A 121,896-nucleotide genomic window follows, 5' to 3' on the forward strand; every position below is an offset into this window, starting at 1 on the left:
TTTCATCCTTGTACTGATTACGTTAAATCTGCGTCTCTGGATTTTCAATCCAATGCTAAAGGAAAATATTTTTATTTACTCTTTTGAAGTTCTCTTTATTTGTTTCACCTTAATTAAGTCTCACCTCTCCATGGAATGGTGTAATATATATCTGTGTCTCATTAATTATGAGTGGGGACTTTCTGTCAACAGGCAGACTTGATTTGGATCCCATAAAGGGTCAGCCAACAGAGTATTGGAGCAATTTAAACATTTATCTAGCAAAACAATGATTCACTGTAACTTGGGTGATGTCCTCGGCAACTCCTTCAGCCTGAACCAGATTGCACCACAATGTTTATTTAAATGGTCTTTGACCTATAACCATTGTATTCTTGTAGTGTTTAGCAATAGTGTTGGAGGGTTGCTGGTGTTGGAAGCAGAGCCAGCTAGAGAGTTGCATGAAGCAGCTGTGGGGTTTGTCTTTGGGGGTCAGAGTTATTCTGGTGTTGCTGTTATCTTACGGCTTTGAAGGCCTGGCCCTATTTTAACCTGTGCATTCTGACAAGATGGCCCAGAATTGTCATGGGTAGTAAATTTCTAGAACTAAAAGGACCATGCCATTGGTGAGATGTTACTATCATACACCCATGGCCTGCACAACTGAAGCTACCATTCCTACTGGTTTGGAGGGGCCTATGCACAGGATCAGAAAAAGCTGCAGAGGGTTGTAAACTCAACCAGCTCCATCATGGCTACTATCCCCCTTAGCATCCAGGGTATTTTCAAAAGATAATGCCTTAAAATGACACCAACAGTCAGTAGGGACCCCAACCAACCAGGACGTGCCTTCTACTCGTTACTACCATCAGGGGCGAGGTACAGGAGCCTGAAAACACATACTCAGTGTTTTAGGAACCATTTCTTCCTCTCTGCCATCAGGTTTCTGAACAGTCAATGAACCCATGAAGTCTACCTCAGTATTCCCTTTTTGTCTGACAATCTAGTGATTTTCTGTGTCTTGCACTGTACTGCTACAAAGGGAAAACGCATTTCACGATACATGCCAAAGATAAGAAACCGGATTCAGATTCATTGGAAAGCAGCCTCAGAAATCAATCACCACCAGCAAAGAAATTATCACTGTGCAGCAAGCCAGAAAATAATTTGCAATCACAAGCAAATTCAGCTCCACATTCAGACTCTACTTTTCATGTAAATTGCAGCACATCGCTTTAACAGAAAAATTGTGTTATGCAATCCAATTTCCAGTCATATATGACTCAAAAGGTCCAGACATGGGGATTTCCATTCTGCAACTAAGCATCCACCCATCTCTCCCCCCAGTGCTACTCCTTTACATGTTATTGCACATGCAATATGGGAGAAAAACATAATCATGTGAATTGTAATTTAATCTATATTTCATGTCACACGTACACTTAGTGGCCACTTTATTAGTGCCTCCTGTATGTTTGTGGTCTTCTGCTTCTGCAACCCATCCACTTCGAGGTTTGATGTGCTGAGCATTCAGAGATGCTGTTCTGCACACCATTATGGTAATATTTGAGTTACTGTCAGCTTGAACCTGTTTGGCCATTCTCCTCTAACCTCACTCATTTTTGCCCTCAGAACTGCTACTCACTGAATGTTTTTTTTTTTGTTTTTTGTACCTTTCTCTGTAAGCTTTAGACTGCTGTGCGTGAAAATGCTGAGAGATCAGCGATTTCTGAGATACTCAAGCCACCCTGTTTGTCACCAACAATCAATCCAGGGTCAAAGTCACTTAGATCACATTTCTTCATCATTCTGATGTTTGGACTGAAGAACAACTGATCCTCTTGACCATGTCTACTTGTTTTTATGCTTTGAGTGTTGCCACATGATTGACTGATTAGATACTTGCATTAGCGAGTAAGTATGCAGGTGTACCTAATAAAGTGGCCACTGAGTGTATCACTCAATGCCAGTGTTCATGCCTCTTCAATATTTTTTTATATAGGCATCCATTAGTCTCGTGAGACCATGGATTTGCACCTTGGAAGGTTTCCAGGGCGCAGGCCTGGGCAAGGTTGTATGGAAGACCGGCAGTTGCTCATGCTGCAAGTCTCCCCTCTCCACGCCACCGATGTTGTCCAATGGAAGGGCACTAGGGCCGATACAGCTTGGCACCGGTGTCGTCGCACAGCAATGTGTGGTTAAGTGCCTTGCTCAAGGACGCAACACACTACCTCAGCTGATGCTCGAACTAGCGACCTTCAGATCACTAGACCGAGGCCTTAACCACTTGGCCACGCGCCAACACTATTACTGTCTTTCAGTATTACTGTAGTCTTTACTCACACTGCAAAACTCAGTTCAGAATGATAACGTTTTTTTGGAAATTGCAAATATATAATTCAGTTGTTCCAGAAATAAACACATCAATACGCAATCAGTATGTTTGATCAAATCAATAAATAAACTGTCCAAATCAACATGTACTTTTGCAGCAACTTACGCAGAAAAATCACCTTAAGTACTCTAGAGGAACATTATCTAAGAAAACCTTGACACCAAATAAGAAAACAGATGAAATTTTCAATATGTCGGGTCAGAATGTGAGAAATTCCACAGTTTAGGATTTAGATAGTCTAATAGCCAATGATTAAACTCAGAAGATAAAGCAGGCCAGGATTGGAGACCTTTTCAGAGGATGTCATTAGCCTGTATTTTCCCAGCTTTCCTTCCCTGACCTGTTTGCATCTATTTTCTGAACAGAAAATACTGTCAATTACTGTATAACAAATTTTACAGAACTTGTAACTAAAACTCCTGAAAGGAATCAATAGCTAATTAGCACGTTGCTAATGAAAGCTTTCATTTTGCCTATGCAAATAGGGATTATTGATTTACTGATTGAGGATCCCTTCCCTGAGAACTAAACCTGCCTCGTTTGCGGTTTTGTTAACATGCAAAATATTATTGTGATAGACTCTTGCAGACTAAAATGTATCTTGTATAAGAAGAGCCACGAAGAGAAGCGGAAGGATCAGAAAAGTTGAACAGGCAGGTTTTTTTTACATGCAAGGAGGACATTCAGCCTATCGAGCCTATGCTGGCTCTCAAAGGACATCCGTCCGTCTCAGTGCCCCACTGATCTCCCTGCAACCTGTTCTCTCTCTTAGCCTTCCAACTCCCCCTCCCATCCTGTTCTCCTGCCACTCAAATACGCCGGGGGTAAATTACCGTGGCTAATCACCCTATAAGGAAGTGCTTGGAATTTTGGAAGGAAGTTACCTCACCCAAGAAAAACCCATGTGGGAACAGGGAGAACATGCAAACTCCACACAGACAATACCCAAGGTCAGTACTGAACCTAACTCAGCAGAGCTGTGTGACAAGAGCACTAGCCTCCTTTATAATCACCAGCGAAGAAGGAGGCGAGAGGAAGTCGGCAAGGGAACGGAAGAGCATGACCGAACAACAATGCCAGGTGAGAAATCTATATGAAGGGTGACTTTGTCTTGATTTGAACTGTATTCACCCAAGTTTCTTTGACCATTGTTGCTCAGTTTCGTGTTTTCCCCACAAGCAGACAAAGACAAGTTCCTAGCAATTCCCCTGTTTACATTCCTTGTATAGCACGAGGTATGATTCTGAAACACTGACATAATATAAAACTAATAACATTTTTAAAAATGGCTTAAGGAGTACTTTGGAAATGGATTTTTCATGATGCTGCATCTGATTGCAAAACTCCTTGCAGCTCAGCATTATTGATGATTCAAGGGGATGTGTGTATTTTCCTTAAGTCTTCCTGCCTACAATTACAGAAAGTGAAAATCTAACCCAACTGGGCAATATTTTGCAATCCACACTTGATTTATATCCTTAACCTTTATCATAGTTCCTGCTCCAGTAGAGATCAGCCAAGGTGCTGTGATTGCCTTTTAGTGATAAAGGGAAGCCAACGTAATAATATTTTATTTACAGTGAGCTGGATCGAACGGGAAACTCAGACTAAAATAGGAAGTAGGTAGTTTCTGAAGATCACTGGGATTTCACTACTTTTCAGCACTAATTATTGCCACTGAAGAGCAAATCGGTGCAGCTGCGAACTTGTCTCTACAGGGAGTTTGACTGAGAACAGCCAAATGCCTTTCAATCAGGACCCTGGTGGCCATTGAGGCAGAAAGGGAAAGATGTTCATCCCATTCATTCGGGTCTGATTCAAACACAGCTCTCCACGGGGAAAAAAGTTTTCTTTTTCTTCCCCCTGCCTTCAAACTACCCTGTTATTTCCCTCCCTTAAACTATCTCCCACATGTTGCTGACATGAGAAAAGGCTGAAACAGGACAGAGGCACATCATGAATGTTAGCGAGGCAGGTTCTCAACACTGAACAGGAAACTCGCTGTGCAATGGGAAAAGGTAATGTTTCCTCTTTCCAACTAATAATCCGGTTGAACCGATGACACTAGGACGAGGCTGAAAGTTCATTGTTTAGTTTTAAGAGACTGAATTGGGACATATTTTTTTGAAAGCTAGACTGAAAATATAATTGCATTTGGCATCCTGTGAGCCTCCCTGTAAGGATTAACAGTTCATCCATCTTCTGTAACACTGGGATAAATAAACTCATCTCACCACATTAACATCAGCAGATGAAGGAAAACAAAGAAATCCATGGTCAACATGCATACTCTAAATGTTCAAGCATTTCATCCTTCAAACTATCCTAATTGTCTGACATCAGCTTGGAACCTTGAGACATACTGGAACATCACATGAGCATTTGAACAAATGTTCAAGTTACTTTGCCTCAAACCAATCAAACTCACATTAATAACTAGGAAGGACCCAGACACTTTGAGTACGTAGGGGAGATTCAGCTCAAATCCAACATGATCCATTCTGATCAGTGAACAATCTACACATATCTAAGTCACAAGCTTACTGTATGTGTAAAGGTTGCATATTGGTAAAGATGTAATTTTTAAAATTGACAGGCACTATTGTGCTCACTGCATTGAGTGGACCAAGCAGGCATAAGCACAAGTCTCTGAGGCCTATCTTAGACTTTAACCTATTTGTTAAATGCAGAAATGTTGCAATTCACATCCAGATTACATCCGAACAATCCACCATGAAGAAGACAGAAAAAGTTCAAACCAAATGATTGATTTGACCTAGTAGAATCTTAGGGACAACAGGCAAGTTCACTTGGCCGTCAAACCATTGCTCTTGCCAAATCCATGACCAACAGCCAACCTCAATATGTCAATATAATTTGCTGCACCACATACCATACTGCACAGCGACCACAAAAAATGTAGATCTTTACTGATCTAAAGCAATTTTTTTCAAAAATATGAAACATATCTGAAAATTGATGAAACTTTCACTCCAATTTTAGATGATAACCACATCAAAGGAAAATATATGCAGTGATAAGAAAAATGTGTATTCACACACAAAGGCATTCTATTTTCTGCAAGGTTAATTCTTTGTGTTTCAGGTGATCTTTTTCAAAGAAACACAATGGAAAATTGAGAAAATGAACACAAGATTTAAGGGGCTTGTTGATTTGAATTCAGCTACGCTTTCAGTTCTTATATTGTGCCTCAAAGTGTAATTTTAATTATTTGTAAAAGAGAAAAAAATGACTTCCATATGGTACAAAAACCATGAATAGAATGAATATAAAAACCGTGCAGAGTATAGAACATCAAGTGTGGAACAGCTGCTTTTTTGTTGTGATGTCACATCCCTGAAGCATATGTTTCAAAGGGATTGAATGATCCCTTTAGTAAAGATGTTTTTCTATCAAGGCTGTTTTTTTGTCCAAGTCTTTGGAAGACGGGTTCATCTGCTTATCACCAATCTACTTCCGTTGCAGTTTCCATGACAGTCGTGACAGGATTCACTTGGCAGCTCCAAAACATCCTGAATGAATGCAGCTGAATGCTTTTGGCACAAAATAAATGGAAAAAAAGATAAATTAATTGTGGCCTTTGTTTTTTCTTCAATCACCCGTTTGGCAACACATTTGAGCAAAAACACAAGGTTCCTAAAGGACCACTGAGCAAAATAAGGACTCATTTCTTTCTATAACTGGCCAAAAGTAATTATAAGTTTCCTTTTGTGAATCTCATTGCACAATAATAAGGACACCAACATTTGAGAAAATAGAAATAGGAACCTGCTTTTGGATATTGAAGTGATATAGTAACATAGATTTTGTTTTTGTTTGCTGACGGAATGGAAGTGGGTGGTGTAAGAATTGCAGCCATTTGCAGTTCAGGCCATAGATGTCCACAGATCTGCTACTATTTCCATCACATAGGCAAGCTCCAGGTTGCTGAGTGACTGTTCTCTGCCCAGCTGGAATTTGCCCCTCACTGCAGGATTTCAGGTCTTCCAGGAGCTCCAAGTGGTGACCATTGTGATTTGAAAGAGCAGCTGAGAGGGTGGGGGTTCTGCTGGGACTCGAGTCTTCCAAAGCACCTAATTATTTTTTTCAAGGGGGGTGTTGAACATGAGAGGAAAGACTTCAGTATGCTTCTTAAAGCCTGGCCAATGATTGGAGTGGCTGTGAAGAAGGAAGGCGAGGTCTTGGAGTGAGGTGCAGGGTGGAATGTGTTCACTAGAATCTCCAGGATAGCCTGGGAATTCTACCTATTGATGAAACTCTCAGCTGACATCTTGAAAACATTCAAATGAAGCTTCAAGAAAGTCAGTAGAGCTCTTCCAGTATGAGTAAATTCGATGGAGGGCTCACGTTATTAGCATTGGGGTTTGTTAGGTGTCTTTATGTCCCTTTAGGAAGTTGGCATCCCATTAGGAAGTTGGCATGGGGAGTTTAGGAGTTAGTTTTTTAATGTCCTTTTACCTTTCAGATCAATAAGACTTGAATGTCCGGTCAATCATTAAATATCCACAGCAGTAACAGAGGAGGGGCAAGTTGGGTGGACTGCAGGCATCGGGTCTGAGAAGTTGAACAACATTGCTGCCAACAACACAACAGCTACTGAATGAGACTGTTGCTGAGAACATAAAACAAGGCATTAAGGCAGATTCAAAAATCCCACAAATCATTCACAAATGTAACACATGGTACAGAAAGCTGCAGAAAAGTTAAGCAACTGATCTGTAGCCAATGAGTGCCAGCTTAGTATTTAATTACTTTGTTAGAAAATATTCTGTGAATAAGAATAATAAACATGAAATAAGAAGGTCTGAGATTAAGATTACTCTTGCTGCAAATTCCCAACTGTCCATCCAGTTTATCCAAGATTCTTAGTGTCTTTTGTGATCTACAATTCATTGGAACATTTGCTTTAATGAAGATTTGATCCTGTCTTATAAGAGAGAAGACATCTGGCTTTTTACTGTGACAATATGAATGAGCTCTCACGATATCTCAGGAGACATTGGTGTTGTAGGCTTGAGCTAAGAGTTTCCTCTACACTGTTCAGGGATGCCACGATGTCAGTCAAATGTAGGCAGGACTGACTCCAGTGCAATCAGCTTCCAGGACATTGTTAGCTATTTACTCTTGTGAGTTGACATTAAGATGGAAAACTATGCAGAAACTGCTAACTGGTTATCTTTTACATGAGAAAATGAAGAAAAATTAGACCAATCAGCCCTTCAAGCCTGTTTCATGGCTGAAACATTCCCTGCAATCTCTGTCTTAGAGACCAGCATCAGAATATCTTTCATGAGGGTCAGGCCCTGATGGTGTATCGGTAAGGCCCTGAAAACCTGTGACAACCAACTAGCTGGAGTGTTCAAGGTCATCTCCAATTTCTCACAGTTGCTGTCAAAGGTTCCCACCTGTTTCAAAAGGGCGACAACCATACCAGTGTCCCAGAAGAGCAGTGTGAGCTGTCTCAACAACTATCACTCACACCTACTTTGATGAAATGATTTGAGAAGTTGATCATAGCCAGAATCAATCCTCCCTAAGCAAAGACCTTAAACATTTGTTAAGCTCCACCTTGAATGTTTTTAATGAGCTTTCCTCTTCCTTCATCAAGTGATCTGGCCGGGTGGCATATCTTTTTCCTGTTATGGACTTTGTGAGCTAGTGGGTTGGGAATCAGTGGGGAGAAGTCTATTGGAAAATGGTTCTGACTAATTTTCTTCATAGTTATTTTTTCTGAACATTTATCATATGCTGAAATTATGGAGAATTTTCTTTAATTGTTTTTTGGAAGCAGGAGATTGCTGGAAAGGATGTGATTATTGTCCATCCCTAACTAATACTGAGAGGGTAGAGATGAGCTAGCTTCTGGAAACACTGCACTGCGCCTGGTGAAGGTGGCCCTTGTTATAGGGTAGGGTGTCCTAGACAGGGGTCCCCAACCTTTTTTGCACTGCGGACCAGCCAACCAGGTAGGGGGGGTAGTGTTCAAGCAGGGTTAAACTCACCTCAACATGTCTTTTACAGTTAGGGTTGCCAACTTTCTCACTCGCAAATAAGGAACAAAAGTAGCAGTCAAATCCCAGGACTCTTTACCCCAGGAAAGATACCATGACCATGAAGCCTTGCGCGGACACCTGTGTGCACATGCGTGACGTGTGCATCTAATGTGCGCGTGCGCATACGTGCCGATTTTCTCGGTTTTGCCTTCATCTTCCTGACTACACTGTACATACATTATTTCTACTTTATATAGGCTGTGTATTTATCATATCTTTCCTGCTTTTACTATATGTTAGTGTTATTTACTTTCGGTTTTATGTGATATTTGGTATGATTTGGTAAGTTATTTTTTGGGTCTGGGAACGCTCACAAATTTTTCCCATATAAATAAATGGTAATTACTTCTTCACTTCACACCATTTCGGCATGAAAGATTTCACAGGAACGCTCTACCTTAGCGGGGGAAATACGGGACAAACCAATTTAGCCCGATATACGGGATGTCCCGGCAAATATGTGACAGTTGGCAACCCTATGTTCAAGTCCAACAGTGCGTGACAGGGAATGAGGAAAAGTGCAGCTGACTCATATCGTTTCCTCACAGCCCGGTACTGGTCTGCGGGCTGGTGGTTGGGGACCGCTGTCCTAGGACAATAAAGGAAGAGCAGTGTATTTCCAAGTCAGGATGCTGTGTGGTTTAGAGATGGAGAATGATCAATGCAGTTGGGGATTTCCCCATATTCCTGTTACCCACAGCATTCTGGCTGGTAGAGGCCTCAGTCCGCAGAATGTTTTGGAAGAAGCATAATGTGTTGCCGCAATACGCTTTTTAAATCATTTGCTCTGCAGCCATGTATTCCACAGATACTACATCTTCCTATAACAAGTATTAGTAAAACTTACTTGCCTATAATGACAACATTGCTTCCTTCAATTTGCAGATAGGTTGGGAAGCAAAAATTTAGATGACAGTGATATTTGTATGGTGAAGGATCTGCTCATTTATTAAAGCTATAATCTGCACACTGGCACTCGAGCCACTGTCCATGGCAGCTTTAAATCTGAAACTGCCCTGACCCAACAAACATTATAACTGGAGGAGGCTGGCTGGGGGAGGAAGCAAAAGATTAACTGACTTTTAAAGAAAACTATGTTGTCTGCAATATACCCTCTTTTTAATTTCCTTTGGTCTTGACCTTCCAGAGTGCATTTTAAGTTTTACAGGAAAGAAACAATTGAAATGAAACACTACAGTGAGATGTGGGCAAAAGACTTGTCTTATACAAAGGGAGACTCCTGCTGAGGTAGTGGAGTAATCAAGGAATCAATGAAATGAGAACAAATTGGACAGTAAAGAGATGAGAGGGATGATGAAAATCATATACTACATTCCATTTAAGTTCTACAGTCAGTTCGGTAGGAATTTATTAAATTCAGACGGCAAATATAAGAATTATGAATAGATGAAACAGCATTATTAAAGCTTCTTGACTTTGATCTTCCTAGCAGTCACTTGGATACAATGAGAGATCTGAGGTCTGATTCTGACTGAAGGTTATTCTGAATTCCTACACAAAGTTACTTTAAATTCTAACCATATTCTTATTCTCTCTTCGATTCCTGTTTTCAATTTTTCCTGCTTTCAAGATCCTGTTTTCAGGGATTTATAGAATTTATTTTTCCTCTTTGCTTCCAAATCTTCTGACGTTCCACTAGAAAGGGAGCAGATAGTCCGATCTTGTGAACAATTCACTCCTTTTAATCCAGGTGATAAATCAACATGAAAGATGTACTGTACTTGTGTATTCATTTTACTCAAGCTGCATTTGTAGCATCCGGTTTTGTCCAATCCCTGGGGATTTTAATTTGAAATAGGAAATGATATTTCACAGGGGTTCATTAACAGTTGCAATTATATGATTCAACTTAGAAAAAAGTAATGATAATTGAAAACACTGATACGGCAATAATTCTACAGTAATACAGAAGGAAGTGTTTGGTGATTTCATTGGTTGATAATTGTCATCAGTAATATTTTCTTTTGAGAGTTGCTTTATGCTCAGATGGGGTTGTATGGCGATGGTGGAGGTTGTGATAGTGCAGTGAGGAGGGGATTATGGTCTTTAATGGACACCTTGCCCTAGAAACTAGACAATGCTCTTTCAGTGTTACAGTTATAAAGTGGATTCCTGAGTATCCTGTACGGTGGATAAAAATTCATCTGTTCTGAGTGGAAGTGCATCTCCTGCTATCTTGGTTTAAGAGATCATCTTTTAAGTTGGTGTTAGTGACTTGTGTAAAATGTTGAGGAGATTGAGCCAGTAGACTGATGGACCATTGACCAAACTAGAACACAGCCAACAACTGGATTGGCCTTTTCTTCTAGTCACCCACTACTAGCGAGTCTTACTCACATCCAGAGCAACGGTGAAAAATTCAATTGGAGTTCACTAGTGTGGGGTCAAGGATTGTTCAATCAGACATAAATGAGGACTGAGCAGGGTCCAGAATTTGTTCAGCATTGAATTTCCTTGCCTGAGCTCAGGGATCGTTGGCTGGAATTGCCAAATATGTTCACTGATGCAAGACTCGAGTCTAGGCAATTCTGCTCTTAAAGAAGGTTATGAATGTTATTTCCTTTTCATTAATTTTAAAGTCTTGTAACCAAAATGAGGGCTGATTGTAATTTTCTGCTTTGTACAAAACATGAATCGAGCAACCAATAAAATGCTTTGAGAATTGGGACATCAAGTGGTTAACTGTACTTTTGCAAAAGCACTGGATTGTTGCAGCTGAGAAGTTTCATTTTAACAAGCAGTTGTCTAAAATAGTTCCAAGTTTTGCGCTTCTAGTATTTCATCTGGATTTTTTTTGTTAATCACTCTCAGTTAAGAGAAACATCAGCCATAAAATGAACTTCTACTAACTCAAATCAATGTATCCTTACTTAATTTCATAACTTTTTTTGGAATTCAATGTGTGTGCAGACAAGTAGGTTTCTTTCAAATCAACCTCCCTCTAAAAACTACATGTTTGGTGTTTCTCTCAGGACCATGGTCAATATGCTCATGATAAATAGGTTATCCTCTTAATATTGGCCACAATCCTTTTTTATATATATATTTTGACTGATGCCTCATTTTCAGAAAAATTGGGAAAGCAAGTAAGCGTAAATTCTCCCCTTCTGTGATTAGGTCAAATTCCAATGACTGTAATCATCTGGAATTGTTTACTTTACGCGATATGTGTGTCATCTTGATAATCAGAAAATTAGAAGAAATCTCAAAATGTATACTAATTTGGATCCTCAGCATCTGGGACATGTTTTCTTCTCATCACTGCCATCATGAGGTGGTACAGGAGCCTGAAGACCCATATTCAGTGTTTGAGGAATGGCTTCTTCCCCCTCTGCTATCAGATTTCTGAATAGGCCATGAACCCATGAATACTAGCACATTATTCCTCTTTTGTGCTATTTATTACAATATTTTTTATATTGCACTGTACTGCTGCAACAAAACTACAAATTTCATGACATATGTCATCAATAATAAACTTGATTCTGATTCCGATTCTAATTCTGGGGAGATTATCCCATTTAGACAAACACCAATCTCAAACTCTCAGATATGTAGGGTAGCTTTCAAAATGATTTACAAACCGCTGAAAAATGTTAATGTGTTGAAGACTGCAAAATCTTCATTGCTAAATGCATAGCTATAAAAATAAAGCATAAAATATATTGATAGGTTTATAATGTGTCTTTAATGCCCTGTTGCAAAGTGGATTTAGTTCAAATGTTTACTTCATGGTTTAAAAAGGTACTTGAGAAAGATCTTATACTTCACTATTTTAAAAAGAGGACAAAATGGAAGGCAATCAATGGCTAATGGATGTACTTACCCTATTTTAAATGTTTTGCATATTTGCCTTTTATCTATTAAATACACAATCATCCCACATCACGAAAAGCAGCTTTTATTTCATAGAGCATATGTTAGGACATTGAAAAAAGTCACAAAGTAAAAGAGTTTATAATTCTTCCTTCAACTTTTCTTTTTGCAGTTTAAGTTAATGGTATACGTACTATAGTTTCATGGCCAGAAAACATATTTATAATCATAAATTTTGTTTTGGATTTTGTATCTAGCTCTTTGCAGAGGGTTTAACCACTTTATTTGGACATGCAGTAATGATTAAGTCTGAGCTATGACCAGTCATGTTATTGTTTTGGAAAATCAGTAAGGTTGTAGTGGCTGAAGTTTTTGGGGAAAAGTGTGTGGTGCAGACATGGGAGGAAGGGACATAGATGGAGTGCACAATGAAATATGAATTCAGTGGTGAATCAACAGTGTCACCATGTGGCAAAGTTGCTGCAACACAACTAGAATTTCAAGTATAAAGCTAATTCAAAAGTAGCTCATAAAAATGATATTCCTCTGACCATTACGATATTTAGGTGCTACCTCATTTATTTTAAACATTTTGACATCTTATTTTAATATGATGGGTGTGCAAAATAGATTTCTTAGTATATATTTGGACTGTATTTTACTCTTTATAATAGGAAGCAGTGAATTCATTAAGAATGTCATCGCATTACCACCATGTATACCTTCTGCAAACTCTTCCTCACCCACCATTCCACTTCACTCCTCCCCTGTGATAGAGAACCTAGTCTGAGGAAACTGCAGTCAACAACCCCCCGGGATCAGGGAGACCAAACCTCTTCCATACCCTTCAGATGTTGATTATCTGAAATAAAAACAGAAAATTATAGAAAGGTATAACTGATCGGGTAGCACCTCTGAGGAGAAAAGCAGACCTAATGTTTCAGGTTGATAAACTTCATTCGGAATTATGATGCATTTTTTTGTTTAATTGCAAATGGTATTGCAGAGAAATAATACGTTTTATTCCTGACACCCTTCACTAATGTTCATCAGTTGCATTGTTAAAGCTGCAGCTGTCAATGAGAACCATCATCAAGCCACATTAATGAATGCCACATTGATTTTATGGCTGTTGAAGGAAGAAGTCCCTTGAACTGGTGATGGTGGAACGATTTCGCGTTAGGGTTCTGAGAAAGCAGCCAGATCACAGCAGTTGTCAAGGTCAATAATTAGCCCTTTGTACAATGATATCTCAGCCCAAATGCACTCTGCTGCCAGTGAATGGCCAAGCTTTCCTGGAACTGCACTCCACAATTAGCACTCTGTATCATGCCTGTAATGGATGAACAAATTAATTTGTTCATTCACTGGAGACTTTCAGGGAGGAGATGTCTGGGCAGCCAGTGATGGGGAATAAATCTGAGTTTGTGAAAGTTGCACACAACCACTTTTTTTTTTAACAACTTTTCCTAATAAACTTCTAATCTGACGATTCCGATACACTGGAAATGAGATGTAGGGCTGGATGGTGGCACAATGACATCAGCACCAGACACGGGAGCGAAACCAGTCGGGTCTGCTCGCTCAACATCAGGGTACTAGGGAAGATACTGGGATCTACAGAAAAATAAATGATATAATAACTATCTGAAAAGATAGCTGGATTGAGCAGAATTGCCATGGATTTATGAAAGGGAAATCCTGCTTGACGGAACAAATCCTGCACGGTGAGATAGCAGTTAGCATAACACAAGCAGAGTGCCAGTGACTGGGGCCCAATTCCTACTCTGCCTGTAAGGAGCGTGTATGTTGTCCCATGACCTCATGGGTTTCCTTCAAGTGCTCGGGTATCCTCCCACATTGCAAAAATTAGCGGATTAGATGGTCACGTGGGTGTAATTGTGCAACGCGGACTCATTGGATCAGAAGGCCTGTTACCATGCCATACCTGTAAATTTAAAAAAAAACAAAACACTGGAAACCAGCAGGTCAGGCATCATCCAAGAACATGAATAAATGGTCCACACTTCAGGCCTAGATTCTTCATCAAGACAGGAAAGGAAGGGGGAAGATGCCAGAATAAAAAGGTGGGTGGGGGAAAGGAGCACAAGCTAGAAAGTGATAGGGAAACCATGTGCGAGGGGAAAGGTAAAGGCTGGAGAAGAAGGAATCTGATAGGAGAGTTGAGTGGACCCTGGGAGGAGGGGAAGAAGGAAGGGCACCGGGGGAGGTGGTGGGCAGGTAAGAGGTAAGAGGCCAGAGCGTGGAATAGAAGAAGAGGGAAGGAGGAGGGGAAAATACTGGAAGGAGAAATTGATGTTCATGCAATCAGGTTGGAAGCTACCTAGATGGAATATGAGCTGTTGCTCCTCCACCCTGAGAGTGATCTCATTGTGTCACAAGAGGAGGCCATGGACTGACATGTCCCCCTTCCCTTCCAGTGCTGGAGAAAGGTTTTGGTCCGAAACATCGACTGCTTATTCATTTTCATATCTGATCTGCTGTGTTCCTCCAGCTTTTTGTGTGTGTTGCTTTGGATTTCCAACTTCTGCAGAGCCTCCTGTATCTATAACCTCTGGAATTGTTCGATGATATAATGAGTAGAGTATATGAAGGAATTTGTGACTTTGCTTTACTTGGATTTTCAAAAGGCTTTCAAAAAGTTCCTATGTAAAGGGTTGGTCAGCAAGATTTGGAATAATGGAATTGGGGCTAATATACTGAGATGATTTAATTATCAGACAGAAAATAAGAATGGTAATGAATAAACCTTTCTTGGGTGGCAAAGCCGTGACTAGTTGTATACAATGGGAGTTGACTGCTTGGGTCCCCACGTGTCAGGGTCTGCGGCAGTGATTTGGCTGAGGGAACCAATTGTCAACAAACAACTTCATTGATGATACTAAATTAGGTGGGATGCCGAGTGGGGAGGAATGTGTAAAGAGATTTCAACGAGATATAGTCAAGCAGAGTGAGAGGGTAAAAGCATGGGTGAGAGGGCAGGAGCACAATGATGTGGAAAACAGTGAAACTACCCACAGAACAGAAAAGCAGGGTATGTTTAAATGGTGTGAGCTTGGGTAAGGTTGATGTTCAATTAGACCCTGATGTCCATGTACACAGGGTGGCATGGTGGTGTAGCGGTTAGCACAATGGTTTGCAGTACCAGTGACCGGGGTTCAATTCCCGCCGCTGTCTGTAAGGACAAACAAGAGCAAATCTGCAGATGCTGGAGAAACTCAGCAGGCCAGGCAGCATCTATGGAAAAAAGCACAGCTGACGTTTCAGTCTGAGACCCTTCGGGGCAGGCAAGGAGATAAGTCCTGCCGAAGGATCTCGGCCCGATTTATTGACTGTACTTTTTTCCATAGATGCTGCCTGGCCTGCTGAGTTCCTCCAGCATTTTGTGTGTGTTGTCTGTAAGGAGCTTGTATGTTCTTCCCGTGACCATAGAGGTTTCCTTCGGGTGCTCTGATTTCATCCCGCAGTCCAAAGACATACCAGTTGGTAGGTTAATTGGTCATCGTAAATTGTCCCATGATTAGGCTAGGATTAAATCAGCGGTGCTGGGCCAGAAGGGCCTATTCCACACAGTTTCTCAATCAATCAATCAATAGATGAATAGATAGATAAATGAATAAATAATTAAGTAATAAGCCAACGTGCAGCAGGTGGTGGATGGGAAAGTTACTATTAGTTTTTCTGATGAAAGGGTTTGTGTATAGCTGTCTTACCACATTTACATCAGCCTTGATGAGACTGCACCTGGAGGACTGTGTGCTGTGTTCAGCAAAAGGAATCTTTGCCATTGAGGGAGTGCAACAACGGTTCACTAGACTGGTTCCAAAGATGGGGATCTGGCCACATGACGAGAGATTAAGTAGATTAGATCTATGTCGTCCAGAGTTTAAAAGAATGAAATTTACTAAATTCTTAAAGTCTTGACAGGGAAGGTGTTTCCTCTGGCTCAGGAACCTAGAAACAGAAGCCACAGGCTAAGGCAAGGAGAAATGTCTTACAAAGTAAGTGGGGAGTCTTTGGAACTCTGTTCCCCGGAAGCTGTGAGACTCCGTTATCGGGGTAATTGATAATAGAGACTGAAGCTAAGATAATAAGGCTATGAGAATGTTATGGGAAATGGTGCCTAGGTAGATCAACCACCCGTTAGTTGAATGGTAAAGCAGTTCTGAAGGAATGTATGGCCTATTCTTACTTCTGTTATGTCCTAATGTTTACCATCCTGAAGTTTGTTTTCTATTTTTCAGTGATGTATTTAACGCCCTCCTCTTAAACTTCACTCGCATGCTAGAATGCCAGATGTGTCTGGATGGTGTTCCAGTCAAAGTCTCCAGAGATGGTAAATGAAAATAAAAATACACTGCATTTAACACAATAGATTCTGCAGATGCTGGAAATCCAGAACAACACACAGAAAATGCTGGGGGAGCTCAGCAGGTCAGGCAGTATCGATGTAATGAATAAACAGTTAAAGTTTCAGGCCAAGACCCTTCATCAGGACTGGAAAGGAAGGGGAAAGATGCCAGAATAAGGAGGGTGGAGAGTGGGGGGAAGGAGGACAAGTTAGAAGTTGATGGGTGATCCCAGGTGGGTGGGTGACGGTGAGGTGACGTCAGAAGCTGGAAGGTAATAACTAGAAAAGGTAAAGGGCTGGAGAAGAAGGAATCTGATGGGAGAGAAAAGTGGATCATGGGAGAAAGGGAAGGAGGAAGGGCACTAGGGGGAGGTGATAGGCAGGTGAGGAGAAGAGATAAGAGGCAAGAATAGTGAAATGAAGAAGAGAAAAGGAGGAGGGGAAAATTGCCAGAAGTTGGAGAAATTGATGTTCGTGCCATGAGGTTGAAGACTAGCTAGATGGAACATGAGGTGTTGCTCCTCCAATCTGACAGTAGCCTTATCATGGCAGAAGAGGAGGCCATGGATAGGCACGTCAGGATGGAAAAGGGGATAGGAAATGAAATGGTTGGCCACCAGAAAATTCTGCTTTTTGCAGATGGAGCTGAAGACCAATCTATGTCAAGTCTCACCAATATAGAGGAGACCACATTGGGACATCAGGTACAGTAGACAACTCCAACAGACTCACAGGTGAAGTGCTGCCTCACCTGGAAGGAATGCTTAGGGCCCTGAATGGAGATGTGGGTGGAGCTGAAAGGGCAAGAGTAGCACTTCTGCCGCATGCAGGGGTAAGTACCAGGAGGGGGATCAGCAGGGAGGAACAAATGGACTAGGGAATCACAGAAGGAATGATTCCTGCAGAAGGTGGAGAGTAGGGGGAGATAAAAATGTGTTTAGCAGTAGGGTCCCATTGAAGATGGCAGGTTGCAGAAAATGATATATTGGATGCGGAGTCACATGATGTCTAGGTGAAGACAAATGGAACACTATCACAGACATCCCATCCTGCAAAAACTGATATCAGGGAGGTAGCACCATCAATTTGCGAGAGACTCCTGGAACTTCAGGGAGAGGTGGGATGTCTGCAACAGAGTAGCTCCTTAGCAGCTAGCCAGCTAGTTTAAATAACGTTAGTTATGCTAATAAACGAATGACACCTGTTAAACTCACCTCAACATGTCTTTTACAGTCTTAACCCACCATGGGCAATAGAAAAGTCACTGTTGCAAACAGTGCAGCGAGCAACGTTGTCATTATTTTTGACCCCTATTAGGCAGGGGTACACTTTAGTGTAGTCTGGGGTGACGTACGTTTTATGTTTTCTTTTTTTTGGAACTCTCTGCCATGGTGTGCTCTCGCTCTCTCTCTCTCGTGGTCTCTCGCGCTCTCGCTTCCTCTGTTGCTTGGTTGTTCTCGCTTGCCTTCTCTCTCGCTTGCTTGCTGTCGCGCTCTCGTTTGCTTTCTCTCTCGCGCTCTCGCTTGCTCAAAGTTGATTTCCATGATATTGTATATAATTTGTGGGCATCAGGGAGCCACTATTAATACGCGGGAGACTCCCGGAACTTCCGGGAGAGATGGGATGTCTAATATCCCTGTTAAGGCAGCGAGAAGATTGGGTGAGTGCGATGTCCAAGAAATGGAGGAGATGTGCGTGAGGGCAGAATGAATGGTGGAGGAAGGGAAACCCTATTCTTTGAAAAAGGAGGACACCTCTGATGTACTAGAAAGGACAGCTTCATCCTGGGAACAAATGCAGCGGAGACGAAGGAACTGAGAAAAAGGAATGGCATTTTTATGAGAGATATAGTCAAGATAGCCACAGGAATCAGTGGGTTTGTAAAAAATATCAGTAGACAATTTGTTCCCCAGTGATGGAGACAGAGAGATCAAGAAAGGGAGAGGAGTTGGAAATGTACCACAAGTGAATTTAAGGGCAGAGTATAAGTTGGATTCAACGTCAAGGACGTTGACGAGCTCAGCATGGGTGCATTAAGAAGCACTAATGATATCATCAATGTAGCATCGAAAGAGTTGGACAGCATTACCAGGGAAGGCTTGGAACATAGACTGTTCCACATAGCCAATGAAAAGGCAGGTATAGCTAGGGCCCATTTGGGTACCCATGGCTACACCATGAATTTTGAGAAAGTGGGAAGAGCCAAAAGAGAAATTGTTAAGGGTGAGGACCACTTCCACCAGATGGAGGAGGGTGGAGGTGAAGGGGAACTGGGTGACTCTGTTGACAAGAAAGAACTGGAGAGCTGTTTGAAAGGGGATAGAAGGATGTTAGGACTGGACATCCGTGGTGAAAATTAGGCAGTCATGGCCAGTACATTGAATGTTGTCGAGGAGAACGAGAGCTCGAGAAGTGTCTCAGATATAGGTGGTAAGGGACTGAACCAAGGAGAATAAAATGGAGTCAAAGTATGCAGACACAAGTTTAGTGAGGCAGGAGCAGGCATAAACAATAGGCCTAGCATTGGTTGGCCTATTCAAGTCAGTTAGCTTTTGAATCTTGGGTAGAATCGGTGTGGGGTAGTTGGACTGTGAGGTTGGTGGCTGTGCATGGGAGACCTCCAGAGTTAATGAGGTTGGTGATAGTTAATGATGATCCGGAGTGGGGTCCTTTTCAAAGGGGTACGTAAGAGGAGGTGTCAGAGAGTCACCGCCTGGCCTCAGCAAGGGAAAGGGCAGTCGGTCACAATACAACAGCAGCCCCTTTCTGTGTGGTTTTGATGATGAGGTTGGGACTGGTGTAGGCAGTGTGTTCAGGGGGGTAGGGTTCGAAGAGGAGACAGGGGTGCTGAAGCCGAGCTGGTTGATGTCTGACTGGCAACTAGAGATGAAAAGATCCAGAGCAAGCAGAGAACCGGAGCGGGACATCCAGGAAGAGGAGGAGGGGTTATAGGTGCAGGGTGGGGAACTCTTGATAGAAGAATACTTCAGCGTCATGGTGGCTACAGAACTCCCTGAGGTGTGGGCGAAGGGAGACAAAGGTAATTTTCTTGCTGCAGACAGAACATTCCACCTCAGAGAGAAGGTCGGGGATTAGTGCTGGAATCAGAGGGGGAAAGAGAGGTGGTGGCGTCAGAGGAGAGGAGAGGGGAGGGTTCGGGGGTTCGGGTGTTCTGGGAAGGTAGGGTGAGAGGAAGATGGAGGTTCTGAGGACCCACGAGGTGTTGGAGGAGCCTGGGAGACCCAGGGTTGGGGCATAGTTCCTCCACCATTTTGTGTGTGTTGCAGATGCTGCATTTATAGTAGGTCTGTTGAATGTTCCCAGCATTTTCTGTTTTTATCTCTGAAGATAGGGGTAGTCAAGGTCTGTGACTGGTAGCTGAAGACAGTTCAACAGAGAACCAGCCAAATTTATGGGTACAGGACAGCCATATTCCAAAACCTTTCTGGTACCTGAATGTTCATACAGTTAGAGGCTGCAAGGGGAATGTTGGTGGCGAAATTCCAAGATAGATATATACCTCTCATAATCTTGCCTTTGCTGCTGATCTCCAATTCAACATGCCCAATGAGTTCATGAACAGAGTCAAAGAGAGGATGGAGATGATAGAAGCCTCTGATGACAAGATCTTTCCAGGGAGTGATGTGAAGCTAAGTGTCTTCATTGCAACAATATAAGAGCACCTGTGCTTGACTACAACAAGTGTGATCCCTCATCATAAAGATTCCCCTGTGGATGACCCCCGGAGTGACCACCATTGCATGATAGGATGTGAAATTTCATACCTATATTCCCAGACCTACACTTGCAGCAGGCTTACCTGAGTATTCCTGAGCCCAGTTTCTGGAATGCTAAAGCCCAGTAAAGGAATGCTAATATTCCTTTATCAGTTAAACTCCCAGCACTTGGAAACGCGTTGCTTTCAAGTGAAATTACAGCAGTTTATTGGCCCATTATGTGTGAGTTAGTGTCTCTATGCTCATAAGCAACTGTCTATGGCCCCAGACAAGGGGACAAAGTGTCACTGCTTCCCTAGGCAGCCCGAACTTCTTTCACTCAAGTCACCAGCAGCAGTTCCACTTCACCAATGTCACGTGCAGCAATACTTCCCGTAGTCCCAACTGGTGCACTTCCTAATATGTGGAAATCGCCAAGTATATGAACAAGGTAACAAGGTTGCTTCTCCTGTTGAGATATTGCAAGTCCAAACAAACAGTTGTAAATCTACAAAATGACGAGCAATGCAAACAGATGTTTGCAGATAAAAGCGTGTTGCCCGTGTCCTACAGAATCAGAATCAGGTTTATTACCACCAGCATGTGTTGTGAAATTTGAAATTTTATACCTGACCCTTCCAGCTGTTCAACTGCCACATTCTAAAGAGTAACTTCTCCTGAAGGACTGCAGATTCTGTACACAATTGTCAAAAATCTCCCTCAGTGTAATAAAGGTAAAGTCAAATAAAAATATAGGGGTATAGATAAGGTAAATACAAGCAGGCCTTTTCCACTAAGGTTGGGTGGGTCTACAACTAGAGGTCATGGGTTAAGGGAGAAAGGTGAAAAGTTTAAGGGGAACATGAGGGGAAATTTCTTCACTGAGAGGGTCGTGAGAATGTGGAATGAGCTTCCAGCACAAGTGGTCCATGCAAGCTTGATTTCAATGTTTAAGAGAAGTTTAGATAGGTACATGGATGGTAGGGGTATGGAGGGCGATGGTCCTGGTGCAGGCTGATGACAGTAGGCAGTTTAAATTGTCTCAGCATGGACTGGGATAGGCCGAAGGGCCTGTTCCTGTGCTGTACTTCACTATGATACAATGACTCTGTATATCAAGCCAAATAAGGAAATGTTAGTTGGGGACTAATTTGTGTTTCAGGAGACAATAGAACAGAGAGGTGGACAGAATTAGGGAAGAGAATTTTAAAGGACCCGGACCAGTCCAGCAGATCCGGGCATTGGAAAAATGAAATATACAGAAGGTCAGAGTCAGAGGAATGGATAATTCAGGGGATAGCATTGTAGATTGGAATAACTCAAGAGTCAAGGAAGGGTGTAGGTTTCCAGGAATGAGGAACTTATGTAGGCAGAAAAGAAATGGATGAAAAATGAGCTCAAACTGCTGTGAGTTTGGCTCAAGGAGATGAAGTTGAAGCTTCAAAAAAGGGAGAGAAGTTGGAGACAGGTTAGGAGAGCTTTGCAATAGCCAGGTCTTCTGGAAGTGACAAAGGAATGGGAGAGAATACTCCACTTCAGATAGGCAGAATTCAGTCATGCCTATGGGTGGCTTGTGATGAAAATAAAGGATCGACATTCATATCGGATTGAGTTGGGTATCATGCGTCCAGCTGTACTGCTGCCACAAAACAACAAACTTTATGTCATCTAAGTCAGTGATAATAATTCTGATTCTGATTCCGATGCTTGCAAATGGTTTCATTCAGCCTGGGGCAGTGGCTACAGGGGAAATTCAATCAGCAGGAAAATATTCCTTCTAAAATTTCTCCCTCCTTCATTAAGTAAATAGCTGTTTTTTCATTATTCTAATTAAAGGTTGCAATAATAACACAAAATATTTTTGTACTGTAAATGACTTAGGTTTTGTGATTTATTTCAGGGATTCCAAACTAGTCCCAGATTAACAACCAAGGTTTTACAATGTCTACAATGACACACACATCAGTTTTACTAGCTGAACCCTGTTCCTAAGCACAGGCAAAAGAAAATCAAGCATTTTATTTACCTTTCAGACGTTTCTTGTGACCTTCAATATTTTGTCAGCCCTTTGCCAATGAAGTGGAATCAGCACGAATCTATTTTCACAGTTGGGCCTTGTTAGCATGTGAGTGGAGATCAGTCAGCTCTTTACAAGAACTGATGGGCAGCATATGATGGTGGGGGTGGTGGAGAGCAACAGATCTGTTGGGTCTTCACTCACAGTCCAGACAAAGTGGTCACCAAAGCTGCAACTGAAGCTGTCAGGGATCATTCTGCAGTTATGATATTATGGATAACATATTTAAGGATTAACTAAAATGAGAACTAGTCTTTGAGGAATAAAACCTGTACACAATTTAACTTCCAACTAATACTTTGTGGCTTGTGAAACTGATCATTGGATGTGAGATATTCTGACGTCGTATTGAAGCTACATAGGGGAAGACGATAGATAAATGTTAAACACAAGAGATTTTGCAGATGCTGGAAATCTCGAGTATGGGTAACACAGAAAATGCTGGAAGAATTCATCAAGTCTGGAGGAGAGTGAACAGTCAACACTTAATGGAAAACAAAATATCACACTATGGGATTATTGTAGCATAAGTGTTAATGGGTGGCTGATGGTCAGCAGTGACAGGATGGGCTGAAGTGCCTATTCCTGAGCTGTATGACTCTATAAATCTTTCCTCTCTCACCCCAAATTATGCCTCCTAGTTATAGACACCCCTACCCTGGGGAAAAGGCTGTTATCATCCATCTTATCTATGCTTCTTATAATTTTAAAGGCCGACCCCCCCCCCATTCTCCAACGTTACCATCCTATTCCTTGCCTGGCCAACCTCTCCCTATAACTCATGCTCTCTAGGCCTGGCAACATGCTCATAAATCTTTTCTACCCTCTTTCCATTTTAACTACATCTTTCATACAACAGGGTGACCAAAACTGTACACAGTACTCCAAGTGCGGCCAGATCAACAACTTATACAACTACAACATGATGTCCCATCTCTTATACCCAGTATCCTGACTGAAGGCCATTGTGTAAAGCAGCTCTTTACACTACTTTCAACAAACAATGCACTGTACTCCCAGACGCCTCTGTTCAATTATACTCCCTGAAGCCCTATCACTATTCATAGTACAAGTCCTATGCTGGTTTGACTTCCTCAACAAAGGAATACAACACCTCACACTTAACTGTATTGAAATCCATTTGCCACTCCTATAGCATTGCCAAAAATGAAAAACAATCTGATTCCCATCAGTTTTCAGTCCACAGGGATTCCCCTAAGTTTCTGTTGCTTATTACAGTACTTTAATTCCCATCCCACACCAACTCTGTCCCGTCAGCCTTTGGCCTCTTGTACTGCACAACAAGATCCAACAAGAGTTTGAGGAACAGCCTCATCTTTTATCTGGGAGAATTCTGACTTAATGTTGAATTTTACAACTTAGTGTAACTTGATTTCTACCTATATCTGTCATGAATCTGAGTTATTGATTCAGCTTTTTGGTCTTATTTTCCTCTTTTTTCCCCCCTGGGAATGGAGGACCTTCCCAGCCTGACACGCCCTCCAGCTTTGCTATTCACAACTACATCCTAGGTACTTATGTTCTCACTCTCTAACAGATTCCAATCAACCACTGTCCTGATAACTTTGTTTGCAGTTTAACTCTAATGAGTCTGGCTCTACCCTTTCAGTGAAAACCTCTATCCTTATCCTTCCTGCAGTTCAACATGCTTTTTTTTGTTTACTTTGCAGTTCTAATCAAGTGCCTGACTTGAAACATTAGTTCTGTTTCTTTCCCCACAGGTGCAGTCTGACTTGCTAAGTATTTCCAGCATTTTCTGATTTTATTATAGCTTTCTTGCAGATGGTAAATTTTAAATTCCCCATTACCATTAATAGCAGGAGCAACAGGGAGAACTTGAGGTGCAAGTCTCCAGCTCCCTAAGATTTGCCGCACAAGTTAATAGTGTGGTCACGAAGGCATATGGTCTGATAGCCTTCATTACAACAGTTGCAAGGTAATGTTGCAGCTTGATAAAACTGTTTAGAACACGTGTTGATTTCTAGTCACCTCATTATAGGAAGGATGTGGAAGCTTTATAGAGGATGAAAAGAACATTTACTGAGATGCTGCCTGGATTAGAGAGCATGTCTTATAATGAAAGATTGATCAAGCTTGGGCTTTTAGAGACATAATTGCAAGGCAGAGCAATTTGAAAAGAACAAGCCTCATTGAGAGTGAGTCATAATTTGAACCAATAGAAAGAAGGGAAATAGAAGCACAACGGTCATTGTTGGAGTGGGATAGTTAGAGTAGGAAGGTTTGGCTTCGACGAGAACAGTTTTGGGAACACAGGGGAAACTTCTAAATAAGTTTCTAGTGAGTTTTTTTTCTCTTTTTTTGTCTACTAGTATGTAACTAGTGCACCAAGAATGGGTCCAGAGTTAGTGACATGTTCTTCGTGTGGCAGGTGAGAACTCTGGAAGATCTCCAGTCTCCCCAGTAACTACATCTGTATGAAGTGCATCGAGATACAGCTCCTTAGAAACTGTGTTAAAGAACTGGAGCTGTAGCCCGATGACCTTCAGTTCATACGGGAGAACGAGGAGGTGATAGAAGCTATAGCAAGGTAGTCACCCCTAAGTTGCAGGAGGCAGGTACCTGAGTGACTCTCAAGCGACAAGAAGAGCATGGACAGCCAGTGCAGAGTACCCGGTGGCCATTCCCCTCAACTGGATAATGTTGGTGGTGGGGCACCTACCGGGGGCAGATGCAGCAACTGGGTCTCCGGCACCGAACTTGGCTCTGTGGCTCAGAAGGGAAGTGGGGGAGAACAGAAGTGCAGTGGTGACAGGGGATGCCATAGTTAGAGGAGCAGACAGGAGGTTCCATGGACGTGAAAAAGACAACCAGCTGCCAGGGTCAGGGGCATCTCCGATCAGGTCCACAGCATGCTAAAAGGGGAGAGTGAGGAGACAGAAGTCATAGTACATATTGGTACCAGTGACATAGGTAAGGAAAGGGAGGAGGTCAGGAGCAGAGAATATAAACAGTTGGATAGAAAGCTGAAAAGCAGGACCTCCATGGTAGTAATCTCTGGATTGTCAATGAGGGAAGAATAGGATGATGTGGCAGATGAATGCATGGCTGAGGAACTGATGCAGGGGGAAGGGTTTCAGATTTCCGGATCATTGGGATCTCTCCTGAGGAAGGTATGACCTGTACAAAAAGGGCAGGTTACAAAACTGAAGGGGCGCCTTGTGAGGAAGGACAGGCAAAGGATAAGGCAAAATTGCAGTCAATGGTATGAGATGAAGTGTAACATGGGGGCAAAATCAAAAAGGATGATGAATACAGGACTGAAGATGTTATATTTGATTGCACACATTATACAGAATAAAGTAGAATATCTTGTAGTACAGTTAGAGATCGACAGGCATGACATTCTGGGTACCACTGAGACATGGCTGAAAGAAGATCATAGCTGGGAACAACATCCAAGGATAAACATTGTTTCAAAAGCCTAGGCAGGTTGGCAGAAGGTGTTGGGTGGCCATATTGGTAAAAAAACAGAAATCAAATCCTTACAAAGATGTAGTATCCTTGTGGGTAAAGTTAAGAAACTTCAAGGGTAAAAAAGACCCTGATGGGAGTTATATACAGGCATCAGTACAGTGTCCAGGATGTAGGATATAAAAAGGGAATTTGTAGAATGCATACAAAATGGTTTTTTAGACCAGCTTGTGGTTGAGCCCACTAGGGGAAAGGCTATTCTGGATTGGGTGTTGTATAATAAACCAGATTTGATTCGAGAGCTTAATGTAAAGGAGCCCTTAGGAGGAAGTGATCATAAGATAATAAAATTCACCTTGCAGTTTGAGAGAGAGAAGATAAAGCCAGTATTACAGTGGAGTAAAGGAAATTACAGAGGCATGAGAGAGGAGGTGGCAAAAGCTGATTGGAAGGGGACACTAGCAGGATGGCAGCAAAGGCTGAAGTTTCTGGGAGCAAGTTGAAAGGTGCTGAATACATACATCACAAAGATGAAGGAGATACTAAAAGGAGGTTGAAGCATCTGGCTGACAAGGGAAGTCAAAGACATCATAAAAACAAAAGGATGGGCATATAATATGGCAAATATTAGTGGCCAGCTAGAAGATTGGGAAGTTTTTAAAAACTATCTGAAGGCAATTTAAAAACCCATAAGGAAAGAAAAGATGAAATTTGAATGAAGCGAGCCAATAAAATAACAAAAGATACCAAAAGAATTTTTCAGAAATATAAAGGGTAAAAAAGAGGTGAGCGTGGACATTGGACAGCTGGAAAATGACACTGGAGAGGTTTGTAATGGGGATAAAGAAATGGTGGATGGACGTAATAAGCATTTTGTGACATTTTCACTGTGGAAGACACTAACAGAGCCAGAAATTTGAGAGTGTCAGGTGGCAGAAGTGAGTGTAGTTGCTATTACTGAGGAGAAGGTGCTTGGGAAGCTGAAATGTCAGAAGGTAGATAAGTTACCTGGACCAGATGGACTACACCCCAGGGTTCAGAAAGAGGTAGCTGAAAATATAGGGGAGGCATGAGTAATGATCTTTCGAGACCACTAGATTCTGGAATGGTTCTGAAGGACTAGAAAATTGCAAATTCAATCCACTCTTTAAGAAGGTAGAGAGGCAAAAGAAAGGAAATTATAGACCAGTTAGCGTGACTTCAGTGGTTGGTAAAATGTTGGAGTTCACTATTAGGGACGAGGTTCTTGGAGGCACATGATAAAATAGGCCAAAGTTAGCATGGTTTCCTTCAGAGGAAATGCTCTCTGACAAATCTGTTGGAATTCTTTGAGGAACAGGCAGGATAGACAAAGGAAAGTGAATGTTGTGTACTGGAATTTTCAGAAGCCCTTTGACAAGGTGCTGCACATGAGGGTGCATAACAAGGTAAAAAACCCACGATATTACAGGAAAAATACTAACATGGATAAAAGATTAGCTGACTGGCAGGAGGCAAACAGTGGGAATAAAGGGGAAATTTTCTGGTTGGCTGCCGGTGGCTAGTAGTGTTCCACGGTCAGTATTGGGACCACCTCTTTTCAAGTTATATATCAGTGATTTGGATAATGGAATTGATGTATTTGTGCCCAAGTTGTAGACGATATGCTGATAGATGGAGGGGTCAGGTAGCATGAAGGAAGCAGGAAGTATGCAGAAGAACTTAGACAGATAGGGAGAAGGGGTAAAGAAGCAGATAGACTATAGTGTAGGGAAGTGTATGGTCATGCACCTTGGCAGAAGGAATAAAGGTGTATAGTATTTTATAAATGGGGAGAAAATTTAAAAATCAGAGGTGCAAAGAGACTTGAGAGTGCCTTGCAGGGTTCCTTGAAGTTTAACTGAGGTCCCTCACTTTTACTGTGTTGGCTCAGGAATCCTGCATCAGGACAGACTTGCTGACAGATGTGGCAAATCCTTTCATCTCAGTGGGTACTCAGCTCTCGTGAGGAAGAAATGAAGGAATAAGATTAGTTCTATTTTAACCTTTAAGTTTGCAGTAATATTTTGAATTACTCATAAAAGTACTTTAAGCATTTTTACATTCTGTTGATGTTTTTAAAAAGTAATAATAATTTTTTTTAAATATTACTTATTTCAGCCTTAATACTTTTTGACTGTGGGTGAATGGCAGGGTGCTCAGAGACATTACATGGACAGTGGTCCCCAACCTTCGGGCCGCGGACCGATACATTGCCGCGAAGAATGCAGTGGTGCAGCGGTGGTCGGAATGCACCCAGCACATCTTTAAGAAAAAATCTGAAATAAACAAGCTAATTAATTACACGTAAACCAGATCAGATTATTGAAATTTTACCTAATTTTTCATGTTATTATTTCAATTCCTTTTCCCAAAGTAGTGGGAAACTATAACACTAGATCCTAAGGCTCTGGGAACTGAAAAGGAGTAATTTACACCTATTTGGCATATGTCATTTTAAAAACACACTGGAATGTCAAAATCATTCATTTGTTCTGAAGTCTGCAATTAGACTCTAAATAAGACGACTGCTTTGTTTGGATGGACATAAAATGTCTTTTCCAGGGCAATCATGGGTGCTCTACCTATGTGGCCTGTGGAGGCTCTATCATTACATGTATTCAGGGTAAAAATTGACAGAATTTTACATCTGAAGAGAATCAAGCGATATTGGCTGAGTGTTGGAAATTAGACTGAGGCAGACGACCAACTACCATTTAACTGGATGGGGGAAGCACTCATGAGAGGCCAAATGATCACCTTCCCTTTTCATTTGCTGTGTTCTTACATTACTGAACATGAAAAAGTTGCAAATACAGAAGAAAAACATAATCTTTGCCTAGTTAATCAAGGCCCAGTATGTACACCTTCTCTTTGCTGTCCCTGTGTCCAGCTGCAGATTTTCATCCTTCAAAACCCTGGATATAAACAGGAAGCAGGAAAAGACAGACTCACAGATTTGGTTAGACTGGTGCTGATTTTTTTAAATTATAAATGCGATGCTTAGAAAGCACCGTCTCCGATCGACTGTGGGAAAGTCAGTGCTTTTTTTGAAAATTGGATTAAATATCAATGGGTATTTGGAACATCCAGCTGTGATTATTACTTGTCACCTAAGATTGAAATGGGCCAACTTTAACATCCAATGTTTGATTTTTTGACAAATGCAAACTTCCTGGTGTGAGATGAAAAATGATCACTTGTGGCTTGGCTTTTCATGTATGCCACATCCATATTGGTTTCTGAGAGAGCAGTGGCTGAATTACCCAGGCCCAACTCCTTCCCGTAACATATGACACGCTCCTCACTGAAGCAGACTTAACTTACAAGTTGAGTACAGCCTCAACAAGTTGCAATCAACATGCACAAAATCCTGGAGGAACTCAGCAGGCCAGGCAGCATCTATGGAAAAAGAGTAAACAGTGATGTTTTGGGCCAAGTGGGTCTCGGCCTGAAATGTCAACAAGTCCTGATGAAGTATATTGGCCTGAAACATCCACTGTTTACTCTTTTCTATAGATGCTGCCTGGCCTGCTGAGTTCCTCCAGTATTTTGTATGTGTTGCTTGGAATTCCAGCATCTGCAGATTTTCTCATGAAGTTGCAATCAACTTCATTTCTCCAAAATCTGCAATACGCAGAAACATACAATATTACTTTATGTTTTCTAAAAATCAGTCAAAATCCTAAAGGGCTTTGTCTGATTTTTTTGTCAGTAAAAAATTGATTAGATGAGTCTGCTAACATTATATTAGCCTCCCAGTCTTATTTAAATATTTTCAGAAGTTTGCTTGCATAATTCTGCCTCAGACAATGCATATAACCCAAAAAGCAGATGTAGTCCAATAACCTCATGAGTGATTACCCTCAGATATACCCCAGGGTACAACACACACACACACAATATATGATTAACTTAATGGTCATGGAGTTCCCCTCTAGCTTCACTCACTAACTTCCCTCTCCACCAGCACCTAGACGGATAGAGACTGTTCCTTCCAGTTCCATTTGAACTTTAAAAAAAATACCTACTATACATTACATATACACACATTTTTAAATAATATATACATGTACCTTTTTGGTGGCAATCACTTGCTAAGCTACATCTGTGATTGGTCAGCTATGCCCCTGCCTGCTTCACTCAAAGTTTTTTCCTCACACCATCCCAAAGACATTTATTGCCATCTGTAGGTGGACATCCAAATTATTTGGAAAAGCTCAGTTTCAAGCAAACTTTTTTTTTCCCCCTCATATACGTATGGAGTACAGGAACTTGGAGATGAAGATCTTGGAGACTCTCCTTGGTACCCGATATTGAGTTGCTTCTATATCCCTCACATACAATTTCTAACACCACCAAGAAAGGACCTCCTAATCAACACTCGCCCTTGCATGGGTAAGGATCATCTGAAACTCTGCAGCATATTATTAGGGAAAAGCCATTATTAACAAATATTTCATGCTTCTAAACCAATTGCACAAAGTGCAAATATTTTTGATCACTAATCATGCAGAATCTGAATATATTTCAGCACCCTCACCATGCAGGTTGCAGTGAGAATCAATCAACCCCAAACTCGAACTGGAAAGAATTTATGTTCTTCCAAACTGATTACATGATGGTTACAATATTCAACTGATTAACTGTAGAGTTTTATTTCATAGGTCAAAATGTATACAATTTTATTGAAAAAACATACGATTATGTCAATTAATTTAAAATATATTTCAAAAAAATCAAAAAATATTTGAAAAAACACACTGAATGTTTAATAACATTTTCAAACATCAGCTAATACAGTGAATAAAATACTGTAGTTTAAAGTGGTCCGTTGTCTCATTCTCAAATCAACACAACTCTGAAAGATGCAAGAGTAATATTTCCACCATCTGGTTAGGAACCCTGCTAGGTATAAATTCTGTAAGACAATTTGTTACTTGGATCACTGTTGCTAATACTTAAAAAAAAACTTTAGGGGATTCAAATGCCAACACTAAAACTTTAATATCATCTCCTTCCTTTCTCTGGGGGGGAAAAAAACAATTCTCTCTTTCAAGGCAATGGGCAGAAGTGAAGAAAGAAAGAAAATGCAGTGTTTATTGTCCATTTTATAACTATTTCTGCTAGACAGCAACATCCAGGAGGTACTTTGGACTTTGTTTCAGAGTCTGGAATTGTCAAAAACAACAGATAGAAAAACTTCCAGGCCCAATACAAACCTTCAAGCATCTGATCGGAGATGTGTGATGCCACGACTGCAGCTGAACTCTACTGCTCTTGCAGACTCTTTGGCTGCTAGATGTCTAAGCAAATGAACTTAACAGAACAAATGCAAAGCAAATGTTTCTTTTTCCATGCAGTTGCAATTGTATGAACAATAAATCTGATGTACCTTACTTCCTTTGAAAGTTTAAAGTTTTGTTTTCGGTTGTCTTTTTCCTTTTAAAAGTTTGCGCTGTTCAAGATAAAGGAGGTTAGAGCACAACATGGCTGCTGTCTCACATCAAGCATTTTTCATTTATTCTGATTAATCTGGGATCAGGTAATGGGGGAGATTGTTGGAGCAGTGGTGTGCTCCGTATGCAGTATGTGGGAGGTCAGGGTCAACGCAGTTGTCCCTGATGACCACACCTGCAGAAGGTGCATCCAGCTGCAGCTCCTATCAGAGCGAGTTAGGGAATTGGAGCTGGAGCTGGATGAACTACGGATCATTCGGGAGGCAGAGACAGAGATAGATAAGCGTTATCGGGAGGTAGTCACACCGAAAAGACGGGAGGTAGGCAACTGGGTGACTGTCAGGAGATGGAGGGCAAGCAGGCAGAGAGAGCAGAGCACCCCTGTGGCCATTCCCATCAACAATAAGTATACCGTTTTGGATACTGTTGGTGGGGATGACCTACCAGGAACAAGTTGCAGTGGTCCTGTCTCTGGCACTGAGGTTGGACCCTCGACTCAGAAGAGGAGGAGGGAAGAGAGGACAGCGGTAGTGATAGAGGATTCTATAGTCAGGGGGGCAGATAGGAGATTTTGTGGGGGAGATCGAGAGTCTCGGATGGTATGTTGCTCTCTGGTGCCAGGGTCCGGGACATCTCAGATCAGGTGCAGGTTATTCTCGAGAGGGAGGGCAAGAATCCAGATGTTGTGGTCCATGTAGGGACCAACGACGTGGGTAGGAAGAGTGAAGGGGTCCTGTGTAGTGAGTTCAGGGAGTTAGGTGCGAAGCTGAAGGGCAGGACCTCCAGGGTAACAATCTCAGGATTGCTACCTGTGCCACGTGCGAGTGAGGCGAGGAACAGAAGGATTATACAGATCAATACGTGGCTGAGAGGATGGTGCAGGAGGGAGGGCTTCAGGTTTTTAGATAATTGGGCTTTGTTCCAGGGAAGGTGGGATCTGTTCTGACGGGACAGTTTACACCTTAGGGGTACTAACATTCTTGCAGGAAAGTTTGCTAGTGCTGCTTGGGGGGGCTTAAACTAAATTTGCAGGGGGCAGGGATCCAGAATGTGAGAGAGGATAGCGAGATGAAGTATAAAGGACAGGTGGGGACTACACGGTTCCAGAATATTAAGTGTGAAGTAGAGAAAGGTGAGGCAGAACGAGTGATAAGGAGGATACATGTGCAGACGGATGATCTGACGGAGCATGGAGTTAAATGTGCAGAAAGAGTAAGTAAATTTAAGAAGAACAACAAAATTCAAGGGGCGTATAGCCCGGTGAGAGTTCGGGGAGCTGAGTTATGCACAATAGGCAGTGATTTAAACAGAGAGAGGAGAAATGGGTTAAAAATTCTATATCTGAATGCACGAAGTGTCAGAAATAAGGCGGATGAGCTTGAAGCTCAGGTGCGAATGGGTAACTATGATGTTGTTGGGATAACGGAGACATGGCTGCAGGGGGATCAGACCTAGGAATTGAATGTACAAGGGTATACGTGCTATCGAAGGGACAGAAAGGTGGGCAGAGGGGTTGGGGTGGCCCTTTTGGTGAGGAATGAGATTCAGTCCCTTGCAAGGGGGGACATAGAATCAGGAGAAGTAGAGTCAGTGTGGATAGAACTGAGGAACAGTAAGGGCAAAAAGACCCTAATAAGTGTTATTTACAGGCCCCCAAACAGTAGCACGGATATTGGGTGCAAGTTGAATAGGGAGTTAACAATGGCATGTGGCAAAGGAAATGTCGCAGTAGTTATGGGGGGTTTCAACATGCAGGTGAACTGGGAAAATCAGGTTGGTACTGGACCCCAGGATACAGAGTTTGTAGAGTGCCTACGGGATGCATTTTTGGAGCAGCTTGTACAAGAGCCGACCAGGGATAAGGCTATTCTGGATTTAGTGTTATGCAATGAACAGGATTTGATAAGTGATCTTGAAGTAAAGGAGCCATTAGGAAGTAGTGACCATAATATGATAAGTTTTTATCTGCAAGTTGAGAGGGATAAGGGGAGATCAGAAGTGTCAGTATTGCAGTTGAACAAAGGAGACTATGGACCCATGAGGGAGGAGCTGGCCAAAGTTGACTGGTCGGATATCCTAGCAGAAAAGACAGTGGAACAGCAATGGCAGGTATTCTTGGGAATAATGCACAAGGTGCACAATCAGTTCATCCCCCGGAGAAGGAAGGATTCAAAGGGGGAAAGTGGCCACAGTGGTTGACAAAGGAAGTCAGAGATAGCAGAACATTAAAAAAAGTATAACAGAGCTAAGGTGAGTGGGAAGACGGATGATTGGGAAATTTTTAAGGAGCAACAGAACTAAAAAGGTAATACGGGGAGAAAAAATGAGGTATGAACGCAAGCTAGCTAGGAATATAAAGGAGGATAGCAAAAGTTTTTTTAGGTATGTGAAGAGAAGGAAGATAGCTAAGAACAATATTGGGCCCTTAAAGAATGAATTGGGAGAAATTGTTATGGGAAACAGGGAAATGACAGACGAATTTAATAAGTACTTTGGGTCTGTCTTCACTAGGGAAGACACAAGCAATCTCCCAGATGTATGGATGGGCCAAGGACATAGGGTAACAGAGGAACTGAAACAGATTGAATTAGGAAGGAAACGGTGATGAGCAGACTGATTGGACTGAAGGCTAACAAATCCCCAGGTCCAGATGGTCTGCATCCAAGGGTACTAAAGGAGGTAGCTCTGGAAATTGTGGATGCATTGGTGATCATTTTCCAATGTTCCTTAGATTCAGGATCAGTTCCTGAGGATTGGCGAATGGCTAATGTTATCCCACTTTTTAAGAAAGGAGGGAGGGAGAAAACAGAGAACTATCGCCCTGTTAGCCTAACATCAGTAGTGGGGAAGATGCTAGAGTCCATTATTAAAGATGAAATAGCGGCATATCTTGATAGCAGTGATAGGATTGGGCTGAGCCAGCATGGATTTACCAAGGGCAAATCATGCTTGACTAATCTATTGGAGTTTTTCGAGGATGTAACCAGGAAGATAGACGCGGGAGATCCAGTGGATGTGGTGTACCTTGACTTTCAGAGGGCATTTGATAAGGTACCACATAGGAGATTGGTGGGTAAAATCAGAGCTCATGGCATTGGGGGGAGGATATTGACATGGATAGAAAACTGGTTGGCAGATAGAAAGCAAAGGGTAGCAGTGAATGGGTGTTTCTCAGAATGCCAGGTGGTGACTAGTGGGGTGCCACAGGGCTCGGTATTGGGACCACAGCTGTTTACAATTTACGTCAATGATTTAGAGGAAGGCATTGTGAATAACATCAGCAAGTTTGCTGATGATACTAAGCTGGGTGGCAGTGTGACATGTGATGAGGATGTTAGGAGAATTCAAGGTGACTTGGATAGGCTGGGTGAGTGGGCAGAAACTTGGCAGATGGCATTTAATGTGAATAAGTGTGAGGTTATTCACTTTGGGAGCAAGAACAGGAAGGCAGATTATTATCTGAACGGTGTGGAGTTAGGTAAGGGAGAAATACAAAGAGATCTAGGAGTACTTGTTCATCAGTCTCTGAAGGTGAATGAGCAAGTGCAGCAGGCAGTGAAGAAGGCTAATGGAATGTTGGCCTTTATTACAAAAGGAATTGAGTACAAGAGCACGGAAATCCTTTTGCATTTGTACAGAGCCCTGGTGAGACCACACCTGGAGTATTGTGTGCAATTTTGGTCTCCAGGGTTAAGGAAGGACATCCTGGCTGTGGAGGAGGTGCAGCATAGGTTCACTAGATTAATTCCTGGGATGTCCGGACTGACTTACGCAGAGAGGTTAGAGAGACTGGGCTTGTACACGCTGGAATTAAGGAGATTGAGGGGGGATCTGATTGAGACATACAAGATTATTAAGGGATTGGACAAGATAGAGGCAGGAAATAAGTTCCAGATGCTGGGAGAGTCCAGTACCAGAGGGCATGGTTTAAGAATAAGAGGTAGGTCATTTAGGACAGAGTTGTGGAGGAACTTCTTCTCCCAGAGAGTTGTGGAGGTATGGAATGCGCTGCCTCAGAAGGCAGTGGAGGCCAATTCTCTGGATGCTTTCAAGAAGGAGCTAGATAGGTATCTTATGGATAGGGGAATCAAGGGTTATGGGGACAAGGCAGGAACCGGGTATTGATGGTAGATGATCAGCTACGATCTCAAAATGCCGGTGCAGGCTTGAAGGGCCGAATGGTCTACTTCTGCATCTATTGTCTATTGTTTATAAGCACTTCATGTCTGCCGTGAGCGCAAGTCAACTGTAAGCTGAAGCTCTTTCCATCTGGCAATGAAAACAGAAAATGCTGGAAACTTTCTAACAGAGGTTCTTCAATATGAAAAATTAACTGCCATTTCACAGACATTGGCTGACCTGCTGAGTCCTTGTTTCCCCAATGCTACTTGCTTTTAATTCAGGTTACAGACATTTACAGTTTTTTTAAAAAAATCTTCTTTCTCTTCCACCATAGAAATATGTCTCAGTCCTAACTTCAGTGGCTGGGAAGATGTTGGAGTCCATTATTAAGGATGAGGTTTCAGTGTACTTGGAGGCACATAATAATTTTAAAAAGCCAAATTCAGAACAGTTTGCTTAAGGGGAAATCTTGCCTAACAAATCGGTTGGAATTCTTTGAGAAAATAACAGGTAGGGTAGACAAAGGAGAGTCAGTCAATATCATTTAGAGGGATTTTCATAAGGCCTTTGACAAAATGCCACACATGAGGCTGCTTAACAAGTTAAAGCTCATGGTATTACAGGAAAAATTCTAGCAGGAATGGAAGGCTAGTTGACAGGCAGGAGACAAAGCGTGGGAATAAAGGAGGCCTTTTCTGGTAGCCAGTCACTAGTGGTGTTCTGCAGGGCTTGGTATTGGGACCACTTCTTTTCACTTGTATGCAACAATTTGGATAACAGAATTGATAGCTTTGTAGCCTAGCTTACAGATGTTACAACAGTAGGTGGGGGAGCAAATACTATTGAGAAAACAAGGTGTCTTCAGAAAGACAGACAGATTGGAAGAATGGGCAAAGTAGTGGCAGATGGAATGTAGTATCAGGAAGTGTATGGTCATGTACTTTGGTGGAAGGAATAAAAGGTGTATACCATTTTCTGAACAGAGAGAAAAATCAGAGGTTCAAAAGGGACTTGGGAGTCTTTGCACATGATTTCCAAAAGGTTAATTTGCAGGTTGAGTCAGTGGTAAGGAAGGCAAATGTAGAAATGATGCTAACATTAGAGGACTAGAATACAAGAGCAAGGACGTGATACTGAGAATTGATAACCGTTTGGTCATGCCACACTTAGAGTAATGCGCGCAGTTTTGTGTCCCTTATCTAAGAAAGGATATGCTGTCACTAGAGAAAATCCAGAGGAGGTTCATGAGAAGGATTCCAGGAACTTGCATTAAGTATGGGGCTCTGAGCCTTTACTCACTGGAGCTTAGAAGAATGAGAGGGGGTATCACTGAATCCTCTTGAGAGGGGTAATAAATCAACCATGGAGTGGCACAGAAGACTTGATGGGCTGAGTGGCCTAACTCTGCTCCTATGTCTTATGGTCTAAACATGGCTGTGTGATTTCTTTCTTCATTTTGAACAGTTTTCCAGTGGCTTCTCTGTATCTATTAACTAATCATAAATTACAGTCGGAATTCTGCCCATTTACGTTGACCTTCAATGATTGTGACAAAAAGTGCCTGTGTGCTGGATAAAGATGAAGTTTTTAAAAATAGTAAATATACTGATGCAACACATGGAAGTGTGAAGCATCAGTCTCCCCCCCACCCGCCCCCATCTTATTATGCACTCTCTGATACACACTTTAATCACAGCGGAGTTTCGACGTGTCAACAATCCTGATGTCTACACAGTGACAGTTTTCTGAAATAATGCATACATTACATGCAGCATGGACTTAGCAACGATGGACAAAAAGATTAGAATGGACATAATGGGCCGAAGGACCTGTTTCTGTGCCACTTGGCACCACAACTCTAGGTTATTATTGTTTTTCTCTGTGTGGTGAAGCTTCTACTGAACGTATACAGAACTAGAAAAATACCAAATAAAAGAAAACTAATAAAATCTGGGCAAAATACTCATGAAATAATGACAGAAAATTGAATATGTAACCTGCAGGAAAAAATTGAAATCATTGCAGGATGGGCAGGATGTTATGAAAAAAAGATATTAAGAAAATAGTTAATGTGGCTGTAGAATAGCTGTAGTAACTGTGCTTTTTATTCCAATTCATTGGCCAATTTCATATCAGAATCATCTGATGAATTCTATTGATATACATTGCAATCACATACCCAGATTACGCAAGGATGAGAAGCATTTTCCAATTACGATGGACTAATGATAATTTTAAAAGGGAAGGTTTATTACTTCTCCCTTTACATTGAGGAAAAAATTGTCCTAATAGTATAATATACTTGATAGAGAAGATATTATGGAAAACAAATTAGCAAACAAGATGTGCAGTTAAAAATCAATCAAAAATAATGCTGATCAATTTAAAACAAATCAGATTACGGTCAAATGAAACTATTTTTTACCCATGAGTTACATTCAGCACCATATCCAGGTACTAAACTCCCAGATTTCAGCAGTGCAGCAAGGGTTTGTTTAATGGTGACAGAAACTCCAAAAGGGGACCATCAACTATGGAGAAGAAAATTGAGGGTTAAGGTTTCAGGGCAACAATTTACGGAATGCTGACAAGTCATCGTCGGTTTGAAATGTTAACTTTACAGTGCCGTCATCTCTTCACAGATGTTGCCTGACCAGCTGAATATTTCCAGCATTGGATTTACAGTATCAATTTACAAGGATTGAGATAAATAAAACAACAAATTAAAGACTTTGAAAGAACATTATCCCTAGAGTCAGGCTTGTGTTTTGCTTCAATCATTCAGATAAATTCTTTCAATTTTTATCAATGTACTGTGATTACAGCAACTGCAGAAAGAGTTCATAGTAGTTTTGGTCATAAATGATTTTTATAATCATACAAGCTTATAGTACAGGAAGGAGCTTTTTAGTCTGTTTCAGAGAGACTACTCTGAATGAAATATATACTTTATTCTCGTGCTTCAGTTTTATCCCATTACCCTGAAAACTGAATATGCGCTTGCAAAGAATCAATTTCCTTTGAACATTACAATGGAATTTAATTCCACCATGTCAGCAGATTTAAAAATTCCAGAGCAACACACACAAAATGCTGGAGGAACTCAGCAGGTCAGGCAGCATCTATGGAAATGAATAAACAGTCAACATTTCAGGCTGTAACCCTTGATCAGGACAGGAAAAGAAGGGGGAAGATGCCAGAATAAGGTGGGGCGGGGGGGAAGAAAGAGGAGGAAAAGCTAGGTGATATGTGAAGGCAGGTGGATGGGGGAGGGGGATGAAGCAAGAAGATGGGAGCTAATAAGTGGAAAAGGCAAAGGGCAGGAAGAAGGAATCCAATAGGATAGGAGAATGCATCATGACAGAAAGGAAAAGAGAAGGGGCACCAGGGGGAGGTGATAGGCAGGTAAGAAGAGGAGGCAGGCAAGAGGGCAGTGGGAAATGAAAAGGGAAGGGTGAGGGGAAAAATTACTGGGCTGTTCATGCCATCATCTTGGAGGTAAAACCTGGACATAATGAGGTATTGACCTTCAGCCTGACAGTGGCCTTATTCTGGCAGAAGAGCAGGCTACAGACTGACATGTTGGAATGGGAATGGAGATAGGAATTAACATGGTTGGCCACCAGGAAAGTCTGCTTTTTGCGGATGGAGTGGGCATGCTCGATAAAGTGGTCCTATAATCTACGTCGGATCTCACCAATGTAAAGGAGGCTGCATTGGGAACACTGGATACGTAGACAACCACAAAAGATTTGCAGGTAAAGTGTTGCCTCACCTGGAAGGACTGTTTGCGGCCCTGAATAGAGGTGAGGGAGGTGGTGAATAGGCAGGTGTAGCACTTCTACCACTTGCAGGGATGTACCAGGAGAGAGATTAGTGGGTGGTGACAAACGGTCAATGGAATCACAGAGGGAGTGATTCCTGCAGAAGGCAGAGTGATGTGGGAGGAGATAGGGCCAGTCAGGGTGGAAGCAGGAGGCAAATCTGACGAATTCCAGATCACAGTAAATCTTTGTGTAGAAATAATCATTACTTCCCTTCCGGTCTTTTTGCCAATTATTTTAAAATTTATGACCTCTGCTTTATCAACCAGTGATGTGGAAACCCATTTCTCCCCGTTAGCAAAAACCTTCATTTTTTTGTGAGTGTATCTGTTTGCTGTAAAAAGAACAATTGCTATACTTATCATTCCACCCCTGGTATCAATTGGTAAAACTCCTTTGCATCGTCACCAGATTCTTAACATTCTTCTTGAAGTCTGGTAGTCTGGCTGAGACCTAACCAGAGTCAGAGCATGAACTCATTGCTTTTCTGTTCATTACTCCCATCTATAATGTCAAATATCCCATGCACATTCTTAGCTCCTTTATTAACTTGCTCTAGCCATTTAAAGGAGTTTTGAATGCTGACTTGAGGCTTGACAAATAATTAAGATACAAGGGATACATTTTAAAAATTGCAACAATTAATACACACAAAAATCAAACAATGATAGTTGTTTCCCCAAGGTGAGAAAATATGGATTATCACAGATATTTGCTTCTATCAATTAAACTGCTTTTTGCATTACTTGGGAAGTATCCAGAAGTCTATCAAACAGTTAATTCTTCAACTTTGGTACTTCAGTGCCCTGGTTAAGAAGAAGAAACATCAAGCATTAATTTATTCAGGATGGACTCTTTAGTTTGCCATTATTTCCCAACCTTTTGTGGGTCAATTCATCTGCTACTAGAAAATATCAAAAAGTTTTAATGCCTGTGATCAATCAGCATTACACATCAGTGGATGGGATGCTTTAGATTACTACAGTTTCCATCCTGAATTAAGTACTCAAGTACTTTGTGTGTTATTCAGATGGATTAAAAGTAGTTTTATACCTGTAGCACACAGCTTTGCTCATCTTAAAATGCTTTAAATTTGGATGTAGGATTATGACATGGTTAACAGTCTGCAGGGATGTGATTAAAGTGGGATTGCTTCTTTCATACATGCTTGCAGTGTGCAGGCTGGAATTGGGGAAGTACTGATTGCATACATATTTGCATTTTTTTTTCTATTTCAGCCATAATCATTACTGTGTATAACCATGCCTAAATCACCAAAAGAGACAGTCCTGCAGTAACAACAATCCATAAAGGAAGTTCTGCTAGGACAAACTATGGTAAGCACAATCATGAAACCAAAATAAGGGTCTTGGTGCTGGTCTACTAGCAATAATCAATTGCAGGTTTGCTCATCAAAAGAACACATCCTCCAGCTCCAATGTTCTTGACAAGGCAAACCAAACACATGTTAATAGACATTTCCTTTATCCTAATTATTCCATCAAAGGCTCTTGAGACTTTCAGGATGGCAGCCAGAGTTCTTGATATTGTGGCAATAGCAGAACGTTTCGTGAACGTTGGTACCACCCGCTATCCTTGTGCCATTTTTTGTTCAAATGATAAAGTCATAGAGTTATAGAACACTACAGCACAGAAACAGGCCCTTCAGCCCATCTAGTCCATACCAAATTATCTGCCCAGTTCCATTGACCTGCACCCAGACCATAGCTTCCCATACCCCTCCTATCCCTGTACCCATCCAAATTTCTTAGATGTTGAAATCAAACCCACATCCATCACTTGCACCGACAGTTCATTAATCCACACTCACCACCGAGTGAAGCTGTTCCCCCTCACGATCCCCTTAAACATTTCACCTTTCACCCTCAAGTCATGACCTCTAGTTTTAGTTTCACCCAACATCAGTGAAAAAGCCTGCTTGCATTGACCCCATATCCCCTAATTTTGTACATCTTTATCAAATCTCCCCTCAATTTTTGACATTCTAGGAAATAAGGTCCTAATTTACTCAATCTTTCCCTGTAACTCAGACCCACAAGTCCCTAGCAACATCCTTGTAAATTTTCGCTGCACTCTTTCAATCTTATTTACATCATTCTTGTAGGTAGGTAACTAAAACTGCACATAATACTGTACTACAAATTAGGAGTACTCCCTAACATCTTATACAGACTCAATGTAACATCCCAACTTCTGTACTCAATACATTTGATTTACGAAAGCCAATGTGCCAAAAGCTTTCTTTACAACCTTATCCACCTGTGACTCCATTTTCAAGGCATTGTGTTTATATTCCCAGATGCATCTATTTTACCACATGCCATGCCTCAATGCCCAACCTCTCACCACATTAGACTTGCCCTGGCTGGTTCTCCCAAAGTGCAACACTTCACACTTGTCTGCATTAATCCTCCCGGGAGGGGGGAGAAGATAGCGGCGCAACGGCAGCGCGCGCGGCCACTTCGGTGAAGATATCCGTTATCTGTCAAGTAGGGAACCGTGCACAATTCTGATTTGATGGAGACGGACATGAGAGTACAGAGGAACATCTGGAAAACTTCTGAAATGCCCGCTTCGCTGCCGCTGCTACTGTGTGGTAACCGGAATCTCCGGAGCAGAAGGCCCCGAAATCCTCTGCTTTGGCTTGTTTCAGCGGCCGGGGTGAGGTCGAAGGCATTCGGCAGAGGATGGTGCTTGGGAGGCTGTAGTGGAGAGGCTGGTTGGAGGCTCGAAGTTTTCGGATGGATGGACTCAGTGTCGGCTGTGGTTGGCTGCTTCCAAGGTATCCGCAAGTTGACGGTGCCTGGAGGTTTATGGCAGGGAGTTTCTCCCTTTTGCCGCCTGCTATTGGGGACTCGGGAGTCGATCAACTCGGAACTTTGAGACTTTTTTTCTGTGACCATGGTCTGTTCTTCATCAAATTATGGTATTGCTTTGCACTGCTGTAACTATATGTTATAATTATGTGGTTTTGTCAGTGCTAGTCTTTGGTTTGTCCTGTTTTCTGTGATATCACTCCGGAGAAACATTGTAGCATTTCTTAAAGCATGTATGCATTTCTAAATGACAATAAAAGAGGACGGTGTGTTCTCATAATCTAAAAAAAATGTAAATTCACCTGCCATTTGTCAGCCCAGTTTTGCAGCTGGTCTAGATCCCCCTCCAAGCATTGATAGTCTTACCTGCTGTCCAGTTCAACCCCAGTCTTGGTGTCATCTGCAAATTTGTTGATCCAATCCAATTTAGATTATGAAGACACGTAGTCCTCTTTTATTGTCATTTAGTAATGCATGCATTAAGAAATGATACATTATTTCCTCTGGTGTGATATCACAAAACACAGGACAGACCAAGACTGAAAAAACTGACAAAACCACATAATTATAACATATAGTTACAACAGTGTAACAATACCATAACTTGATGAAGAAGTCTATGAGCACAGTAAAGTTCAAAGTTTCTCAAATGTCCCATATCTCACGCAGACAGGAGAAGGAAGAAAAACTCTCCCTGCCATGCCGACCAATCCGACTCTGAGTCACCCGAAAACATCGAGCTCTGATCAGCTCTCCGATACCGAGTACTGAGCGCCATCTCTGTCTGAACGATTCGACCTCCTTCTCGGTCGCCAAAAGCAGGCAAGGCTGGGGATTTTGAGGCCTACCCTCCGAAAGATTCCCGATCACACAGTAACAACAGCAGCGAATGGGCGTTTCAGAAATTTCTCCAGATGTTCCTCTGTGCTTTCACGTCCATTCTCCATCAAATCAGAATTGTCCACAGCCCCTATTTAACAGATACGATATCATTTTTCACCAGAGGGCTGCGCACACGCAGGCGCGCCGCCATCTTCTCCTCCCGCCTTACTACCTCAATTTACTACCTCATCTTGACTGCCAAAGGCTTTGCTGAAGTCCACATACATAACACCACTTCCTTACCTTCATCAACTTTCCCAGCACTACTTGCCACACACAAAGCCATGTTGACTATCACTAATCAGTCCCTGTCTATCCAAATACTTATGAATATATCTGGTCCCTTCGAATACCTTAATTTTCCCCACCACTGATGTCCGGCTCACCAGCCTACAATTTCATGGCTTATTCTTAGAGTCGTTAAACAATGGAACAACATTAGCTGTCCTCTGGTACTCACCCATGGCCAGGATGTTGTAAATATCTCTACTGGGGTCCCTGCAATTTCTCCATTAGCCTCCATAGGGTCCGAAGGAACTCTTTGTCAGGCCTTGAGAATTTACCCACTCTACTTTGCTTCAGGGCATCAAACACCTCCTCCTCTGTAACCTGTACAGAGTTCATGACCTTACTGCTACATTTCCTCACATCTATAGTCTGTATCTGCCTCTACGCAAATACAGATACAAAAAATACATTTAAGATCTCCATCTCTTTTGGCTCCACACATAAATTACCACCTTAAACTTCCAGAGGCCCAGTTTTGTAACCTTGCTATCCTTTTCCTCCAAGAACTCTCTTTCACCTTGTCTGCTCGAGCAACTTCATCTTCTTTTAGCCCTCCTGATTCCTTTAAGTGTTCTCTTGCATTATTAATACTCCTCAGGTACCTCATTTGTTCCTACCTACCTGCCTACACCCACTATGCACCTCCTTGTTTTCTTAACTAGGGCCTTAATATCTCTCAAAAACCAATGTTCCCTTAACCTGCATCCATGCCATTTATTCTGTCAGGAACATACAAACGCTGTACTCTCAAAATTTCACTGGCAAAGTAGACCTTTACCACTGTCCCAATCTACACTTGCCAGATCCTTTCTGATACCATCAAAACTCACATTTCTCTAATTTAGAATTTCAACCCGACTTATCCTTTTCCATCAACATACATCAAAGTTGCTGGTGAACGCAGCAGGCCAAGCAGCATCTGTAGGAAGAGGTGCAGTCGACGTTTCGGGCCGAGACCCTTCGTCAGGACTAATTGAAGGAAGAGTGAGTAAGGGATTTGAAAGTTGGAGGGGGAGGGGGAGATCCAAAATGATAGGAGAAGACAGGAGGGGGAGGGATAGAGCCGAGAGCTGGACAGGTGATAGGCAAAAGGGGATACGAGAGGATCATGGGACAGGAGGTCCGGGAAGAAAGACAGGGGGTGGGGGGTGACCCAGAGGATGGGCAAGAGGTATATTCAGAGGGACAGAGGGAGAAAAAGGAGAGTGAGAGAAAGAATGTGTGCATAAAAATGAGTAACAGATGGGGTACGAGGGGGAGGTGGGGCCTTAGCGGAAGTTAGAGAAGTCGATGTTCATGCCATCAGGTTGGAGGCTACCCAGACGGAATATAAGGTGTTGTTCCTCCAACCTGAGTGTGGCTTCATCTTTACAGTAGAGGAGGCCGTGGATAGACATGTCAGAATGGGAATGGGATGTGGAATTAAAATGTGCGGCCACTGGGAGATCCTGCTTTCTCTGGCGGACAGAGTGTAGATGTTCAGCAAAGCGGTCTCCCAGTCTGCGTCGGGTCTCACCAATATATAAAAGGCCACATCGGGAGCACCGGACGCAGTATATCACCCCAGTCGACTCACAGGTGAAGTGTCGCCTCACCTGGAAGGACTGTTTGGGGCCCTGAATGGTGGTAAGGGAGGAAGTGTAAGGGCATGTGTAGCACTTGTTCCGCTTACACGGATAAGTGCCAGGAGGGAGATCAGTGGGGAGGGATGGGTGGGACGAATGGACAAGGGAGTTGTGTAGGGAGCGATCCCTGCGGAATGCAGGGGGGGGGGAAGATGTGCTTAGTGGTGGGATCCCGTTGGAGGTGGCGGAAGTTACGGAGAATAATATGTTGGACACGGAGGCTGGTGGGGTGGTAGGTGAGGACCAGGGGAACCCTATTCCTAGTGGGGTGGTAGGAGGATGGAGTGAGAGCAGATGTACGTGAAATGAGGGAGATGCGTTTAAGAGCAGAGTTGATAGTGGAGGAAGGGAAGCCCCTTTCTTTAAAAAAGGAAGACATCTCCCTCGTCCTAGAATGAAAAGTCTCATCCTGAGAGCAGATGCGGCAGAGATGAAGGAATTGCGAGAAGGGGATGGCGTTTTTGCAAGAGACAGGGTGAGAAGAGGAATAGTCCAGATAGCTGTGAGAGTCAGTAGGCTTATTAGTAGACATCAGTGGATAAGCTGTCTCCAGAGACAGAGACAGAAAGATCTAGAAAGGGGAGGGAGGTGTTGGAAATGGACCAGGTAAACTTGAGGGCAGGGTGAAAGTTGGAGGCAAAGTTAATAAAGTCAACGAGTTCTGCATGCGTGCAGGAAGCAGCGCCAATGCAGTCGTCGATGTAGTGAAGGAAAAGTGGGGGACAGATACCAGAATAGGCACGGAACATAGATTGTTCCACAAAGCCAACAAAAAGGCAGGCAGAGCTAGGACCCATACGGGTGCCCATAGCTACACCTTTAGTTTGGAGGAAGTGGGAAGAGCCACAGGAGAAATTATTAAGAGTAAGGACTAATTCCGCTAGACGGAGCAGAGTGGTGGTAGAGGGGAACTGATTAGGTCTGGAATCCAAAAAGAAGCGTAGAGCTTTGAGACCTTCCTGATGGGGGATGGAAGTATATAAGGACTGGACATCCATGGTGAAAATAAAGCGGTGGGGGCCAGGGAACTTAAAATCATCGAAAAGTTTAAGAGCCTTTTCCATGATTATCTTGAGACCAATGGCATTATGATCACTGGATGCAGAGTTCCCCCACAAACTTCTGTCAGCTGCCCTGTCTCATTCCCTAATAGGAGATCTAATATTGCACTCTGTGTACTGGTTAAGGAAATTTTCCTGAACGCATTTGACGAACTCTTTCCCATCTAGCCCTTTTATAGTATTGGAGTCCCAGTCAATACGTGGAAAGTTAAAATCACCTTCTTTCACAATCTTATGTTTCTTGCAATAATCTGATCTCTCTACAAATTTGCTCCTCTAAATCCCACAGATTGTTGGCTGGTCAATAATATAGTCCCATTAACGTGGTCATACCCATTTTATTCCTCATTTCTACCCATAAAGCCTTACTAGACAAGCCTCTGCAGGCTGTCCTGTCTGGGCACTGCCATGACATTTTCCCTGATTAGTAATGCTTCTCCTCTCCCTTTAAACCCCCTCGCTCTATTACGTCTAAAATAATGGAATCCCAGAGCACCGAGCTGCCAGTCCTGCCCCTCCTGCAACCAAGTCTCACTAATGGCTACACGCACTGATCCATGCCCCAAGCCCATCAGCCTTTCTTGCTATACTCCTTGATTGAAATATATGCAGCTCAAAATATTAGCCCCACCATACTCAACTTTGATTATTGACCTTGCACGTAGACTTAACAATACGTCTCCACAACCACTCTTGTGTATTTAATAAATAGTAATATTTGAGGAAGATTGTAAGTATACAGTTTGATTAAGCATTATTTTTCACTCACACATTCCATTACAAACTATACAGTATCTAAAGCACTTGAATAGCATACACAATGGTGATACCATGTCACAAGTGCACACCTCAGTAAAGTAAAAATGAAGTACTCATGTTTATCCTCTGGCCCCCCACGTTTTTACTTCAATTAGTTTTAGAGTTACAAAAGACAGCACTGGTGACGAGCAAGTTTTAAAATGAACCCGAGGCGACTACCTACCTGTTGAAGCACAGCATCTTCTTTCTTCACAAGGGGGAAAGAAAGACATTTGAGTTAATAAAAAGCACAGCATTTTCCCCCTTCGAGACATAGGAGTAGAAAAAAAAGGCAGAAAACAGTCGAAATTCATGGGTTCATAAACAGTGAGTACTGGGTGATAATAATAATAAATTTGAAAAAAGCAAGGAGAAATGACTGACTATGTAGAAAGATAGGTGTGCTTGATTGCACAGGTAACAGTTGGATATTATATACCAAGTGATTTTGCACAAGTTAACAGTTGGATATTATATACCGAGTGATTTGAGTAGCATTTTGAATCGATTGAAAGAGTTAATAAAAGGCAAGTGCCAGTTCTCACCAACCCCCCCCCCCCAAACCAGGTCCATTAGGTGGAAAGGCATAGTTTTATAGAAGTTTAACTGCTACACACAAACCAGCTGAAATGAGCTTTGCTGATATCGTGAATGTAATGCAGGAACTTTTAGAACAGAAACCATTGTTGATTGCAAAAAACATTTTAGTTTCATAAGTGGACTCAAAGAGGAAGGGGAGTCCATTTCAGTGTATGTGGCTGAATTGAAGAGACTGTCTGAGCTTTGTCATTTCTGCGATGGTTTAATGATGCAATGAGAGATTGTTCAGTTTGTGGAATCTTACAAGAGAGCATTAAAATAAAAGCTCCGAACTGAAGCACAACTCACGTTTAAAAGAGCAGCTGAAATTGCTGAATCAATGGAAACTGCAGTCAGAGGTGCAATTGAGTTACAGACAGGAATGAAAGTGAGTGTGAACAAAACTACAATGTCCAAACACAAACCTGCCAGGCTGAGCAAATTATGTTACGTTGTAGCAGGGATTACATTCCTGTGGGAATGACATTTCTAACAGTGAAATACAGCAACCAACAAGCCATATTGGGCTTGTATGTGGTAAAAACAGAAGGCCAACATTGTGGGGATGTGACCAGCTGAGACAACTACAACTTGATTGGAGTTCCATCCGTACTTGCAGGTTACATCTCCTGCGATAGAGTCAACTGAGAGCGAATTTAAAAAGGAACTGGGTGATGCCACTGCAGTGTTCAAAGATGGCACTGGAAAACTCAAACATATCAAGGGTGAAATAGTATTAAATAAAAATGCTGCACCCAAGTTTTATAAAACCCATCCAATTCCTTATACCATCCATGATAAAGCAGCAGTGAGATAGACCAAAGGAATTATTTCCAATGTTGAGCCGATCCCATGGACAATGCCATTGGCCCCCAGCAGCCAAGAAGAATAGGTCTGTCAGGATCTGTGCTGATTTCAAGGTCAACATCAACCCAGTACCGAAAGTAGACCAACACCCTCTGCCTAGGATAGGTCTTTGCAAACTTTTCTGGAGGAAAACACTTCAGCAAAGTGGACTTAGCTGAGGACTATCTACAGATGGAGATGGAAGAGTCCAAAGTGTTTCTCACCATAAACACTCACAAAGGGCTTTATCACTATGGACCAGGTTCAGCAGCTGCCCAGGCACACAGCGATAGCTGGATGACATCACTGTAACTGGTGAAGATGAGGAAATCATCTCCAAAATCTCAAGATAGTGTTCAAAAAGATAAGATTATATGGTCAGAACATAACACATCAAGTGTGAATTCCTTAAACCATGCATTACTAATTGTAGTCACATCATTGATGCACAATTATACAAGCGAACTGAGAAAATTCAAGCAGTGGTGGATCCCCCCCACCCCCAAGGCCAAAGGATGTATCACATTTGGTTTGCCAAATTACTATAACAGGTTCCTGCCCAACCTGGCTACTGTGCTCCACCTCTTGAACTCATGACTGCAGATCGGGAAGAAATGGCAATGGACAAAGCAGTACAAGATGGCTTTCTGAAAGGTAAAGGAAATGGTGGCGTCAGACACGGTACTGACACATTAATGATCCACAGCTTCATGAAGCTTGTGATGCCTCACCTTGTGGTATAGGTGCAGTTATGTCACGTGTTGAATGATGAAAGTGAATGTCCCATGGTCTTTGCATCACCTTCCCTAACTGCTGCAGAGAAAAAACATGCACAGATTGAGAGAGAGGATGGCTTGGGAAGTAAAACATTTCAACCTGTACTTGTATGTTGAGACTATCCTCATTACTGATCAAACACTAGTGCCCATTTTCATTGCATGGAAGGGTGCTCCACTAACAGCAGCAGCACAAATATGGGCTTTACTCCTTGGAGCTCACAATTACAAGATCAAATTCAGAGGACTGACTAATCACGGACATGCTGATAGAATGTCCTGTTTACCCTTAGAAAAGGAAATACCTGAAAATACTTACAAAAGTGGACACACCGAGGTATTCTCCCCAGTGCAAATCGAAAGTCTCCCTATTACGCCAGCAATGATCCAAAGGGAAACCGGAAAAGTCCCCACCCAGTCTCAGGTCTACATGGCCACCCAACACAGCCGGTTCCAGAAAGGACTAGCCCTTGGCAGAGGTTGCCTCATGTGGGGAAATTGAGAATTGTTGTACCATTCAGGCTGAGACCCAGTGTTGGAAGAGCTACATACTAGGCATGATCAAAATGAAAGCGTTGGCTCAAAGATTAGTCTTGTGACCTGGGGTAGGTCAGCAGATCGCGCAGCCTGTCATGCACTGTTCGCAATGCCAACACGTCCCGAAGATGCCAAAAGTAATGCCTCTCCATCCCTCGGAATGGTCTGCATTGACCTGGTGGAGGATTCATGTGGATTTTGCCAGACCACTCATGGGCACTAATTTCTTGGTAGCAGCGGATACAGCGACAAAGTGGCCAGAAGAGTTCCCAATAGCCTCCACTACAGCCTCACATATTGTTGATGTGTTGAGAAGCCTCTTCAAGGACTGGTGTTCCAGAACATCCTAGTCAGTGACAATGGTCTGCAGCTTGTTGCAGAACATTTTCAGTCAATCCTGAAAATGAATGGAATAAGACGTTATGTCTGCACGATACCACCCAGCTACAAAAGGCTTGGTGGAAAGGTTTGCCCAGAGTGTAAAGAATGCACTGTGAGCAATATCAGTAGAGAACACTAAACTGAATCAGAAACAAGAGAAAATCTGCAGAGGCTGAAATATCAAAGCAACACACGGACACAAAGTGCTGGAGGAACTCAGCACCTATGGAAAATAGTACAGTTGACGATTTTGGCCGAGATGCTTGGAGAAAAAAAAAACCACGATGAGGAGTAGATTTAAAACTTGGGGGCGGGGAGAGAGAAACACAAGGTGATAGGTGAAAACTGGGGGGAGAAGGATGAAGTAAAGAGCTGGAAAGTTGATTGGTGAAAGAGATACAGGGCTGAAGTGGGGCGAGTCTGATAGGAGAGGACAGAAGGCCATAGAAGAAAGTGGGGAGAGGAGCACCAGAGGGAGGTGATGGGCAGGCAAGGAGATAAGGTGGGAGAGGGACAGGGGGATGGGGAATGGTGAACCGGGGGGGGGGGGGGAAGGAGAGGGCCATTACCGGAAGTTCGAGAAATAGATGCTTATGCCATCAGGTTGGAGGCTACCCAGACGAAATACAAGGTGTATTCCTCCAACCTGAGTGTGGCCTCATCACGACAATAGAGGAGGCCAAGCATTGACATATCGGAATGGGAAGTGAAATTAAAATGGGTGACCACTGTGAGATCCCGCTTCTTCTGGCGGGCAGAGCGTAGGTGCTTGACGAAGCGGTCTCCAAATTTACGTCCATATCTGTCCTGCATCTACGAGACTTCAGTTCACAATGCAAATATGCCAGGCAGTTCAGATGCTCATCTCCTAAAGGGATGTTACAGGCTTTTCATTGTCGTAATCATTTATCAGAGAAGTGTGATTAAAAAGTAGTTAGTAGTTTTGTTTGCTACCAGCGAGTTGTCACTGTGTTCCACCAACACCATCTTAAACTGGAAGACATGCCATAATGTAACCATATCACAAGTGCATGCCTGACTAAAGTTAAAATGAAGTACACACGTTTATCCCCAGGCTCCACATGTTTTTCCTTTAACTAGTTTTGGAGTTACAAAACACAAGACATTCCACCATCAGTTCTGGTACTCTGGTTCCTATCCCCCTGCAACTCAAGTTTAAACCCCACCCCCAGGCAGCACCAACAACCTGGTTGGACTTGTTTTGTATTTCAAGGGCCCATCACTGGCACCCTTAGTCCTACACCAGCCTTTACATTTCTCATCCTCCCCAACATGTAGATCAGTGACTGCACATTTTGGCTAGCACCTCTGCTCATGTAATATGCAAAGGAGTATTCATGTAATTACATTAATCATCCTTCTGCCTGAGGTTTGAATCATTTCGATGGTTACATCAGATATTCAAGAATCATTCCAGATTGGTACATTAAAAATGTCGGGTGTTTGGCACTTACTGGGACTAATGCTTCGCCTGATGGGGGAAGGGCTTCGGCTCCGGGATGACTGGAAAACAAGGCACAAGAAATGTTGGTTCTTAGTCTTATAAAATAATTGCACTCCTACTGCAGGCGCTGGGAACTGGTTTAGAAACAAAATACAAGAGACCTACTCCAAACCAGCTATACTCAAATCTGAGTCAGCGACTTAAACCTGTGCAACAGTGGAAATCAGAAATTTAAAAAACTAAGCAGGTCAGGATTCACCAATAGAAAGCAAAACAGTTAATATTTCAGATCCAGAACAGTTTGCCATGCCAATTGTTGTGGACTTGAAATAATAACGATTTCTTTCCACAGATGCTATCTAACATGCTGGGTGCTTCAGCAACTTTTGACACTGAGACAGGATGGTTTACTCAATATAATATAAACAGGTCTTAATGGAGCTTATTTCAAATTATTGATTGGGCAGCCAGATCATGTTAGTCCAATCCTATTGTTGATGTTACATCCATTCTGATATGGATGAGCCCAATGGAGATTTGCAGACATGGTACATTGTTAAGACTTCCACTGCAGGATACCACAATTCCCAGCATACTGTCCATTTCCCTCCACTGATGCTGCCTGACCTAATCCATTACTCTTGCTCTCATTCGATGCTCCTGTTGAATCATGTGGTTCCTGCACTCTCTTGGTAACAATGCTCCATTGCAATTTTAGTTGGCAGCCTTGGTTCAGTGTTTTGTAAAAATGATTTGTATTTATAGTTTTTTTTTAATGTTAATTTGCAAGTTAGGTTTTCTCCCTCTTTCAGAAGGAACTGCAAACTATTAACAGGAATTTAATACACATCTATTGCACACAGAGGGATGAACAATTAAGAGGTTGCAGTTCCATTTCCTTCAAAGCAGATTAACATTGTTTTTAAAGAGGAGTCAGAGCAGACTGCATGCACGCAATATTGTCAGATAATAGAAAACTCAGAAAACTGGTTCATTTTCAATGTACTGTAAATAATTGAGATGGAGATTTTTAACTAAGCAATGTTTGTACTTGTTGTAGTTTCAGCTGGAAACTGAACCGACGTAGAATAGTTTAAGGGAGAGAATGCCAGACAAAGCAACAGAAGGCTTGCTTGAAATATCACAGGCTCACGATTCCGGTTTTGCATTGAATTAGTCCCCAATTCTTGCACTGCAAAGCAGAACACCCTGACCAGGCCAATTGTGAGTGACTGGCCATCTGTACTTGCTCCCTGCACAGCTCACAGATTCAATCAAAAATAATGGAGTAAACTACTCATTTGTTCCAGCAAAAATTGGGATAAGGAAACTAGGTTTAAGAAACACATACAACTATGCATTAACTATATTTATTAAGGCATTGGTTAAAGCCTGTGCACTTAAAGTATACTTGGAGTCACATTGCAAAATACCCTACCAGGCCACGGGCTGGACTGGTGGAACGAGAATGAACAGGACTGGAGCTCTTACTTCGGCTTTTACTGGGTGCCCACTGAATCAATAAAGATAAAGAATGATTATCAATAGAGGGGGAGAGACTTGCCATACATTTGAAATAATTCCATCATTCTACAACATTCAAGTACAATTCAGTAAAGCTTCTAAACAAATTAGATCAATGCCATTGAAACATTAGCATGAAAGAGAAGGAAAGACTGAAGGAGTAAACTTCCCTTCAAAGTATTCTTCCAATATATCAAAAATAATAACAGTGAGGATTTTCTTTTAAATAAGTGAGGTCTCTCTTGCCATCATTACACTTTGAATCCAGGATCTGGTCTACTCAGATAGTAGTGACCATAGCTTTAGGACAACCTGAATAGCTGATAGCATTTCAAAGCCCCAGTAACTCATGTTAAAGATTAGGAATGCAGTGAACTCGCCACAGTTGGCTGAGTTATAGCCAAAGACAAAGTGTTTATTAAAAAGTCAATTTTATTTTTAATCAAATGTACTGCACATTAAGTCCACATCTGCTCTTCAGGATCAGATTATGGGTATGAAGCAAACAAACATCAGGTTTAATTTATTTAGAAAGAAAGCAATGATAATTGAACCCAGTTACTTGCTACCAAGATAATGGAAAAATGTGGAGTTAATAAGGAACAAGCTGGCCCCACATTTGCCTTTTACAAAATATCAGTCTAGATGTTGTTGTCTACAACCTTACCCATTCGAGTGGTATTGATTGTTAACGAATCATCAGATTGGGTCATTCCAACCAGATTTAGCAGCTGATGGCTGGAAACTCTCAGGAAATAAACTTTGAAAGTCATCTTGCACTACAAGTTTTATATAAAAAGTTGCAAATATTTACTTTGGCTGAGTCTGCAATAACAATCTATGGCTCTTTATTGTCCTTCAAGCAACTGGTCTACTTACCAGAGCTCCCCTCTTTGTGAATGCTTCTCCCTTAGCAACGACAGTGTCGTTTTCTACCAGAGCTGGCCAGATGTGGTAAACCACCAGGGGTGCAGTGAAATCAGAGTCATAGCTGCGGCGATACCTGGGAGGGGCAAGAAATGTTGTATTGCATGCGGGAAAGCAAGCACAGATAACACAGTCACGCGAGGGGTGATGACAATCCTTACAGGAAGGGCAACAACAAGCAGGGATATAAACCAACACCAATATTCACAACATGTGACTCAGGAGAAGAGACTTTACATAATTATTTTCACATTGAGATCACTATATTTTGTTGAGGAAGCTGGATCAGTCATCCAGACAGTGAACCCACAGAAGGCATCTGGCCTGGATGGGGCCCGTGGCTGTGTCCCTAGACCCTGTGCCGATCAGCTGGTGGGGATATTTCAGATATTTTTAACCCTCCCTGCTTCAGTCTGTGGCTCCCAACTGCATTAAGACTACTACTAACTTCACAGTACCCAAGAAACACAAAGTAATGTGCCTCCCACCTAATGGCTCTGAGAGTCACCATCATGAAGTGCTTCGAGAGGATGATCAAGGCACTCATTAACTCCCGCCTCCCAGACAACCTCGACCCACTCCAATTTGTCCTCTGCCAAAACAGAACTATGCTGGACCTCATTTCCCTGGCCCAACACTCATTTCTGGAGCACCTGAACAGTAAAGACACCTATGTTAGACTATTCCTTATTGATTACAGCTCTGCCTTAAATACTATACCTCCTGGAGAACAACTCCATACACATGGGAGTGACGACCTCCCTTTGCAACTTGATCTTTGACTTCCTAAACAACCAATTACAAAGAGCAAGGATAGCGGTAATTATTCTCAACACTGGTGCCCCGTAAGGCTGTGACCGCAACCCCCTACTCTACTCCCTGTACACTCATGACTGTGGCCAGGTTCTGCTTTAACCCCATCTACAAGTTTGTGGATTATACTCCCTCAGTGGGCCACATCTCAAGTAATGAAGAATCGGAGGACAGAAAGGAGGTAGAGAGACTAGTGAGGCCACAACAACCTTTTCCTCAATGTGAATGCTCGGGAAAAAAAAACTAGCCATTGACTTCTGTTTACATCAACTACCCGTTTGCATCGATGGCACCAAGGTCGAGAGACTCAAGTTACTCAGAGTGAAAATCACCAATAGACCATAAGACAGAAGTAGAATTAAGCCATTCAGCCCATCGAGTCTACTCCACCATTCCATCCTGGCTGACCCTGGATCCCACTCAATCCCATACATCTGCCTTCTTGCCATGTGCTTTGATTCCCTGCCTGATCAGGAAACAATCAACTTCCGCCTTAACTATACACACGGACTTGGCCTCCACCGCAGTCTGTGGCAACAGCATTCCACAGATTCACTTCTCTCTGGCTAAAAGAATTTCTCCTTACCTCTTTTCTAAAGGGTCACCCCTCAATTTTGAGGCTGTACCCTCTAGTTCTGGACACTCCCACCATAGGAAACATCCTCTCCACATCCACCTTATGTAGTTTGTTCAACATTCGGTAGGTTTCAATTAGATTCCCCCTCCCCCAACCCCCCACACACACATTCTTCTAAATTCCAGCAGTCAGTACAGGCCCAAAGCTGCCAAAACTTCCTCATATGTTAACCCCTTCATTCCCGGAATCATCCTTGCGAACCTTCTCTGGACCATCTCCAATGACAACACATCCTTTCTGTGACTATGGGGCCCAAAACTGTTGGCAATACTCCAAATGCAGCCTGACTAGCGTTTATAAAGCCTCAGCATTATCTCCTTGCTTTTATATTCACTTCCCCTTGAAATAAATGCATTTGCCTTCTTTACCACAGACTCAACCTGTAAATTCTGGGAGTCTTGCACAAGGGCTCCCAAGTCTCTCTGCACCTCTGATGTTTGAACCTTCTCCCCGTTTAGATAATAGTCCACACTATTGTTCCTTTTACCAAAATGCATTATCATTCATTTCCCAACACTGTACTCCATCTGCCACTTTTTTTGCCCATTCTTCTAATTTGTCCAAGTCCTGATGCAATCGCTTTGCTTCCTCAGCACTACCTACCCCTCCACTTATCTTTGTATCACCCGCAAACTTTGCCACAAAGCCAACAATTCCACTATCTAACTCATTGACAAACAATGTGAAAAGTAGCAGTTCCAATACTTTGCTCCTGAGGAACACCACTAGTCACTAGACCCCTTTATTCCCATTCACTACCTTCTGCCTGTTAGTCATTCCTCTATCCATGCCAGTATCTTTTCTATAATGCCACATGATTTTATTTTAAGCAGCCTTGTGTAGCATCTTATCAAATGCCTTTTGAAAACCCAAGTAAATGACATCCACTGCCTCTCCTTTGTCCACCCTGCTTGTTACATTCACAAAGAATTCTAACAATTTTGTCAGGCAAGACTTCTCTTTACAGAAATCATGCTGACCTTGACTTATTTTATGATTAGGCTCCAAGTACCCGAAAACTTCATCCTTAATAATGGGCTCCAACACTTCCCCAACCACCAAGGTTAGGCTAGATTTCCTCTTATCTTCTTCCCTTCTTAAAGAGTGGAGTGACATTTGCATTTTTCTGTTCCTCCAGGACCATGCCAGAATCAAGTTATTCTCAAAAGATCAGGATCAATGCATCCATTATTTCTTCAGCAACCACTCTCAGGACTCTGAGATATCGTCCATCTGGTCCAGGTGACTTATCCCCTTTAGACTTTTCCGTTTCCTTTGTAATAGCAATGGCACTCATGTATCTCTAACATACAGCTAGTGTCTTCCACAGTAAAGACTGAAGCAAAGTACTTAAGTTCATCTGCCTTTTCTTTGATCCCCATTACTACCTCACCAGTGTCATTTTCCAGTGGTCCGAAATCAACTCTCACCTCCTTCTATTCTTTATACAACTGAAAAAAAAACTTATAACTCAAGCCCCCCTGTCTTGGTGCCATCTTTGTGAATCTTTTCTATAGCTAGCCGAGAAGAACTGCAAACTATACTCCAAGTGTGATATCAACAATGAATTGTGTGTTGTATGCAATGCCTGACAGATGAGCAGGAGGTACAGAAGCCTGGAGTCCTACAGTACCAAGTTCAAGAACAAGTACTTCCCTTGAACTAAACTGCACAATTCTAATCACTATCAGTATAGTAGCACTATGACCACATTGCACTCCAATGGAATTAGATTTTTTTTGTTCTAATTTATGTATAATTTGTGCTTCCTCTTGTGCAAGCCATGTACCTATGAAGTTGCTGCAAACAAGTTTTCATTGCACCTATACATTAATGAAGTTGTAGATATGGTAGTAAACTTGACTGACTTTGAAGTCATTGGTATCAAATGCTTTCTTCACTTTTCTGCCTACTTGTATTACCATCTTTAGGAAAGAATGCATTGTACGCCTAGGTCTCTCTGTTCCAGGGACATTTACTGTGCAAGTCCTCCCATAGTTTAAACTTGGAATTTAACATAGTAAAAAGCAAAACTCTGCACTTGTCCATCTGCCGTTCCTTAGGCCACTTTCCCAGTAATCTTAGATAACCTTCTTCACTGTCCATTATACCAACAACGTTGGTGTCATCTGCACACATACTATCCATGATAATTACATTCTCATCCAAATCATTAATTCATGACAAACAGCAGATGCAGAACACAACTGGTCACTGCTCCGCAGTCTGAAATGCAGCCCTCCACTACCACCCTCATTCACTTCACCAAACCAGATACAGTTATCGAGCTCTATCTGGATTTCATTTAATCTTAAGCAACACACACAAATTGCTGGATGAACTCAGCAGGTAAGGCAACATCTGTGGAAATTAATAATCAGTCGACATTTCGGGCCGAGACCCTTCTTCAGGACTGAAAAGGAAGGGGGAAGATGCCAGAATAAAAAGGTTGAGTGGTTGGGGGGAGGAGGGAGGAGGCTAGATGGAAAGTGACAGGGGAAGCCAAGTAGGTAGGAAACCTCAAGGGCTGGAGAAGAAAGAATCTGATAGGGGAGGAGAGTAGACTTTAGGAGAAAGAAAGAGGAGGAGACCCAGGGCAAAGTGATAGGCAGGTGAGAAGAGGTCAAAAGCCAGGAGTGGAAAATAGAGGAAGAAGGGAAGGGAGGAAAAAATATTTTTTTTTTTTAAAAAACCAGAAGGAGAAATTGATGTTCATACCATCAGGTTGGAAGCTACCCAGATAGAATACAAGGCGTTGTTCTCCTACCCTGAGGGTGGCCTCATCTTGGCACACGAGGAGGCAATGGACCAACATGTTAAAATAGGAAAGGGAATTGGAATTGAAATGTTTGGCCACTGGGAAGTTCTGCTTTTGGTGTATGGAGTGGAGGTGCTTGATGAAGCGTTTCCCTAGATTACAACGGGTCTCACTAATGCAGTGGAGACCACATTGGGATCACTGGATACAATAGACAACCCCAGCAAGTTTGCAGGTGAAGTGTTGTCTCACCTGGAAGGACTGTTTGGAGCACCGAATGGAGATGGAGGTGGTGTATGGGCAGGTGTAGCACTTGGGCCCTTTGCAGGGATACGCTGGGAGGAAGATTGGAAGGGAGGGATGACAGTTTGTTCATTTCCATAGGTGCTGCCTGACCTGCTGAGTTCCTGCAGCATGTTGTTTTGGATTTCTAGCATCTGCAGACTTTCTTGTGTTTATGATATTCCATATGATCTTGTCTTCTGGACCAGTCCACCATGCAAGATCAAAGAAAAAAGAAAGTCAAACTTGCTCATGGGACTGAGTGATCTATTCCTGTACTTTTGAAATGGTTAGAGTATCAAACTTGCTAATGTAAGTGATAGCTGAGACACTCAAGGGTAATTCAATAAACACAAGGAAAAGGGAACAGAAGAATGTGCTGACAGGATTAGATACAAGCAAACACTGTGTGGGTGGAGATTCCTGTGGAACACAACCACTGGTCTGGACAGATGGCCTGACAGAAACAGACTCAATGTTCAGCACAGAAACAGGCCATTTCCAGCACACTCTCAGCTAATCATTGCCAGAGTTGAGGCAGCCTTGTGAAATTTGCTGACCAGTGCTTTTAGATAAAAAAAAATTCTGGAAATCCAGTGTTAAAATGCCAGAGGAAGTCAGCAGGTCAGATAGCATCTATGGAAAGTAATGGAGTCGACGTTTCAAGCCAAGACCCTTCATCACGAGTCCTGATAGAGGGTCTCTGCCGAAACATCAATTCTCTTTATCCCCCCCCATAGATGCTGCCTGGAACCTGCTGAGTTTCTCCTGCATCATGTGCATGTTACTAATGCTCTTAGATTTTGTTTGCTTCTTGCACTACTATCTGTATCCAATTTTAGATGAACAGTCAGTTTTATAATTTAATGAATTCAACAGCAAAAGACTTGCTTTTGCATAATGTTTGTAATATCAAAATCTGAGTAAGATTTACACTGATAAGACCATGAGATCTAGAAGCAGAATTAGGCCATTTTGCTCACAGAGTCTGCTCTGATTTTGTCATGACTGATCCCCTTCCCTCTCAGCCCCAGTCTCCTACCTTCTCCCCGTACCCCTTCATGGCCTGACCAATCAATAACCTATCAACCTGTCTTGTATATGCCCAGTGACTGGCCTCCACAGCCACCTGTGGCAATAAATTCCACAAATTCAGCACTCCCAGACTAAAGAAATTACTCCTCATCTCCATTCTAAATGGACACCCTCTATTCTGAGGTTGTGCCTTCTGGTCCTAGACTCTCCACATCCAATCTATCGAGACCTTTCAATAGGATTTGATGATATCCCTCCCGCGCCCCCCCCCCCATTCTTCTGAATTCCAGAGAGTACAGTCCCACAGCTACCAATAGGTCCTCGTATGGCAACCCTTTCAATCCTGGAATCATTCTCATGAACCTTCACTGAACCCTCTCCAATGTCAACTCACCCTTTCTTAGATAAAGGGGCCCAAACCTGCTCTCAATACTCCAAGTGAGGCATCACCAGTGCTTTATAAAGCCTCAACATTACATCTTTGCTTTTACATTCTAGTCCTCTCAAAACGAATGCTCACATTATACTAGCATTCTATGATAAAGAAAGGCAAATGTGATTTGTGGAAAAAAACTGCAAGAATAGGGGAATAATTTTGGAAAGGTGTAAAGCCTTTAAGCAACTTTGAATGATAACTGATAACTAAAGTTAAACTGATAAAGTTAAGCTGATAACTTAAATATTAGGACTTGCAGCAAATTGAACGTGCAACAGATTCCATAAAGTCAGACAAAAATAATCATTAACCTGAAACATTAACTCTTCCTTTCTCCTCAGATGCTGAATATTCCCAAATTTTTCATTTTGTTTTTACTTCAGATCTACAGCATCTGCAATATTTTGCTTTTGAACAGATCACATAGTGAGGGGTATAGAGGGGATCTGTAGAATTCACTCTACTACAATCGGGATCATGTAATATTATGGTATAATCTGTTATTAGCAGCTTATATAACTGCCTTTTTGCAATATAATTTCTCCCTTACATCATTACAAAATGATAGTTAGATTCTCTGTTTACTCTATTTTAATAACAAACTAGTAAAAGTTGGGAATATAAATTGATGACCTCATGCTCATTTGGAACTTTCTTATCTGTTTTTGCATAGTAGTTACAAATTTTAAGCAAATAGGTTAACACGTGTTATAACAGAACATAATGAAAGGCTAGTTAAATCCACAAAGCTTGCGACTACTATAACATTAATAATGATTTCTAGCTTAAAAGGTCAACTGGGATACCAACAGTGATAAATTAATTTGTTTAAAAGGTATCACTGATTATCCTGCAACTTTAAACAAGTAAAAAGATGCCCAAGGAATATCGCAGCAATGCCTGTATGGAGGATTATTAATTCATAAAATATCAAAAATAAAGTTTAAGACAGATTGTTGCCCTCAGCAAGTTATTCAATATACTCAGCTGTATTGATTTAGCACAAGTAATTACTGAATAGCCAGAAAATGGTAGCCATCAAAACCATAGGCGTTCTCCCATTTGTGATGCTGTTAAAGTAAAAGATGTTTTTACTTCTTGGTCCTTTTCCTCCTGAAAACTGGGGCATCTTTCATGAGTTATGAATCTTCAATGGCTCTCAATAAATATGACACCTCTAACTTGATATGCTGGCTTTGCTTAAACAACTTCAGAATGTTGAGAAATGCTTTATAAGCAAAATGTAGCCAGTGTTATAATGAGGAAACTGGAAGCCAATTTGGGCTATTCAGCATGTTTTCTCCAGGTGCAGAGGCAATACCAGTATTCCTCACTGATGATTTAAGCAATGGTCATACCATTATGTTTGCAGTTTCCACATGTACACTGATCAAACACATCTTTACCTACAATGTCTCTAGAACACTAAACAAGCAGAAATATCCTCCAGCTGAATACTGGGAATATAGCTGATCTGTGCAAATGGTCATTACTTCTCCCTCTCCACAGCACCTGTCCCAACTGAAACAAGCTTGATGTCAGACTTGATCCAAGCTGTGTTTCTGATCCTGCAAATATCTATTAATATTGTCATCCTCAGCAAACTCCGCAACTCTGCCTGCATTACTTATACAACAAATAATGCTGATAGACTCCAAACCACTGCTCATTCTACTCTGCAGAAGCTTGGACAGATTTTCAGATGATCCATTGTATAAACTCACATCAAGTCTATTTCATCCATCATTCATTACCCCATAACTTACATGGGCCTCCAGGAAAAGCACCATCTCAACTCTCAAACTTCAGTTTTCAAATGGTCTCAGTCCTTCCTCATCGCTATAACCACCTCAAGTACACTTTGAGTGCCTGCTCTCTATTTGTTCTGAGTTCTTGCTCCACCGTTACCGGTTTGATTATCGACTGGGGCGGCATGGTAGTGTGGCAGCACAACACTTTGTAGCACAGCAGTTACTAATCTGGGGTTTCAATTCCTGTTGCCCCATGTAAGGAGTCTGTACATTCACCCTACGTGGGTCTCCTCTGGATGTTTTGGCTTCCTCCCACATCCCGAAGATGTACGGTTAGAGCATGCTATGCTTGCTCAGGAAGGAACACTTGTGGACTGTCCAGCACAGTCTTCACTGACTTGATCCAAATGAAGTATCTCACTGTACCCATCATAAATAAAGTTAGCTTTTATCGTTAAACTATCACCAAGCTGAAGGATTCTTCCATAAACACCTAAGATCAGTAACTTCCTGCTCCTTCAGTTCTAGCTATGAACAAATCCGTCCTACTATCTCCTTAAATAGATAGATGTGAATTTTTAAATTCAGCAATGCTCCCATGAATTACTTGAGGATGATTTGCTACATTAAAAAACACTAGAAAATCAGAAGTCAAACTTTTGATCCTCGATTTGACTTTGAGAAAAGGTGGGGCTCTTTTGCCGGTTACTATCATTTGATTTGAGTTAATTAAGATGGTCTCCTCCTAATTCTTGGGTAAATGGATTTGGTTGGCGGATTGATGTCTTTCTTTTATGGAAACTTGTATGGCGTGTAGCTCCGGGTTTGTGCTCCAAATGGGGTTTTTTTTGTTAGGGTTTTTTTTGTTTTAGTTAGCAGGGGTTCTTTTTCCTTCTTTCTTTTTTCCAAAAAAAACGCTTTAACATTTTGTTTTTTTTAAATTATTATTGATACATTGTTTAACTTGGTTGATAGTTTAACTCTTATTGTACATATTGATATGTCCACTCGATCACTTCAATGTATTTTTCTGTTGTTGATTTTCAACAATAATTAATAAAAAGGCTTAAAAAGGAAAAAAAAAACACTAAATGGAATTTGTTGCTGTTGATACAATGGAAGGCACTCTTACTTATTCTCATTGAAGAGTTCACCATCCGCCGTGAAGGCTATGTCAAGTGGGGGCTCCAGTGTCTGCATGGCAAAGGCTACACGGCAAATTTCACGGATAAAACTGCTGATCAATATAAAGTCAACTTCGGGCGGCATGGAGATCTTTGGATGGACACTAATGCTACGGATCACATCCTGTTGAAATACAAGTTGATCTTTTTAAATCAGCTATCCTGTACTAGAACATGTCTCATCCACTATATAAAAAAATCTCACAGGTTACTGATGAATTATTCACCTCTTATATCAAAACATTGACTGACTCACCAACAGTCAGATGATATTGGCTAGCTTGTAGTCTTAGAAAAAAAAATCATTGAAATGAGTGAATTTAAAATTAGTAATAAATCAGTGGAAAGATTTTAGTGGTGTATTGGAGGGGTCGTGACTGTCACGTGACAGCACTGCCCACTACCTGGTCAGAAGGCACGACACCTGCCAATCAAGGTTTGACCCCTCCTCACCCATCAATGCACACCTAACCATTGGCCCCTTTAATTAGCCTTGTACTTGACCTTGGGCAATTGGCCTTTGTAATCAGCTTAACTCTGCTGGCACCGAGCCATTGGCTTCCCTGTGAATCACCTGGGCTGGATTCATCAGCCCTGCTGTATTATAAAGGAAGCCAGGTGTGCTTGACCCACTCTCTCTTTTTGCTACCTCCGAGGGACCACCCTGCCGTTGGTGAGTTGTGCATTAAATGGGGTTAGGGGTGTGGGTATCGCTCCTGATATCATAAGAGCCATGCCCGCACAGAGTCAAGGGGTGTCGGGTATTGTATTGACTTTTCCCTTGGTTGTATGTGTGTGTGCGCGCGTGTACTTTGTTCCCACGCGATTTTATTAGTTGTCCACGGGTGTTTTATTGCTGATCTGACTACTGTAAATTGTGTGCGTGTTGCTTGTTGCCATTTTCCCACACTTGCCTTCTGTAAATAAAATCCTTTACTACCAAGACTGTTTCCAGAGTCCTTGTCCGTGAGACTTATCGAATCTGTTTCCTCACTTACAACAAGTGGCCATCTCAAAGAGTTAGTGAAAGCTTATTTAAAATGCAGTGCATACTCCAATATCTAAAGTTTATTCACAGATGAAAAAAAAACATTTTAGCTTAAAGAGGGCAATCTGCCAGCATTTGGTCCTGACTTAGATTATCATAAAACAATGTTAATATGGTTTTGTAAATGGTGACAATCAAGTATGCATGTGGTTATAGTATACAATAATAACTCTCACCCAGAAGTTAATCTCACCACAACATATGGAATAGTATAGTTATACATAACAGCGAATTAGATTATTGAAGAATGGGGAGCCAGTCTCCTAGTATGGCAGCAAATTTAGGTGTTCCTGAGTGTCCCACCTGCTTTCCATTACCTAGGATACCTCTTCAAAATTGAAGAGGCATCACAAGTGATAGAATGCAGGTGGGAACTGCCTTTTTCCATGGTTTCAGCACTCGATTTTGATCAGGAAAAGAAAAGCGCTTACTACCAGGACATTAGAACACAATTCCATGCAGCATCAGTTGCTGGTCACCCTTGCTTTGGAGTGCTGCCCCCTCCTGGACCAAGCACCATAACCTGATCCAATTGGAAGTCCTTGAACTGATTTGTGTTACCTGCTCTCCTTCCATTCCCCACTGATGCCCATCCACTCATGATCTCAGTGGACCTTCTCGTACAAATATGATTCAAAGCCCAATTCAAGCTCCAACTACAACCTTTTAGTCAGGCACTTTCCCAAACCCATTTTCTGGACATCTTGCCCATTCCTGAATGTCAAGAATGTGAACTATCAAATGGCAACACTGATACTTTGGGTCAGATACTGAGCAATTTTGTGCACTGAACACTAATGTTAAAATATAGGCAAACTACACAATCAGTCTTCAGTGCACCATTAAAAATACAGATGGATTCCTAGGCCACTAAACTATTTTAATACTAAATAGTCCTGATGAATGGTCTCCCCCTGAAACATCTACTCTTTGTTCCTCACCATAGATGCTGCCTGACCTGATGAGTTCTTCCAGCATTTTGTGTGTGTTACTACTTTAACATTGTTTTGAGTGCCCAGTAAAACTAACATTTGGTCTGATGAGATAATTAACATCTTTTAAATTAATGAATGGAAACACTGGCTCTGTGTATGCGGTTAATGTACATAAATTATCTATTACTTCCTGTTGTTTTTGCTCACTAATCATTTTGATGTTTTAAACTATGATGTGGCAAGATCAGCATTGCACGAATAAGTATGTTTCTGCAAATTCTGAGGTTTTTCTAATCCACATGAATTTTAATATCACACACAAATTGGGTGAAAGGTTCAGAAATTCTGGGGGATTTCTTCAGCATATGGTCGATATAAATTATTGAACTAACTTATACAAAGAAAGATGTACAACTAAAAATGGAATTAGCAATAAATGCAGGAACTGACACATTCTTTATAGATACATACATCAATGCTGGACTGGACATCGTAGAGATCCTGATTGCGAATGATGTAATCCATCACATTGTCATCCAGCGACTCTGGGCCAAGGTGCGATGGCGACAATGTTTTCCGTACCCGCAGTTTGAATTGTCGGAACGCCGTTTTTGCTGCTTGAAAAGCCTCCTAAAGTCAACGGGAGCAGAAGCGTTCAGTTTAGACACAGTTCTGCTGGCACTGTCTGATCCTTTAGAAGTCATTTCCAACTTTGACATGTTTGCTTTGTTGTGGTGCACTGATTTAAACAAACAGCTCCTCCAGGCCTGAACCCCTCTCCCTAGTTATTAGGCATTATCGTCATAGGGAAAGAGATAGTCAAAACAAAAACAGGAAGTGCTGGAAATATTCAGCACATGGGAGGAGAAACTGTTAATTGTTCAGGTCAGTGACTCCTGGTCAGAACTGACAAGGAGACAAAAATCAGTCTGTAAAGCTGCAGGGAGGTGTGAGAGGAGGCAGGTCTCTGAAAGGAGGAAAACAGTAATCATGAGGATAAGCTGCAAGCAAAGTTGTCTGGTTATTGAGTGAACGGGAACAGATAGTAAGAACACAAACAAAAGAACATGACAGGAGAATGTAGTCGTGAACCAAACTACATGGAATAAGACCTGGACGACATTCAGGCTTGAATTGTTAAGAGGCAGATAATGCTCTTATCACTAAACTGCCGGGCAATAACCATCTTTAAGTCTAAGCAGCTACCCATAATGTTCAATGGCATTATCATCATAGAGCTGCTCCCAACAACGTCCTGGGAAGGTCAACAATGAGACTAAACTGGACCAGCCGTTGAACTACCGCGGTTAGAAGAGCAGGGCATCCCAGAGTGATACACCTCTTGACACCAAGGCCTTGCCAGCATCTACAGGATGGTGGAATACTCCCCACTTCCTTGAATAACAGCAGCACCAAAAATATGAAAGAAGTTTGACAGCATTCAGGGCAGTGCAGGTCATTTGAGCAATCTCACCAAATTCCCTCCACTATCAATTCGCCATGGATACACTGTATACAGTACCATCTACAAAATGTACTTCTGTTGTACACCCAGAATACTCCTTCAATTCCTCCCAATTCTTCTACCATCAGGACGTTCCACACCAAATTGTACACACAATCTTAAGACCATAAGATATAGGAGCAGAAGTAGGCCATTCGGCCCATCAAGTCTGCTCCGCCATTCATCTTGGAACTGTATCACCAGTGTTTATTTGTTGCTGTGCCTAAATGTTGGCATTTTCCCCACTGAATACCCCTGTGGGAGTACCTTCACCAGATGGAAGATGGAGGTTTAACAAGGAAACTCAACACCACCCACTAAAGGAGAATTGAAGAAGGCAGTGAATGCTGACTTTTTCAGCAAAGTCTAGATTCCCAAGCCTGAAAATACATTTTTAAAAATTACATTTGAAAAATTTATCTTTCTCACCCAACAACATTGCCTAAAATAAAAATCTCTCATTATCTACTTATTCATTCCGTGATTTTTCTTTCTCTCTGTACACATGCAATCATGAAAAGTACAGAAACAAGAATATCTGGGATTTAGATTTCTGACTTCGATTGGTTTGGTAGGAGAGCAACTGCTTCCATTTGGACAAAATGATTTGCTGATTAATTCAGTATGACTTACCATTTAACATTCATACCCCAACTAGAATTTTCCCCAGGTTTATAAAGGTCAGGACAATGCTGTGCTGAGACAGCTTCTTTCTGGCAACCAGAAAATTAGATTAACCCATGTGAATTAGTTAATTCACAGGTCGAGTCTGTGGTAAAGAAGGCAAATGCAATGTTGGCACTTATTTCAAGGGGAATAGAATACAAAAACAAGGAGGTAATGCTGAGCCTTTATAAGACACTAGTCAGGCCGCACGTAGAGTGTTGTCAACAGTTTTGGGCCCCATAATCACGGAAAGGATGTATTGTCATTGGAGAGAGTCCAGAGGAGGTTCATGAGGATTATTCTGGGATTGAAGGGGTTAACATATGAAGAGTATTTGGCAGCTTTGGCCCTGTATTCACTGGAATTTAGAAGAACGCATGGGGATTTCATTGAAACCTACGGTATGTTGAAAGGACTAGAAATGGTGAATGTTCCCTCTGGTAGGGGCGTCCAGAACTAGAGGGCACAGCCTCAAAACTGAGGGGTGCCTTTTAGAACAGAAAGGAGGATAATTTTTTTTTTTTTTTTTTTAGCCAAAGAGTGGTGAATCTGTGGGATGGTCTGCCATAAACCATGCTGGAGGCCAAGCCATGGGTATGTTTAAAGCAGAAGTTGATAGATTCCTGATTGATCAGGGCATCCAGGGATATGGTGAGAGGGCAGATGAATGGGATCTGGGATCAGGGATCAGCCATAGTGAAGTGACGCAGTAGATTCGATGGGCTGAATGCCCCAATTCTACTCCTATGTCTAATGACCTTGTGGTTTCTGGCAGATCATTCCATATCCTGACCTCCCTCTTGTTCCTATTAAATATTTCCCCACTCACTTTAAAATTATGGCCTCTGGTTCTCATTTGTTAAGCATTTAGACTTTTAGAGTTGGTATAACCAACATCCCTTCCAAATACTGATGAAGCATCACTGAACCGAAATATTGACCAATTTCTCTTTCCACAGATGCTGTTCGACCAGTCAAGCCCTTCCTGCATCCCTTCTTAATAGTGCATCTTACTTTAAACAAGTGCTCAAATGTCTGCAATTACAAAATCTTCAAACGTTGGCTTAGGTTCAGCACTAGCAGGAAGCTGTAGATTTGGCACAGCCTGAAAAGAAATACCAGTTGCAGTACGAAACAGACATCCTGTCATGCTAGGATAGAATTTTACAGTGCAAGAGCCTCTGAGCACACACTTAAAAGGCAGTGGGAACAGATACTTTGAAGGTCAATAGCAGGAGTTGGACTCAGAGGACCTGGATGCATTGCCACATGAGTAGTAAGCTACTCATGTAAGCAACTACTACATGATTAGTAAGGGTCCACAAAGTGTTTCTTCAACTGCACTGACATCATCAGGCACCGCTCAAGTTCATTACAATCTCACCTACCAACGATCCTCATCACTCAGAACCCAGACTTAAAACTGAAGTGTTCCAGTACCCTCTCGCTTCCATCACCAAGATTCACAAACGTGCACTCCTACCAGTTTGCACAAAGGTCATTTGAACAGCTTCGACCCTCATCACCCACATACACTGGCCGAGATTCCGCAGTAATAATCACACGGAAACTGATGCCCTCCACTATCAATGCTCCATGAGCTTTGGGAATTCTGCACACTAGTAGTTTAACGTGTAGCCACTGTCACTGATACACTGCTTCTCCACACTTCGGGTGTCTACTCTGCAGCCTCTCCAAGGGAATCAAGAGAAATCAGACTGGTGCAAATTTCAGTTTGTAAACTAATCCCTTGTTAAATGCCTGAAAATTGTAGACTTGGTTGTAATTGAGTACCAAACCATTACTGCCTAAAAAGGCAGCATCATTTTAAAAAGAGGATTTTTTAAAAATTCCCCTTATGAATATTACAACATCTAACAGGATTTTAACTGCCTGCATTTTTAAGAATACTATTTGGGCAGTTCGGGATGAAGATGACAGTAACGATGAAGGCAGTGACACCGTGATCTCCTGCTTGTAGCCACTAACTCGGGTACTGCATTAGGGTGTATTTAGTTCAGAGGACCATCTGAGATGGCACAGAGGTACAGCTAGTGGAGCTGCTGCCCCACAGCTCCAGCAACCAGCATTCACTCCTGACCACTGGTGCTATTTGTGTGGAGTCCCCAAATTCACCTTGTAACTGGATGGGATCCCCCCCCCCAGGTGGCCTGATTTCCTCCCACATCCCAGGGTCGAGCTGCCTCTCCAGTAGAAGCATCTCGGAGGGTGGGGGTGGGGGAAGCAATGTGGAGAGCACGAAACAGATTCGTGTAACGAGTATAAGCGGGTGCATAATGATCAGCGTGGATCTGGGTCAGAGGGGTGGTTCTGCGCTGTACAGCTCTGGGGTCAGTTGGTAGCAGAGCGCCACCACAACTCTCGCAGCTGTGCAGAGAGCAGCCAGCCGGCTTGTGATCTGAGCCGCTGGGCCAATTGCAGAGGCTGTGAGCCGGCATGCAGTTAGCTGCGAGGGCTGAGGAGGCAGTGACCAGCCTGGGGCAGCTCGGAGTCTGACGCTCACGCTGTAGTGGTGCCGCAGAGAGCCAGCTGGTGTCCGAGCAGCGAGGAGTTGTGCCCATGGGATAGGATGGGGACAAAGGGCCAAAGGGCCTGTTCCTGTGGTCTACTGTTTTCATTCCAGAGCAACAGAGAAAATGCTGGAGGAACTCAGTGGGTCGGGCAGTATTAATGGAGTGAAATAGACAGACGGTGTTTTGGGTCGAAAACCTTTATCTGGACTGGAGAAAGAGGGAGGCAGCCGGTATAAATAGAAGGGGGAGAGGAGGAGCTGGTGAGTGATGGGTGGATACAGGTGAGGGGATTAAATAGGCAGATGAGGGAGGGAATGATGTGAGAAGGTGGAATGACAATGATAGAATCTAATAAGAGAATGGTGGAGCGTGGCGTACAGGGAGAGAGGAGGGGAGGGGATGAAGGGATGCAGCAAGATCAGGAGAAGGGAGGAAAAAAAAGAAAAAATAGGGGTCAATTCCTATTTATTGGGACGTGAGGGTGAGGCACTGCCTTTGAAGAGTGGTAATAACTACAGTAACCCATTATCTGTTAGAAAGGCATATTTCATCTTTCCATCCCTGTCAGTTCCCACTCCCCTGGTTTTCATCTTTCGATCCCTCTCACTACCCCCATGCCTTAGTTGCAGTTTTGTCCACTAACCAGCCCAGAGGTCTGCAACATTCATGCTGGAAGGTGCCAACAGTGATGGGGCTTTATACTCAAATGCTGCCCTATGATGCCATGTGCTTCCTCACACATGCTGGCTGGCAAATTTCTAATGGCTGTAAGCGACCTCTAGTGCAAGTGGAAGAACCAGAAGGCAGTCAATAGACACACAAGAGAACAGGCTACACAGCAATAATTGGGGGGTGGGGGGAGAGAAGAGAAGTGGGACAATGCGTCACTAGCAGCCTGTGGTCGCACACCACCTGGATTTTGGCACCAATGTAGCACCCATAATGCAATGCTTTGCAGTCAGTGACGAGCTATACTGTGGGAAAGAAGAGCGTCACCTCCCACTCTCTACCAAATGAAAGTGGAGAGTATTCAGCTCCCTTTGAATGAGGATTAAAAATAACATCCTTTATGCAATTGCGAGTGGACGGCAAGCGGCAATATGGAAGATGTTGTCACAAGAGATTCTGCAGATGCTGAAAATCTGGAGAAATACACACTGAATACTGAAGGAACTGTCTTGTGAGCATATTCAGCTTTAGGTACAAACTGATCGGTTGTTCCAGTCATGCAGGCAGCCAGTATCAATTTGACCCTTGCACTGTTGTCCCTGCAGAGGATGACAGCTTTCAGTGAGAACATCCTTAAACATTCGCACCCATTGTTCCTCACCAGGGTTCAAGAACTGTTCCCTGAAGACACTGGCTGGATATAGCAATGAGAAGAGAGTACTCCTTCCCTTCATTTTAACAGCCTCCTGACCAGTGCCCCAGTCCTGCTCTATTGCACAGCAAATGCCAACCATCACTGTGGAAGCATCTCAAGTCAGAAGTCAACGTAATTTCCTTCAGCAGCAGTCAACTTTGACCAGCTAAAGCAAGTCCCAAACATTTGCAAGTGCAGCTGTAATAACAAGCAATTTAACCAGCAACTAGTCTGCAAGTAATGCCTAAGTGTGTGAGAACCCCTGGTGAGAGTCACTTCACTGATTATATGCATGTATTCAGGGAGGTGGGCTTCACAGGCTGAGCCTGCATTTAACCGCCTCTTACTAACCGCCCTGGTGAGCCGCCTTTGCGAATCGCTGCAGTCTGAGGGGTGCTCTTAGAGGGAGGTACCAGGACCTGAGCCTAGCGATGGTGAAGGAATGTATAGCCAACTCTTGTTTAAGACAGGATGTTAGCCTGACCATTGAACTCAAGTAGCAGCATGGGTGTTAAAGTAGCATTGCATGCTGGGCCACATCATGATCCGCCTACTCTGCATAGTTCCAACAAGCTTTCAGCACCTAAAAACCACCTCACTCAGCAATACTATGACAAAAGCTAATTTGACCTCTGTCAATTCAAAAATATCCAAATAAAACTTCACTCCACAGATTCCTCTTGCCATTCTGCACTATCCCTGGTCTTTACTTTAAGCAATATATAATTTAGACTATTTCTCCTGGATATACTCTTGCTAATGTACCATCTGTTCCTGATCACTAACCGTCAAACCACAATAGTTCCCTTATGGAGCTGAGGTTGTGAATACTGCCCACGGGAACCAGAATCGGGTTATGGTCTGCACTGCCATCTAGTGCTCATCATGGAAACTGCATGCAAACATGCTGAAGAGGCTAACATTTCACCCGCGAATCTGCTGGGGTTCTCTACTCTACTGTGTCCAGTGCTCCCTGTGCCGCCGCCTCTACATTGGTGAGACCTGTCAAACGGGGGGGGGGGGGGCGCTTCATCGGGTACCTCTGTTCCATCTGCCACAAGTAGGATCTCCTGGTGGCCAAACAATTTAATTCCCATATGTCAGAACATAGCCTCCTCTTGTGCCAAGATGAGGCCACCCTCAGGGTGGAGGAGCAACACCTTAAATTCCGTCTGAGTAGCCTCCAACCTGATGGCATGAATATCAATTTCTTCTCCCCCCCCCCATTCTGACCCTTTATACCTCTTTTCACCTGCCTATCACCTCCCCCTGGATCCCCTCCTCCATCCCTTTCTCCTATGGCCCACTCTCCTCTCCCATCAGATTCCTCCTTCTCCAGCCCTTTACCTTTCCCACCCACCCTGGCTTCACACATCACCTTCAAGCCAGCCTCCTCCCCCCTCCCCCCACCTTTTTATTCTGGCACCTTCCCCTGTTCTCAGTCCTGAAGAAGGGTTTCAGCCTGAAATGCTGACTGTCTATTAATTTCCACAGATGCTACCTGACCTGCTGGGTTCTTTCAGCATTTTGTGTGTGTTGCCTTAGAAGCAGCTGCATCACTCCAATAGATTGAGATCAAAACACTTGCTCCAATATAATGGACGTTTAAAGGACTCTGTTTGCTCACCAGCTAACTGCTTTAAAAGGGAATTTACCAAAGTTTAAAATACAAGGCACAACCAAGATTGATAAAGAGGACTGATGGAAAAAAAGAAAAGCACGTAATTGCATCTTAGCTGTGTGCCTTGTTGGTTTGTATACATCAAGTGGTGATTCAATTTATAAACAATGTGTTGGTGAGATTTCAGGGAATTACTCAGTAAAGGCAAAACCCAAAAGAACAGCATGCATTTTCTGAGACTCCAGCACTCACAGCCTCCTCCATGCCCAGGGTTTTAGTAGAAGTTGCATAGCTTTTAATCACAGCACAAAAAAAACCACTAAATCATCAATGATAACTTCTATAGTCAACACATTACATCTTCCACCTTATGTTACGTCACCCCATCTGCACATCTTGTCTTTCTCCCTTATCTGTCCAGTTTCCCCCTAAAGTCAATGCTTTATTTCTGAACTGGCTGCAATCTCCACAATCAAACTGCTGACAAAAATTTTGGAAATCTTCTGGGAGTTTATTGTGACAATCCTGCAATGTGATGGTGCTGTATAGTGGGAAAGTTCAAACTCATGAAGTCCACCATCCCTTAGACCAGGGGTTGCCAACCTGGGGTCCATGGACCTCTTGCTTAATTGTATTGGTCCATGGCATAAAAACGTTGGGAACCCCTGCCTAAGGCACTTTTATCAAAAAAAAAATCCAAGTATTCATTCTCAGCTGATAACTGTCGACTCTCAGCTCCCATTATTCTTCCAACTACCCCCGCCCCCCATTATTTCTGTAGACACACATCATAGAGGCCTGAAGTATAACCAGTACCTAATGTGGTCCAATCAAGGTTAGAAATTTAACACAACTTCTGCGTTGGCTCATTTTCATCCATTAATGAGCAATTGTATTTCAATTGCACACAACTTTGTAGAACGCCATTTACTAAAGACCCTGCAGGTCTAAAGTTGTTTTGGATTAAGGCCCAACATGGGTCAGAATGGGAAACAACACGAGACTACTGAACTCCCTGCCACTCCCCAGGTCTCATCACTCATGAAGTGCCAGTAGCACTACACTGCTTACTTTTTGACTTGTGTTGTAAAAGTACCTTATATTAAATGTCAACTCTTCTGGAATATATTTTATTATGTATTAATTGATTTATGAAGATATTACTTTGTTGTGTGGGAGTTATATGTACAGTGTTGTGCACCTTGGCCCAGAAGAATGCTGTTTCGTTTTGAGGTATACATATATACAGTTGAATGTCAATAAAATTGAACTTGTTTTTTTATTGTAACAGGGATTATATGAATCTATGTATATCCTTAGATCCCAATGTGATCCACTCTTATTTTAAAAGAACCGTCAGTCTGCTTATTAAATTTCTGCCTTGATGCAATGACTGAACATCTACAACTGACTGGAATAAGAAATTCTTCTTCTGTGGAAAAAAGTCTCTTCAAGCTTTGGTTCAAATCAGATAGGCCACCTCGTGCTGTCTGATATTTTTTTTATAATGAATGGACAGAAGTCAGTTCATGTTATTTTCAGAGCTTTGACTAGCTGGTCACTAAAATTAATGAGAATTCACAGTTTACACACCTCAGAAACAAAGCTGCATTTAATCCAAATCCCTAAAAGTTGGGTTTTCATCAAAAACAATACTAGGTCTGCAGGGCCATGAGGAAATACCGGACTATATTGCAACGTGTCACTCAGCTATGATTCTACTTACTGCGGTTGCAATGAATATTATTCGCTGTACCATCTCTAGATCATCAACGTAACGCCTCAGGAGATTTTGTGCATTCAGACGCTCATTGGCATAAATGTCATTGAAGTGTGATATCAGCCGTATTTGGCGCGAGGCATTAGTCAGTTTACCATAAGTTGGAGAGGAACGGGTCACAGATGGAAAAGAGATTGGAGAACGCCGTCCTGGGATCCTTTAAAACAAGGAACCAAATCAATTAGAATTCCCCAAAAACCGCAAAAGTCAAACATTTAGCTGTGCTTTGGAGTTAATAAATATACCTGTTACATTAAAAAATACACTTTATTCTCTTGGCAGCTCTAGCTTTCAAGGGAATGGGCAAGCATGAGACTGAAAGAAATATTAGACAACCTGGTGAACTGCAGCATTTATCAACGTTCTGATTTTCCAACACAAGAATTGGCACAGATTTAAAATGTGCATCAAGATTGAGATCATGTTATTTCCACTTCCTCTTGTTATTTCTTGGGGATTATTTTCTCTGAACACAATGTGAAATAAAATTGTAAACTCCTCATAAAGAAGAGGTTGATGGTTTCACTACAAAGCACAGAAAGGAAATCTTTCTCCCTTGATGATTTGACTTGGTCTGCAAAAAATTTCATTACAGGCACAAGTACAATCGTTCCCTATTTGCGCTCTTATAGCAGGAGTCTGTAATGGCCCAGTGAGTATGTCCTTAGTCTGTCAGCTCTGGGCTGACACTACCACATGTCCTATGAATTGGACTGCTTTTAGACAATGACCATGAATGATTTGATGACATTGCTCTCACTGGGACCAAGCAGAGAAAATCAGCTAGTGTTCTTACTCGTGGCTGTGTTATGTCTCTGTCACAAGTGCATGTATGGGGATACAAGATTTTGCCAAGACAGCAATATCAAACTATCTGTGTACCTGTACCAGAGCTCACACACAATAAATAATCCTTTAATAGCCCAAGATGTTAGAGCGCAGTTCGAACCTCAGAACATGATAACACAGAGCCCCACATTACCAATGGAGGTGGCTGTTAAAATATTGGATGTTAATTTCCATAACTCTACAAAATATGAAACAGTTCCTATGGAACTGAGGTGGCAAATGTAAGCCCACTGTTTAAAAAGGAAAGAGTAAACACACTAGGAACTTTTAAAAAAAACTTGTTCCTAGTTTAACATCAGTCGTGAGGAAAAGCGTCAGGTTAAAAGATAAGAAAACAAGGCACTTGGAAAATATCAACAGGTTGAGGCAATGAAAACTATTGTTGGCTAACTGAATGAAATTTGAGGGTAATGTAATTGGTAGGATAGATAGGACAGCTTCAAGAGATGGTGCCTGAAAAAAAAACATCCATCATTAACGATCCTCACCATCTAGGACGTGCCCTCTTCTTGTTACTACCATCAGAAAGGAGGTACAGGAGTCCAAAGACACTCACTCAAATTATCAACATCCATCATTAACGATCCTCACCATCTAGGACGTGCCCTCTTCTTGTTACTATCATCAGAAAGGAGGTACAGGAGTCCAAAGACACTCACTCAAATTATCAACATCCATCATTAACGATCCTCACCATCTAGGACGTGCCCTCTTCTTGTTACTACCATCAGAAAGGAGGTACAGGAGTCCAAAGACACTCACTCAAATTATCAACATCCATCATTAACGATCCTCACCATCTAGGACATGCCCTCTTCTTGTTACTATCATCAGAAAGGAGGTTCAGGAGTCCAAAGACACTCACTCAACTTATCAAGAACAGCTTCTGCCCCTCCACCATCAGAGTTCTGAATGGTCCACAAACTCATGAACATCACCTTGTTATTCCTTTTTATTGCACTTTTCTTTATCATTGATAGCACTGTACTGCTAACACTGTGACAAGAATACACATAGATTAAGATGTTAGCTGTCCTGTGTGATCAGCAGTTGGTCTGCCACCTGTCTTCAGGAGAGAGAGAGATAAGGAAAACAATGGAGCATCATTTGGAGATGTTAATGAAGGGGAAGGAGAGCTGTCAAGATCGGCTCCCCCTTTGAACCCTGAACTGTTTGAAGTGATGGACAGGCGATACCCCAGCAGGGGGATAAAAAGGGACAGGTTCGCTAAGGCAGGACACACACTCGACACCCAAGGTAACGAGACCCTGGAAGCGGTGCGTCTCTCACAAGTCGGTGGGCAGTTTTGGAAGGCCGGTTGCGGGACCAGGCCATAGACGCACAGGCTGGAAAGGCACGATCGGCGGGAACCTGGTGTGTGTCCACCCTTGCCTGGGTGCCAGGTTCAGCGCAGAGAAACGATCGTATCTGGAAATGGAGGGGTCACGGTCGGTGACCTCAGATGACATCACAAAGGGCTCGCCCGAAAGCTGACTGCAAAGGTCTGTGTGTGGAAGCTGTGTTGAATATTCATTCGTTTTGCTCTCTCTCTCCTTCCCCCCTCCACTGTCCATCGCCACGGCAGCGATTACTGCGAACTGAACTGAACTAAATTGAACTGAACTTTGCGTCACTTTGAAACTGGTCATTTACCCCTAGACAACGATAGAGCTTGATTGATCCTGTTATCTTAATTCTGTGTACATGTGTGTTTATCATTGCTGAACTGTTGCATTTATTATCCTTTTGATTAGAGTACTGTGTTGCTTGTTTCTTTAATAAAACTTTCTTAGTTCTAGTAATCCAGACTCCAACTGAGTGATCCATTTCTGCTGGTTTGGCAACCCAGTTACGGGGTACGTAACACCACAAAGCAACAAATTTTACATCAATCTGGCCAGTGATAATAAATCAGAGCCTGATGCTCTTCAATTTTTGGAAAACTTTACAAACATAAAGTCTAACAATAAAAAATGATAGTGCAAAATTGAAGACATGCCATTGGGGGATGCTCTATTGCACACTGCCTGGCAGACAGCAAGAATAAATATTTCCACCTCAACCCAAATGGCAGCCTTGCTACAATCAGAGCCTTGGTGTGATAAAAATATGGTGTGGAGTTTGATTTCCTTATCTAAAAGGGATGCACGTATTTCAGAGGAGTGTTGTAAAGTTTTACCACACAGATACCTGGGATGGCAGGACTTTTCACCACCACCAAGAGTGAGAGGAGACCCAATTAAAATTGACAATATTCTAATGGAGTCAGAAAGACAGGAATAGAGAGTAATGTTCCCCTAGTTGTAGAGTCCAAAACAGAGTTACAATCTCAGGATACAGGTTAGGGCTTCCCAAATTTTTATGCCATGGACCCTTAACCAGGGGCTACCATTAACCAGAGGCTACCATTAACCAGGCTAGGAATCCCTGATATAGGGCAAGACATTCAGGACTGAGACAGAAATTTCCCAGTAGTGAACTTGTTGAATTCACTACTACCAGGGGCAGACAGGCCAAGTCTTGGAACTTTTCTAAGATAATTAAACTGTCCAGATGCACCAGGAATCAGGACACACAGGAAGAGGAGGGGATATGACAATGAAGGATAGAGCTCGGAGTAAATATCCTCCAGATTCTGTTCTCTAATGCACCTATGAAACACAAGAGAGGTGTAAAATTGATAGCATTTAAGTATTGGAATATAATATTTGAATACATTTTCTTATACCAGATCCATCCCTATAACTTTAGTCCTGTCCCTGCAGTCAAGTAAAATCCCAACAACCAACTTCAGTTTCTATAATGGGCCAACCGAGAATAAAGCAGCTACGAGTTCAGCTCCTTGACAAACTGATTGAGCTTAATTACAAGTCAAGTAGTATCCAGAGCACAAAGACTTTCAGGGAAAGAAAGTGGGAGGAAATAAAGAAAACTTATTCTCTCAAGCTGTTATGATCTGGAATGTGTAGATTGAAAAAGAACTTACAAGAGGAAAGGCACTTCTGTATGAAGGGAAAGATCCTGCTGTGCTGAAAAGATCAGAGAAATAAAAAGAGAAAAGGATTCATTTGACAGCTCTTCCCAAGGGCTTTGAGCCCAGTCACCTCTGTTCATGTCACAATATTTCATTACTTAAATATCCTAGCAGATCATAGGCAATATGACAAGCAAAAATATGAGAAGTACTGGGCTAACTGTGTGATAAATTGATAGGCCTTTGTGTATTGTACCCTACTTACATAGCAGGAATGTTTAGATTTTATCAGTCTACTCAAACCAGGCTTAAAACAAATGAAAGACTCACCTTACACTGATGCGTGACAAAGTCAGATATTTTGGCATTCGTATCAGCAGAGCAGCAATGGGAGATAGATCCACAGGAGCATGAATTTCTTTGCTCTGGTAAACAATGTCCTTTTAAAAAAAGGTGGCACTATCCCCAAATGGCAGGTACTGAAGGGCATTTGTTGCAAACGAATACTGGCATTTTAATGCTCAAAGTGCATTTGTTATCAAAGTATGTATATCACACAACCTTGAGATTCGCCTCCTTACATGTAGCCACAAAACAAAGAAACCCAACAGAACCCATTAAAAAAAAACCATCAAACACCCGAAAACAACAGAAAAAGAAACAAATCATGCAAACAATAAAAGTAAGCACATGACATTCAGAAATGAAGTTCAGAAAAGTGAGTCCACGGCCACGAAGCGAGTCATCATTGCAGCCAATTCAGGAGCCCACAACTGCAGGCCACAGCCTCAGTTCAGTGCAGAGAGGAGTAAACCTCACCAAGCAGCAAGCGAACCGGTCTGACCCTCACCTCCAGCCCTGGCACCCTGACCTTTCCAATCTGGCCAGGTGCTTAAATCGCCGTAACCTTGGTAGTACCTCTCTGACCTGAGCCCAGCCATTTCGACACGCTCTCTGACCTGGGCCCAGCCATTTTGACACGCTCTCTGACCTGGGCCCAGCCATTTCGACACGCTCTCTGACCTGGGCCCAGCCATTTTGACACGCTCTCTGACCTGGGCCCAGACATTTCGACACGCTCTCTGACCTGGGCCCAGCCATTTTGACACGCTCTCTGACCTGGGCCCAGCCATTTCGACACGCTCTCTGACCTGGGCCCAGCCATTTCGATTTGCTCTCTGACCTGGGCTCCACTGCTTCGATTTGACCCATACAAGACCTTTCCAATTCAGTCTGGCACTTAAAAATCAATCAAATCTCAGGTCTTTTCTTGCCCTTGGGCCCAGGGCTAGGTGCCACTGCCTTGACTCTACATCACCTCCAAGTCTGCTGCAACAATAGCCAAAGTGGCTCATTCCCCACTCTCATGCCTGGGCTAAGCCTGTATATGCCAAGTTGTAACCATCCTACACCTTCGAAACTTCAGTTCACACTGCAGAAGAAAGGTCAGCTCTGGCAGGCAGTTCAACAGCCCAACTCCAAAAGGGAAGTTATAGGCAGTGATCGCATCTGAGAAACAGTCTGATTAATACAGTAATTTTTTGTTTCGTTTTTCTAACCGCAAGCCGTCACTGTGCTTCACAGCACCATCTTAAACCAGAAGATACATTATAAAAGTGTCTTCATGTTCTTAAAGACTATGGCAATGAGCAGGATTCTTCTCTCTCAGCTGAAGTGCAAAGTAGCTACCATCCTCAGACAGGAATGTCATGCATCAGGAAAGTAAAGCAAAATGTCTCTTCAGTTGTTTCTGTCTCAAACCCATTATTATGCATACTGGGCTCGATGGAAAACTAACTACCATACCCTGTTCAAGTCTCAGTATAGATCAACAAGACCTTGTTGATGAGGTCCTGGATTCCAGCTTTGCTGGGTCAGGCATCCTGGCAGAGCAGGATGCAAACTCAGCTTCCTGCGCCACACTAGTGACCACCTGTCCGATGATAGGGTGCCCAAATGAACATTCAAAATCCCCAGCTCGTACCAAACCACTGGTTTAATAGGTATTGTAGGCAGCACATTTAATTGGTGGAACACAGGCAGTGAAGTTCAAGGAGGAAGAGTCAAAGGGAATTAGAAGGATGATGGGACGAGGAAGAGAGAAGTACCTTTCCTGTAGTATGGATTTCTCTGCCGAGAGGAAGGAGACTTCATCCTTTAGTTGTCTGATCTTGTGGTCATAATCACCCAGGATGTCCACCTTTTGTTTATAATATCTCACCTGCTCTCGAACTGCACTCAGTCTGGAGAATACATGACATGGTTTAATCTAAAATGCCCAAAAATAAATAAAATTGGTTTAGAAAAACAATTATTTGCTCTCGAGTGATCATGGTGATGTTTACATAGAGAGGTCCACATTCCTCTCCCAAACATTACATCTACTTGTTCTGGGGCGTTAGACGTTGGAAAAAAGCTCAAGGTTTGCAATGAATTGCTTTGTCTTTGCAAAGTCAAAGATCTAACAAACTGCTCCTGGTGCAAGAGGAAAGGGGGAAAAAAATCTGAATTATTTTTAATCTCTCAAGAACTCCCATGTTCTGTTTTCTTCCTCCTTGAGCCATCTCAATTGAAATTGACTCATCTCACTAGCTTATCATCTGTTAACTTCTCTGTTTACTGAGTAGCATGAAAACCCTTTCTCACAGTTCTTCACTCTGAATGCAATTGCACTCTCAGACTGAAGCACCGCATTCAAATCGCAGTCACACAAAATCTTTCTGGGCTTGTCCTACATTGCTGCCTTTTGATCCTACAGGTATTTTAAGTAAAACAGTTCCTATTTGTGGTGTGCAGTGATGCAAAATGAACTTCTGCAATTAAAACTACTTTATGAATGATATGAGAGATCAATTTATTTCAAGGCTTTAGCTCAAAGTCATAACAGAAAAAAAGTCAGAATTTTGCTCTTTTCTGTAAATGTTTCATCTGAATGTTTTCTCCTGTCTAGGACCTTCTGCACATTTGTCCTTTCTCCTGCCTTCTAGTCTTGGACTCATTTATAAAATGACTGTTCATTATTCTATGCATCTTCTTCTGTCTGGTTGTCCCTAATTAAGTATTCCACTTCTAATTAACATTTTCTTTTTAAAGCCAAAACACTGATTCATGATATTGGAGAAAAATTTAGTTTCAAAGGACATTTCCTTGATACACGTGGGAAAAGCAAGACTGGGAACTGTTTGCTCATATGCAACTCTCTAGAACAGAGATGAGGAGGAATGTCTCGCTGCTGTCTGTCAAGAGTTGGTACGTTACGCCGGGTGTTCTGGTCTCCTCTGACGTTCCAAAGACGCAAGGGTCAGTAGGTGAATTGGTCACATGGGTGTGATTGGGCAGGAATCGGACTCTCTGGGCCAGAACAGCCTGGTGCTGTGTTATATCTCTAAATAAAGAAATTTAAGCAGAGGGCAGTGAAACTGTGGAATTCATCGCCACAGATGGGTGTGGAGGTCAAGTCATTGGGTATATTTAAAGTGGAAGTTGATAGGTCAAAGGTTATGGGGCGAAGGCAGGGAATGGGATGAAAGGGAAAATAAGTCAGCCATGAGAGAATTGCAGAGCAAACTTGATGGGATGAATGGCCCAATTCTGCTCCCATGTCTTATGGAAGCAAGGAAGTATTTTCCTTTTACGTCAAGTCAGATTATCAAAAAAACTCAGATATTGATAAAGACAGGCATGGACAGAAAGTTTGTGGTAGTCCAGGTAATGGCTCCACTAACTGAAAATTTAAACAAATGCCAGAAATGCTCAGTTCATGCCCAGCATTAGTGGTGGGAGAAACAGTGAATATTTCAAGTTTAATCTTGTAGTAACAATCATTCAACAACCGAAGATTACTTGGGACTAGACAGTGGATATTTACGACGGAAGCAGCCTCATCTTCTGACTACAGCCTTAATGTTCAAGATGCCAACTGTAGTGCCAGAAGGGAAACCCATTCACAGTAACAGCTCAAACCAAGTGTCATGGGGAACTCTGGAAAACAATGAAATGGATAGAGCAGAATGCATTTCTAACCCCCTCCTCCATTATCAACAATCGTTTCCCCATTTTCCATAAAGATAATTTTCCATACTAGTTGAAGGAAGCCGTATTCCACATTAAGAGCAAGGAGTGTTCAAGGTAGAACTGTTAATACACGTGCTGTTTATGCCACAAGTTTAACCTGTTCTGAGATTTTGCTTTCATTTACAGCCTGAAGTCCCATTCATTTGATCATTCAACATTTTAACACCTTCTTTCCCTCTGACATCAGATTTCTGAACCGTCCATGAATACGACCTCACTATTCATTTTGCTGACTCGTTTTTTTTTTAATATACATCTTACATTGTACTGCTGCAAAACAACACATATCCTGCTATATTAAAAAAATGACTCGGGAAGAGGGATTTATATACGAGTGTCTGTAAGAAACTGACAAAGATTTAAAGAATTGAAACTCACTCAGCTTTCAATCTACTTATTTCATCCTCCGTCATTTGGAATGTGACAGCTGATTTGTTCTGAGTACTGTCCAGTTCCAGATGAGCTTCTGCTAACCTACAGCACAGAGACCGATGATGACTCATTGTAACATGCAAAAAGCAACAAAATCCCTGTGCTGCTGGCTGACATGTTCTGGACAGAGCATTGTATTCAATTCTCACAGGCTCCTACGCCTGTTATAATTAGATTTAACACAACTTCGACATTTCCTTGTGTAAAAAAATGTTTGCAATATTATGCTTTTAAAACAGAAAATACTTTCAGAGTGGAACAAATCACGAACAGTTCTGGGTCAAATTGCACCACGCCGAAGATTCAACCTGGGACGCCTAGTCACAAATTACTCTTGGCCGCCAGACGTTTCTCAAGAGTTGCAGGTGAGATGATGTCATGCATTGTACAATGTTCCCTTGCAATATTACCCAGGAAATTCAGTCAGCTTGTTCTGAAAGACATTCACCAATTGCCATTTCAGCAAGAAACTGAGCAAACAAGTGGTGGCCTCAGAAGTCTTAACTACCTCACTATTGCTTTCTGCAACTCAAATTCTTCCTTCCAGAAAAATTCAGTATAGCAATTAATTTTTGATAGCAGGTTGATTAGTAACGTTTCATATTAGATTTCTTACTCCTGCTTGACAGCCCCCAGTTGGCGACGTGTGGTATTTAATTCAGTCTCTAGGTCGAGCATTTCCTGATCATGGGCTGTTGCCAGCTCCCTCAGTTTCCGATCTTTTTCAGCAGATTCCTTGAAAACAGTACAATGCAGTAAACACCACAAATATTATGTCGTCCCTAAGCGCTTGGATAAGCAGTTTGCCATTTATTAAATGAATACATATACAAAAAAACACTAAAAAAAATATGCAACACAGATTGAATTAACATGAGAGATTGTGCAGATGCTGGAAATCCAGACTAACACACTTAAAATGCATATGTGTGTGTGTGTGTGTGTGTGTGTGTGTGTGTGTGTGTTCTCGTTCAATTGAATGGAGGGTTTCCCCATGTAAATGTTACACCACTGGCTTTGCAGTAATTTCACATTGGAAGTTATAAAGTCGTGGTTTAAAAAATTCCATATGTTCAAAATTACATTCTTCCTTAAATAGTTACCACAGGCACAACAAGAGCACTATGCAGTATTGAAGTCTTGTTTCCTCCTCATTTGAGTCAGTACATAAAAGATGATAACTATACCAACATGTAAAGATTTATGATGCTCTAATGTTACAGGAGACAAAAATAAAATATACTCTCAGAGGCTACTTTGTTAAGTACAAGTCCAATAATGCAAATATCTAGTCAGCCTATCATGTGGCAGAAACTCAATGCTTGAAAGCTTGCAAACATGGCCAGAGGTTCAGTTGTTGTTCAGACCAAGTATCAGAATGGGGAAGAAATGTGAAATTGTTGGTGCCAGACAAGGTGTTTGAGCATCTCAGAAACTACTGACCTCCTGGGATTTTAATACAGTCTCTAGAGCTTACGGAGAATGGTGCAAACAAAAAACAAATCAAGTGTGCAGCAGTTCAGTGGGCAAATATGCCTTGATAATGAGAGACGCCAGGAGAGAATGGCTAGACTGGTTCACGCTGACAGGGAAGCGACAGGAACTCAAATTACACTAGTGGTGTGCAGAAGAGCGTCTCTGAATGCACAATACATCGAACCTTGAAGTGGATAAACTATTGCAGCAGAAGACCATGAACTTACACTCAGTGGTCACGTTACTTGGCACAGGGGGTACCGAATAACGTGCCATTGAGCATACCTAACAAAGTGGCCCCTGAGCGTAGAAAGCTACTTTTCAGGATGAAAGGCAGGATACGTAGCAAATAATCTGAGGCCAAACTGTGCAGGGCTCTCTTGCATGTCCGCTGATTTGGCTGCCAATTTTGTCTTGCAGGTCACCTGCGTCCAGTAGCATCACTGCTGCTGTTAATTGGGTAGCTGACATTTCAATATTATCACAAGAAAAACACCAGAGTAAAACAGAAGCACAGAATATCATAGTAAGTCGCTAAATGTTGGCATGTGCTTGTTATAAATAGAGTGCACAGTTGCACAAGGATAAATGGTGTATCAGAGCTGGAGGAGATGAGTGCTTGCCTGCTAAATATAGTAGTGTTAAGAATAGGACCTCTTCCTTGTATAGGATCAGTTACTAAAGAAATAATACTGTGCTATAGAGTTAGTTGCCTGGCAGAAAAATATTCAGAATTGCTCCCAAGGCTTCTCTCTTTTTACCCCTGTAAGTAGTGACTTTATTCCTTCCTAGGAGTCTCCAGCTCGACTCACTCCCTACAAGACCCATGCAATTCCAAACAGCGATTTGGAAAGCAGTGTATTTAGGTCACAGAGCAACTCCTTTCAATATACTCTCTCTGAAGAGCACTGATGGAAGAATCCATGAGGACGCAACTGGAGGGTTTATATTTTGTCAATATTTAAGTTAATGAAGCTAATTATTGTCTGTGCCAGTCAAAGAAAAACAACATACTATTTGTATTAACAGACAAAGCATAATAGAAACTGGATGTGAAACTTTAATTATATAGGTAAACAGACATTGAGCAATGTTTTGATTTTTGACACATAGCTGCATGGATAATGCTCTTCCTTTCTGAGGACAGAGTTGGAACAAATGAAAAGAAATAGAAGCTCAAGTAGGCTATTCATCTTCCTGTGTCTGTTTCACCATCCAATAAATTTATACTTAACCTCAGCACCAGTTTCTTACACAGGCTCCATGTTACTCAATTCATTTAATATCCAGGAATTTAGCAATGTGTGCCTTGAATAAACGCAATAGCTGAGCCAACATAGGCTAAAAGCATCAAATCCACAATTATTCCGTTGGTAACAACTTCCAAACTCCCCCAACAACCCCCCCCCCCCGCCACACCTCTTTCACCTCAGACGGTTGAAGTTTGGTATGGGCCCCCAAATCCAAAAAACTTTCTACAGGGGCACAATTGAGAGCATCCTGACAGGCTGCATCACTGCCTGGTATGGGAACTGTACTCCCCTCAATCGCAGGACTCTGCAGAGAGTGGTGTGGACAGACCAGCGCATCTGTAGTTGTGAACTTCCCATGATTCAGGACATTTACAAGGACGTGTGAAAAAAAAAGGACCAAAATGATCACTGGGGACCTGAGTCACCCCAACCACAATCTATTCCAGCTGCTATCATCCAGGAAACAGTACCACAGCATAAAAGCCAGGACTAACAGGATCCGGGACAGCTTCTTCCACCAGGCCATCAGAGTGATTAATTCACACTGATTTGAGTGTATTTCTATGTTACATCAACTGTTCTATTTATTATAAATTACTATGATTGCACATTTAGACAGAGACAAAGATATTTACTCCTCATGTATGTGAAGGATGCAAGAAATAAAGTCAATTCAATAGATTTATCAAATGTTACATCCCTTTCACAAATCCTTGTTGACATTGCCCAATCCTATTTCCAATCAGCTCGCCAACACTTCCTTCATAATTGAATACAGATTTTCTCTACCATTGAGATTAGAGAGATAATCCAAGTTGTGTCCAGCATTTTACTGTACAAATCTGCCAATTTATGCTTGGGATTTTACCGGAGTGGGACTGGCACACCATTGAATGCTGTGATAAATGTGCAGCACAGTTTAGTTCACTCTAAGATGTTACACAGTAGTATAATAAATTTTCAAATAAATTCATCAAGTTCGCCAGGGATTGAAACCCTAAAGAACTTCAAAGGAGCTCAGGAAACAAGTGATCCAAACTCTGAACTATTGAAACAGAAACAATGCTGAGCTATCAGGATCTCTGAATGATCAGCATATTATCAGCTTCTTCCCATACCAAATTCAATCATATTAAGACTGCTATTCCAGGGAGTTTCTTTAACACAAGATTAATTAACCCTTTTTATTTGCAATACCAAATCTAAATTTGTACACAACCCTTATTAAATTTGTCCTCTACTCTTTTACAGTTAATTTGGTTTGCTCAATCTATATGTAGATTCATGTTTCTCATTTCCCCTTCCTCTGTGCCGACAGTATTCATCTGTTACATGCACCTTTAATTTCCTGTCTGGTACCACTGCACAGCTACATGAAAGTGTCCATTTTTTTACCAGTCTGAAATAGCAATTACTATTGTTTTAAAAATATGTTAACTGTTTGTTACTGCCAGTTAACTCTCTACCACTATTACAGGTGTGGATTTCCATTTCTTCTCAGAGGTTTCAAATATACTGTAATGATATTTAATTTTATTCACATTTTTCCTCCCGTCTTAATCTAACTTTTCTTTTGAATTCTTTAACCATCTGATGTGATGCCAAAATTCACCTCCTGAACTCAATCTTTGTACTGTTTATTGCCTAGTCCCTAAATATTCTTAAGCTTGGTGGGCAACAGGTTTCAGATGCTTGGTTTCCCTTGTTGCTTGTTAACAGGTTACACATTTAATAACGTTAAAGCATTAAAAGAAACATGGCTTTTATTGCTTAATCAAATCTAATGAACATTCCTTTTTGCTCTGGTGAAAATTAAATTCCTGGACACATGTTCAACGAGGTATTTTAGTTGTTCACGTACCTGCATGAGAGAAAGGCTGGTGTCAGAGGTCACCCCTGAAGTAATGACTGTAAAGTTAGACCCAAGCCATGGCAAAAAGCGTGATTTGATGGTATCAATGCCGGAATAAATACCACCTATTCAAAAAAAACAGTATATACAAGTTTGTTGTAACTGATTTTATTTCAGTGGTAGCTCTCAATATGGTGGATCCAATTTTAAAGACCTGACTTTGCCCATTTAATTTGAAACAAAAATGACAGCTTCAATGTCAAAGACAACAACAGTGAGTAAGCTGGCTGAATTTAAAATTCATGAATCTAAGGAACACAGTGATGAGATTCAACAGTGCAAAAAGGTCCACTTCCATCAATTAGGCTGGTCTGAACAATCACAACTTGTTCTTCTGAAATTGAAAACATCCTCTAGTTGCTTATCTACCTGTAGAATGTCCATAGTGTTTCAATTTACTGTGACAGCTGAAGAAAAATAGAAGCATGAAAGTTTAGCATCCTCACCATGCCCTATTAACAAGTGATAATTGACGCCCTGAATAACATGTACTCAGTAATTGCAAAAAAAATTACAGCATGGCTTCTAACACATCATAATACACATCTATGCCCCAGACTTGAAATGGTATTTTAATATTGGCAATATGTACCCACTTGAGATGCTTTTGCAATATTAAAGGAATCAACACTTGTGCTAGTAACATTCAGAGGAGAAAACAGACTTCCTTGCAAGTGTACAATTAACTTAACTGAACTGCTGCATGCCCTCATCGCAAGAGTGACTTTTAAAAAGACATTATTACAGTAACTTATCTACCACTCTCAGCTATATAAAATAGTATGGAGCAGGTCTTCTAAAAGGAACATTTTACAGATCATACAAGCTCTACACCATTCTGGTGCTCAATCCCTTACAAACCGACTCAACCAAAATTAAAAGCTAACTTAAAGTCAACTGCACCTCAAGGGCAAGAATCACTCTCAGTATTCAAATGAATAGATCTTCATGGCTGAGTATGGAAGTATTCTAAGGACTATCATCCTTATTTCATGACAGATCAAAGCAATGGCCACCCAGAAAGGTTTGGTTATTTTCTCCTTTGTATTGAAAACAGACCAACCCCAACAGTAAACCCCCCTAAATACTAGTGCAGCTCTGATGTAACTTTGTCTACACAAAACAAGTGTAAACTGGGTATAAATTTGGACCTCAGACTTGCATTCCAAAGATATTATAGCAACAAGGTACGATCTTTAAAAAAATCAAAAATGCAAAAGGCAATCTTGAAAAAGAAACTGTCATAGTTTCTTGGTCTTGCTGAGCACACAGGTCAGGCAGGGCAGATGGCACACATGCAGGAGACATGGCTAGTTTTCTGTTCATTTAAATTAATGGGTAGGAGATCTACTCCAATGGCTCTCTTGCCATTCAGTACGATGCCAGTTTCCATAAAAATTAACACCGCAATGCACCAAACTATAGCTCAAAAAGTTAAAGAGACTTTGTAAGCCTGATCAACACCTTGAAAAAGTTTTTTTTTTTTTATTAAATGCTTGGAGGACCAGACTTTTTCCAGGAGTTTATTCTCAGCTATTTCTTGCTCTTAACATTTAACATAGTTTGGGACCAAAGGAACAGAAACAAAACAAAATACTTCAACCATTTTTCCCCCCAGAGTCAGAAGAAAAGATTTCAGCATAGATTGAAACTCGAAAACTACTGTAGATTTGCAGGTGACTTACTGCACCTGGTTTTTCCCCCAATATGAATAAAAAGAAATTAAACAGCCTCATTTCCACCCAACACCAAGCAAAGAGGAATGGAACACAATTCCTGCCCTCCCAGTGAAGGAAGAAAAGTGAAAGTGACTTGATTCTCAAACGCGACCAGTGAAAACAAGCTATGAAGTGAAATGTTGATACCTTCACTTGCTGCAAGGCTGAGGATGGTGAACAGTTCACTTTGCACCTTTGAGGTCAGTTCAATAAGTTCACAACATCGATTCAAGTTCTGATCACACGAGTTGATCTACAAATCAGGCAAAGGAAAAAAGCAAATAAGGCCAGTCACATTATCCTGCAGTGAAATGATCTGGACTTATCGGATTTACGAACACTAACATCATAGAGATACATCACAAACAGGCCCTTCAGCTCACCGAGTCCACAGTGACCTTTCAAACCAGGCAGCATCTCTAGGAAGAGGTGCAGTCGACGTTTCAGGCCGAGGAAGGGTCTCGGCCTGAAACGTCGACTGCACCTCTTCCTAGAGATGCTGCCTGGCCTGCTGCGTTCACCAGCAACTTTGATGGGTGTTGCTTGAATTTCCAGCATCTGCAGAATTCCTGTTGTTGTGACCTTTCAAACACCATTTTCAGACCAATCTATGCTAATAAATTTTATTCCACCCTTCCCCCCCCCCAGACTTTAGCGCCACACTATGGGCAATTTACAGTGACCAATTAACCTATCAACCAACACACAAAACACTGGAGGAACTCAGCAGGTGTGGCAGCATCACAGGACAAGACCCTTCATCAAGTCTGGAAAGGAAGGGGGCAGTCACCAGGTTATCTCAAATCTCAGCACGTTGCTGGGATGTGGGTGGAAACTGGAGCATCTGGGGGAAACACTAGCAGTCATTGGGAGAACGTGTCAACTCTGCACAGACAGCCCCAACGAGTAGATGGGTCGCAGAAACTGCAAGACAGCAGCTTTACCAACTGCACCTCATGAGAACTGTTCATGACAAAGCCCAGTCCCCTCAAATGGGACAACAGCCAAATTCAGCCACACTGTCAGACTGACCAACTGCTAAAAGACTGAATATCCAAGAATATTCTGACATTCATTAACTTTAAAAATATTTTAAAAGTTGCAGAAACGGATTATAGCACGATAGTGAAATTTTTCAACAGAAGGATGAAAATTTGACACGTTCAGGGTTGGGAACCTAGGGACCAACCTAATTCAACAGGAACAGGAAGTGATGAATGACCAGTCCCCGATGTGAGATTGGATACAGATAGCAGGTGTGTAGGAGCTCAGCTCAATAAACGCAGGATATGGGAAACTGCTGGGGAAAAAATTAGAAGTGACAAGGCTACAAGAACTAGACTGAAGGGCTATTACAAGGGTAAAGACAGCCAATATGGGGCTCTTTGCAATGGCTAGAGCATGGGGTCTAAGATCAACTGTTTGAGCAGTCTGGTTCATTTCAAGGACAGGAAGGGGATGGAATAAGTGGTGAGACCACAAAGTTGACACAGGGCACACAATGTGGCCTTCAGTTTGGGGCTTAACTTAACTGAATATGGAAACCTACAGCACATTACAGGCCTTTCGGCCCACAATGTTATGCTGACCATGCAATCTACTCTACAAGCTGCCTAGAATTTCCCTAGCGCATAGCCCTCTTTTTCAAAGCTCCATGTACCTATCCAAGAGTCTCTTAAAAGACCCTATTGTATCCACCTCTACCACCTTTGCTGGCAGTGCGTTCCACGCACCCACCACTCTCTGTGTGAAAAACTGTGTGAAAAACTCTGACATCCCCCTTGTACCTACTTTCAAGCACCTTAAAACCATGTCCCCTCGTGTTAGCCATTTCAGCACTGGGGAGAAAGCCTCTGGCTATCCACACGAGATGCAGCTCACACTAAATCAGATGTTGGACAAACAGTCTGAAAAACCAGAGCTAATGGAGTGGTTAACTGCGTTGCAGATATAGATGATTGGGTCATATTACTCCTGGATAAAGGAGGTCACCAAGGGTCTGTTAAGTATCCAGCGATAACGGTAGGAGAATAAAAGCATTGCTGAAGAACTTCTCATCACAATTGAATGGACAGAACTGAACCAGAAAAGGGCAGCTCCATTCATTTGGACAAGAAATGAAGGCCACTGCTGTGGCCCAGCTAATACTCTCAGATAAGACAGTCTAACGCACGATGCATGAACATTTATAGTATTTTTGTGGCAAGGGCAGGTTTAAACATGGAACTTTCGGAAGACTGTCACCTTCAAAAACCAATAAATTCAAAGACAAGAGGAAAAGAAGATTGAAGAAACATTTGAAAGTCCTGTGAGCTTAGTGTTTGTTTCCTGGGGTGCGGGTGTTTGTCAGCTGGTGACCAGTGTAAAACAAAAACAAAGAAAAGGGAACCAGTTACACTATCAGCTTCTGTGGGATCCTGTACCTTGAGTTCAGAAAAATAAGATAGGTATGGCTTCGGAGTCAGGGGAGTGGATCACAGAATACTTAATTCCCAACTTTAAAAGCTCTGTAACTAACTCTGCCCCGCCCAACTCCCATGCATAAAATGGGGAATTGATTGAAAATATTAACTATTTCCCTGCAGAAGCTAACTCTCTTGTTGAATATTTGCAAAGCTTTTTGTTGTTTCCTGCAGCATTTTTCTTCATGCTTCTGGAGTATGGTGAGCCAGCTGGTGCATGATCTTTATTTTTATTTATCCATACAGCACAGAGTAGGCGAGTAGGCCCTTCCAGCTCTACAAACCACACCATGCAATAGGACAGTTTACAATGACCAATTAACGCACCGGGTACGTAGGAAACCCACGCACCTGGGCAAAACACATACATTGCACAGGGAGGACATACAGAGCAGTGCCAGAATTGATCTCCGGAACACCCCAAGCTGCAATAGCATCACGCTAATCACTATGTTACTGCAGTGTCCTAGTGGAGTTGTGTCCCTACAGTGTAGAAATAGAGTTAAGTAGGAATGCCTTACATGGAGAATATTGTAAGATCACCACTTTGAGGAATAAGGAAGTTAAAAGCAACGAGTTAAAGCTTCTCATTGCGTTACCTTACTTGCCCAGCTGAGGATCTAGATCTTTTTGCTCACTGCTCTGTAGTACACAGGTTCAAAACAATAATTAAGGGTGCTAATAACCTCCAGGTGACGCAAGTGATAACGCCGTGTGATTTAGAAACATCTGGAAGCCCACTTATGCTGCCTCCAATCCCCACTGTAAAAGAGCCAGTTTGTAAATTCCTCATGTCTGGCTTGTGGCCAGGTCCTGCTGGCCTCTATCAGTACTTAGCTGGAATAATAAGCATTCCATTGTAATAATAGTATTGTAAAACAGGCAGGAGTATTTTGAGAGAGAGAGAAAAAATAATTGGAGCAAGCAGTGCTCCTCCATTGCCTTCTAGTTCTCCAGCATTCGTACGAGTGGCACAGACTGAAAAGTACATCAGAAGACTGCAACAGTCACTGCTGGTTCAGCGTTTGCTTGCAACAAATACCAGATAACAGTCATGAGAGACATTTCTCCAAGGAGGAACTTTTGCTTGTCTTAATTATAAAACTACTAGAGTAACACAACAGAGCTTTCAATGCAAAGCAAGCTTCAAACTAATGATATTCAATATCCCAGAACAGGGTTGCAGGGGGAGGAAAGGAAAAGAAACAGGGCCAAGAGCAAGGCAGTTGTGCCCAATCCAGCGAACAAATACATCTCTGGCAGATGGTATCTATGTGTGAATATTAATACCCTTGCCACAGAACCAGTCACCTTGGCCTCCATTCCACCAGATTAAGGCCTCAGTGGTAAATGCTGTGCAATGGATGTCCAATATTAAAATAAAGCACATACACACTTTCCACTCCACCATAAGCCAACTGAAACGAGGTGCAAGCATGTCACCCTTGTTCCTGACGATAGAGGCAAAAAAAAATGTCAAGATCCAGTAAAGGACTTTGTAACATGTTTTGCAACGCTGCAGGATTTTTTGAGGGAGTGAAGTAACTGTCAGAATAGGCAAGGGACAAACCAGTGGAAGAAATGTATTTGGCCTTTCAGAACGTCCATTTTTAAGAGATTAGTATGTAAAATTAAAGCACATGGATGGGGATAAGGTACAAATACAGAGCTGGTTGTCTAAATCAGTGACTTAGACAAGGGAGCTAAATGTGGCAAATCCTCGTCTGTGGATACAGAAAGCTGGGTTGAGAGTTTGAGTTGTGTGGAGAATGTAGAGAAGCTCCAGAGTGACTCTGACAGGATAAAGGAATGGGCAAGTACAAGACAGAAGTCTAATGGGCATAACACTGACTGTTTAGTCATCCTCATGGATGCTGCCTGACCTGCTGAGTTCCTCTTGCACTGTGTATGCTGTTCATGGGGATAAATGTGAGGGTATCTACTTATGCCAGCTAAAAAAACAGGAAAGCAGAATGGCAATACACTTGGAACATGGTGGGTGGGGGGGGGGGGAAAGCATGGTGGCAATAAAACTTAAGTGTCATTATACACTAATCTCCAAAAGTAAGAATTAAGATGCATTAGGTGGATAAGAGAGCAAATACTGTGTTGCCCTTCATTATGAGTTTCAGATTTAGGATTAGTTAGTGCTACAATTATTACTGAGATCACACTTTAAGTGGCTGGTACGAGGAAATCTGCAGATGCTGGAATTTCAAGCAACACACACAAAAAAAAGATGGCCAGGCAGCATCTATAGGAAGAGATACAGTCGACATTTCAGGCCGAGACCCTTCGTCAGGACTAACTGAAAGAAGAGAAAATGGGAGATTTCAAATCTCTATCTCTTCTTTCAGTTAGTCCTGACAAAGGGTCTCAGCCTGAAATGTCGGCTGTACCTCTTCCTATAGATGCTGCCTGGCCTGCTGCGTTCACCAGCATTTTTTGTGTGTGTGTGTGTGTGTGTGTGTGTGTGTGTGTGTGTGTGTGTGTGTGTGTGTGTGTGTGTATGTATATATAGTGGCTGGTGTAAATTTGTCTTCTTATCTGAAGGAGGATGTTCTTGCTCTGGAGGGAGTACAGTGCAGGTTCACTGGACTGATTGCCAAAATAGCTGGAGATAGATTACTGAATAAAACCCCGACTGGCCCACAGTTTAGAAAAGGGATCGTGTTGAAATTCTTAATACTCTAATGGATTGTGCCAGTTAGATGCAGGAAGAATGTTCCCAATGGCAAGAGAATCCAGGCTAGGGATCACAGTGAAAAGGTAAACACTAAGCCATGTAGAAGTGAGAGGAGGAGAAATCTCTTCTCATGGATAGTGGTGAAACTGCATATAGATGATTAACCTTGATCCTGTTGAATGACAGAGCAGGTTTGAAAAGCTAAATTACCTTATCCTATTCTGATTTTAAGCTTCAAAGAAGGTTTCTCCACATTTGGAGTTTTGATTTAATTTTTTTATCAATCCCACATAGAAGCAAGTGTTAACTGATATGTGAATAAATGGTTGTACCTGCCACCAAAGTTGCTGAAAACAATTGAATACAACTCAGCCTTGAAAGACATCTCAAAATAATCGTTTCAAATGCATTTCCAAATGATTAAGCATTGTTTAAATACGAAATGATATTTTCCTATTTGAATAAAATTATAAATAACCAATAGGTTTTAGTTCGTGTGTAATTCTTCACAATCTGAAACTTCGATGAATTTTATGTTTTCCTGATTGTCCATCCTGTTTAGAAATGAAATAAAACTAACAAATTGATGTTGCTAGTATAGATGCAATGCTGCTGGTAAATTCTTGCACAGTGTCACCATTTGTCAACTTTTAAACATCAGCTAAGGATAGCATATTAAACGCATAAACCATTTGAGCAGGCCAAATGTTAGTTTCAATTTTGCATAATACACGTAATGACGAAAGCAAGGTTGCAAAAACGTGCAGAACTTCATGCTAGTTGCTACATTGCCATAGCAACGAGCGTCCTTAGTTACCAAACTCCCGGGAAATCTCCACGCTACTCCGCATAATTCTTCCAAGGCACGTTGCAATGTAGATCGACAAATATTCGCAGTTTTAGTCTATTCAGTGAAATACGAAAACACTTGTTTCAAATCAGCAATCATCAGTTTGCAAATAAACGAAACACCAAACCGAGGGTCAAAGGGCCACTCGGTGCAAATTAGAATATTTGAACATTTTCACCAAAACGCATAATTATTTTCCAGCTACCGTAATGCTTAATCTATTTCAGTTTGCAAATAGATGCGCCCAATTCCTGTACGTTGTACAGTGGCATTCTGATTATTGTAAAGTTACATTTTACAGAAACCTTCTCGCAAATGTATCTAGATTACCCAAATGAAAATGGAAGAAAGTAGAATTATGCTCACGTGATATTCCCTGTACCAAGATTCAAGTTTATTCTGCAGTAGCTTATATGTCGTTGTGTTGACCAGCCTTCGCAAAGTATCAGCCATAGCTGAGGTACAGCCACTCGCACTGACTTTATCTACTGCTCGATTCTAACCCAGCTGTGGCGGAGAGCTCTTTGCTGTTTTTATACTGGGGCTGGGAAAATTGACTATTTAGTGTCAGGGACGCTACGCGTGCGCAGTTCTGCTCCTGCTGCTGAAGCCGCTATATTTAGTTGTAGCAACGGTATAGGCAAACTTGCCACAATGTATCCTGTCCAATTGCACTGTTATGTTGACAAGTGCACGATATTCTTGTTAACATTATTATTTGATTTACCCCACATTATTAGGAATAAAATGAGGTGGAGGATAAATGCGTGGCTGAGGGATTGGAGCAGGGGTCAGGGATTCATTTTTCTGGATCATTGGGACCTCTTTTGGGGCAGGTGTGACCTGTACAAAAAGGATGGGTTGCACTTGAATCCCAGGGGGACCAATATCCTGGCAGGGAGGTTTGCTAAGGCTACTGGGGAGAGTTTAAACTAGAATTGCTGGGGGTGGAAACGGAACTGAAGAGACTGGGGAAGAGGAGGTTGGCTGACAAATAGAGAAAGCTTGCAGACAATGTGTGAGAGGATAGGAGGTGATAGAGAAGGGACGCGCTCAGACGGACGGTTTGAGATGTGTCTATTTTAACGCAAAGAGTGTTGTGAACAAAGCGGATGAGCTTAGAGCGTGGATCAGTACTTGGAGCTATGATGTGGTGGCCATTACAGAGACTTGGATGGCTCAGGGACAGGAATGGTTACTTCAAGTGCCGGGTTTTAGATGTTTTAGAAAGGACAGGGAGGGAGGCAAAAGAAGTGGGGACATGGCAGTGTTGATCAGAGATAGTGTCACGGCTGCAGAAGAGGTGGAAGTCATGGAGGGATTGTCTACGGAGTCAGTGTGGGTAGAAGTTAGGAACAGGAAGGGATCAATAACTTTACTGGGTGTTTTTTATAGGCTTCCCAATAGTAACAGGGATACTGAGGAGTAGATAGGGAAACAGATTCTGCAAAGGTGTAATAATAAGTTGTCGTGATGGGAGATTTTAATTTCCCAAATATCGATTGGCATCTCCCTAGAGCAAGGGGTTTAGATCGGGTGGAGTTTGTTAGGTGTGTTCAGGAAGGGTTCTTGACACAATATATAGATAAGCCTACAAGAGGAGAGGTTGTACTTGATTTGGTATTGGGAAATGAACCTGGTCAGGTGTCAGATCTCCCAGTGGGAGAGCATTTTGGAGATAGTGATCATAGTTCTATCTCCTTTACAATAGCATTGGAGAGAGATAGGAACAGACAAGTTAGAAAAGCATTTAATTGGAGTAAGGGGAGCTATGAGGCTATCAGGCAGGAAATTGGAAGCTTAAGTTGGGAACAGATGTTCTCAGGCAAAGGTATGGAAGAAATGTGGCAAATGTTCAGGGGATGTTTGTGTGGAGTTCTGCATAGGTACGTTCCAATGAAACAGGGAAGTTATGGTAGAGTACAGGAACCGTGGTGTACAAAGGCTGTTGAAAACCTAGTCAAGAAGAAAAGTTTACAAAAGGTTCAGTAATGTTAAAGATCTAGAAGATAAGGCTAACAGGAAGGAACTTAAAAAGGAAATTAGGAGAGCCAGAAGGGGTCATGAGAAGGCCTTGGTGGGCAGGATTAAGGAAAATCCCAAGGTATTCTACAAGTATGTGAACAGCAAGAGGATAAGACATGAAGGAATAGGACCTATCAAGTGTGACAGTGGGAAAGTGTGTATGGAACCAGAGGAAATAGCAGAGGTATTCAATGAGTACTTTACTTCAGTATCACTATGGGAAAGGATCTTGGTGATTGTAGTGCTGACTTGCAGCAGACTGAAAAGCTTGAGCATGTAGATATTAAGAAAGAGGATGTGCTGGAGCTTTAGGAAAGCATCAAGTTGGATAAGTCACCAGGCCCAGATGAGATGTACCCCAGGCTACTGTGGGAGGCGAGGGAGGACATTGCTGAGCCTCTTCCATTGATCTTTGCATCATCAATGGGGACGGGAGAGGTTCCGGAGGATTGGAGGATTGTGGATGTTGTTCCTTTATTCAAGAAAGGGAGTAGAGATAGCCCAGGAAATTATAGACCAGTGAGCCTTACTTCAGTGGTTGGTAAGTTGATGGAGAAGATTCTGAGAGGAAAGATTTATGAACATTTGGAGAGGTATAATATGATTAGGAATAGTCAGCATGGCTTTGTCAAAGGCAGGTCGTGCCTTATGAGCCTAATTGAATTTTTTGAGGATGTGACTAAACACATTGATGAAGGAAGAGCAGTAGATGTAGTGTGTATGGATTTCAGCAAGGCATTTGATAATGTACCCCATGCAAGGCTTATTGAGAAAGTAAGGAGGCATGGGATCCAAGGGGACATTGCTTTGTTGATCCAGAACTGGCTTGCCCATAGAAGGCAAAGGGTGGTTATGAAAACAGTTTGAGTGAACTCCAGCTATTCTCCTTGGAGTGACGGAGGATGAGAGGTGACCTGATAGAGGTATATAAGATGATGAGAGGCATTGATCGTCTGGATAGTCAAGAAGCTTTTTCCCATGGCTGAAATGGTTGCCACAAGAGGACACAGGTTTAAGGTGCTGGGGAGTAGGTACAGAGGAGATGTCAGGGTAAGTTTTTTTACTCAGAGTGGGGAATGCATGGAATGGGCTGCCAGCAACAGTGGTGGAGGTGGATACAATAGGGTTTTTTAAAGATACTTTTGGCTAGGTACATGGAGCTTAAAAAAATAGAGGGCTATGGGTAAACCTAATAATTTCTGAGGTAGGGACATGTTCAGCACAGCTTTGTGGGCCGAAGGGCCTGTATTGTGCTGTAGGTTTTCTATGTTTATATGAGCATTGATACGTTTACAATTATTCATGTCTATAGATTTCCTATGCATGCCCTATTTTTTCACATATTTGTCATCTTGCTACAAATAATAGCTTTATTCTAGAAAAATAAGTTTACTGTATAAAGAGTATTTTATTTATAACCAATGGAAAAACACTGTAACAAAAAGCAATTTTACTGCTTTCAAGATGGAAAAGACAATTTGGCCCACCATTATTGTTCTGGCTTTTGGTAAAATAATCCAAATCTTCCAAATTCTTAAAGCAGATTATCTGTTTTTCTTTCTAAGGACATATGCACCAATATTCAAAAGTAACTAACAAATTGCTCCCAGATTACACTAGGTTAGAGTTGAAGGAAAAACAAGTTTCATAAGAACTGTAGAGATGCTATTGAGTTTTTTAAAAATCCTGTAAACACCTACAGTGCATATCAGTATTATGAACTGTAGATACTCTTCAAATTACAAATTATGCAACAGTTCCAAATAGTTCAGACCTATCCTTTAGTACTCTGCAAATATTTATAGACAATGGACAATAGGTGCAGGAGTAGGCCATTCGGCCCTTCAAGTCAGCACCGCCATTCACTGTGATCATGGCTGATCATCCACTTTCAGTATCCAGTTCCTGTCTTATCCTCATAACCTTTGATTCCGCTATCTTTAAGAGCTCTATCCATCTCTTTTTTGAAAGCATCCAGAGACTTGGCCTCTACAGCCTTCTGGGGCAGAGCATTCCATATATCCACCACTCTCTGGGTGAAAAAGTTTTTCCTCAACTCCGTTCTAAATGGCCTACCCCTTATTCTTAAACTGTGGCCTCTGGTTCTGGACTCACCCATCAGCGGGAACATGCTTCCTGCCTCCAACGTGTCCAATCCCCTAATAATCTTATATGTTTCAATAAGATCCCCTCTCAGCCTTCTAAATTCCAGAGTATACAAGCCCAGTCGCTCCAATCTTTCAACAATCTTTTGAAACAACAGAGGTAATACACTTAAGAATTAGTTTACCACTGTTGTTAAAATACCAAAGGCTTTGCTAAACAGTCACACTGCATTGGTAGAACCCACAATGGATTATGTGCCAGTGTCGAGTTTGCACGTTCTCGCTGTGACTGCATGGGCCTCCTCCCATTTCCTGCCACGTCCCAAAGATGTGCAAGTAAATTGCCCCTAGTGGTAGAAATGGTGCGGGGGACTGGAGTTGATAAGAATGTGGAGAAAACAGAAGATGAGATTAACATAACGTTTGTGTGAAGGTGCAAATTTAGTGGGCTGAAGGGCCTTTTCACACCGCACCCGTCTATGATCAGGGTGCACGGCCGGGGTGGGGGGGGGGTGGTTCGAGGGAAGGTGCTGGCAATTTGCATGAGACAGAGACAGAGACAGAGACAGTCTCCATAGCCTGTATAGTAGAGCCTGGTGTTGATTTATCTTGGAGCACTGTGGCATTGGACTAAGCTATTTTCAAGACACATAGTGTTATTGTGCAAAATCCAACAGCAATTAAAAGATTTCACGTGCAGAAACCTTCCATTTCACAGAACTGGACAGAAGGTAATCATCTTTAATCCTGAGGGGATGCTTAGCTTATCATGATATTTCTCGTTTAGGACCGGCAAGACATAAACAATACTATGTAAGTAGTGTAAAAGAGGAATAGTGAGGTAGTGCTCGAGTTCATAGATCATTCAGATATCTACTGGTGGAGGGGAGGAAGCTGCATTTTTAGGCTCCTGTACCTCCTCCCTGGTGGTAATGAAGAGAAAAGGCCATGCCCCAGATGGTGAGGGTCCTTAATGGTGGACGTCACCTTCTTGAGGTACCACATTTTGAAGATGCCCTCGATGATGGGGAGGCTTGTGCCCATGATGGAGCCGGCTGAGTCTACAATCCTCTGCTTCCTCTTTTGATCTTCCATATTGGTGTTTTGGAGCCTCCATTCCAGGCAGTGACACAACCAATCAGACTGCTCTCCATGTAGAAATTTGCTTGTCTTTGATTACCAAATCTCCTCACATTCCTTATGAAGAATAGCCACTGGCATGTCTTCTTCTTGATTGCATGGATGTGTTGGGCCCAGGATACATCCTCTAAGATGTTGATACCCAGGAGCTTGAAGCTGCTCACCCATTCTGCTGCTGACCCTCAATAAGGGCTGGTGTGCATCACCTGACTTCCCCTTCCCGAAGCCCGAAATAAATTCTTTGGTCTGGCTGATATTGAATGCAAGGTTGTTACTATTTCCTGTTTCTCCAGAGTTGCCACTCAGTGAAAGCAAACAACAACATGGAACCCACCACTGCTTTTGAGGATGTAACTATGAAAATAGACAAGGGAGAGCCAGTGGATGTAGTGTACCTGGACTTTCAGAAAACCTTTGATAAAGTCCCACATAGGAGATTAGTGGGCAAAATTTGGGCACATGGTATTGGGGGCAGAATACTGGCATGGATTGAAAATTGGCTGGCTGACAGGAAACAAAGAGTAGCGATTAACGGATCCCTTTCAGAATGGCAGGCAGTGACCAGTTGGGTACCGCAGGGTTCAGTGCTAGGACCGCAGCTGTTTACAATATACGTTAATAATGTAGATGAAGGGATTAAAAGTAACATTAGCAAATTTGCAGATGACACAAAGCTTGGTGGCAGTGTGAAATATGAGGAGGATGTTATGAGAATCCAGGGTGACTTGGACAGGCTGGGTGAGTGGGCAGATGCATGGCAGATGCAGTTTAATGTGGATAAATGTGAGGTTATCCACTTTGGTGGTAAAAACAGGAAGGCAGATTATTATCTAAATAGAGTCAAGTTAGGAAAAGGGGAAGTACAACGAGGTCTAGGTGTTCTTGTACATCAGTCACTGAAAGCAAGCATGCAGGTACAGCAGGCAATGAAGAAAACTAATGGCATGTTGGCCTTCACAACAAGGGGAATTGAGTAAAGGAACAAAGAGGTCCTTCTGCAGCTGTACAGGGCCCTGGTGAGACCACACCTGGAGTATTATGTGCAGTTTTGGTCTCCAAATTTGAGGAAGGACATTCTTGCTATTGAGGGAGTGCAGCATAGGTTCACTAGGTTAATTCCCGGGATGGCGGGACTGTCATATGTTGAAAGATTGGAGCGACTGGGTTTGTATACACTGGAATTTAGAAGGATGAGAGGGGATCTGATTGAAACATACAAGATTATTAAGGGATTGGATACGCTGGAGGCAGGAAGCATGTTCCCACTGATGGGTGAGTCCAGAACCAGAGGCCACAGTTTAAGAATAAGGGGTAGGCAATTTAGAACGGAGTTGAGGAAGAACTTTTTCACCCAGAGAGTTGTGGATCTGTGGAATGCTCTGCCCCAGAGGGCTGTGGAGGCCAATTCTCTGGATGCTTTCAAGAAAGAGATGGATAGAGCTCTTAAAGATAGCGGAATCAAAGGTTATGGGGATAAGGCAGGAACTGGATACTGATTGTGGATGATCAGCCATGATCACAGTGAATGGCGGTGCTGGCTCGAAGGGCCGAATGACCTACTCCTGCAGCTATTGTCTATTAACAGGGTCCTGGTGGTTTCAGGATAGTCAGGAACTCGCACTGGCATAAAGTTCATGAAAGCAGTGATTTCTGCCTCCAACCCCGCCCCCACGTACCATGGAAATGTGGACAACTTACAGTACCACTTCAAAGTGCAGGAGTGTTACTACCAACAATACTTCTGCAAAATCGCCCAAATCCACTGTTAGGAAAAGTAAACCAAAGGCATATTTCTTCACAGGTCAACATCCCCAGTCATGACACTCCATTTACAATCAGTTGGCTTTTGGCCTGCATGTCAGACACTAAACTCCCAGGAAGCCACTCTGTACTGAACTCTTTCCTACCATGGATTTGTCTGATTCTTTTTTAAAAACAAATGTACTGTTTTGCAGTTTTCTCCTCTCCTTCGTCTATTTCCGGCAGTTTAGACGCATCTGGGTGTATTACTGCCCTCCGCAGGATGTTTAATTAATTATAGAATTCCAAGAAACTCAAATTCTCAAATATAAACTAGTCACACGTATAAACTGAATAATAAACTCTTCAATCAGATGTTGATTCTCTTGGTGGCCAAACAAGGATTTAATAGAAAAACAAAATACATTTAAGTCAGACAGCTGCTTGAACAGCATGCTTCTTTCAATTTTATATCGATTACAGCTCAGCAAAACATGCTGGACTGTCTCTGGACTACCACAGTCACATAACCCAGTAGGATGTTTTCCTATTATCTTTAAATAATAGTTTAGCCCACAACGCCCCAACCTAAGTCTTGTTAATTTCACCATATCTCTACAATTTAAACAGTAACAGTCTGAGACCTTTTTAACTAGTGGGTGACTAGAAAAATAATGTCTTCCCTTTAATTAATTTTTCCAATCCTCCTGCCACTTCTTCTCTATACCTTTTTTTAATCCTACTTCAGTTCTGCTCTGCCTAGGGGAACTCTAATTTCTACTTGCCTGCTCTGCGGGAAGACTTTGCAATGCCATCCACAATTTCATTTCCCTCCACCCCAGCATGCCCAGGTATCCATGAAAATCTGACTTCACAAACCATCTTCCCTTCTCTAAACAACACTAAGAGAATCTCAATAACTATGTCAGGACGAGCTTTTGATTTACTCCCTTTTATAGACTCAAAGGCAGCAGCAGACTCCGAACGGATGATAACCCTGCATGGTCGAGAGTCTTCTATCCACCATAAGGCCCAGAGGATTGCTAATAATTCTGTTGCAAAGACAGAAACACCATCTGAAACCCGGTGACCAATCTTAACTCCAAATTGAGACACATACATCCCAAATCCTGCCCTACTGCTCTCTGGGTCCACTGAACCATCAGTAAAAATCTTCAGATGATCCCCATTTATTATTTAAATATTCATTTGTGATCAACACTGATGAAATTGCACTGCTTCCTTGAAGCTGAAAAAGGAGGAATAGGTCTACTTCTGGTTCTGGAAAGAGCCAAAAAGGGATGGGTGGCAAGCAAATTTGGTCAGCTATGTCTTCCTCAATCAGTTTCAGTTTCACAGCCCAGTTATTAACCAAATCTAAAAATGGATATCTTTTAACTTTACTTTGGCGCTCTGACTTCTCCTGCAAAAGACACTTTGGCGGACAGCTGTGATTGAATCCATTTAGTTTTGCCCAATCCTGCAGGCCCAACTGAATTTGTCTTAAATGTAGAGGCACTTCTCCCATCTCCACACATAATGCAGGGACTGATGTTGTTCTAAAAGCTCCACAACAGAGTCTAAGTGCTTTGGACTGCACAGTGTCTAATTTTTCGAGCACTGCCATAGCAGCAGAACCATAAGCAATACAACCATAATCAATAACTGATCTAATCATAGCTAGATATATTAAGTACATAGTTCATCGTCCTGCTCCCGTCACATCCAGCAACACTTCTCATAACATTTAAAACTTTCTCACACTTTCCAATTGTTTTATCTATATGAACCCTCCAAGTAAGTCTTTCATCAAACCAGACACCTAAAAACTTGAATACCTTGACTCTTTCTAGTGGAGAATCATATAGACACAATTCACGATCAGGAATCTTTCTTCTAAAGCCAAAAATCAGACATTTGGACTTAGAAGCAGAAATCCTGAAACCCCATTTATTAGCCCAGTTTTCAACTGATCTTAAAGCCTTTTGTACATGCCTTAATATATACTTGACGTTTCTTCCTCTTTTCCAGATTGCACCATCGTCTACAAACAATGATTTGCCAAATCCTGGCCCTACCTGATCAAAGATATCGTTTATCATGACATTAAAAAGAACTGGACTAATGACACTACCTTGAGGCGTACCATTACCTATTTTAACCGACTTGGAGCTTGTTCCGCCTTTTCTTACTTGAATTGTCCTTTCCTTAAGAAAATCTTTGATCCAATTAAACATTCTCCCTCTAATTCCCGCATCATAAAGTTTAATTAATAAGCCATCCTTCCATAGTGAGTCATATGCTCTTTCAATATCTAGAAATACACTTACCATTACTTCTCTGTTTTGAAACGCTTTTTTAATATCATGATCTAAAAGGACAACAGATTCCATTGTTGATCTTCCAGTTCTAAAACCATTTTGACAGGCAACAAAATGTCCCTTATTTTCTGAAAAATAAACAAGTCTGTTGGTGACCATTCATTCCATAGTTTTACAAAGCACTGATGTTAAAGCTGAAGGCCGATACTAACTAGGACCAGATACGTCTTTACCTGGCTTTAAAACTGGAACTACCACCGCATGCTTCCATCTACTGGTAATTTTCCTTCTTTCCACACTGAATTAAACAATGCTAGAATTTCTATTAATACAGAGTCATCTAAATGCTTAAGCAATTCATAACACAGTCCATCCCTACCAGGAGAAGTCTTTGAACCTGATTGGACAGCTTCCTGCAATTCCTGAAGGGAGAAAAGCAAATTTATGGAGCTATTATCATCCAAACTCCTGTCCAATTTCCAACTTTCCTTTAACATAATTTCCTTTCTCAAATCACCTAACCCCCCAGAACTGTGTAACGCTTGGAATACCTCTACAAACATATCAACCTTACTGGTTACAGCTTCAGTATCTCCTTCCAGCAAAGCTGGGATAGATGGTTTCCTATATATCCCTGACATTCTGTGAATGATCGTCCATAGCTGCTTTATAGGTGTCTCAGGGCCCAGGGTTCCACAAAATCTTCCCCAACTACCCCTCTTTGCATTTTTAATTACTCTCCTTGCTACTGCTCTTTCCTTTTTATACTCCATAACATTATCTAACACTGGGTACTTCCTTAATTTTCTGTAAGCTCTATTTCTGTTTCTTACTGCTATATCACAATTTTTATTCCACCATGGAACTAATGCTCGAGCCTTAGGAACATTCTGTAGCGGAATAGTCAACTGAGCAACTTTAAGAATTATAGAACAGAGGGATTCATTCCAATCGTCTATGGAGCCCTCACTATTAATCTCTTCTATTATATCCACAGCTTTCTCCTGGTACTCATCCCAACGGGCCAAAGAAAAATTATACCTAGCAGTCCCTTCCTGAACTTCCACTATCAAATTTCTACCAAATCTACATAATACAGGATAGTGATCACTTCCTAGTGTGTATCTGTCCATAACATCCCATTCCCCAACCCTGGCTAAATTTGAGGAAGTGATTGATAACTCTAAGTGACTACAAGTATTCTTTACAATATTAAATCTTGTAGGCCTTCTGTCATTTAGAAGTACCATGTTGTATTTATCTAAAAACTCCTCTACTACTGCTCCATTACTATCTTTATTTTCACTACCCCATAAGGGATTATGGGCATCGAAGTCTCTAACCCAGATTACTGGGGATCTTACCTTATTCATAATTTCGTCCAAATCTGATAACATCATGTTACATGGATTATAAAGTTAATCCAAGTTGTTTGACCACGAGGGCTCCAAACTCCCACAGCCACAATTTTAAGGTTAGATTTAAAATCAAGTCTTCTAAACTGGAGTCCCGTTTTTATGAAAGTTGCACCCCCTCCACCAGATTTACCCGTTCTGTCAGCTCTCAAAATATCATATCCAGGGATCACAACATCTAAATGAGGCTTTAACCATGTCTCCTGTATACAGATCAAATCAGGCTTGTCTTTAAAAGTTCCAACAAATCTTTTTAATTCTTGACCATTTGCAATTAAACTTCTTGCATTCCATTTTAATATTAAAAACATCCAAATACTAATTATCAGCCTCTTCATCCACATAAAGCCCCTCCATACTCTCTGATCCCGACAACCGGCAAGTATTCGGTGATTGTTTGTCTGTCATATACTCATGTAATTTTTCCAGTAAAACCTGTTTCATGTCAAGGAATCTCTCTGCAGCTCCAACAACTACTTTTATCATATCTCTGACCTCTTGGCTGTAGTTTTAGCCCCCACCAGTACATCAACAACAAATGCCAAAAAAGACTCTTTAGTCATCAACAACATGCCTGAAGGAACCATAGTTGGAGAACTCAGAATGAACTGACTCCCCATCATTCCAATCTTTTCTTTACTTATCCTTTGCTCTCTTATCAACTTTCTTTACTGCTTCAGATTATGCTATTTTTTGTTGGATACTAACATCCTGAATCTGCTTTGCCTAACTAAAATACTCACATCCTCTGAACGCCGCTATATGGTCCCCTCCATAGTTACTGCATTTAGGCACTGCTGCCTTACATGCTTTTATATCATGATCCTCTCCACATTTCACACATCTTCTTTTACCTCAACATGAACTAGCAACGTGTCCAAATCTCTGGCAATTATATCAGCGCAAGGGAGGTCTAATGTATTCTCTAACTTGATAAGACATGCTCCCAAGATAGACTCTAGTTGGAAGAACATCACCTGCAAAAACCAGAAGAACGGGAGAATCCCAATCACCTCCTTCTCTCGATTTTAATCGTTTGGCTTCAATCACTCAACCACCTTTAATATTATCCAAAATTTCCTTTTCAGTCATGCCAGACCAAGTACCATACACTACCCCCGACTCCCTTCCTTTCTTTCGGAGTAATACACTCCACTTTCACAACCAATTTCCCCACTGTTTTAACAATGCTATATTGGTCAACATCTTTGCAACAAATTTTCAGCAATCCATTAGACAAACTCTCAGCCTGGAATCCTTTACCTATTTGGTTCTCTAATGCTGCTGCTACTTTCAAGGGATTAAGGACTCTAAATCCTCCTTCCCCTTCCTTCTGACCTTTAATTTTATACAGAACTATAAATTCCTCTAAGCCACCCATTTTCCTCAATTTGTTGTCCCCCATTACATCTGGTCTTTCACTTGATGCACCCCTTTTTCAGTTACCCTTACTTCTGGAGTATTCCACAGTCTCCCACCCACCTCCTTCAATCTCACCCCCCCCCCCCTTTCAGCCATAGGCTACAAACTAACCCTTTCCAAACTACTGGGCTAAATAAAGGAGATGAAAATAAATTAATAAAACACGTAAAATTAAACAAACAGGCCAACCAAAAGTTAAGGGAAACCACCACTGATCCCTCCTGTCTCTCACCCCAAGCCTCCCCACGTCGTCACCAAGTCCTGTTTGTCGTGAAATCATGAGCGTGCTGCTTTCTCTTCACTGTCTTGTATCATTTACACCCCGTGTAAATGTCTCAACCCGTGACGCTGTCGCGTTAATTGTCCTCGTACTTCAGATTACTTGTGCACGTGACAATAACAACTCGACAATAAACTCCGCTTGATTTGACTACAAGAAACTATAGAGCAGAGGGGAAAGAGTCGAGGAGGTGTTGAAAGCGCAATGTACTCCCGCGAATCTTTGGCCCAGGACTACTTAAAATTGAGAATGAGCAGCCAGAACGCCTCGGACTTCTGAACGGTCCACGACCCTGCCTCGTTACTCCTTTTGTTTGTTATTATTTGTGATGTAGTTTATAATTTTTGTGTAGTCTTTGCGCTCTAATGCTCCTACAAAACAACAAATCTCACGTCATATAAGTCAGTGATAACAAAACTATTTTTGAGGACCTGCATCGGGAACGTTTAACAGCTCTGCAGAGGCGCCGTGGGATAGGTACGGTCTCGGAAATCAAGCACCCGAGCCGACCCCACCGCACCCAGTTCTGTCTGCTCTGCATGAGAGTCTGCCCTTCCCTCACTACCAACCTCAGCTTCCACAAAACATGAGTATTGCAAATACTCATTGAACATGATGGGGTGACTAAAGCAGAATAGTCGAAATATTCCTTTATTTTTTACCGAGATTGTCTACAGCGGGTTTCCACGCCGTACGTGAGCAGAACTCTAGAGATCACAGCCCGACCTCCCCCTCCCGTCCCCTCCCCAGGTCCAGGCGTCCGGACTCCCCCCGGCGGCGGCTGCTGATGGCACAGGCCGGGTCCGGGGGGCGGGGCTGCGCGATGGAACAAGATGGCGACCGAGCAGGTGAGGGAAGGGGGGCTGGAGTGGTATTGGAAGGGGAACTGAGGCGGGAGAGGGCAGCGTTGAGTGTGGGTGATCTTCTGAATAATCCTTCTGCAAGTACAGTTTCATCGTAATGTATTCTTATAGTGGATTGGGAGAAAGGATTTGTTTTGACAGGAGAGGTTGTGATTAGGAATGCATAGGCAGTAAGTTGTTCTAAAATCCAGTAATCAAATTCGCTGCTGAAAGTCATAATATATGAAAATTCTTTTAAGTAAAAGTACTCTGCAAAGAACAGGGTAGTGGAACTAACCGAATTGCTCTGCAAGATGCTGGTAGAGATTTGATGGACTAAATGGCCTATTTTTGTTACAAACATGGTGGGCTAAATCATCTCCTATGCTGTTATGATTCTGTAATTCCACTTCTGCTTTGTTCTTATTCCCCGTATCAATGTCATCAGCGATGTTAAAGAAGAACATTTGCTTGACTCTTTTGCTCCTTAGTGGTAATCAGGAAAACAGCGTACAAGTGCATGCACGTTTTGATGGATAATCTTTCATTTTAAGATCATGAACCAAATTTGCATTCTGACCCTGTAAAACAAGTGTTTGTAGATCCTGGGAGTTCTGTACTTGTTGTAAGTCTTGCTGAGATGGTATAAGCTTGGGGATGGACCTCCCTTCCACTAGGAATTTCTGGATTTCATGGTAGTGTGGTCCTGCTGTAGTCTTTTCCCTAACGGGGTTTAGAGATAGGTATGCTGCCATTATACACAATATTATTATTTATTATTTTCCTGCCAGGTCACTATTTTTGGAAATGGCTTCTTCTGTGGCTCTGCATTAATTAATATGAAGGTGTATTTAATGATAGCGATGACCTCCTGAGATAGTGCTGATGATGTCTCAACAGTGGGATGTCAGAAAATGTTGGAAACTGCTGGTGACGTAATGCCAGACTTGTGCACTAAATAAGCCTAGAACGGTTGTTTTGTCAAAAATTGACTTGTAATGTTTATCAAGGAATTCGTTGATCAATGATTTAGGAATGAATGGATTTCATACAAGTTTTCAGGAGGGTGGAGCCAATTCGCCTGAGCTGCTCTGTGCTCCAGAGTATGGCTAGCCCACAAAAGTCTAATGGGTCAGGTTGGACATTAAAAAGAAATAAATGTAATTCCTTGGACTCGGCTCAAATGGGGCAGGGGCAGCTTTTTATAGATGAATGCACTCAGTGCTATGGAAGATGATAGGACATACTGCCTGGAAATAGCCAGGAGAATGCAGGGAACATAGGAAGCAGTTCCTGTTCTCAGTGTATTACATTTTTGTAGAGCTTGTCTACTTGTACCAAACTGATAGCTTGGTATCAGGTAATTGTGAGTTCTTGGGTCAAATTTGGATTGGCTGTTGTTAAGTCTGGTTCAGGGTGGACTACAGCACTGCATAGTTCTATGGTTTAAAAAAGAAGATAAACCTGTAGCTGATTTTTCTTTCACACTTTGATTTTCTAACTTCTACCCTCCAAGTATGGCATGTGAGAAATAGTTTGAAACATCACTGCTCTTGTGATTGAAAAAGAACCAGAAAAGGAGAATGCAGTCAAATTGAATGTCAACTTGCTAACCATTTTGGGAGAGATGCCATGTGCAAGAATAGAATGTTGTTAGCTCATGGTGTGAATGGTGATTAATCTGGAATTCCCCTCCTGTTGTGTATATAGTAGCTATTGGAATAATTGTAGAATTGTTTTTGAAATATAGCTACTTTTAAAAAAAATGTGAGTGGTGCACATTTTCTTACGGTAAAGCTGCATCCTGTCTAAGCCATTTGCATACAATGAATTATATCCCGTGCTCACTTGTATTCTGTGGTAGTTTTAAATTACAAGAAATTTTAAAAACTTTGTTCATAAATATTTGTCTCGTCAGTTCAAAAGATATTGTTTTCTTTCGCCTGTTCTTTATATTGGGGTGGTAAATTTATTTATTTAACTCTTGGAATGAAAGTACACAGACTGATACTGACAAAGACCATTTACAAATACAGTATTTATCTATAAGTTTCAATTTAGGATATTTTCAGTTGATATATTCAGTAAAGGGTGTAAGTTAATTCAGAGGAAAACATTTATTTTTAATGAATAACAGTTTAAAACAATCATATGTTATTTGTTATGTTAACATTGGGTATTATTTTTCTTGCGTGTTGTTTAATCCAGAGTTCCAATGGTCCTGTCCGTCGCTCCATGCATGAGAAAGCAGTTGACCGTAGAAATATAAATAAGGAGCACAACAGCAATTTCAAGGCTGGATATGTTCCCATTGATGAAGAAAGACTGCACAGGACAGGGTTACGGGGTCGTAAGGGTAATCTGGCAATTTGTGTAATTGCTCTTATGTTTATCCTGGCAGTGATTAATTTAATTGTAAGTATTCTGTTGTGGCAATAGTTTGACAACCAATTACATTTAATATCAATATAAGATTTTAAATAATTTTCAAATTGCCTTGAGTCAACATTGAGCTGCTGCTGCTCAGTGTCAAAATCTTGACCTCGGGTACTGCCTTTGCAGAGTTTACACTTGTCATTGTGTTGCTTTCCTTCAGCTCTTCTGGTTCCCTTCCATATTCCTGAGATGTGCCAGTTAATAGATTAAATGGCCACTGTAAATTGGCCTTAGTGTTCCGATGATGGGAATGTGGAAAGAATAAAGTGGATTAGGGGTAGAATTAGTATAAAAATGAGTGCTTGATGGTCACTGTGGATTTGGTTCACCCAAGAGCCTGTTTCTCTGCTCCACAACATAAAATCTGAGCCTCACATCTAAAAGTGTTAACTTTGTAGCGCTTCCATTAAACGTTAGAAAATCTGCAACTTCTTGTCGATGTAGTGATTTTGAACTTCGTGTTGTGAAGAGCACCAAAATATTGGTTATTGCAATAAAGTAAATTTGAGTACATGTACATATTGTTTTTATTTGTAAGCGATGGCTACTCTTCTGCTTGCATTCTAAGTTCCAAATTTTGGTTAGATACAGCAGGTTCATGTGTCTCACACTAAAATTTATTGCATTGTCTGTGTTACAAATGTACAGTATTTAGTGTAGCTTATGTTTAATTTTTATCCTCTCATTTTGTCTTTGCTTTATTTTTTGTATTGGATATTTTTAATTACTTAAAACTACATATATTCAGTGGCCACTTTATTATGTATACCTATACATCTGGTTAATGCAAATATCTAGTCAGTTGATCATGTGGCAGCAACTCAATAAGTAATGGCTTGCAAACATGATCAAGAGGGTTAGTTGTTCAGACCAAACATCAGAATGTGGAAGAAATGTGATCTGAATGACTTGGACCATAGAATGATTATTCGTGCCAGAGAGGGTGGTTTGAGTTTCTCAGAAACTGCTGATCTCCTGGGATTTTAATGCACAACAGTCTCTGGAGTTTACAGAGAATGGTGTGAAAAACAAAAAAAAATCAGTGAGTGTCAGTTCTTGTGGGCTAAAGCACCGTGTTACTGAGAGAGATCGGAGCAGAATGGCCAGACTGGGTCAAGCTGACAGGAAGGTGACAATAACACAAATAACCACGTGTTACAATGGTAGTGCGTAGAAGAGCATCTCTGACCGAACAACATGTTGAACCTTGAAGTGGATGGGATACTGCAGCTGAAGAGCACCAACATACTCCGTGTCCATTTTATTATGTCCAGGAGGTACCTAATAAAGTGGTCACTGAGTGAAGATTTTTCATAACACTAAATTCCTTACTTGTGTTGTTCTATTTTTGTCTTTCAAATAAGACATGATGTTATTGTGCAATCTGAGGTACAGTGCCCTTTGTTAATATATTCGTGTTCTTTATGGGATAGAATCCTGGTATGATTTGGTCAAAGTTAAGTTCATTGTCATATGTACATGTACATTAAGCTGAACCTCCTTAACTACCCAAGAAAGTAAATGTGCTGGAGTGCTTCCATGTGTGTATGTATCTATGTGCTGGGCCCAGGGCAGATCATCCAATATGTTAACGCCCAGGAATTTAAAGCTGCTGACACACTCTCCCCTCAATCACCCAGTGTGGATTGACACATGCTCGCCTCCCAGTGTAGACTGGCACATGCTTGCCTTCCTTCCCCTTCCTGAGGTCAACAATCAGCTCTTTAGTTTTACTGATGTTCAGTGAGGAGACCGATTTCAGTCAAATCGTTAGTAGGTAAATATCTGTTAGAGAAATATTTTGGACAGTCTTTTCTGCACTGGAGGGAGACACAAGGAAGAAAGAAGAACAAGAAGGAAAGAATAAAATGATCATCCTTCATGTTTCCTTCTCTTGTTTGCCTTTCCTTTCCTTTGTCCATCAAACTTGCTCCACACCTGAAGATCATTATAGCGATTTTGAGCCTGAGATATTTTCTGTTTTTCCATCTTTAAGGAATCAGAATCAAGTTTAATATCACTGGGATACAGTATGTTGTGAAGTTTGTTGTTTAGTGATAGCAGTACAGTGTAATACATAAAATAAAACTATAAATTATATATAGTGTTTAAAATTGTTTAAAAGTAAATCTGGTTGAAATGCACTATTTAACAATTATTTTTCTTGTTATATAACTTCTTACTAAAGTATATTGCTTTGCTCTATTTTAACAATGGGACACAAAGCTAGTGTGACTATTACTATTTCAGATTACACTTGTTATCTGGGCTGTAATTCGAATTGGCCCCAATGGCTGTGATAGTATGGAATTCCATGAAGAAGGCTTGTTACGATTCAAACAGGAGTCTGACATGGGAGTCGTGTATCCAATGCACAAGAGCACAGTGGGAGGAAGAAGAGATGAAGACTTGTTGATCACTGGCAACAATCAACCAGTAAGCTGATTTTTTTTTTATATTCCATGGTTATAAATACAGTGAAGCATGAACAAAATAATAGAGATTAGAAAACCATGAGGCTATCAAAAGCCTAAGCTTGATATGGAGAGTGAGCATACTCCTGAATCAATATAGTACTGGCCTATGCATTTGTCTTGCTGTATGTTCTGAAAATACACATGGAAATGACCAGCAATCTTGATAAATAGTAACAGTTACACTCTAACTTGGCTGGCCTACTGTGAAGTTCATTTGTTTGGACAATTACCATGAGGCGGTATGGTAGAGTAGTGGTTAGCACAACACTCTACAGTACCAGCAGCCCAGGTTCATTTCCTGCTACTGTCTGTGAGGAGTCTCCCGTGATCGTGATGGTTTCCTCCGGGAGCTCCAGTTTCCTCCCACACTGCAAAGATGTCCTGGTTGGTAGGCTAATTGATCATTGTAAATTGTCTAGTAATTAGGCAAGGGTTGAATTGGGAGTTGCTGGGCAGCACGGCTCGAAGGGCTGGAGGCTCTTTTATTATTCAATTTTATTATTAAATAAAATAAAAGTAATTTATTCCAGAATATTTCCAACCATGCAGAGTTATGGTCAACAAAACCAACATATTTAAATCACATCACTGATCACAGTCTCTAAGAGGTAACAAATAAGTACACTATTAATGTGTGATATGTGACAGTTTTTGTCTAAATATTGATTACAGTAGATGTGTAGAGTGTGCTATTTTAAAAAGTGTATTGGTACAAAAAAAATCAGGGTTTTCTATGAAAATAGTGAAGGTATTTGGTACATTCTGGAAGAAGTAGTTAAAGAATCAAAACTACTATGCCATCAATATTGTAAAAACTAAATGATTACAATGCAATATTTCATTTTGTAGTTCAGAATGTACATTTTCGTCCTTTTTAAAAACTTTGTTTCAGGTGCCATTTCATATCACAGGAAGGAGAGTGGAGAGAAAGATAGCGGTCAGCACCTTTATTTTCTGGTAGTCCTGGAGTAAATTTTGTAGTGTGAAGAGTAACAAGCTGGGTTGATTTCAGCTTGTGCTGCCTCTCTCAACTGTGGACAGATATAATTGAAAACTTGTAAGCCAATGCCTATAAATCCTGTCCTAAGAATAGCCTTTTTATTTCAACCGAAGTAGTGATTTGGTAGCTTAATGTGACAAATTGTCTGACTTCCTATGTAGTGCTTGGTTTGCTTAATGAATATGAAGCATTATTAACTTCTGTTTCTGTGCTCGTTTAGGTGGTGTTTCAGCAGGGAACAACCAGACTTAGTGTAGAGAAGGACAAAACCTCAATTACGAGTGATATTGGCATGTCTTTTGTTGATCCCAGGACCCAGAAAACTGTGTTCAGCACTGACTATGATACTCACGAATTTCATTTACCCAAAGGTGTGAAGACACTAAATGTATTGAAGGCATCCACAGAAAGGGTTAGTGTTCATCTTTTATTCTTTGTTTTAAAGATAACCAGCCCATAAATTTGATCAAAGAGCATTTTTTTCAGCCCTGAATGTATGTCAGGAGTAATCTTGCCTGTTTTGTTCTGGAATTCATCCTCAACCTTGTTATCACTTGATTGACATCTTCAGTCTGTATGTAGAATGAAGTCCCAGTGATCATCATGCTTTGCATCTCTAATTTTGGTCCTCCTATTGATTGGCAGACACCCAATCCAACCCTGCTACTCCTCATCTGCATACCCTTAACCTTATTTATTGATGTGATCATACCAATGTTACCCATTAATTTCTGAGCCTCACAGATGCCGTACGTCATAGAAAATCTACTGCTGCTTGAACTCCATAACCATTAGTTCAACCTTCTGCATCTGTGAACACGATGTATGTGTAACAATCTCTATGTGAAACAGAATTGCATTCTACTCAGCTGAATTGTCCCATAGCTAATCTTCAGCGAAATCACGTTTTCATCCAGCCAAAGTCTGCGATGCCCTTGCCTTTATCCATGGACCCATTCTCCTAATTCCAGTTACCTCAGCTACTGCTTTCCACTGTTTCAACAAGTCCGCAATCCTTTACTGAGCTAATGACCCTATTGCCTTCCTGGTACAAATGGTGCCCATGCCCACTTCCACTTGGTATTGTGTATAAGACACTGGCCACATCCCATTTGCCATGACCCATTTGTCATTGTCTCCTCCAGGTTGATACTCAAGTTCTGCCTCCCTTAAAAATGTATTTTTTCAAGTAAGCTTTTTAGTAAAACAGAAGATAAAGTTGATCCCTCTGTGAAAGAACAGTTCTGTTGCTCCAGTAGAATTTGAGGCTAGATGCTGTTATCATTATGATATATACCCAATATTAAATATTTAAATTGTTAAACTCTATGCACCAATAAAAAAAAATATGAATCACTTTGCTATTCAGAACGATGGAAGTTGCATTAATTTTCCTAGGGAGTCATATTTTCAAGCTCTCTTTAGTAAATTAATCATAATTAAAATAGAGCTTGTGCATCTTGAAGTATTTGTTGAAACATTTACTTAAGTGTGAACCATGAATTGTGAGTGTAATTTTTAGGTAATATGCACTTAAGAAATTAAGCTGTGTGAAAAATTAGTACAGTGTAAATAGTATAGACATCTTGTATCCAAGTGTTAATCATATTTTTAAAAATAGCTCAAGTATGGCATCTTTCCTAAACTGTAGTCTCAACTTTCAACTCTCTTCCAATCTTAGTAACTTCTGTTAGCTCTGTAAAACTTTTTAACTAATGAAATCATGGAGTACAATTAGAAATACATTGTGCCAGGTTCTGAGCTTCATTGATTTTTTTCTTCTAATGCCACTCTTTCCATATAGATAAGTAAATATTTGTTCTTGAAAAAGAATCAGTTTGCATTCCACCTATGAAATCTAATGTTGATCTAATTTTGTCCAAATACTTGTTTTTCACTTTCCTGTAATTCATTGTCTGTGCTTGCAAACATCCATTGCGGTGATGGTCATTTGGCTTGTGTAAATATAGATAAGTATGCATGCTTTATTTTAACTTGGCTCATGAATGCCAATTGCCATGTGGTGTCCTATGGGTATCACATTTATGAATATATTTACGCATACTCTTTTATGGGATTTCAGAACGGGAAAAATATCTACTAATTCTATAGCCACTTTTTTTTCAGAAATAGGTTTAAGTATATCCTTGTTCTTACAACGGCATAACTTTTTCTTGCCATACAGCATTTCATAAGCTGGTACCAGGAGTAGGTCCTAATTTCCACGGGAACTAAATGTGTTTAATATGCTGGCATTTGTATAAAATATTTAAAAAAGAGCAGCAAGATAACATAGCAGTTAGAGTAATTGCTCTACAGCACCAATCAGGGTTCAATCCCAATACTATATGTAAGGAGTTTGTACTTTCTTACCATGACTGTGTGGATTTCCTCTGGGTGCTCCAGTTTCCTCCCACATTCCAGAGATGTATAGATTAGAGTGAGCAGGCTGTGGGCATGCTGCACTGGTACCAGAAGCAGGTAACACTTGTATGCTGTCCCCAGCACAACCGTTGGATTGTGTTGGTTGTTGGCACAAAATGATGCATTTCACTATGTTTTGATGTACATGTGACAAATAATACCAATCTTACCTTAATCAATTTAATTTGAAATATTTAAACTGTTCTTTCTAGATAACAAGCAACCATACCACAGATCTCCATATTCATTCTGGTGGCCATGTGATTGTGCGTGGAAATGAAGGAGTCTTCATCATGGGCAAAACCATTGAATTCCGAATGAAGGATAATATGGAACTCAAGGCAGTAAGTGCAGAGATTGTTGGTAGCATTTATGAATTTTAATTTGTTTTTAAGTAGACAATCGTTCAAACTATTCTCATTTTACAATTTGTGCAGAATAAATTTTCAAAAGCATTTAAAGTGTAGTATGTATTGCAAAATGTGAATGTTATTTACACATCTGATGTTAAATATTTAATATAATTCCCAGTATTTTACTGTGGAGTTTGCAGTAGATGAGACTTGGTGGAGAGGAGAAACAACAAAAATTATGTGGGCTTCTCAGAAACTAGAACACAGTCCTTTGCTTTTAAATGGAGTGCTTGGTGTTTGAAATGTCCTGGAAGTGAAAATGAGAAAACTAACAAAGTGAAACTAGGAATCTGAATTTTGAATGCTTTATGCTTAGGCTGCTCAAAAACTTTACACTTAGAAATTTAAGTTACTAATTCACTTTCAGTTTCCAATGAAATGTAGGCATTGTATTCCTAATGTTCCAAAATGTGTATGTAATGATGCACTATCGCTTTATTTAGGTAAACAGTATTATTCTTAATGGGACTGTAATGATCAACACATCACGGCTTCCAAATTCATCAAATGGAGAGCTCCTTGTGGATGATGGCTGGGAACGCTACAAACTCTGTATGTGTGCAGATGGAACACTCTTCCGCATCCAGGTGAAAAGCAGAAATACAGGCTGTCAAACATCCGATAACCCCTGCGGAGTTGTGCTATAAGGATTACAATCTACAAGTAGTGCACTATTGTAATGTTTCAAATGAAAGAGATCAATTTAATGCAGAACAATCACCACTATCTGCTCCATAATAATACTGTCTTTTGTGAATAGTGACAGGTAAATGTTCCACTAAAAAAAAGTTAGCTGTTACTTTTCAGCAGACTGGCACTTTGTACCAAGAAATAAACTAAAGAGTAAACTATTTCTATTCCTACTCCAATCCTATAGAACTAGCCAACAAGACTTTTCAATGAATTAAAAAAGATCACTCTTAGTCAGGGGCTTAAATGTTATTAATAACAATGTTTAGTTTTCCAGGTCAGACTTCAATTCAAGTTCAGCAATATGCATTAAACTGAATGTATAAAATGAGTGAAACAATTTATATTGATTTAAAAATAGAAACAAATGTCATCAAAGCTGGGCTATACAATTTCTGTTGAAAACTTGGCATTTTATTTCTATGTGTTAGATTGTCACAAAGTAGTACAAATCAAAATCTGTTGGTAAAATGGTTATTTCAGAGAACCTCATATACAAATTCCGCAGGAATAGTTTTTCCAGTCTAGCTTTGCCAGGCGTAGATTTGCTTTATCAACTTTGGTTTGGAGGACAATTTAAAAATTGCTGCAAGTGTCGAACTACAACATTTAGAGTTGCCTTTGGGTTTTGGCTAGTGATATGTGAACTTGTTAAGTTATTCAGATTAATTCTAATGAATAAATACTTGTAAGGTAGGAGACCTGGAGCACAGTTCTTTTTGGCTCTAAGTAGGTTTACATAGTGGAAAAGAGGCTGGGAAATATCCCATATCATAATAGAGACATTGTTCTGTTTTCCAAATTACATAAGAGGTATCTTATTAAGATGTATAAAGACGACATACTTTTGTATAAACAACCAAAACAAAATGTATGATAGTACAGTCACGTAAAGAATGAGATCTAGTTGTTACTCGCTAAAGGGTACAAAGTCAGGCATTGCTTGATCCTTACTCTGTTTAAGCCTCTATGCTGCTGAGTGATAACTTGCCCATTGGTTTTGGCCAATGCATAAAATTGGACAGTTAGAATACTCCAAAACTTTGAGATCAGTTTAACAAAATTGGACCTGCATGCATTTCACAACTTTTTTTTTGTCAGTGCAGTAAACTGAATTTAATTATACAGCAGTTTTTCCAGATATCCAGCTGTGGCAAATATTCGCTATGAACAAAAACACTTAGTTATTTTTACTTGTTTAAAAATTAATAATAGAAATAAGTTTTATTTTGTGCTTCTTGTTTATCATATGACAGTATTACTTAGATTATTGGTTTAAAATCATTCTTATTCAGTATTATGTATCAACAAAATGTAAAGCATATTGAGATATGATAATATAGCTTCTTTGGTGTTCTCTTTTGGGCTGCTTTTTAAGTATGAGTTATTTGGAAAACTAAAGGATGGAATAGATTTAATTATTGACATTAAGTGCTGTTAAATACCTCCAGGTTCTGACATATAGTTTGTTACAGCTCAATTAATCAAAAGTTTGATCCAGTTATTAAATTTATTTTGGATAGCTTTTAGTTTTGCAATAATAACGTATCATTTGGCATATTTATTAGTTTTTTTTTAAAGTCTATATAATGCATGACATTGAATTTTCAGTTTTAAGAATGAAGGAAATGATGAATAAATCCAAACTTCTAATGGAACTAATTCATATCAGCTGACCTTGTGGCGCTGTGTGTGAAGTCAATTTTGGAAAAATCATTTACTACTTATCATCCATAAAATGTTTCAATAATGACTAAATTTTAGAGGGTATATATATTTAAATTTTGATTTTTAAAACAGGTCTATATACACTTCTATCCCCCACTGAGTGTACCTTAAGGTGCTCTGCTTTTTTTCTCAATAAAAGAACCAACCAGTTCCCCTCCACCACCCTTTTCCATCTGGCAGAACTGGTCCTCACTCTCGCAACACACACAAAATGCTGGAGGAACTCAGTAGACCAGGCAGCATTTTGTGTGTGTTGCCCAGATTTCCAGCGTCTGCAGATTTTTCCCTTGCTTTTGGTCCTCACCCTCCAGTTTTTCCTTTGTCTCCTTCCATTTTCTCCAGACAATTAGGGGTGGACATGGACACCCGCATGGGCTCCAGCTATGCTTGCCTTTTCATTGGCTACGTAGAACGGTCCATGTTCCAAGCCTTCCTCTGTAATGCTCCCTAAATCTCCCTCTGTTATGTTGACGACTGCATTGGTGCTGCTTCATGCACCCACAATTTCACCGACTTTGTCTCCACTTTCAACCCTGCCTTTGAATTCATTTGGTCCATTTTCTGACACCTCCCTTCCCTTTCTCGATTTCTCTGGAGACAAGCTATCGAACAACATCTTTTATAAACCTGTCAATTCCCACATTTATCTTAACTATATCTTTTCCCACCCAGTCTCTTGTAAAAATGCTATTCTCTTTTCTCAGTTCCTTTGTCATAGAAACATAGAAACATAGAAAATAGGTGCAGGAGTAGGCCATTTGGCCCTTCGAGCCTGCACCGCCATTTATTATGATCATGGCTGATCATCCAACTCAGAACCCAGCCTTCCCTCCATACCCCCTGACCCCTGTAGCCACAAGGGCCATATCTAACTTGTCGTAGCTGCATCTGTTCCTGAGATGTAGCTTTCCTTTCCAGGACATCAGAGATGTCCTCCTTCTTCAAAGAATGGGATTTCCCTTCTTCTACCATTGATGCTGCCCTAACCCACATCTCCATTTCCCAAACATCTGCGATCACCCTACTTACACCCCTTGAGCCTCCACATTCAACACATCATTCTCCATAACTTTCACCATCTCCAAAGAGATCCAACAACCAAACATATCTTAAACATCCTCCTTCTTTCCACTTTCTGCTCAGATCACCCACTCAGTGATTCACTCATTTGTTCCTCCCTACCAATCTCCCTCTAGGGACTTATCTCTGCAAATGGCCAACATGCTACATCTGTCCATTCATCTCCTCCCTCATCTTCATTCAGGACCCCAAACAGTCCTTCCAGGTGAGGCAACACTTCACCTGCAAATCTGCTGGGGTCATCTGTTGTGTCTGGTGCTCCCAGTGCAGCCTCCTCTACATTGGTGAGACCTGTCATAAATTGGAGGACTGCTTTGTCAAGCACCTCTGCTCCATTCACCAAAAGCGGAATTTCCCAGTGGCCAAACATTTTAATTCCGATTCTCATTCGCATTTCGACATGTCAGTCCATGGCCTTCTATTGTGCCACAATGAGGCCAACCTTGTACTCCGTGTAGGTAGCTTCCAGCTTGATGGCATAAATATCTATGTCTCCTTTGGGCAAGGAAATTTTTCTTCCCCCACCCCCCCCCCCATATTCCCCACTCTTGCCCTTTATTTCTAAATGGCCTATACCACCCCGTGGGTCACCTCCTTCCCTTTCTCCTATGGTCCATTCTCCTATGACCCTCTCTCCTCTATCAGATTTCTTCCTCTCCAACCCTTTACTTTTTCTATTTGGCTTCACATTTCATTGTCTATCCTCCTTCCCGAAGAAGGGTCTCAGCCCAAAATATGGATTTGTTTGTTTATTTCTATAAATGCTGCCTGACCTACTGAATTCTTTCAGCAGTTTGAGTGTGTTGCTTTGAATTACCAGCAGCTGCAGAATTTCTCATGTTTTCAATTTTTAAAACTAAATAAATTTACACTACAATTGTATTATTGTATTACAAGTTCTTTGGCTTCTAAAGTCAAAGAACTGCCATTGTAATTACATAAAAATGTAGCACTGAATAAACTCCTGTATTTGAAGAATTGCCTTGGAGCTTACAAGAAATAAAATCCCATATACTTAAACATGATTGTATTAAAATTTAATTTGTTGAAACAAAAATACATCAGGAGATGGAGATGGGAGATCTTGGGCAAATCTAACTTAAAACAATTAAATGCACCCTCAACTACAGGCCTAAGCAGTTTAAGTATTGGATGAAAAAAGTTGTATTAAATAATTGTCAGTCAGGTGCTAAATACTTGGGCCTGAAATATGCTGAGGTGATTGTTGTCGATGAATGGACCTCTTTTTGCAACCAGTTGTAGCCAAGAGAAACCTGCGAGCAAATGTGTTTGTTGGAGGAATTCTCAATGGCAGCATCCGTAAATTCTAGGATTGGAACTACAATTAGGAAATAGTAGATCATTAAAACGTTGCATTTAGAATGAAGCTAAGTTACTTTGTGATTGGAGTACTGGTAAATCTAGGATTCTTTTGAACATGTTGAGGTGCAAGAGCAGTTATTTTAACTTGCT

General features: G+C 41.5%; 2 protein-coding genes across 2 annotated transcripts; one reads left to right on the forward strand and one right to left on the reverse strand.

Annotated features, from left to right (window-relative positions):
• Positions 1-37,173: 37,173 nt before the first annotated feature.
• spata18 (spermatogenesis associated 18) lies at positions 37,174-107,344 on the reverse strand. Its single transcript, XM_063043154.1, has 16 exons — positions 107,286-107,344; positions 104,226-104,344; positions 94,853-94,939; positions 89,035-89,140; positions 87,119-87,234; positions 83,145-83,263; positions 82,475-82,570; positions 80,131-80,265; positions 74,146-74,356; positions 65,203-65,361; positions 62,697-62,872; positions 53,805-53,928; positions 52,840-52,914; positions 51,412-51,460; positions 47,002-47,025; positions 37,174-40,132 (listed from the first exon to the last, which is right to left on the reverse strand). The coding sequence occupies exons 2-16, from the start codon at positions 104,286-104,288 to the stop codon at positions 40,125-40,127; spliced, it is 1,548 nt and encodes a 515-aa protein (XP_062899224.1). The 5' UTR covers positions 104,289-104,344; positions 107,286-107,344; the 3' UTR covers positions 37,174-40,124.
• A 505-nt stretch (positions 107,345-107,849) lies between these two features.
• sgcb (sarcoglycan, beta (dystrophin-associated glycoprotein)) lies at positions 107,850-121,462 on the forward strand. The gene is made up of 6 exons (XM_063043155.1): positions 107,850-108,181; positions 110,384-110,590; positions 112,862-113,047; positions 114,309-114,500; positions 116,725-116,856; positions 117,369-121,462. Exons 1-6 carry the CDS (start codon positions 108,167-108,169, stop codon positions 117,570-117,572), a joined length of 936 nt encoding a protein of 311 aa, XP_062899225.1. The 5' UTR covers positions 107,850-108,166; the 3' UTR covers positions 117,573-121,462.
• Positions 121,463-121,896: the final 434 nt, after the last annotated feature.

Source organism: Mobula hypostoma, chromosome 3 (assembly GCF_963921235.1).
Source record: "Mobula hypostoma chromosome 3, sMobHyp1.1, whole genome shotgun sequence".
NCBI lineage: Eukaryota > Metazoa > Chordata > Chondrichthyes > Myliobatiformes > Myliobatidae > Mobula > Mobula hypostoma.

Bases quoted from the DNA above. Each gene is read 5' to 3' on its own strand.
- spata18 (XM_063043154.1), bottom strand. From the start codon at position 104,288: ATGGAATCTGTTGTCCTTTTAGATCATGATATTAAAAAAGCGTTTCAA. The intron at 82,571-83,144 runs GTAAGAAATCTA...TCTGTGCTGTAG, and splicing joins CTGGGGGCTGTCAAGCAGGA to GTTAGCAGAAGCTCATCTGG. The intron at 51,461-52,839 runs GTAGGGTATTTT...CTTGTTTTCCAG, and splicing joins CCAGTCCAGCCCGTGGCCTG to TCATCCCGGAGCCGAAGCCC.
- sgcb (XM_063043155.1), top strand. The intron at 114,501-116,724 runs GTTAGTGTTCAT...TGTTCTTTCTAG, and splicing joins TGAAGGCATCCACAGAAAGG to ATAACAAGCAACCATACCAC. The intron at 116,857-117,368 runs GTAAGTGCAGAG...CGCTTTATTTAG, and splicing joins ATAATATGGAACTCAAGGCA to GTAAACAGTATTATTCTTAA.